Source organism: Arvicola amphibius, chromosome 3 (assembly GCF_903992535.2).
Source record: "Arvicola amphibius chromosome 3, mArvAmp1.2, whole genome shotgun sequence".
Lineage (NCBI taxonomy): Eukaryota > Metazoa > Chordata > Mammalia > Rodentia > Cricetidae > Arvicola > Arvicola amphibius.
In genome coordinates this window covers 106,827,307-106,971,485 of record NC_052049.1, presented here as the reverse complement: position 1 = coordinate 106,971,485, position 144,179 = coordinate 106,827,307, and the positions used below count along the sequence as shown (strand labels likewise).

The following is a 144,179-nucleotide window of genomic DNA, read 5'->3' as shown; positions in this document are numbered from 1 at the left end:
ATTATATTACATTATGTTACTATATTCTAAATTTTGTCCTTATACCCACAGATATGTACAGCAAATAGAGACTGGCACAGAATTCCACAACTAGATATAATTCAGTGATCAATGAAACACTGAGTCCCAGCACTAATGAATACATCTACACTATATATCCTGCATCTATGATTCATGGATGGTATAGGAGTTTATTCTGTTTGTGTGTTGCTTTCGTTGGTTAGTGAATAAAGAAACTGCTTGGCCTAATTGATAAGGCAGAATGTAGGTAGGAGGGGATGACAGAACTGAATGTTCGGAGGAAGAAAGCCCAAGTAGGGAAGGAACACCATGGAGCCGCTAGAGACAGATATGCCAAATCTTTCCTAGTAAACCACTGCCATGTGGCAAAATACATATTAATAGAAATGGGTTAAATCAAGATCTGAGAGTTAGCCAATAAGAGGTTAAAGATAATGGACCAAGCATTGATTTAATTAATATAATTTCTGTGTAGTTATTTTGGGGCTAAGCTAGCTGGGTAGCTGGGACAAACAAGCAGCCACTCCTTGCAACAATTGGTGCCCCAAGTTGGGTGCCTTTTTGTCTGGGTTTCTGTCCTGCCAGATTTCGGCAATTGTTAAGTCCCAAAGAAATCACACAGAGGTCTACATTAGTTATAAACTGATTGGCCCATTAGCTCAGGCTTCTTATGAACTCTTATTACTTATATTAACCTATTTATTCTTGTCTATGTTAGCCACATGGCTTGGAACCTTATTCAGCAAGGCAGTCACATCTTGTTTCTTCTGTGGCTGGTTCAGGACTGCAGACTAGGACTTTCTTCTCAGAATTCTCCTGTTCTCATTGACCAGCCTCTACTTCCTGTCTAGTTGTTTCACCTATACTTCCTGCCTGGCTACTGGCCCAATCAGCATTTATTTAAAATATAATTGACAGAATATAGACCATTATCCCACAGCACATGGATAACACAGAAGATGGAGCAGAAAGCTTTTAAGAGACATAATATTAGAAAGTGCACTGTAAAATAGACTTTTGTAAAAATGATAGCATAATCAAGGCCAACACAAAATCAAATCAATAGACATGTTTCATGGAAAGAGGTAAATTTCACTAAAAACTATAAGCTATTAAAACTACAGGGGAGATAATTAACATTTTACATAGATACGGCCTTTGCTAGCTTTTCAAGGTAGAGTGATCTGCCCTGAAACAATAGACATAGAAATAAAATAGACTCATACATATACATATGTACAGATATACTTAAAGATATATGTATATCTTTAAGTATATCTGTACCTATTGGAATGATGACACTTGAGTAGGACTCAGGGAAGAAAGGGAATGGTGAAGGTAATTGTAATACCACTAGAGTGAAACTATTTTAAAAACAATATAACACTAAATGTAACTTTTCAAAAAATGATTTAACATGTGAAATATATTTTGTTTCACTCACACAAACATATTTTCACAGTTCTTAATCATTTTTATCAGAAAAAGGCTGCTCAGGTCTCTTCCTGAATAAGAAATCCTTCAAGACACCACACATTAAGTTCGGTGTGCACACTTTTTATAATTTTTACATCAGTTAAGCCTAGTGAGTTCCCTAGAACTAGGGCCTACTTTTTCTCTTTTTTTTTCTCTTGTTAGGAACTACTTTTAGCAATTTCTGTAGTGTAAGTATAATAGTTTCCTTAAATATAGAATTTGGCAATATTATTAAAACACCTGGGGCTCTAATGCTACCTCTCTCGTTCCTGTTTAAACCCTCAGTCTAATGAGAAGGGAAAACATCTTGTCAAGGTTATGGGCATACCAGGGGGGAAGTACAATTCCTAATTGTTGATTTTCCCTAGAGTTGAGGAGTAGAATCGGATTCTATTGGGAACTTATTAGTCATAATTTCTCCTGATAGCTATTAGTATCTCTATCCAGCATAAAAAAAAACCTGTCACATATACCAGGTTTTGTAAAATGACAAGTGACTTTGTGGGTCTTCCTCATCAGAGACCAAGCAAGATTGGCCAGTCAAAGAAAATTATTGGGCAGGCATTGTTCAAGCCCTCAAAGTCAGTTTCCTTTCAGAAGAATGGAGATGAAAAATGCAGATCTCGAAGTTTTCTGGGAAGGAGGGTAAGTATGAAATTCAGCCTTTATATTTGTAATTTCATGATCCCCTGTGTTTATGTCTTTCCTAACCTATAACAGAGATGCACATGAACATATATGTGCATTACATATGTGCATTTTAGGAGCAGGGCTCTTTGATGAACAGGCTTTCTTAGCCCCCCCATCTACTACTGGCGAAAACATTAGTATGCACTGCTTGTTTATTTCTTTCACCTGTAGCAGTATAAGAGTTTTGCACAGTCCTTTTAAATGACTGTTCATTGTGAGATTCATTAAGCCATTTTAAATAGAATATGTTGTTTTTCAGAAGTGCCACAAGCAAGGCATGATATAAAAACACTGTACTCAATTTACAGTTTTGTGAGGAAAAGATTCTGGCATACTAAGTTACAACTATAAAAGCTGTATGTATATGTACATATAAGCAAAAGGAGTATATTCCTGGGTACACAGAGCATTGTATTATTAATTCTGCTTCTCATTATTAAGCATTTTTAGCACTGCAAGTATGATATAGGATTTATGAAAAAAGATTCTAAATTAATTATTTGTATTAAAATTGAGGAACATCCACATTTCCTCTTTTGTAATAGGTTATAAAATATATGTCAGAATAAAAGAAAATAAGACTTCTTTGTTAGCTGGCAATACCAATCATGTTATAACAAAAGAAGCAAACTGAACTTTATTTGAGATATGGGAAAATATGGACTACATAAAAATTAAAATACAATGAAATACTGCACTATAACAAGTATTATGTATGAGTGATAGGCAACTATGCTTAGGGAAAAAAAAACAACACCAACAAGTAAAAGCCTCCAAAAATTTGTAGTTGAATAAAAGATATTTCTGAGAAAAATCCCATAGCGCACATTTTAAAGCATTACTAGTGTCTATAGAGTCCCACTTATAGAAATATTTAATATAAATTTCACACAGTACAGATAACAATGATTCTGCTTTTAAGAAGTTTGGGGAGTTTTACAATACATCTTGAAAATAACAATTAGTCAAATATTTGGATATTAATGTGTGCTATATGTGTTTGTGCTATATTAGTCATCCCATCATTTATGCTATTCTTTTTGTTATAGAATTTTATTGACACTCTTTATGAAGCCAACTGTTTCTTATACATTAAAACTATGAATTTTTATTTTCTATAACAAATATTATTCATTAGCAAATGCCAATAAAGTTGTATCAGTCTTTAGAAGAATCATATATGTGATTAGGATTATCTAATTTAGGGTATAATTTATTTTTCCTTTTTTTTATTAAAATAATGTTGTATTTATCCTTCAGGAATTTCACATCATGCACTCCAATCCCATTCATTTTTTAATCCTTCCATGTCTGCCCTCCACCCAGGTAGCTTCCACCTTTCAAGATGAATAAATAAATAAATAAGTAAATAAATAATTTTTAAAAAATAGACACAACAAAATAATTAAACAAACAAAACCCACTTTGCTCCTCTGTCTTTTCCACATTTCCATAATCTATTCATTTGTTATAGCAACTTCAGGAGCTGAAATGTATCAAGCAGTATATACCCTTTTCTCAAACAGCTTTGATTGTAAATGTTTATTGAAATGAGCTTTTCTTCTGTTAAACCATCTGGCTTCTAGCCAACATTCAATACAGGACCCTTGCCAAACCTCTCCTCAGATAATCTGTTTTTGCTACAAGTCATGGAAAACCTGAGGCTATGATTCTTTACATCTCGTCAATTCACATGTTCCAGGGGTTCACAGATGGGGTTGATATTTGGGAAGATCAACTTAAAGGCCTGGATGTGGGATTTGTTGGTGGCTGAGATGGTCATTCCAGTACACTACCAGCTCAGCCAAGTGCCAAGGCCACCTCTCCTATACTGGGCCAGCTCTCCAACTACATAGTGAGTGGTGAAGCCAGATGTAAGGTGCAAAGTCTGTCAAAGGGTGTAGTTCTCCCAACGCCATTGATAACCAGAGCCAGCTCTTCCAGCCCCATGCCACTGGGTACAGTTCATCCAGAAACAATGAAATAGCTTTCCTATTGAGGTAGTCTGCAATAAGGAGGGCTAGCTCTCTGGTGCCTAGGCCACCAGAGCCAGTTCTCCCATGGAATTTGGTGGTAACATGGACGTTGACATTATCACAGACCTTGGCATAAGTCAATGGAACTGGATATGGCTCTCAACCACAGCCTAAACCCAGATATCACCATGGCCTCTGGTAGCAGCTCAGACCACTAAGTTCAGTATGGCTCTAGGAGGTAGCAGCATAGTCCACCACAGGCATCCCAGTGGCCCTAAGTGGCAATATGGGCCATGGACATCAACACAGACCCAAGCTGCAGTAGGGCCAAGGACAGAGATACCGTATTTGGCAGCTGCACAAGGTTGAACATGTTATGGACCCGAGTGCCCTGTTCCTCACTGCCCTGCTTCTTCTTGTCCATTCACCACAGAGTGCACAAACCACCGCACTTCTCTTTCTCTCCCATTTTTCTTCCTCATGTTCATTGGAGTGGCACCACCATGTGGCTGTCTTTCACATGCAACTTCCCAAGGCACCAGATCCTGTGAGCTGGGGTTAATTTCCTAACTGAGTTTTCCTAATCCACACAGCTACTATATGCAAATTCTACAAACTATGTAATTATAAAAAGTAAACAATATAGAGCATAAGAAATACTTTGTGACAAACTCTTTTTGTAAATTACAAATGTAAATATTTTCTCAGGTTCTATCATTTCAATCATGATGTCCATTTTATTTGGACCAACAAGAGTTACCAGTTTTATCTGGTGGAAACGATGTTATAACTTTGAGCCATTGTGTTCATTTTCTAGTGATTGTTAAAGTCTGAAAAATATAGAAGTCTATCATTCATTGAAAATCTGAAAAGAAAAAATTGGTATTCTCAGAAAGTCAGTAATATTCCTATCTTCAGGAGTCAGTGGGTCTGTGTGGAAAAAATTGGGACATGATTTTGATTTGGGATTGTAATGTTAAAAATAGATCAAAATAATAATCACTACATTGTACACTGGTTAGTCCTATGTTAAGAAGTCATAGAAAACATTTGCAAATATTCTCTATATAGGTCAAAAGTACATTTAGTCACTATTCATGATGATAATATATATATATATATATATATATATATATATATATATATATATATATTTTTTTTTTGGTTTTTCGAGACAGGGTTTCTCTGTGGCTTTAGAGCCTGTCCTGGAACTAGCTCTTGTAGACCAGGCTGGTCTCGAACTCACAGAGATCCGCCTGCCTCTGCCTCCCGAGTGCTGGGATTAAAGGCGTGCGCCACCATCGCCCGGCTTGATAATATATTTTAATATCTGAAGGAAAGAGAGACCCCAATGATAATCTTTCTTGTGATATAGAAAAACATTTAATTCAGTGTTTTTAAAGATTTCTCTGATTGCTCTTGATTCTAAGACCTGTTTTTCTGTGTTAAATATTTGACCATGAGTCATTGATTGAACCACATAAGAAGTATAAGAGATCATACAGTATGTTACCTAACCTGAGGAGGGATAAAATAATGATCCTCACATGAGTTCTAAGCACACATGTGCTTTCACACAAACAGTCACCCACTCTGTGAACTTTCTCTCTTTAAACCTCTGACAGGAAAGGGCATGCTGCAAATCATTCAATGGTAACTCTCTTCATCCTGGCTGGACTCTCCAAGCAGCCAGCTCTGCAGCTGCCCCTCTTCCTCCTCTTCTTAGGAATCTACATCATCACAGTGGTGGGCAATGTGGGCATGATCACACTGATTTGGCTCACTTCTCACCTGTACACGCCTATGTACTATTTCCTCAGCAATCTGTCCTTCATTGACCTCTGCCATTCCACTGTAATTACCCCCAAAATGCTGGAAAATTTTGTGAAAGAGAAGAACATCATCTCCTACCCTGAATGCATGACTCAGCTCTACTTTTTCTCTTTTTTTGCCATTTCGGAGTGTCACATGTTGGCTGCAATGGCATATGACCGCTATGTTGCCATCTGTAATCCTTTACTTTACAATGTCGTCATGTCTCATCATCTCTGCTTCTGGCTCACAGTGGGAGTTTATACTTTGGGTTTTATTGGGTCATCAGTTCACACAGGTTTCATGTTGAGACTCATTTTGTGCAAGACCAATGTGATTAACCACTATTTTTGTGATCTCTTTCCACTCTTGGAACTGGCTTGCTCCAGCACATATATCAATGAATTATTGGTCCTTTTCCTAAGTGCAATAAATATCCTCACTCCTACTTTGACCATCTTTACTTCCTATATATTTATCATTGTCAGCATCCTACGCATTCGTTCGACTGAAGGCAGGACCAAAGCCTTCAGCACCTGCAGCTCCCACATCTCTGCTGTTGTTGTCTTCTTTGGTTCTGCTGCATTCATGTACTTACAGCCATCATCAGTCAGCTCCATGGACCAAGGGAAAGTGTCATCTGTGTTTTATACTACTGTGGTTCCCATGCTGAACCCATTGATCTACAGCCTGAGAAATAAGGATGTCAAGTCAGCTCTTAAGAAAATTATTAATAGAAGTGTACATTCATGAAATGATTACAGATTTTATTATAAATTGATATAGGCCATTGATTATTTTGGACATGTCTTTGTTTGAGTTTATGTTTTAAGTTTTAAAAATATCTACTACACTTTTATATATTATAGATCTCCAGAATTCACTTTGTGTCAACGTTCTATAAATTGTGATTGCAATAATTATATCTGAAGAAATATAAGTAATTAAATTAAAAGAATTATAAGTTTTAATGGAAAATTCTTTTAGTAATACAATGATAGAATTCCATGCTAATTTATGTATATGCAAATTTTAATGTAATTTTATACAACCAATAAAAAATTCTAATCTTTATTAACAAATTCATTAGCAAAAAATGATATCTGTTATTTTAACATGTGTTGCCCCTTGCTTTCTGACACCTTTATCTCCCATCTGATTTACTTGATTTTAGGAGTTCATGTATGGGTATAATTACATGTTAGATCATATAATCTGCATAATTAGAATTTCTTTCTCAAAACTTTCTGTGGTCAGCCACTATTTCAGAAATCACCATCCTTTTTGAGGTTGTCTTGCCCTAAGATATCTTTCAACAAATTCCTGAGTATCTAGTTTGCTACATTTCTTATGTTTGTCACAAAGCTGACCTTCTCTGTCTTGTATATATTTTTAGTTGTACGTTTCCTCTTCACTCAGTCAACTATGGGCATATCCAGTACTCCAACAGGCACAGCTCTCACAACTTGGTATATTCATATACTTACATTCCTGATCAATAAGTTTGTTCGAAAGAGGATGTGTTTTGTCTCTGCTATACACTTTGCTTTTTACACATAACCCATTTTTATTACTTATGACTCTATAAACTGTCTGTAACTCTAGTCCAGAGGATTCAAAACCTTCTATGGACGTTTTGTGCACCAAGTTTGGATGTATGGCACATACATACAAGTAAGAAAAATACTCACACACATAAAAATAAAATCTTAAGAAAGAAAGTGTCAATAAATTCTTGCCTCTGTGTGGTAATGAATTCTTTTTCACCCATGGTGTGACTGCAGCTAGTTTTCCATTGTGGGAATTGATTTGGCTTGTTCTCAGATATTTAAATATGCAGCTCCTTTTCTAATATCCAACAGTACCACTCCTAAACATTTATACGAAGACAATGGTATTTTATTCAACTGTTTAAGCAGACAAAACAATGAGATTTTCATCAAAAATTAATGGCTCTGAAAAGCAATATTTTAAGTGTTTTTATCTTATTTTCTATCTCATTTATACAGTCAAATTAGAATTACAGAACTGTGTATATTTTGTGCCTGTATGTACCAGCACAACCACAGTTTTCTCCTTATCCCTGGGGGAAAAAAGCAGTTAAATTAACAAGAAGCTCCAAAAGTTAAGTATTACATCATTTCCCAATCACAACCTGATGATTCATACAATATGTAGAAACACTGATAGGTCTGACAGATAGATAGAAGTCTAGAAACAAACAGTCTTTAGTAAATGAGGCAGGGAAATGGTGTTTTAGTGGACACACTTGTCAACCTAACTAAAAGTCATCGAAAGATAAAAGAGAAAATCGATTTTAGTGAAGTACAGAAATCAAAGATTTATACATTGCAAGAAATCAAACATTTTGTTCAATGCAACAACTGTATTATTCTAAACTTTCTAATCTTAATATAAATAATATGCAACTTGTCAGTGTATTTTCTAAATTTTTCATACCTGTTTATCATAATGTGGCTTGTCAAGGAATATGAATGGTGAGATGCTTATAAGAAATGCAGATTTTAAGACATAATCAATCTGATTGATCAAAGTTTGGTTTTTCTTACATATGATGAATGTGTTCAAATATTTTCCTCTAATCTACAAGTTTATGATGATAGAAATATTTCATTATTTGCCTTTTTTTGTTATTGTCTTACCCACATATGCAAAAATGTACAACTACAGCATGCTGATTATGTTTTTTTATTGTTTGTTTTTTTGTTGTTAGATGGCTGATTACTTTTTATTGAGTAAAAATTTTGTAGGTTAAAACCTGGGAGATACTAACTCATCCTTCTCCAACATTGTTAGTTTTCTACGTCATTTATCCAGAGCAGGAACCTGTGAGAATTCCACCCATTCTGCATTAACATTTCTGTAGATATTGCTAATGTTCCGGTTTCGTTTATGGTATCGTTTCTGGGAAAGATTATTTCACACCACATTTTCTCCATTGTGGTACTCACAATCTTTCTCCTTCCTTTTCTGCTTTCTGCCCTGAGCCATACATGCAGAGCTGTGATGTAGATTTATACATTGGGGCTGAGCTTCCCAGGATCTGTATGTCTTTGTACTGTGTCTGGTTGTGATTTCCTGAGATGGTCTCTATTTGCTATAAATAGAAATGTTTTGGTAAGGGTTGATGGATACACTTACTTGAAGTTTAGAATATGGTAGGAATTATGGTGCTCTAGTATTCACATTGGTTCTCTTCTAAGATCTACGACCTCACTATTCCTGAAATGTTAGCTAAATTTCCAGTACCAGTAATGATTTCATGCCTCCTTAGTTGTCCTTAAAACTAAGCAGAAAGCTTTTGATTGTCATAAACATGTGGTGTTTAATTTAGAGACTATTGTAATTTAGAGATATCTTTCATGTTGGTCATTGTTTTGGTTTATTGGTGCTACAACTGGGTAGAGCAGTTGATTGTTTCACTCTTTTCACCGATTATACTGCATTTTCTGATATCATGGAAGCTAGACTGCAAGAAAGAGTCCTTCAAATTATATCTGGCTAGAAAATCTGAGTCCTGTGTCCTAGATAAATGGTTTCTTCAGCAAAAGGGACCTACATCCAACCCCTGAGAGGCAAACAATTTCAGCAGCAATAATCTATATTGTCCTAGGATTTATTTGGACTTGTCTGATCAATCATTAGAAAGACATGGCTCATGCCTGGTACTGGGTGTTTTTATTACTCTCTGATTTTGTTCATAGTATTGCCAGACCTTGTGACCTAATTCCATATATTTGTGTGTGGTGTTTGTGTGTGTTTGCATGCATTTATATATACTAATTTGTATTGTGTATAATTTAGATAAATATAGAATAATGGTTATCTGAAAATTTGGGACTTTATCACTCTACCTTGGTGTATTTGTGCCTCCTCCCAACTTATTAATATAATACTATTACAACATAATACAATTAAAATATTACACAATATTATTGTAATATATTACTATATATTATATTACATCGCGGTACTACTTTACAAACTTATCCTTATATACAAAAATACATATAGCTATCATTGCCTATCAAAGAAACCTCTTTACAGCAAATAGAGACCCTCAGAGAAATCCACAGCTATATACAATGCAGAGATCAGGGCTTCATTGTTTTTAATCCAGTACTAATGGAAAGATCTACACCATATCTCCTGCATCTATGATTCACAGAAATCGCAGAATATGGACTAGAACACTTCTAAGAGACAAAATATTAGGAAGTATGTTGTGAAATTGTCTGTCCTAAAAATGATGGCATAAACAATACCAGAACAATGGCCAAACTAACAGACATGTGTTATTGAAGGGGTAAATTTCACAGAGTTCCACACCTAAACAAAGAACTATAAGATACTAAAGCTAGAAGAAGGATTATTAGCCTCTTATAAGATCCTGTACTACCTTTTCATGGTAGATTACTCTGACCTAAAAAACACAGATTCAGAAATAAATGGAAATACACACACACACACACACACACACACACACACACATACTGGAATGATGACACTTGGGTAGGGCTGGAGGTCAGGATGGGAATTGGGAAGCTAATCATAATACCATTTTGGTGACACTATTTTAAAAACAATATAACACTACATGTAACTTTTCAACAAATAATTTATTATGTGAAACTTTTATTTTGTATCACGCACACGTATATTTTCACTGTTCCTAATTTTGTCTATCAGTACAAGGCTTCCCAGGTGTCATCCTGAATAAATGCTTTTTGATGTCATCAGAGGTTAATTTTGGCGTGCAGAGCTTTAATAATTACCACATCAGTCCAGCCTAGTGAGCTCTCTAGTACTCTAGAACTAGGGCCTACTTTTCTCTTTTTTTCTCTTGCTAGTAATTACATTTAGCAATTCCTGTAGTGTAGGTATAATAATTTCCTTAAATTTAGAGTTTTTAAAGACAATTTAGTTCAAGTAGCTTTAGCTCTAATGAAACCTTTCATTCCTGTTTAAACCCTCAGTCTCATGAGAGGAAAGGACAATTACATGGCAAGGTTGGGTTAGTACCAACCAGGGAATATGGAGTCCTAATTGTTCATTTTCCCAAGAGTTGAGGAATAGAATCATATTCTATTGGGAACTTTTTAATCATCATTTCTCCTGATAGCTATTAGTATCTCTATCCAGTGTATAAAACGCTCAGATATTCGAGGCTTTGTAAAAGGACAAGTGACTTTGTGTGTCATCCTCATCAGAGATCAAGACTGGTCACTCAAAGAACATTTGTGAGTAGGCCTTGCTAAAACCCTCAAAGTCAGTTTCCCTTCAGAAGAATGGAGATGAAAAATGCAGACCTCCATGCTTTCTGGGAAGGAGGGTAGGTCTGAAATTCAGGCTTTATGTTTGTAATTTCATAATCTTCTGTGTTTATTTCTTTCCTAATCTATACAGAGATGCACATGGATAAATGTGTACTACACATGTGAGTTCTAGGAGCAGTGCTTCTTGATGAACAGGCTTCAGCAGCCTCTTCTGTCTCCTGCTGGGGAAAATCATGGCAAGCGCTGCTTGTTTACCTCTTTCACTTGTAGCAGTACAAGATTTTGTCACAGATTTTTTTGATTGACTGTTCATTGTAAGATTCATTCAGAAATTTTCAACAGAATACATAGCTTTTCAGAAGTACCACAAGCAAGGCATGACTCAAAGCCCTTTATTCAACTTATAGATTCATGAGGAAGAGATTCTGGCATACTAAGTTACAATCATAAAAGCTGTATGTGTGTGTACATGTAAGCAAAAAAAACTATATTCTTGGGTACACAGACCATTGTATTATTAATTCTGCTTCTCAGTATTAAACATCTTCAGAAGTTCAATTATAATATAGGATTTCTGAATAAGATTTTACAAAAAATTCTAAATTAATTATTTGTATTAAAATTGAGGAATGTCCACATTTCCTCTTTTGTAATCAGGTTATATGTCAGAATAAAAAAATAAAACTTCTTTGTTAGATGGTAATATTAATCATTTTATAAAATAAGTTGCAAACTGAACTTTATTTGAAATGCGAGAAAATATGGAAAGCAAAATATAATATGTATTAAAATGCTGCACTATAAGTATTATGTATGAGGGATAGACAACTATGCTTAAGAAAAAAAAACCACAACACCAACAAGTAAAAGCCTCCAAAAATGTATTTGTAGTTGAATGAAATATATTTCTGAGAATAATCCCTTAGAGCACATCTTAAGACATTACTAGTGTTTATGGAATCCCACATACGTAAATATTCAATGTAAATTTCACACAATATAGATAACAATGATTCTGCTCTTATGAAGTTTGGTGAGTTTTACAACATATCTTGAAAATAACAATGAGTCAAGTATTTAGATATTAATGTTGTGTGTTATATGTGTTTGTGCTGTTAGTCACCCCATCATTTATACTATTCTGCATGTGATAGGATTTAATTGACACTTTTTATGAAGCCAAATGTCCTTAGACATTAAAACTATGAATTTTTATTTTCCATAACCAATTTTATTCATTAGCAAATGCCAATAAAAGTTGTGTCAGTCTTTATAAGAATCATATATCTGATTAGGATTATCAAATTTAGGGTAGAATTTATTTTTCCTTTCTTTTTTATTAAAATAATGTTTATTGATGCTTTAGGAATTTTACATCCTGCACCCTAATTCCATTCATTTTCTAGTTTTTCCATGTATGCCCTCCATCCCTTTAGCCTCTACCCTTCAAGATGAATAAACAAAGAGAAATGAAAAAAAAAAAGGAGAAACTACAAAGTAATAAAAAACAAACAAACAAAACCCAATTTTATCCTCTGTCTTTTCCACATTTCCATAATTCATTTGTTTATAGTGAATTCAGGAGCTGAAATGTATCAGGTAGTATATACCTTTTTCTCAAACAGCTTTACTTGTAAAAGTTCACTGCAATGAGTTGTTCTTCTTTACTATGCTTCTGACTTCTAATAAACTTTTAAGACTGGGTCCTTAACGAAACTTCTCTTGCCCCAAGTCATGGAGATCCTTATGCTATGGTTCCTTAGGTCCTGTCCCTTCATGTGTTTCAGGGTGTCATAGATGGAGTTGATATTTGGGAGGACCAACTCAGAACGTGCCTGGATGGTGACTCAGTTGATCATTCCATGTCCATTGGGATCACCCAGTTCAGTCAAGGGTCAGGACCACCTCTCCTATGCTCACACCATCAGGGCCAGCTCTCCAACACACATGGTGTGGTTGGAGTCAGCTCTGCAGTTGCAGAGTCTGTCAAAGGGCATAGTTCTCCCAAGTCCATGGAGAGTCGGGGCCAGATATGCTACTCTCATGCCACTGGGGCTATATACACCAGGAGTTGGGCAGCTTTCCTGTTGATGTAGTCTGCAAGAAGCAGGGACAGCTCTCTGGTGCTAGGACACCAGGGCCAGCCTTTCCCAGGACTCCTGGGAATAACCTGGCCATGGACACCATCACAGACCCTGGCATAGGCCCATGGACCCAGACATGGCTCTCAATTCCAGCACGGATCAAGACATTACCATGGCTTTTGCTAGCAGCTCAGGCCACTAAGTTCAGTATGGCACTTACAGGCAATAGTATGGTCCACCATTGGCATATGAAATTCATTCAGTTGTAATATGGGCCATGGGCATCAACATAGACCCAGATGAGCTATCTGGCACCCAGCCAAGGATCCAAATACTACCTTTGGCAGCTGCACAAATCTGAACATCACATGACTCCAAGTGCCTTGTTCCTAACTGTCCTGGTTCTTCCTGCCCTCTTCTCTCCACAGTGCACAACCAAACCCCACTACTCTATTCCTACTCTACCGTTTCTTCTCCACATAGTGCTCATTGTAGTGGCATCCATCCTGTGGCTGTCTTTACCTGCAAGTTCCCAGGGCACCAGGAAATCATGACATTTAGGGTAATTTTCTGTTTAAATTTTCTCAATAAATACAGATACTCCATTCAAATTCTATGAACTCTATAAATATAAAAAATGAGCAAAATAGAACATAGCAAATATTTTATGTCAAAATTCTTCTGGTAATTTACAAGTGTAAATATTTCTCAGATTGTATCATTTCAATCCTGAACTTCAATTTATGCAGACCAGCCAGAGTCAGCAGTTTATCTGATGGAAACCATGGCATAACTTTGAGCTATCGTGTTCATTTCCTAAAGGTTTTCAAGTCTGAAAGATATAAAAATCTATCATTCATTGAAAATCTAAAATGGATAAAATTGGTATTCTCAGAAAGGCAGTAATATTCCTATCTTCAAGAGTCAGTGGAACTGTGTGAAAAAAATTGGGACATAATTTTGATTTGGGATTGTAATGTTAAAAATGGGTCAATCACTACTTTGTACATGGGTTAGTCCTATGTTAAGAAATAATAGAAAACATTTGCAAATATTCTCTACGATCGGTCAAAAGTAGATTTAGTCACTATTCAGGAAGATAATGTATTTTAATATTTGAAAGAAAGTGAGACCCCAATGATAATCTGTCTTGTGATATAGAAAAACATTTAATTCAGTGTTTTTAAAGATTTCTCTGATCTCTCTTGATTCTAAGACCTGTTTTTCTGTGTTATACATTTGACCATGGGTCATTGATTGAACCACATAAGGAGTATAAGAGTTCATACAGTATGTTACCTAAACTGTGGAGGGATAAAATAATGATCTCCACAAGAGTTCTAAGCACACATGTGCATACACACAAACAGACAGTCACCCACTTGGTGAACTTTCTCTCTTTAAACTTCTGACAGGAAAGGGCATGCTGCAAATCATTCAATGGTAACTCTCTTCATCCTGGCTGGGCTCTCATGGCAGCCAGCTCTACAGCTGCCCCTCTTCCTCCTCTTCTTAGGAATCTACATCATCACAGTGGTGGGCAATGTGGGCATGATCACACTGATTTGGCTCACTTCTCACCTGCACACGCCTATGTACTATTTCCTCAGCAATCTGTCCTTCATTGACCTCTGCCATTCCACTGTAATTACCCCCAAAATGCTGGAAAATTTTGTGAAAGAGAAGAACATCATCTCCTACCCTGGATGCATGACTCAGCTCTACTTTTTCTCTTTTTTTGCCATTTCAAAGTGTCACATGTTGGCTCCAATGGCATATGACCGCTATGTTGCCATCTGTAATCCTTTACTTTACAATGTCGTCATGTCTCATCATCTCTGCTTCTGGCTCACAGTGGGAGTTTATACTTTGGGTTTTATTGGGTCATCAGTTCACACAGGTTTCATGTTGAGACTCATTTTGTGCAAGACCAATGTGATTAACCATTATTTTTGTGATCTCTTTCCACTCTTGGAACTGGCTTGCTCCAGCACATATATCAATGAATTATTGGTCCATTTACTAAGTGCAATAAACATCTTCACTCCTACTTTGACCATCCTTACTTCATATATATTTATCATTGTCAGCATCCTACGCATTCGTTCGACTGAAGGCAGGACCAAAGCCTTCAGCACCTGCAGCTCCCACATCTCTGCTGTTGCTGTCTTTTTTGGTTCTCTTGCATTCATGTACTTACAGCCATCTTCAGTCAGCTCCATAAACCAAGGAAAAGTATCATCTGTATTATACTACTGTTGTTCCCATGCTGAACCCATTGATCTACAGCCTGAGAAATAAGGATGTCAAGTCAGCTCTTAAGAAAATTCTTGACAGAAGAATACATTCATGAAATGATACAGATTATATTGTAAATTGATATAGACCTTTGATTATCTTAGTTATGCCATTTTTAGAGTTTTTTTTTAAGTTTTGGAAATATCTACCATACTTTTTTATGTTATAGTTCTCCAGAATTCACTTTATGTTAACCTTTTATGAACTTGGATTGCAATAATTAAATATGATGAAATATGTATAAGTAAGTCAAAAGATTTTAAGTTTTAAAGAAAATCCTTTTAATAATGCAAAAATAGAATTCTGTGATAATTTATTTATATGCAATTTCTATGTAATTTTATACAAATAATAAAAATATTTCTAATGTTTATTATCAAAATGCAATAGAGAAAAATAATATCTATTATGTTAAAATGTGTGGCCCCTTACTTTCTAACATCTTTATATACCTTGTGATTTATTTGATTTTGAAAGCTCATGTATAGGTATGGTTGATTACACCTTAGAACATAAGGTCTATATAATTAGAACTTCTTCAGAATATTTGTTGCATTCATCCACTATTTCAAAGTGTCACCCATTCTAGCTTGTATATAGTTTCAGTTGTAAAGTCCTCTTCACTCAGTCAACTATAGGCAGATGCAAATTCTTCAACAGGCACAACTCTCACAGTTTGGTATATTCATATACTTAAATTCATGATCAATCAGTTTGAACAAGGATAGATTTTGTCTGTGTTAACCACTTGATTTTAACCCACTTTAATTAAGTATGACTCTATAAACTGTAACTCTAGTTTAGAGGAACAAAACTTCTTCTGTGGCCTTTTCGTGCATCAAATTTGCATGTAAGCAACATACATACAAGTAAGAAAAATACTCAAACACATAAATTTTAATAAATAAAAAGGAAAGAATCTACAAATACTTGGAACTGTTAGGTAAAGAGGAACTCTTATTCACTCCTGGTTGGACAGTAAGCTAATTCAGCCATTGTAGAACATATTTGTTGAAAATTTTCAGATATTTAAAAATATAGCTATTTTGGTAAGATCCAGCAATACAAGTCATATATATATATATATATATATATATATATATATATATATATATATCCAAAGACAATGGTATTTTATTTAACTGTAAAAATATACCAAAATAATGAGATTTTCATCAAAGTGGATAGCTTTGGAAAGCAACATATTAAGTGTTGTTTATCTTGTTTTCTTTCTCTCACTTTAATATCTAAATCATAGTTACAGATATGTGTTTATTTTGTGCCTATGAGTACCAGCATAGCCATTGTTTTCCTCTTTATCTCTGGGAAAAAAACATTTTGATTAAAAAGCAGCTTCAAAAGTTAAGCATTAATCATAACCTCATTATTATTAAAGTATACTAAAACATTGGAAAGGCTGACAGATAAATAGATGTAAGTCTAGTGACATCAGTCAGTGTCTGAGGCAGGGAAATGGACACACTTGTCAACCTAACTAAAAGATAAAATAGAAAAGGGTTTTGAATAATGTACAAAAATCAAGGATTTATACATGGTAAGAAAATCAAACATTTTCTTCAGTGTAACAACTGTATTATTTTTTTCTCATTTCTTTATTAAAAATTTCCATCTCCTCTCCTCCTTCTCCCCCTTTCCTCCCCTCCCTTCCACCCATACCCCCACTCCCTCCCTCTCCAAGCCAAAGAGCCATCAGGGTTCCCTTCACTATGTTAAGTCCAAGGTCCTCCCAACTCCCCCTATGTCCAGGAAGGTGAGCAACCAAACTGACAAGGCTCACAGTGAGCCTGTCCATGCTGTAGAGTTCAAGCTCATTGCCGTTGTCCTTGGTTTCTCAGTCCTCCTCCGCTGTCAGCCACATTCAGAGAGTCTGGTTCACAGTTTATTTTTATTTCCTATGATGACTGTGTGCAAATATTTGCCTCTAATATGCAAGTTTATGATGATAGAAATATTTCATCAGTTTTTCTTTTATTGTTCTTGTAACACATATTCAAAAATGAACAACAACTACTTGCTGAGTCTGTGGTTTCAAGCTGATCACTTTTTCTGGATTACCAGTTTGAAGGCTAATACAAGTTGCTAATTCTCTCTCTTTTGGGATCATTAGTTGTCTACAATTATTTGTCTAGATACAGGAACCTGCAAGATTGCCCCCATTTTGAATTAACATTTCTATTGATGTTGCCATTGTTCTGGTTTTGTTTATTCAACCATTTCTAGGAAAGATTGTTTCACACCACATTTCTTCTCTTGTGTTTCTTATAATCATTCTTCATCCTCTTCTGCTTTGTGCTTGGAGCCGTACATACAGGAGCTATGATACACATGTATACATTGGGACTGAGTTCCCCGGGATCTGCATATCTTTGTACTGGGTCTGATTGTGGATTCCTAAGATGGTCTCTATTTGCTGTAAAGAGAAACTTATTGGGCAGAGTTGATAGATACACTTACCAGTGATATAAGGATGAGGTTTAGAATGAAAGACAAATTGTGCTGCTCTATTGTTCACGTTGGTGGAGTCTCTTCTGAGATCCACAAGCTCACTATCTCCAAGATTCTAGCTAGGTTTCTGATACCAATAATGATTTGTTTCTTAATGAGCTGTTCTTACGACCAAGCAGAAAGCTATTGGTTATCATTAACATGTGAGTGCCACTAGTGTACATTTAGAGATACCTTGCATGTTTGTCATTGTTTTGGTTCATTTGTGCCACAGATGGGTAGGACAATTAACTGTTTCGCTCTTTAGGAAGCTCATACTTGTATTTTCTGCTACAGTGGAAGTTATACTGCAAAAAAAGAGGCTTTCAAATTAGATCATCTGAGTCATTGTATTAGGTAAATGGTTTCTTCAGCAATAGGGACTCACATTCAACCATTCAACCTGTGAGATGCAACTATAGGCAACAGAAATAGTTTGTATTCTTTCTAGGAATTTATTTGGACTACTTTTTTTTTTTACCATTAAAAGGTTTTTTATTTTTTAATTTGTTTTATTTATTAAAAATTTCCTCCGCCGGGCGGTGGTGGCGGCACGCCTTTAATCCAAGCACTCGGGAGGCAGAGGCAGGGCGGGAATCTCTGTGAGTTCGAGGCCAGCCTGGTCTACAAGAGCTAGTTCCAGGACAGGCTCTAAAAAAGCTACAGAGAACCTGTCCTCAAAAACCAAAAAAAAAAAAAAAAAAAAAAAATTTCCTTCCAATTCCCCCCCCTCCACTCCCCTCCCACTTTCCGGTTCCCCTCCCCCCTCCCCTTCCCCTGCCTCTCAGTCCAGAGCAGTCAGGGTCCTGCTCTGGTGGGGAAGGTCCAAGGTCTTCCCCCCCTCCATCCAGGTCTAGGAAGGTGAGCATCCACACAGACTAGGCTGCCCTAAAAGCCAGATCATGCAGTAGAATCAAAACCCAGTGCCATTGTCCTTGGCTGTCTCAGTCAGCCCTCATTGTCAGCCACATTCCAAGAGTCCGGTTTGATCACATGCTCATGCAGTCCCAGTCCAGCTGGCCTTGGTGAGCTCCCATTAGATAATTCCTACAGTCTCCATGGGTGAACACACCCCTCACAGTCCTGACTTCCTTGTTCATGTTCTCCCTCCTTCTACTCTTCATTTGGACCTTGGGAGCTCAGTCCAGTGCTCCAATGTGGGTCTCTGTCTCTATCTCCATTCATCGCCAGATGAAGGTTCTATGGTGATATGCAAGATATTCATCAGGGTGGCTATAGTATAGGGTGAGTCCAGGCACCCTCTCCTCTGCTGCCCAAGGACCTAGCTGGAGACATCTCTGTGGACACCTGGGAACCCTTCTAGAGTCAAGTCTCTTGCCAACACTAAAATGGCTCCCTTAATTAAGATATCTACTTCCCTGCTCCCATATCCACCCTTCCTCCATCTCAACCATCGCATTCCCCCAAGCTCTCCCCAATCCTCCCATTCTCCCTTCATATATTTTCCTACAGTAATCTTTGAAGTTTCCAGGAAGAAGATGGAGCCCCACGATAATGATTACACCTGGTTGATATGACATCATGATGCTGATAGCGCTAATCAAGATCTGTTTGGGGTACCAGCTGCCCAAAATGATTCCAACTTGGTTAGCAGAGTTGTTGCAACTTCCTACAATATTCTGGGCAGAACTACAAACAAGAATTTCAGAAAAACTCTATTGACTTCTCAGAGACTATTATTAATTATACAAGACAGTAATCTTGAAACTTGACGATCATTTTAGTTTTACAGGACCCCATAGAAACACCATTGCCTCCATGACAGCTGGAAGTAATTCTAGAAGATGACATCTCCTCTCCCAAGAATTTTGTCCTCACGGTTAGGGACATCAAGTAGGGGTTGATTATAACTGGTAAAGAGAATAGAAAACAATTTACCGAGTGAGATAACCTAGACCCAAAAAGATGAATATGGTATGTACTCACTCATAAGTGGATTCTAGCCATAAATAAATGACATTGAGTCTTTAATTCATGATCCTAGAGAAGCTAAATAAGTAGGTGAACCCAAAGAAAAACATATAGTTATTCTCCTGGATATTGGAAGTAGACAAGATTGCCAGGCAAAAGTTGGGAACACGGGGGTGGGGATGGGGTGTGGGTAAGGGGAGATGGGGAGAGAGAAGAAAGAATGGACTACTTTCACCAATCATTAGGAAGATGTGTCTTATGCCTGGTCCTGGTTTTTTTTTATTACATTCTGGTTCTTGTGAGGAACATTGTCAGAGCAACTGAAATAATCCCATATATTTGTAGGGAGTGTGTGTGTGTGTGTGTGTGTGTGTGTATGTGTGTGTGTGTGCATGTATGTATATGTACTTGCATATACTAATCAGTACTGTGTATAATTTAGATAAATATAAAATCACGATTCTCTGATTCCCTGGGACTTTACCACTCAGCCTTGGTGTTCTTTGTACCTCCTCCCACCATCTTCTGTTCTTTCCTCCCTTACCACTCCCAATTTGGAACCCACCTCCACTTTATTTTTTTTCTCGATTTTCTGAATTGAAAATGGGGCCTGGGACATGGAAGTAATTTTAGTGATGGGAGTTGTGATGGACTGTAAGGAAATAAAATGGGTAAAGTGTTGTTATTATATTTTAATGAAAATGCTTTAAAATTTGTAAACAAAATTAAAAATTAATTTTATATTAAAAATAAGATGGAAAAATGCATAAATTTATGAAGTAAAAGTGGTAGAAAAACCCGGGATTAATAGAAGAAAAAAATAGAAGGAGGAAGTGATATAGTTATATTTTAAAGAAAATACATTAAAATTTTTAAATAACTTTAAACTTAAAATACTAAAAGAAGAAAGAATGCATAAATTTTTGAGCTTACAATGGGATTAATAGGAGGAGGTAGATATCATCATATTATATGCATGCATGAGGTTTCCAAACAATAAAAATAAATTCTGTGGAAAAAAAAAAAGAGGCCATGTATTTGAGAGGCAGTAAGGGGCTGCTTAGGAGAAGTCAGAGTGAGAAAAAAGAAAGAATAAATGAACTAATTACATTATAACTTAAAATAATGAAAAATATATTATTAAAAAAGTAAAAAATTAGCCCTAGTGGGAATTGCAAAGGCAATTACTCCTCTTTTCAAGCGTCTTCTCCCTGAGCACTGTAAATCTTTGGAGAATGTGTTTTCGTGCTATTTGGTAGTTGAGATTATAGACTCAGGGTAAACCATCAGAACACAATAGGGACCACTCTTGAGAGTATGAAGGTGAGTGTATGTGCTATCTTAAATCTAAAAAAGCTTTTGGGGGTGCTCACCTCTGACTAAACCAGTTTCAAAAAGCTGAGACTGAGGACTATGTCTTGGCTTTTATTGATAAAGATGGTAGGATGCTGAGTACCTGTGATCCCCAACATCAGCATCTGTGATTTTGCATGTGGCATGAAAACTTTGATTCTAAGATTTTCAGAAAAGAAGGGTGAGTGTTGATCCCAAACTATGATGAAAGAGCCTACAATAATCATTTTGAGCATTTGGGAAAAATAGTCCTCAATACCTTCAGTATTCAATTAATTCACGAAGTTATTCATTTATCTTTCTTATTATTTTCCAACATTTATTATCTTTACATTTGAAAACCCCTGTCTGCACTGGGTAACCCATGACTATCATCTTGACAGTAAGTGGCACCATACTACACCTTAATTTCTGGACTTACGGTCCTCTTCTGTAAATGGGAACCTTTCAAGCTCTAGTTTGCTGAGTACTTTTAAAACCATGAGTGGATGTTGAATTTTAGCAGATTTTGTCACTTCTGTTAAAATACTTGTGTGTTTTTCTCCTTTGGTGTGTTCAAATGGTTGATGACTTTATAAATGTTTATGCCTGCATTTTGAAGTTTTCTCAGACTATGAAAACTTATCAGTTTTGAGTTTTAAAAGAATCTTTTAATTTATATTAGGTCTTGAGGAACAAATGTTTCCTCTGAGATGTCTTGATTGTTTTTTTTTATTCCTCTCAAACTCTTGATTTTTACTTCATATTTTAAAACTGAAGCAAGAAAAGTAACTAGCTTTGGGAGCTCTATGTACATATGAAAGAAAGATTTATTGAGGGCAAGATTTATTTTAGGCCACTGGGATAGCAAGCTGTTTTTTATTTTTCTTTTCTCTGAGAATTTTGTTCACATCACTCCTCCTTATTCCAACTCCTCTTATGCCTACCTGGATCTCTTCCAAATTCATAACATCTTCTTTAAATTTGTGTTTGTGTGTGTGTGTGTGTGTGTGTGTGTGTGTGTGTGTGTGTGTGTGTGTGGTGTATGGACATAACCAGATCTGACCACCCTTGGAATGGACAAAACTTTGTGGGAGGGTAGTTCTTTATATTTTTTATCGAGCTATACATTTTTTTCTGCTCTCCTCTCTTCCTACCCCTCCCCTTCTACCCATCTCCTGTGATGCCAGAAACACTCCCAATTTACTCAGGAGATCTTGTCTTTTTCTTTGCTTTGTAGATGCATGTATATCTCTTAGGGTTCTCTTTGTTGTTGAGGTTTTCTGAGGATGTAGACTGTAGGTTGTTGTTTTTTTTCTTTGCTTTATGTCTAGACTTTTTCTTAACATTCATAGAATGTGTGAGCCACATTCTCCTTCCTGAAGGTATAACAAATAAGTCTGAAGAAAACTTGGAGATAATCTAAAAAAAGTTGAGGTTAAAATATCTAAAAGAAAATATTAAAGAAATTATTTAATGTCTAAAAATAACTTGTTTTCTTATAAAGAAAATATATGAACAAATTTACCAATTAAAGACAAAGCTAAGCAAAACCAGTAACTTTAAAAGTGATTATTTAAAGTTGTTTTTGAAGAAAATGAAATTTTCCATCCCAAGGTAAAATCAAAACACATAAAATATCTTAACAAGTAATAATTATGTTAACAGAGCATAATATTAGAGTCTGGATTTCCTCAGTATATTGTTGCTTTTCATGCTATGATAAATCTCAAGTAATGACTGCTTTAAAATTTGGTAGAGTATTAGTAACAGCCACACTCAAGAATTACTTGCTTTCTGATTGACTTACCACATCTAGTTGTTTATTGTGAAGGTACGATTTACTTTATGCAGTTATTATCTCAAATCATAAAAAAATAACAAACAAAAAAGCATGACTGGTAAATGATTGGACTTGAGTAAGAAGACAGGTGTTTTGACATTGTATCTCAACATTTAACCATGGATTCATATACTATCAAGAATCAGTTCAGAAGCAATGGATGGCCTATTTGTAGATTTGTCTATTTAGTTGATTGTATTATGGCAGAAGTAGATGTTATTTAAATTTAATAATATTAAACAGAAAATACCATCTCTGGGGTGGGACACTAGTATTGTATTCTGGAACTCTGGTTGCCTGCACTGGGCATACACAAGACTGACTCAGGCAACAATCTGTTCTGCGTAGCAGAGTTGCAACTGAAGCTTAGCCCTCAGTGCTGAGTTCAAGGCTACCAAAAATGTCTGAGTGAGAAGCAGATATTATCTTAAGTTGTGTACTCATCAGTGAGCTCTCCAAACTCAGTTGGACAATTCAGAACTACAGCCATCCAGATGGCCTTGGATAAACTTAGTGGATGATACACAGAACAAAACAACAACACAAGAATGTGGGAAAATTAATTCTATAGATGACAGGGAGTAGGTGATAGAGACAGAAGAAAAGAACAACTAAAGCATAATTTTACATGTATGAAAATGAAAAATACCAAGCTCAATTAATAAAAATATCAAATAACTATTTAGAAATATCAGCTTTCATACACACACACACACACACACACACACACACACACACACACACACATAATGTCTGAAAAGAGCTCTGTTCATTTGTTCATTCCTGGGAGAGTTTGGGATAGTTAATCCTTTGCCTATAGCAAGGGTTTCTTTCAGATTGTCAGTCACTTTTGCTTCTTGACATAGACTATAGGTATTAAAATTTGTAAGCGCCAATATAGTTTTTTTTATTTAATTTAAAAGATTTTTGTTAATTTAATGCATGAGTTCATTTCTATTCACATCTTCTGCCCACAAATTTCTCTTTCACATTTATCATACACACACATACATATGCCCACACATACATGTATATGTCATACATGTACATGCATATACAAATACATGTATGTATACACATGTGCATACATATACACAAATCTACTGAAACCATTCAGCATTGTTTATGAGCATTTAGGAATAAACACTGGGTTTATATAACTTCTAGGAGGTTCAACCCTTTACAAAACTGATTCTGCCTCTCTCACCAGTTATTAATTGCTGTGATTCTTTATCTAGGCAGAAAAGCCTGATACTATTTTTCACACCTGCTTGTCATGTCAACTGGTGTTGTGATGTTATTGTCTAGACAAAAACAGTTAGAGAAATTTTGGGTGTAGCTACCCTGTCATTACAGATGACACTTTCTTAGAGTAGACTTCCTGGTCTTCCAGTTCTTATAATCTACTCACTCTGTCTTGATTTGTGCCCTGAGTCTTATGGGTAGATGTCATGTTATAAATGCATTGCTTGGGGATGGGAGCCTTATAGGTAGTTATCTGCATTTTGATATGTTATGATTTTTTTCTAGTGGTCTATCTGCTACAGAAAGAAGTTTCTTTGAAGTGAAAAGTGAGTTAAATATGCCTGTAGTTGCAAGAATAAGTATTTCAAATGCATTTAGAAATATATTGGGTTAAGAAAATGGAATTAGTAGAGTATTAGGTTCTCCTCTAGGGTCTATGACTACATGAGGCATGAGAACTCGGCTAAATTACATTACCCAGCCTGTTTTTGCATAGCTCTTATGTCCAATTAGATAGCTGTTGGTTACCACCATGATTTCAGTGCCACTGTTGCATTCTTGAGGACATCTTGCCATGCTTGCAATTGTTATGGAGCAAACATCTGTAGTTGGTTGGGACTATTTCTTGCTTTTCTCCATTGGCAGCATCCATAAAACCTTAGGATATTTTGAGATGTAGTCCTCAGAGAGGAGATGCAAGCTTTAAGTTCATTGCTGTGAACTCACTGAAATGTTTAAACTGCTCAGAAGCAGTAGTTTATGTAGTATGTATTCTAAGTTTAAACAATTAATTATTAAATTAAGAAAGTTAATTTACATATATTTCTCTAGGTTTGATTATCATAAAGAGATTCAAATCTCATATAGCTGAAAGCTATATGCATACATAATTCTTCTATAAATTAAAAAATATAAGAGGCACTATAACAGACTTACATTTCTTTCTTCTTCAGATTTGAACAGAGGATATGGCAGCAGGAAATCATTGTACAGTGGATGAGTTTATCCTGACGGGGCTGTCAAAGAATCCAGGTCTCCAGTTGCCTCTCTTCCTCCTCTTCCTAGGAATCTATGTGGTCACTGTGGTGGGGAATCTGGGCATGATCACCCTGATTGGGCTTCAGTTCCTACTTGCACACACCAATGTACTATTTCCTTCAGCAGTTCTGTCCTTCATTGATCTCTGTCATTCCACAGTTATTACCCCAAAATGTTGGTGAACTTTGTGAAAGAGAAGAATATCATCTCCTACCCTGGATGCATGACTCAGCTATACTTCTTTCTCATTTTTGCCATTGCAGAGTGTCACATGTTAGCTGCAATGGCATATGACCGCTATGTTTGCAATCTGTAACCCCTTGCTTTACAATGTAACCATGTCCTATCAGACTTAACAGTTCCCTGATTTCAGGGGTGTATATTATTGGTGTGCTTTGTGCATCAGCTCACACAGGCTTTATGATCAGAGTTGAGTTTCTGTAACTTAGATGTTATCAACCACTATTTCTGTGATCTTTCTTCCCCTCCTGAAAGCTTGCTCACTCTAGCACTTATGTTAATGAGTTGTTGATACTATGTTTTGGTACTTTTTAACATTGTTGTCCCAACTTTAACTATTCTTACTTCTTACATCTTCATCATTGCCAGCATCCTCCACATTAGTTTCTACTGAGGGCAGGTCTAAAGCCTTCAGCACCTGCAGCTCTCACATCTCTGCTGTTTACTGTCTTCTTGGTTCTGCTGCATTCATGTATTTACAGCATCGTCAATCAACTCCATGGAACAAGGAAAGTGTCATCTGCTGTTTTTATACCATTGTTGTGCCCATGCTGAACCCCTTGCTCTACAGCCTAAGGAATAAGGATGTCAGTGTTGCAGTGAAGAAAATACTAGACAGAAATCATTCATGTAACTAAACTAAGATTTATTTATTAGTATAGAATCATCAGCTGATAGATGGTTTGGCCCCATATTGCTCATTTTAATCCAGTTATTAATATTTAAACACTAATAACATATTAATATATTGCATTTTGATAATTGCCCATTATTATTTCTTCTTTATATTTTTTTGCTATGTTTTTCAATACAGGGTTTTCTCTGTAGCTCTGAGGACTGTTCTGCAGCTAACTCTTATAAACCAGGCTGGCCTTCAACTCACAGAGATCTGTCTGCCTCTGCTTTCTGAGTGCTGGAATTAAAGGCATACACCCCCACTTCCCGGCCAAATGCATTACTATTTCCTATATAAAGTTATTCTATATACATCATAGAGGACTGTAGTAAACAAATACTGAGAATGGCATCAACTTCTTTACCTAATGTGAATGCCATCAACTTTCCATCTCTTTGTAGATTGGTTATGAAATTTTTCTTCTTATTTTCAATAAAAGGATATGATTTTAAATGTTTTGACACTTAAGATCCAAATAGGTGTAAGGATATAGTACTATAATAAATAACTATATATAAATATGTTATAATATAGAACTATAATGTTTGTAATTTATAGTCTGGAAATCCTACTCTGAAAAAGTCCACTTGCTGACTATTGTTCAATGGATATTATGTGTTTTTAATATATATTTATTTCAAACACCTGATTTCAATTTCAAAATTTGTATAGATACTTCTATGTGTTGAGCTTGTGCCAGTATCCTTGTGGTTTCTCCATTGATCATTTGAGTTTGCACTTCTGAGATTTAGCCGCTCATTGTCACCAATGCAACTAAGCAGAAATTACTGTTTGTAAAGCTTTTGCTGTCCCAGTGCTAGAATGGTTTGTCAAATTTTATACACCCTTAATGATTTCCTTATTCTTTCATGAAATACTTAGAGATGCTTCTGATATTCGTACTTTGCCCATTTATTACTGGTTTGATATCACTACAAGGAGCTACCACTATATTTAAACTAGTTTTAATTCAGTAACGTTTTTTGTTAATCAATTTTTTTAAGGTCAAGCACTCAGTAATTTAATAAATGTAGTAAAATCAAATAACCAGCAAATTCTAAATTTAAAAAAAATATAGACTTCAGTTCATTTGTGTGTATGTTTTAAGGATACATTAAATAGTAAAGACATTCTGATCTATTTTACATAAAATCTAAAAGGTTTTTAGTCTGGGCAGAATTTTCTCTGGCAAACAGGTCAATTGAGATAATGTATGATTCTGAGTTGATTAAAACCTGTTCATAAAGAAGTCCTTAAAGTGACACTTAGTTTTTCTTGGTTATCAAGTTTGTAAACTTAAAAATACTGAGTTTGATACTTCATGATTCAACAATGTAAATTTGTGGAATAGTGTTAATTACAACAAAACAAAGCCTTGTATTCCTGAAAAATATCCATACCAAAGTAGAACATAATTCCACTATGATAATATCAGGAAAAACTTGCGGTGCATATTCAGTGACATATATGTAAAATAAACTTGAATAAATGTTGGCAAGAAGCAGAAAAACACTAAATTATTAAAAGCACAGATCAAGGACAGATATTTTGCACTTGATATTATCTATCTATCATCTATCTATTTATTATTTATTTCTATACTTACTTATTTTTGGTGGACTAGCTAAATACTTAGATTCTTCTCCAGTTAGTCTACTATTTTTTATTCACAAGCTTTTAGAACCTCCATATTAAGGTTTCCCAGGGCCTTAGATGAAGGAAGAGAGATAAATAAAATGCTCACAACTCTAGAACTACCACTGGGGACTCTGAAACTAGCTACCTGTCAAATTTAGCACAGCATATAGTTATCTCACTGTAACAGCATATGTCTAAGCATTCATGACTCTGTGGCTCTAAGATTTAGGCAATTATTATTTCAATCTATTGTGCATTGGTGGAAATAACATACTCAACTACAAATAATATATATATATATATATGTATACAAATTAATGATATTAGTAAAAATAAATAAAATGTAAATCAAGAGCCCAACACTTCTTAAAAATGGGATATGCAGAATTCTTGGAGATAGACACTATACATTCATGTAAATATCACTAACTAACTTTTAATTGTTTCTACTATTGCCCAAATAATACTTTAAGGTTTTTTGAAATTTATAGAATTTCTACTATCTCACATAGGTTACTGACTTGCTAAATATGCACATTAGTACAATTGTTTCCTGAATTCTGAGGCTATGTATGTCTGTTATCTATAATTCTTTCCAATGCAAATTAGAACCAACATTATATTAAATTTAAAAACATTAATCTGGTGCACAATATTGAATGGCATAAAGTATTAACTATCTTTTATAGGATAATTTTTAATATGAGAATATACTATGTTTGTTGCTTATAGAAGGAAATTAAGGAACAAATTAGGAAAACAAAATAAATTTATCATCATAGAAAATAATTAGGCTAGTTTTTCAAAGATTTTAATAGTTTGAGAATTTGGATTGCTCTGGTTTCTAACTATTCAAGTCTTGAATAACTCATCTTCCTTATATAGTACTAATGGTGCCCATAATCCCCTTCATTTAGATCATTCTCTTATTTTCTGGGATTCTGTAAATTAGGAACAAGGCAAGGTAAGACACATTACATTGAGGAATATCTAAGGCCCCCCTACTGTATGTAGGCTGAGCAAGTTATCCATCCAAAGAGAATGGGTTCCAAAAAGCCAGTACAAGCAGTACAGATAGGCCCTCTGCCACTGCCAGTAGCCCTGCAGTCTGTCCTGGTCATATAACTGTCACTCACATTCAGAGGGTCTAGCTTGGTCATATGCTGTTCTCTTCCCTGTCTGGCTGGATTTGGTGAGCTCAGGTAAACTCTTTCAGTGGGTTGTACCCATCATTGTCTTGACCTCTTTGCTTATGTTCTCATGCCTCCCAGTCTTTCAGCTGGACCCTTAGAGCTCAACCCAGAGCTCTACTGTGTCTCTGCCCCTATTTCCACAAGTTGCTGGATGAAGGTTCAATGATGACATTTAAGATAGTCATCAATCTGACCAATCTGTCAAGACCAGTTCAGGCACCCACTCTACCTATTGCTTATGGCTTATCTGGAGTAATCAGTGTGCATTCCTGGAATTTGTTAATTTTTTTTAAATCATTAAACATATAATAAACAAGATATAACTCATCAGCAAAGGCATTGTTCCTGTAAAACCTGGATTACTCAGTGTGTGATCTGTCTATTGTATTAGCTAGAGGTTCCTTAGAACTATATAAAATCTCATCCCCATTCACATCTACTGGATCAGAGTAAGCATTTTAACAAAGCTATTTAGTGATCCACAGACTCAAAATCTTTAATAGGATGTGAAAGATTAGAAATGACAATGACCAATTTGAAAAATAACTAAGCAGATAGGGAGTTTGTATTTATAATTACTTATTTTTCTCAGGAGCATGTTTCTAGAATAATGAGAGTCCATGGGGAACGTTTATTTGCTGACAGACAGTACCTAAAGAGAACAAACTCATCTCAGTGCTTCACAGCTGCTCTAGTTACAGTACATGTGAAATAAAATCTGCAGAGGTATAACCTTAATGATACTGAAAGATGCTGACAAGAGATACAGACCGGGCTCACAGGTACTGTTGCCATTGATGACTTTGGTCTGGCTTTCCCAATATTAACTGTAGAATGCTGGAAGCATACTTCTCCCAATTCTAAGATCAGTGCCATTTGCAATTGGCAAATAAACTTGAAATTGAGAATTGGAGCAGAAGTAAGGTGAGTGTGTTGGTCTCATATAACCACACAGGTCATTTTGGACTCTGATGTCTGGAGCAATACCTGTCTTAAGACAGGCAGAATCTTATTCTTCACTTATTGCTGAAAGGACCTTTATAAACCTGCATTGTGACATACTTGTATTTCTGGGGAAATAGGCAAATAAGTCCAACTTGTCATTTGGTCAGTAGGGTGGTTGACAGACCAAGAAGCAAGTGTGCAGTTCAGAATACTTACAACACTCTGAGCAGGTTATAGGAAAGATTAATTTAATACACAATTATGGAGAATCACCGCATGTCAACCATGGTTATAGAATGGGTATAAAAGGAAATATGTATTTACCAGATAACAAAGAAAAAGTGCTTGGTGACATTCTTGAAAGTAGAATGAACAGCAAACTAAAATGTATAAAATAAAATGACTGTCACATAGTATAGGAGTTTTACGTAGGCATCTGCTTCCACCACAGATGGAGGAGGTGAATGGTATGCATGAAGAACTTACCAGGACCAATGTGACTGAACACCTGTGTCTTCACAAAATTAATGAATGGAGTCTTTTCTCTGTATCTTTGAAAGCAATTTATCACGAGATTTAAGCCTATGAAAGTCAATGAGCAGGGATAAGTAACTTGTTCCCTTTTAAAATATCAAACGGACATAATTTTTCCTTATGATTTGTAAAGATTGTAACTTCTGTGGTTTCAAACTTCATAAACTGTCTTACAACACATAAGCTGCATACTAATTATATCGCCTAAAAGATTTTCCAAGCACCCTACAACTTCTGGGCTTCATCATGCCAATATACTTTCCTTAGCAAGAACAGCCACATGTAAAGCTGTGACATGTAGCATAATAGCTTTATATCAGTGCTTGCTAAGTTCATGGACTACAGAAGAAGTTCAAGCATGTGCAAAACCTTGGGATGAGGGGCACAGCTATGGCAAATGGTGACCACTAAGAAGCCCATTGGTTCAGCCATCAGTCATCATTCTGACCTCTTGGCTGTATTCCAATAGAATAGTAGGTGAGCTGAGAAGCCATATCAAAGAACTTTTTAGATATTACTTGCAATAAGGTATTAGGCCAACCTATAGTAATAGACTATTATTTGTTATAAGATTTGTATTTTCATGAAGAAGTCTACATTTCCCTTTGTTTTCTATGGGTCTATGAATTTCATTGTTTCATTGAATTGGAGGGGTTTTTGTATGAATTGTCCATTCAAGATTTGTGAAGAATTTTTGTTGGAATCTTGAGGGGCATTGCATTGAATTTGTAGATTGCTTTGGTAGTATGACCATTTTTACTGTGTGAAACCCACGTACCTTGTGTATGGGAGGTCTTTCTATCTTCACTTTCTGTCTTCAAATACTTGAATACAGGAAAATCTCTCACATGCTTGGTTAGAGTTAGCCCAAGATATTTTATATTAATTGAGGCTATTGTAGAAGATGTTGTTCTCTCAGTTCTTTTTCAGTCAGTTTGTTATTTTATAAAGGAGGGCTACTGACTTATGTAAGTGAATTTTGTATCTAGCCACTTGACTTCAAGTGTTTGTCAGTTGTAGGAGTTTCTCGGGGAAAATTTGGGGTCACTTATGTATATAATCATATCATCTTCAAACAAAAATAATTCACTTTTAATTCATTATGAAATTTTACTCTTTGAAATAGTTAATATATGTATTCACTTTATAACAGAACAAGGAAAGAAATCTGTAACTATTCATTTTCTGTTTCGGCTTTTCACACCTTGTAATTCAAAGAAGTTGAAAGGAAAAAGAAAAAAATTGGGACACTAATTGCATTGTTACCAGAATTTTGTCAGTAATTGTCATTTGCTTAACAATTGGTTGAATATAGTTAACAAAAATTTGTTAGATTAGTCTCTTCCATTTATGAGTTAAATGAAATTATTCTCTCTAAGATATTTTAAAGTCATGATTCAAACAAGCTACTTCATTTTTCCAAATATGTGTTTTAGTAAATGATGTGGATTAGAAAACACTAGGTTCAAAGATTTGACATGTTGATTATAGAAAATAGACAATATAAAAATTTTCAACAGTACAAACACAAATTAAATATTTTCTATAAAACATGATTAGTTTTGCAACTAAAGGTTAGTAGATAAGTTAGATAACTTCCACCATATGAAGATTGTACAGAAGGAAGTGAACATAGGTAATTTTAGGAGGCTCCTCTAAAAGAAGAGCAACTATGTCTCTCAAAAGACCATATTTTTTCCTTTCAGAATCTGAAGAGAGAGAATGGAAAACGGTAATCACTCCACAGTGAACAAGTTTTTTCTCTCTGGGTTAACTGACCAACCAGAGCTGCAGCTGCCTCTGTTTCTCCTCTTCCTTGGAATCTACCTGCTCACAGTGCTGGGAAACCTGGGAATGATCATCCTGATCCTGCTCAGCTCCCACCTGCACACCCCCATGTACTTCTTCCTCAGCAGTCTGTCCTTCATTGATCTCTGCCAATCTACTGTTATTACCCCCAAAATGCTTGTGAACTTTGTGGTGGAAAAGAATGACATCTCCTACCCTGAGTGCATGATTCAACTTTACTTCTTTCTTCTTTTTGCTATTTCAGAATGTTACATGTTGGCTGCAATGGCATATGATCGCTATGTTGCCATCTGTAGCCCCTTGCTTTACAGTATCATCATGTCTCAACAGGCTTGCCTTTCTCTTGTTTTTGGAGTTTATATGATAGGTGTGGCTTGCGCATCAGCCCTTGTAGGATGTATGTTTAGGGTTCATTTCTGCAGATTTGATTTGATCAATCATTATTTCTGTGACCTTATTTCTATCCTTAAACTCTCGTGCTCTAGTGTCTATGTTAATGAATTGATGATTCTAATTTTTAGTGGCATTAATATCATTGCCCCAACCCTGACCATCCTTAGTTCTTATGTTTTCATCATCATCAGCATCCTCCGCATTAAATCTACTGAGGGCAGGTCCAAAGCCTTCAGCACCTGCAGCTCCCACATCGCAGCTGTTGCTATCTTTTTTGGTTCTGCTGCATTTATGTATCTGAACCCATCATCTTCCAGCTCCATGGATGAAGGCAAAGTGTCTTCTGTATTTTACACCATCATTGTTCCCATGCTCAACCCCTTGATCTACAGTCTGAGGAATAAGGATGTCAATATTGCACTGAAGAAAATGATAGAAAGAAGATCATTCTTGTGAAAAAATAATGTGTGAAATATCTCACTAGCTCTTAATCTGTGGCTACAATATGTTATGAATTGGATATGACTTATTTTAGTAAGTCTGTGTAATTTTTTCAATTCATAAGAGTCTATGACGTTCTTTTTCATGGTCTTAATGCTATTTCCCCAATATTCCCCTCAGATCTATTTTATTGGCGTCACTGTTATATTCTTAATATCTGGAATGTATTTGCTACTACCAGCACTTAATAATTTTCTTGATATTTATTTTTTCATGATATATGCATTTAAGAGTAATTATGTAAACAACACAGTTGCTGCTTGTTAACCATTCCCTGTTTCATTCAACATTTTCTGATATGATTAAAATATAGCATATATAAATTACACAAACTCTTCTAGCATCTATAAGACAACTGCAAGCCTTCTTATGTTGATAAAGTTATAAAAATATTAAAAATGAGTTTTTTTTCTGAAATACATCATAACACAAGTATGATAATACCTTTTAAACTTATTTTATTATTTTATTTTTGGGTGCTTATGTGTATGTTTTTGTGTTAATGAGTATGACTCCATATATGTGGGTGAAAGTGCACACATGCATTGGAGTTCAAAGGGTAAGTTCAGGTATCGTCTCTTATGAGCTACTGTCTTTCTTGGTGTTGTAAAAACAGCACCTCTTCCCCTCTGGCCACAGCCTAGAGCACATGATATCTAGACAGAGCCTGTTCTTCTTAGTGCCATGATCCTTGTCCTGTTCACCTGAAGAACACAGAGACGTCTGTGTATACCCCCCACAGACTTCTGAAGGTTACACTTAGAACACCCTAATACCACTGGCTCATTATTGTGCTAAGAAGGTGAACCTTGCCCTGACTTAATTAGAATCACTTTTAAAAAAAAAAAACCTTTATTGATTCTTGCAGATTTTACATCATAATCGTGATCCCACGTATCTTCTTGTCTTCCCACACCTGCCCTCTGCCCTTAAAACTACCCCCCAAACAAAGGGAAAAGTAAAAGAAAAACAACAGCAAAACCAAATAAAGTAAGCAAACAAAACAAACACAAAAGCAGGAAAGGAAATGGGGTGCGTAGAATCTTGTTGTGGAAGCTGTAGTGCGGTCCATGGGCCAGGTCATACAGCTCCTTGTTTAGTTCTTATTCAATCGTTGCTTGCCAGTGTTCATGAGTCATTGGTCTGGTTTCGATGCCTCTAGCCTCTTCTACACCATGGAAAATGGACTCTTACTGTCATTGAGATCCTGCAGTTTGGGATCTTTAACATTCCTCCCTTTCACATGCTCGATAGTTTAGTAGATAAGGTAGATGTTGGGCGAGGCTAACTCAGAGCCCTGTTCCTGAGCCTGGGTGGTAGCTGGTTTGGTCATCCTGCCAGCTTTCTCGTCTTCACCACCTTCAGCACTGCCTCAGCCAGCCCACTCAAATCAGCTTGCAATAAGGGGTATGGCCAGTTCTCTTGCTCTCAGGACCTCAGATGAGGCTCACCGCCTCTTCACACCACAGGGCTAGCTTCACTGTCTTGCCCAGAAAAGATGCAAGGCCCTCTTTATGGATAGCTGCAGGGGATGGGGTGGGGTCATATGGGGGGCTTGGTAAGCTCTCCTGTTCTTTCACCCTCAGGGCTGCCTCACATGCATCCCTGACAGTAGAGTTAGCTTTAGTGTGCTTCCCTGCCAGGGTGAAGCATCTGCTCTCCTGTGTGCTGTAGCTGTTGAGGGGCAGGGCGACTTCTCCCACTCGTGCAGACTCTCTTGTATGGGGGGGTGGAGGTGGGCATTCCTTCCCTCACTCAAACCACCGCAAGACAGATGACAGCAGAGAGCTCAGCTCAGTCTTCAGGGTCGGCTCTTCTGCATCCCCGACAACAGGGTCTGCTCTAGTGTGCTGCTCAGCTGAAGTACACATCCACAGTGAAAGGTGGGGCCATCTTTCCATGTTGTGAGAGGGAAAGAAGCTATCCTGCTTCTGTATCCAGTGAGGGGAAGGGACGGCTATCACAGGATCACTCAGCATGACCCTAGGATTTCAGCATGCATGGGAGAAAATATAACCATCTGACTGCTAAAAAACCTGACAACTTTAAGAAATAACAGAGATCCCAACAACCATACCACACAGACTGGACAGATATTCAATCCAAGAGACACTACCAAGGACTTGACTCCAGATGACCATGTGCTGTGTGATATTTGTACACTGTTTGAAGAAGTGTTGTTCTGACTGCTGTAGTAAGAAGCCAAAAGGTCCAATAGTTAGGCAGGAGTTTAAGGGTGGGACTTCTGTACCAAGGGAGAGAAGCTTGGAGGAGGCATGCAGGTGTGTGATATCTTCAGCAGACTCAGAGCAAGTTGGATGTGTTATACTAAAAATAGGCAATGGAGCCATGTGGCAGAAAGAAATAAAAACAATATGGATTAATTAAGTTATAAGAACTACTTGGGAGAGAGCCTAAGCTAATTTCAAGCTTTTGTAATTAATGATTAGTCTCTGGGTCATTATATACAGGCTGGTGGTCCAAAGATATTCAGACAAAAAATAGCTTGCTACCTGTCTCATAGCAAAAGCATGAACAGCACACAGACACACACACACAAACATAAACAACAACAACAACAAAATGCTTTATTTTCATAAAAAATGATGTACATGAAAATAAAGGCAAATAATGCAAAATAAAATTATAAATATGATCAAAGAATCCAAGTATGTTATTATTCCTAAAATGTAGCCTAGGAAAATACAAACAGTTAAGGAAATAGGTAAAACAACTAACAATATGAAATGTAATTTAATTAATTAAAAGGTAGAAATTCTGAAGAAAACCCAAATTAAATAAAATTTGAAATGCAAAATTCAACAAATCAAATAAAACATTCAATAAAAAGTCATAACAATAGAAATGTATCAAGTGGAAAATAGAATATGAGTATCAGAAACAAAGAAGTAGATGCCTTAGCCAAAGAAATTGATAAATTTAATAAAACTCATGAACAAAGTCATAGGAACCTATAAAACATGGAATCTATAAACCTTGGGCATAGAAGAAACACAAATAAAGGCACAACGTATTTTTACCAAAATTATTGAAGGAGCAGTTCCAAATCTGAGAGTGAATTTTTTTTCACACCAAATTTATTAACCATGCTCCAGTCAAGCTTTATGCTCATTAACAGTTGTCTAACACAGATGGACTTCATAATTGTGTTCATTTTTTCTTTTATTTTGACTTTTGTTTTGATTTTTTGAGAGAGGGTGTTTTGAGAACATGAAATTCAGTGAGTAGTGATGGGAGAGTTATCTATAAGAAGGTAAGATTATAGGCAAAATAAAGTGTTTGAAAATGGTTTTATAAATATTTAAGCAAAAATCTTAAGAATGAATTTAAACAGTTTTATGGAATTGTGCTAAGATAGTTAATAGATGTGTAACATTAGGCTAAAACTCTTGTCATTGTTTTTCAATGTAACTTTTGTTTTTGTTTGGGTCTTCATACAAAGCATCCTCATGTGTTTTCTCACCCTGGGCGATTCTGATTCAGCTATGTCCTAGATTTCCTCACTAGATATGCAGCTATTTCTTCAAATTACATGAGTTAAAAAGCTGCTTGACTGTTCTTACTGTAAACCCTCCATGAAAGAAAAACATTATTTGAATTATAATTAAACATAGCATTTAGACCAAAGCATTGTTCCTACTAACATATTTCAAAACATGGAATATGTACCAAAAATCAAGCAATCTCTGCAATAAATTATTTGAGAACAGGATTATCTCATTCCAAATAAAAATCTCTCTTCTTCTTATGATTTTTTTGAGTTTCATTTACATTTCAACCACAGTTCCCTGCAGCAGCCCTCCTCCCATCTCCACTGGCCTCCTCCAGTCTATCCCCTATCCATTCTTTCTCAAAGATTAGGGTTCCCAGAGGGAGCAAACAAAGCCTGGCCCATTAAATTGAGGGAGGATCCAGACCCTCCTGCCACTGCATTAAGGCTGAGAATTGCATTCCACCATAGGTAATGGAATCTGAAAACTCTCTCTCCTTCCCTTCCTCCCTCTCTCCCTCCCTCCCTCCCTCTCTCTCTCTCTGTCTCTCTCTCTGTCTCTCTCTCTCCCTCCCTCCCTCCCTCTCTCCCTCTCTCTCTCTCTCTCTCTCTCTCTCTCTTTCTCTCTCTCTCTTTCTCTCTCTCTTTCTCTTTCGTGAAAGAAATCATGCTGGAAATGCTTAAAAACTTACAGCATGGTCAAATTCATTCCTTCCCAGGACAGTTTATTTCATGGACGATTTTTCTTCCTTGTTATTCTGCAATGAAATGGAAGCTTTAAGCAATCTCACATGTGTTTTTATTTACTCTTTGGAATCATTACTGACTTTTTCGGGTATCATACATCAGGTTTTACATTTGTCAATAATAACAGTTATCAGCACAGATGGTTAAGAGGCCTTGGATCTAGAATCATACCTGGTTTGGATCAGTCCCCAGTTGTGTACTTGAGTTATTAAGCATCAGTGCTTTACTTTCCTTCCCTGCTAAAGGATGCTTTTAATTAATGGTGAAAGTAATCATTGAACTTATGATAATACTGCATTACCTTAAAAATAATCAATCAATCCTATCTTCATTTCAAAGTATATATCCACAGTGCAGATTTATAATTTTCCTTTGAATATACTGCATTAACATTTTTTAGTGTGCCTTATTATAGGGACACATAGGGTAATTGAATATTTCTGTCTTATTCATTAAATTCTATTTTAAATTACAATGTGTATTTTATATAGTTACAGAATCATGGAAATGTTTATCTAATTGACGTGGGAATGTTGTCCTAAGCAAAGACTTAAACATGAATGAAATGCAACGCAACTTTCCATTCTGAGATTAGTCTATCAGGCAATCTGGCACACTGGAAAACACTTTTTTTTTCCTTCTCTTTCCAAAACTCTGTTGTTTAAATTTGGTGAAGAATGTAGTAAACTTAAGTCTAATTAGTCCCTCGGGGATAGCAATAACTAAATCATAAAAAAACTTCCCTTGGGCATCTGCAAGAAATGCTCTAGTGGGCAATGATGGTGTTCAAGACTTGAAAGAAAATGCATGCCATGAACATAGCTGTATATACATCGAATCTCAGAACCCAAAGCATGACTTCGGTTACATTTACAATACCATAGAAAGTCCCAAGCAGTGTAAAGTAGCAAGTACTTCCAGTCCAGTGCTCTTGCAACCAACCAAGTGGGTTGCACATCATCAGTAAGAGAAAGATAGTAAGTTCAATGTCAGCCTGAATTGGTGACACATTATCTCAAAAAACCCAGAGCCTGTTCTAGAGCTCAGTGATATAGTACTGACCTAGTGATATTAGACAGTGGGTCTAATCCTCAGCACTGGAAGAAATTTACCTTTATTATGACAGAAAAGATGTTTTGTACCATAACAGAGTCACCAATGTTATTGATAACATATTCATTTTTTCACGATACAGGGGAATAAATCTTGATTGACCTTAATGGTAACAAACTATATCCACACCCTTTAGTTCAGTAGAGATGAGTGGTGTCCTGTGAGTAAAGCCCTTTCCGGTCAATATTACCTATAAGAACAGAACTGATAGAATGAAATAAAGGAACAGTACACACATGAAAACTGATTTATATTTTATAAGTAAGGTCAAAAGTATAAAATATCCAATATCGGAACTGTTAAAATTAAAATAAAAATATGCAATCCGCTTTGGCTTTAAAATAGACAACTCTTATCTATAACTGTTCCAATTTTAATTTTACCTTATTCAGGATCAGATTGGCTATTAGATGAATGGCTAAAAATTTAACATAACAAAATTAACATAATTTACAAATATTTCAGCTAGATATTTTTACATTAAATAACATATATGATTATAACAGTATAGAACCGATAACAACTTTGTAATAGACTAAAAGACTTCAAGTGATTGACAATAAGTAAGTGGTTAGATGGTAATAAATCCATATAATAGCATTCTGAACAATAAAAATAGATATGTAGATAAATATTTAAATTATTATTTTGAATAAACAAGCTAATAATATCTTAATAAAATATCTATCTACCTGAAATTATAGAAATGTCAATCACTAATCCCACTGTGATAATGTGAAAATCAGCTCTTGTCTTTTTTCATGACTAAAAGACTAGTCATGAAGCATAATCAAGTATTTGTTACTTTTACTGCAGCAATAGTTCCAAAATTCATAAATGTGTCAAAAATAATCTTTTTCCTTTTCACATATGTGTAGTTTCTTGTATTTCAACTTCCCTCAAAAATTTGTATGGTGCTATCTCATAAACATAAAAATTTAATGGTGACATTCAGAACATTTAATATGGAGTTTGTCAGTATACTATCAAATTTGTAAATTAATTGTAAAAATTAGTACTTTTGAATGTTGATTCATTCTATTCAAGAATTAAGTTCTCACTTGTTCATATCTATTTTTGTATATTTTAGGAGTAAGTAAGTTTCCCTAGAGAAAGATCTTCACTTCGGTTTAAAGCATGCACAAATGCCCTGTCTCCTTATTCCTTCCAGCAGGGTTTATGTCTTGTAGCTAGAAATATTTCATTCTGAATTCTGAAGGTTAATTTATCTTTCAGTCATTTACTGAAGTCTTATTAGCATCACCAATGCCTTTGAGATTTGGGGTAAGATATTATATTTTCTACAGTTAAAGAAAATTGTTTTCCTTCTTTCCTAATTGTTATAATCCTAGGGTATTCATTATGTCACATATAATTGAATAACAATTTATACTTAATAATAGATCAGGATGGTCTGTGGACACACTTCATTCACATTGCTTTGGAATAAGGAGATATTGACTTATGGTAGTCAGGAGACAAGTGGAAATCAAGTGATCTCACAAACTTGGAATAGAAAAAAATTAAAACAAATTAAACAGAACATACAGACTCTATCTGCCAACCTTTTCTGCTTCTGCTTTTTTCCCCCTGTATCTTTTGATTTTCATGTGTATTTGTCTTGTCTTGTCAAGGGCTAAGAAATAAATCTAAGATCCAGTTTCAAGCTTCTAAACATTTCATATTAGTGAACACCCAAAAACCTCTCACACTGCTAGATTTCTTTTTGAAAAATAACATTTGTACTTTGACAGTTCTGTACATGTAGAACATGAGTTTTGCAGCTTGATTGTTCTTAACTCTAAACCTATCTCTTCCCATCCCTCTCATGTCTATTCCCCCTTTCCCTGACTAATCCTCTTTTATGTTTGACTGTTGTTAGAAACAAAAATCATTTAATTTATATATCAGAAAAAGATCAATTTTCCTATAAAAGCAATAATACCTTTTGCAAAATAATTTTCTATTTTATTGGAAAAATTTAATCAGCTATATATGGTAAGGCATTTTCTAAAGTATAGATATTGCATATACACCTATGGCATAGTGTTTGCCTGGCATCCAGAATACTTTGAGATCAATCCCAGAACCACATACAGAGATATATTAGATAATACAAGAGAGAAATAAAAATGAATAGAGATCATGCTTTCCTAAGAATAATTATCTCCTCCCATATATTGTTTGCCAAAAATAAGACCTATCTCCTCAACAAGAATCTGCCCACTGCTTTCTTCACATCTTTGTTCCTCAAACTATATATTAATGGGTTCAACAAGGGGATCACTGTGGTATAGAACACAGAAGACACCTTCTCTTGTTCTAGAGTATTACTTGAAGAAGGCTTGAAATACATAAAAGTGATAGATCCAAAGAAGATTCCCACAGCCATGAGATGAGAACTGCAAGTTCCAGAGGCTTTGAACCGGCCCTCTGATGATCTGATGCGAAAAATGCTGCTAAAGATGAAGACATAGGAGATTGCAACAGCTAGGGTTGGCACCAAGGTGTTGATCCCTCCAATGATAAATAGAAGAAGTTCATTGAGATGTGTGCTGGAGCAGGAGAGGTTGAGGAGGGGTAGAACATCACAGAAGTAATGGCTTATGATGTGGGATTTACAAAAGTTCAGCTTCATCATAGCGCTTGTGTGTGCAATCGCAGACAAGAGGCCTAGGATGAAGGAAACCAGAACTAACAGTGAACAGAGCCTAGAGGACACGATCACATTATACAGTAATGGTCTGCAGATGGCCACATAGCGATCATATGCCATAGCAGTCAGGAGGTAACCCTCAGCCACCACAAAGATCACAAAGAAGAAAAGCTGGGCCAGACATTCAGAGTAGAAGATCAAATTTTTCTTCCCAAGAAAGTTCACCAGCATTTTAGGTGTAATGACAGTGGAATAACAGAGATCAACAAAGGACAAGCTGCGGAGGAAATAATACATGGGAGTGTGCAGCAGTGGGCTGACTGTGATGAGCAGGCTCATGCCCAAGTTCCCCACTACTGTCACCACATAGATTCCCAGGAACATGAGGAAGAGGGGCAGCAGGAGCTCTGGCTGCTGTGTTAATCCCACCAAGACAAACACAGCTGTTCTAGAATGATTTCCAATGCCCATCCTTTGAAGATATCTGTGAAGGTAGAAAAAGAAAATGCCTTTAGTTTACTATCATACTGCCAAGAACAAGCCAAATTTCATATGGAACTTAAAATTATATATGGAATACTTTATTCTTCTTTCACATAAAACCGAAACTTCAATGAGAGTTTAGAAAATTGCCAATGTATTGTTTTCATTTTTGGTACATGGACCGTTAATATATCTATTCAAATTTATTTCTAAGTCAATTGTGAGTTTTAGATCACAAAAAAAGTGTTTCCTTACTGGCTTAGACACATTTGCCTTCTGGATTTAGCAGCATAATTAAAATTTTCCTCTATGGAGAGAAGGAAGCATTTGTTGACATGTGAAGAGTAGAAAAGCTGTGTGTGTTTGTTCATGCTTTTAACATTACAACTCAATGATCAGGATGCCTGAGATAAACTGTGACATCAAACACTATTTATCATCTAGGTGTACTATGGCTAGTGCTTCTGAAACCAGTGTCGTAGGCATATCTGACGGGAACTGAAAAAGTCATAAAACCAGCACAGCTGCTTGTAAAAATCCACTTAAGTGGAGGCACATGATAACTGTCATGCCATTTTGGTTTTGATCTCCTCCTATTTTATACTTGGGGAACCTTTAATATTTTTACAGTTTGGTGACATTGAATTGATGAAAAATTCTTTATAAATCATTTATGATCTCACCCAAGAGTACTACTTCTAAGCTTCCCCATGAATGTTCTGAATATACTACCCCTCCTGCTTCTAGGGAAATACCCTTTTTTACTTGAAGATCTTCCTTATGTCTTGAAAGTTGTGACACATGTAAAGAAGCCACAGGTTTTTTTATGAGTCTATGAGATATTCTTGAAACATCTGTCCCTGTACTTACTCAGGAAAAAGATAATCAAAACTAAGCAAATTTAAAAGGCTCACCAAGATTTGATAGACTAGAGGAGTTGGACACAGATCAGATTGCAAGCTTCTTCCCAAGTTAGATTAGCTGAAGTGACCTCTGTCCTACACAGAGATAGTTATATTGATAGGCAAAGAATTATGTAGAAAGATGATAAAAGAATGAGATGTCATGACCTCCTTTTTTTCTTAGAAAAGTTAGTTCATGCAGAAGTACTGAGATACCGTTTGACCAAGGAATAAAACATTTAATAATTAGACAAATAAACAGTTTCTATAAAGATATAAAATGTAAGCATTTATATCATCCCAGAGGTTGAATAATAACTGCAGCATCTTTGGACACTCTGATCATGAAGAGTTAGTTATATACTGCTTGGGATATGGCAATCTGCCAAATCTGGAATAAAGATTTTGTTTTGGTCTAGAATCCTTGAATTCACAAAAGCTACTAGCTTGGAACAGGCTGTCATACGCTTCTAGATTCTTAAAAATTGTATTGGGGGATTGGTGAGTAAAAATGACCATAAAAGATAGCTTTACTAATGATGATTAAATTTAAAGTAAAATGGTTGTAAAAATAACTGTTCTGTCACAATTCCATCAATAATGACTAAAAATATGTAAGAGGAAGTGAAACACGTGTCTAAAAGCAATAATGATATACATTTTTTGGAACAGCATGAATTTACCTCTACTTCCTGAATTCTGTATAAGTAAGAAGCACCCTGGCTGTTAGTCAATGAGGCTCCAAGATACCCCCAGTCATCAAGCCTGACACACCTCTTCCCTTGTCTGTACCTTACATCCTCTCAAGACCTGTCAACTACTGCAGCTGGCCCCAAGCACGTGAGCAAGAAATAAAAAAAGGACTATTTGGGGTAGTGGATTAATGATCCCTCTCATCATTGTCTGAGGTGATTCCTTCAACAAAAACAAAGAGGAAACAATTTGTATTTTATCACCGGGTGATAAATTTAAAGTTGGGTTTTATCCTTTCTTTCTTTTTCAGATATGTGTATTTTAATGTCCATGATACCGAGTCACTAATAAATACATCCTATGGAAGTTCTTTATCGAATCAAATGACTAAGAGTGATGGAAATCCCAGTGAAGTGCTCTGTACCTGCTTAAATTTGGACTGGAGATCATTCCTTCAGATTATGTGACTCAGTCATGAAAAAAGAATAAGAGAAGATGACAATAAAAGAGACAGGAAGACATTATCATCTACTGGAAAGAAGACTGAAACAAGTACTCCATGTGACTAAACATAGTTCTTATGCCAGTTTTCCCTTTATGAGATATCAAGCTGTTGCCACAAATGAAACTGGGCACTTACCGTGGTGCTGCAAAAAAATAAGCAAGGTTCTTAGAAATTACTGGATTCTTTTTCAAGTAACAGATAAATTTTATGATTTTCAAATAATTAGTGTCAATTGCTGACAAACTACCAGTGTCCTGAAGCATATTCCCTTTATCTTCTCAGAACCAATCATCATGAGCATGGCGTAATATGGAGTTGTATGTGATGCCCTGAGAGTTATGATTCATTAAGAATACAAAACACTCATAAGTATGCAGATCCCCTAGAGTCCCCAGATTTACCAACAACCTGCAAGAATTCTTCTTGGTCTCCTGTTACCATCTGCCCCAAGAGTAGTGGTGATTGTAAAGAAAGTTTTTGATATGAATTGACAAGTTGTTTATGAAGATGTAGGAATAAATCAGAAAACAATTGCTGGTTCTTGACCAAGATTTTATTAATTTTTGTGTATAGAATAGAATTTCTGCATAGCTTTGAATAACTAAAAAACAAACAAAAATTATTTATACTTTATTGGAGTGGTCTTAAGAGAAGACTATGTTTATGAGGAGGAACTAAACAATTTCTTGGGCAGTCAGTGAATCGTCACCAGTGAAATGTGTCTGGGTCAGACATGTATATATTCTCACGATTCTAAGCCCAAGTCATTGTGCTTTTGTAATTTTTCCTTCATTAATATAGTCAGAGATTTGTCACCTCAAAATTAAACAGAGAATTCTTCCTCTTCCCTCTGTATATCATGGATTTTATTGTTTGTTTTGGGGGTTAAATCTTGCTGTGTAATCTGTGGATGCAAATTTGCAGTTTTCATGTGTCAACATCCAGGTGTCTGGATCACACATCAGTACAAGCACTTTTTTTTTTCCATCTTCCATCTCCCCACCTACCTGGATTCACCCTCTTTCTGTCTCTTGTTAGAAAACAAACAGGTTTCTAATGGATAATAATAAAATAAAATAAGATAGAAAAACATTGGAATAAAAAAATAAACAAACAGAAGGAAAAGAGCCCAAGAAAGGTGGAAGAAATAGATATAGATGTAGAGACGTGCTCATTTTCATGCTCAGGAAAACCTTAAAAAAAACTGGAAGCCATAATATATCTTCAAAGTAGGTGTAGGATAAGAAGAGAGAAGAAATTTCTCTTTCTCTCTGTCTGTCTCTCTCTTTCTTTATATATGTGCTTGTGTTTGTGTGTGTATATATAAAATAAAATACTTATGTGCATTTTATAGTATAATATATATTATACATGCCTGTATAAAAATAAATATCAAAACATCATCACATCAATGCTGGGCAGAGGAGCTTATTTCCCAGTGAAATTTGCTTGCAGAAAACCCAAATTTCATTTGCAAGTGGTTATCAACTGCAGATAGCTTTTGGGTTAGGAATGGGGCATATTTTCTCTTCTCCTTTCTGTTCCAGGATACCATTTATTGCAGCCTCTGGAAGGCCCTGTGCAAGCTGCCTCAATCTCTATGAGTTTATAGGTGAGCTGATCCTGGTAATATAGATGGCCTCATTTTCTTGAAGTTCTTCATCCTCTGTGTCTCTTCTACACTTTATGATGCTTCTTTCTCTTCTAGGATGCTTTCCTAACACAGTACTTTATTCAGTGCAATGAGAATTTTACCACTATAGCCTTTTCTTAGTTAACTTCTGGAATCCTTGAGTCTTAAATTTATCATTTTGTTTGTAAGAAAACTGATTAAATTTAACCATACTATTCATGCAGTTTTTCATCTTAAACAAAATTTGATGTGTTTGTCAAACTGCAGCGTACTAAAGTTAAATATATAAGATGACTTTGAATTGACAACAAGATGGTAACAATCAGTATATAAGATATTGAGATTATATCTTTTGTAAATAAGATGAATTCCAGTGTTTATTTTCAGTTTTTTCTCAATGTAAGAGTTATAGGTGTACAGAGAGTTTTCATTTTGAGAGCTCCATGGTGTTTTCCAGTGTTTTACAACTGCAAACCATTATCTTGGATATTTAGTGATCTTTCTTCAAACACCCCACCCCTTTTAGTCCACATTTACATGTTTAGTTCACAATACATATTGCCTTGAATTCTGTATTGATTTTTACTATTGTTAAAAAAATTTCTTAAATGTAGTTCCTTAAGATTAGAGGATCTTGTGAAGCTATGATTCCAGAGGAATGTGTAAAATTAGATTTAACTGACCCAAACTGATGCCAAGCCTGCACTTCACTCATGCTAGATATTCAAAGAGAAGAGATAAATAGTTCTGTGCTTCTTGCTGCTGCTGGAATGCCTTGCTATGTGCTTGTGTCCCTCCAGTCTCCATCTTGTGCCGATAAAGGGACATGTATGTGTATAAGTGAGTTCACGTGTCCAACCGTCTAGAAGCCCTTTCTTCAAACATAGCTATGCTATCCTTATTTTCCCAACAGTGAGGAAAGTATTTTTATTAAAATCAAATATTTCACTGTGTTTAAACCCTTCTTCTTCCATCAATTTCTATTCTTTTTCAGCATTTACAGAGATTACACTATCTACCAGTAAATTATCTTGTTTGATAATCTAAAAAATATCTCAGAAATTGTCAAACATAAAATAACTGTTTCTCAAGTAATGGTGACTAATTTCTCTGGAGGAAAGAACAATACAGAGAAATGATGAGAACTTCTCACATTTCATTTTTATTTCTCTTAGGATGATGCTTTTCCCCAGCCACCTTTTTAAGTGCATTATTTACATCCTCAGGCTGTATATTAGGGGATTCAGCTTTGGGATCACTGTGGTATAGGACCACAGAGCAAACTTTCTCCTCTTCCATGTTATTGCTGAAAGATGGCTTGAAATACATGAATATTATAGACCCAAAGAAAATTCCCACAGACATCTTATGGAAATTACAGGTACCAAAGGCAATGGAATGTCTTTCACTGGATCAGATGCAAAGAATACTAGTTATGACAAAAGCAAAAGACATAAAGACAGTCAGGGTATTAACTCCACCAATAATAAATAGCAATATCTTACTGATATGGGTGCTGGATCAGGACAGAATTAACAAAGGCAGAATATTATGAAATAATGTCGGACCATATAAGAGCCACAGAAGGACAAAATTATCAGGCATGTGTTGTGGACAGCAGTCCCAAAGAAGCCCAGTGAGTTTACCACAGCCAACATTATGGAACAGAGCCTTTGGGACATGACAATATTGTAAAGAAGTGAGCTACAAATGGCAACACAGCCTCCACAGGCCATGACTTTCATGAAGAAGCCTTCTGGAATGACAAAAGAGAGGTAGAAGTAAAGCAAGTCATTAACTACAAAAATGGATACGATGTTCTTCACAGATGTAAAATTGAAATCTTAAGAATTATGATGGAGGTGTAGGAAAGGTCAATGGAGGATGAATGGCTGCGGGAAAATTCATTGGGGAAAAAAGCTGAGAACTGATGGTGATCAAGGGGTCATGCCCAAGTTTCCCGTCACTGTGATCACATATATCGCAAGAATATGTCACAAGAGTGACAATAGGAAATGAAACTCTGCATTTGGTTTGCCCTTCAAGGATGAAGTCAGTCACTGAAGAAAAGTGCAGATTTTTTTATAAAATACTGTTCAAGAGAAGGGAGAGACAGCGTTGAAAGTCATTCTCATTCTCATTTTCCTGATTCTCTTGATGAATTCCATCTTTAATAGCTTAACCCCTCCCATACCTGTGTGGGATCTTTTTAAAAGTTATTTCCCAATGTTTATGAAATTATGATATAAGGACATCGTTTCAATTTCTCTTTCCTCCATAAAAACACTCCTGTATTAACCTCATTGCTCTATTTCAACTCATAACCCCTTTTCTAATAATTATTCTCATAGGCATCGATGAACATGTGTATACATATCTACTCCTATTCAGACCTGTCCAGTCTGTACTATGTTGTTCATATGTATATCTTCAGGGATAATTTTTGGTATTAGATAAGGAATCATTCTGTTCTTCCTTTGTATGATATTTTGATTGTGTTCTGAGAAATAAAGCATGCTTGGAGTCAGAGGACAGAGCTAGCCACTAGCTGGCCATAGAGGTTTGGAGGACTGTAGAGAGGAGAGAGGAGACAACTGATAAAGCGGGCCAGAGAGAGGATCTTGGCTCTAATGTTTTGAGGTACCAGGGAGGTAGGAAGCAACTCTGGCTGCTTCTCTGCTTCTCTAGTCTTTCAGGTTTTTACTCGGATATCTGACTCCTGATTTTTTATTGATAAGATTAATTAGATTTACACTTTGATTCCCAGCTAAGACTTTTTCTCCTGCTTTCAGCATTACTTCATTGCCTGTGATTCTTTGTATGGGGTTCAGTTTCATGGGCTATCAAATTTATAGACAAAGAGTGAATTTAATATTGCATAGCTGAATTGCACTCCATATTCTTCTTTAAGTCAGTGTCTTGTACTTTTTTTCCATGGACTTAATACTGTAAGTACTTCAAATTAAGAATAAGCACAAACTCAGGCCTAATTATTATTCTATAATTAACATGCATGACTCTCAGACTTTAGATTTATAACCTCATTTTAAGTATTATTGTAAATGTGTGTACCTTGTATGCAATTATATTATTTCATTTATTTATTTTTAACTTTATGATTATGAGTGTTTTGCCTGCATTTATACATGTTTGCTTTGTCTATGCCTGGTTAGAGGTTAGAAAAGGATATTAGTCGCCATGCAATAGGGGAGATGGAGAATTCATGATCAGATTAAGACACTTGTGAACAAAGCTGAGGACCATAGTTCAAGACATAGGATTCATGGGGTAGAAGAAAATAACTGACTTCCTGAAGTTGTCCTCTGACCTCAATAGGGGCACTATTATATGAATACACACACACACTCACACACATATACACACACACATACACACACACACACAAACACCCTAATTCAAAATGCAATAATAAAAATTTGAAAATGTGCATAAGCAACAACTTGAGCCTGTTGAGCATGTAGATACAGAGATTCAAGATGTCACAAATAAAGCTCTCACGCACATTTTTGAACATGTCACACTACAGAAACTTGTTAATATTTCTCTTGGATAAAATTTGTGGTAGAGACTGTTCAGTTACATTGTGAATATCTGTTTAAATTTAGAATAAATAAAAATAATCAGGCTATTTTCTAAAGTCATGGAGCAGTTTCCTAATACATGCAGTTCTTTCTGATATTTGGCTACTCCTAGTTGACACTGGCATGGTCACAACTCTTTCAACCTACTTTTTGTATTTTATTGATTTTATCAAACCCAAGCTACTCAATAAAAATAATCAGAATTTCTTAAGAGTTACTTGTATTTTACACATGGTCTCTTGTGTGCATAGTTTCATGGAATCAGGATGCATTACAGTTCACAAAATAAATAAGAAAATATTGATATCACATAAACTTGAAGGGTTATGTTATATTAAGATCCAGATCTATCTTAATAGACACAGATAGGTACATTGTTCACACACAAATTATAACTAACAAGTAACATTTGGTGAATATTTTCCACCTATCAGATAATGGAATGCTCTATTTTTCCTAAGAACCTAAGTAGCCAAAATTTAGGAGAGTATGACCCAAAATCTAGGAAATTAAAATTTCACAATTGAAGTAATGTAAAATCACTAATCATAGTACAGGTATTTGTATTAGTTTTCTTTTCTTTTGTTTTCATTATCATATTTTCATTATTATATTTCTGCCTTCCTTTTCTCCATTCAAATCATACCATACACACTTCCAACTTTTTAAAATTCATAACCTTTTTAAAATATCTATATTGATGGAAAATATATATATGTATATTTACATTTATATTTTTAGAAATTTAACCTGTTAAATCCATCTGATGCTACCTGTATGTTGTTTTCAGAGCTGACCATTTGACACACCCAGGGGCATGTTCCAGATAATTGCATTCCTGAGGTAAAGTCCATAATATATAATATAAAATGCATAAGTCTAGGAAAAGATGAAAACAAACAAAAATTATAGGTATAATCAGATGATGTTGTATAATTTGTTAGAATATGTTTGTATTGATTTTTTCAAATTGAATTTACAATCCTCTAGTCTCAATTGCTATTTTACATATTTTATTTTATATATTGCTGGATTCAGTTGTTAGAAATTTGTTAAATACTGGTTGGGATAATGATAAACCAGGTTCTTCCAAATGACCAAGAAAGATTAGTCTCCACTGCCTTCTTCTTACTACCAAGAAAGCCTTTACAGCTACAAACAAAATAGGAAGTAACATTAAGTGTACCATAATTCCCTTAACCATGAAAATGATAAGTGTTTGAGCGTAACTAATAGATCTACACTACTGGACACATTTCTGGATCAAAGCCCAATCTTTCCTATCTACGCCTTTGCAGGAGTCATTGCATGGAGATCGTACGTTGGGAGGACCTTGGTCTTAGCATAGAGTGGGGAACCCTGATGGCTCCTTGGCCTTGAGAGGGAGGGAGGGGAGGTATGGGTGGAGGGGAGAGGAGGGAAGGGGGAGAAGGAGGGGAGGGAAGGGGGAGGAGGAGGGAAGGGAGGGGGGAGGAGGAGGGAAGGAGATGGAAATTTTTAAATATAAAAAAAATAAACCATGAGGAAAAAATAAAATAAAATAAAATAAAAACTGATCTTTCTTTCTTAACTTGTATTCATTCAGTTCATCAGGCTTTGCAATAATGGGATTCAAGGATCCAGGTCTAACTGTTACCAATCGTCTCCTTTGAGAACAACAACCATTTACCCACTTTCTCTAATATATACAAAATTACTTATTTTCATAGAAAAGCTTTTAATTTACTATAAATGCATAGACTCAATAGAAGAGTCCACTTCTCTTCTACATAGGTCATATGACATTTTCAATATTTAAGTTATTATTATTGCAAGTATTAGAAAGTCAGCGTGCAGCTGGGACTTCCCACAGGGCAAGGTTCCCTGCCCTCTCTTAAGAAAGGAGGGAGAGGGAGGAGGGTGAGTGGGGGAGCGGGAGAGGAATGAAAGGAGGGGAGGAAGTATGAATTTTTTTTTTTTTTTTTTTTTTTTTTTTTTTTTTTTTTTGAGACAGGGTTTCTCTGTGGCTTTGGAGCCTGTCCTGGAACTAGCTCTTGTAGACGAGGCTGGTCTCGAACTCACAGAGATCCGCCTGCCTCTGCCTCCCGAGTGCTGGGATTAAAGGCGTGCTCCACCACCTCCCGGCTGGAAGTATGAATTTTTGAATAGAAAAATAAATAATAAAAAAGAAAGATGTTTATATTGCTCAAAGATGGTGCCAAACCTACCTACGAAAAAAATGTACAATCTTGGTCAGTTGATGTAATTCTTGGAGTCATAATATAACTTAAACAAACTCAAAGAGTTTCGTTGAATTTTACTAAAGACTGAAAGAGTTAATGTGTGTAAAGTTTTAGGATCAGTATCTGGTCATATAGCTTGAAATTTTGTTTGAGTTTGTGGTAGTTTGAAAGAAAGTGACCCCCAAAAGGAGTTGCACTGTTAAGTGGTGTGGACTAGTTGGAAGAAGTGTGTCACTGTGGGAGTGGGCTTTGAGTTTGTTTTTTCTCAAACCTCCCTCAGTGTGACAGTAAACTGATTTCCTCTTGCCTGCAATTATAGAACTGTGAGCTCAAGCACCATAGCAGCTTGCACACTGCCCTGCTTCCCTTCATGGTCATAACGAACTGAATCTGAAAATTTATAAGCAAGCCACCCTGAATGAAATGCTTTCTTTTTTGTAAGACTTGCTACAGTCATGGTGCCTCTTCACAGTAATAGAAAACCCTAAGGCAGGGTTTTTAGCTAGAGTCTCCATATAAAACACTCTTATGAATTTGACCAACCTAAGGGAATCTAGTTCAGCTGTGTTCTGGTCTTCTCCATGGGATATGCAGTTCGTGCTTCAGAAGTCATGTGAGTTAACATGCTACTAAACCGTTTATTATTGTAACTTCTCCATGAAGAAAACTTATTATTATTTAATATTGATCTTACTATTGTTTATTTAACATCGACTATGCAATAAAATCAAGGAATCTCTGGATAAGGTAAAATGTGTGAACAAGGACTCATTCCAATAAGAATCTCTCTCTTTATGGATGTAAAAGAAGGCCTTTAAAATGCTTAGATGCCTAGATGGATGGGGGGAGGAACTTGGACTTCCCACAGGGCAGGGAACCCTGACTGCTCCTTGGACTGGAGAGGGAGTAGGAAGGGGGATGGCGGAGGGGAAGGGAAATGGGAGGAGGTGAAAATTTGTAAAATTATATAAATTAATAAAAAAATTAAATTAAAAAAATAAAATAAAATGCTTAGATGCTTACACCACTATTGAGCTCACTCCTTCCCAGGACAAATGATTTCCGTGAAGATTTTTCTTCCTTGCTGTCCTGCAATGTATAGAAAATGTTTTATAATCTTGTATGCCTTATTGTTTACTCCATGGAAACTTTCGTAAGTATACCTGCAATCAGACCTTAAGTCTCACATCAGTCAATAATAACAGCTATCAGCAAGAAAGGATGAGAGGCCTTGGTTTTGAAATCAGAACTAGTTTAAGTCAGTTCTCACTCTGACTGAGTTATTAAGTATCAGTGTTTTATTTTCCTCTCCTGCTCAATTAGATGATTTAATTAATAGAAAAAAATCATCATTAAATTTAAGGTATTACTGAAGTGCCTTACGAATGTTTGATCAATACTGATCTTTAAATTAAGTCATAGCTACATGGAAGAGTTTACATCTACAACATTGATTTATAACTTTGAATATACTATATTAACATATTTAAAGAGCCTTATTGTAAGGACACATATAGTGATTGAATATTTCTGTCTTATTCATTAAATTCTGTTTTAAATATGAATTGTAGATAATCACAGAGTCATGAAAATGTTTATATAATTGAAATGAGAGTTTTGGGGGTTGCTTTAGGCAAAGTCTTTAATACGAAAGAGAGGCATTGATGTTATCAAGTACCTTTCAGTCTTTAATCTGAGATTAGTTTATCAGGCAGTCTGGCATATGGGAAAAAATTATTTCTGTTCCTAAAACTTTATTGTTTAAATTTAATGAATAATGTAGTGAATGTACATCTAATTGGTTCCTCAGGGATACCAATGACTAAATCATAAAAAATCTCCAAGGGCATCTGAAAGAAGGGGTTTGGGGGGGGGGGTAATAAACATGTTCAAAACTTGAAAGCATACCCATGCCATGAACATTGCTGTATAAACACTGAATCTCAATCCCAGAACAAAGAACTAGACTTGGGTTATATTACAATTTTGTAGAAAGTTCCAGTGTAAAGTGGCAAGTATCTCCAGATCCAGCAGTCTTGCGGGAACTGGATTGGATATGATCAGTGAGAGCATCATAGTAAGTCCAAGGTCAGCCTGAACTGGTGAGACATTATCTCAGATAACCCGGGGCCTGTTATACAGCTCAGCAATAGAGCACTGACCTAGCAGTCTTTGACAGTGGGTCTAATTCTTTACACAGGAAAAAAAAAATCCATCTTGATTATGGTAGAAATATGTTTTTATTTTTTCTTTGTTTCTAATAGCGGGAATTTTCCAAATACCATTTTATTTTTCTGAAAAAAATATTCTAATTAAGAATATCACAGAACTATTTTCTTAGTTACATGTTTTTACATAGGAATAAATTATCCTTTCTTATAAAAATGGAAAAGTGATAATCTGTATTCTGAGGCATTTGGTTTTTAATTTTGTATTTAACCTTAAAACTATAAGTGTATAATAGTCCTCATTGTGATTTAACTTGCATTTCTTTTGATTGATAATGTTCAACATATTCCTATAACTTATTTACATTTATTTTACAGTTTTTTACTAAAACTGCCATCACATTAGTACCTTTGTTTTTCTTGGAATTGCCTGGCTTTTTATGTTTACATTAAAAAATTGTATATTTATTCTATTTCTCATTGGATATGTAATTAATAAATATTTTTCTATAAGTGAAAAATATTTTTCTTCTATTTTTCTCTTTGTAAGGAAGTATTACAGAATTTTTAATACAGTTACAATTATTGCTGCCTAGTGACCTAATTTTAATTTTACTCATTTGTCATCTAATAAACTACTATGGTTTCAGTAAACTATCACAAATTTCTCATTGCAGTTTTTGGTTTCTCTCTTCAGCCCCTTACTGTTAATTAATTGACCTGTATTCTTATATTCTCTGTCATGATCTCTATATAGAAAATTTTAGTTTTCAGGTGGTTAAGTCTGTTTTATTTGAAAGAAAATCATGGGCTGCAATTGTGATATGTCTGAAATTAAGATCATAAAAAATTATTTCTGTTATTTTCTAGAAGAATTGTATATATAAAAATATGCAATTAAACCATGATATATGTAAATATATTTTGTATAAGTTGTTAGTAATGATCTAAGATAATTGAATTTTTATTTTTGCCTTCTATATAATTGTTCAGTTATTCCAGAATTATTATTGGACTGCTTTTTTTTACAGTTTGCCAAAAATAAATTAATCATGCATATGAGAGTCTGTTATATGAAATAACTATTTGGTTCTGATGAAATAAGCCTCTACCTTCTCCAGTGCACATGAACTCAATAATACAAGGCTAAAGTAAGTACTTAAATCTGGTAATTAAATTGCAATTGGGTTGCATGGTGTTCTTGTGAAATTCTTAACAGTGGGATTAAGGGTGTCCCTGACTCTTCTTCTTGCTCTTGGGATTCTTTCCTCCTACCCTGCTGCTACATCTAGCCTCTATATAAGGGTTTGTGCCTAGTATTTTGTAACTTGTTATGCTTTGTTTGGTTATTATACCTAGGAAGGTGTGGTGGATATGGGAGATAGTGGGGGCAGGGTGGGGAGAGAACTGGGTGGAACAGAGGAAGGGGAAATTGCAGTCAGGATGGAATGTATGAGATAAAATGATATAAATAAATAATATATACATAAAATTTGGTAGTTTCAGCCTACCACGTTGTTTTGTATATGAAAGAAGATAATAATTTATTGCATTTTAGTTAGGATAAATAAGGAAGAAAAGCTTTCTCTGTAATATAATCATTCTGTTTTTATGTAAGGTATAGAATTAACTTGTTATTATTAAAAATTCTAATACAGCTCAAATTGAGATTGTATTTATTGTAGTTTGAATAAAGTAATTTCTTAGCAAATTGAGTTTTCCAATCCATGAAAGTATAATTTTCCTTCAATTATAGGTGTCTTTGCTGTCTATTTTGTGCAAAGCTTTGTTTAAAATATACTTCAGAATATATATATATATATATATATATATATATATATATATATATATTTAGCTAGCCTTTTTTCAAAATAAGTTCAATGAAAAGTTTGTGTATTTTTATTTATCTTTATTTATTTTATTCATTTTTATTCATTTATTCATTTTATCCCTGTCTGTGCATTTGTCTATGTATGTAGTAGCATGCATGCTCTGTGCATGGGGACATTAGAGGGACACTTGGGGGAATGGATTTTCTCCATCTAACATGTGAGTGCTGTGGATTGAATCCATGTCCTCAGTCCATGAAGAGAGAATCTTTATCTCTGGAACCCTCTGGGTGGCCAATGTGTGTGTCTTAAAACAGTGATTCTCCAACTTCCTAATGCTGAAACTTCCAATACAGTCCCTCATGTTGTAGAGAGCCCCAACTATAAAATTTGTCTCTTACAATTGCAAGACTGTAATTTTTCTATAGTTTTGAATCATAGCTTAAATATCTCAGATATAAAATATTTGATATACAATTCCCAAAGGGTGTGTGATCATAATTTGAGAACTATTATGTGTATGTTGTTTCTATTATAACTGGATATCTTTTTATTTGTTTGTTTATCTGCAGAAGTACAGAATAATTTTGACATATTGTTGGGATGTATTCTGTTCTTACTATTCTTCTAATTCTATGATTTAGTTCTAGAGGCATTTGTGGTGCCATTGAGACTTATACATAAATATGCAAATTGTTTTGTTCTGAAACATATCCTCTTGCCTTTTCTTCTATCTATCCTACCATAGCTAAGTTTCCCAATTTCATGATAAATGTATCTGTATTTAATATTTATTTATTAAGTATTTATTATCAATGTCAATTTTTTCTACATAATTTTCTTATATTTTGTGTGTCTTTATTGAGGTATGCTGTCTTTCCAGAGATTTCAAATCTCCCTATCCACACCTCATGAAATGCCTATAATAATAATAGATGTTTTATTATCAAAAATAATTCTGTATTATCTCAGAGCTAATATCTGCTTATTATATTTTTGAGAAGTGATTTTTGTAGTCTCATTTGTTTTGTAGATTGCATTCAATATATTTCATATGTTTTTTAAATTCTGTATTTTATTAAAATTTTCTAGGCAATATTGATTTATGTTAGCTTTCACATGTCAATCACAATAGCTAGTATCAGACAAATGGGTCACACATCTAGAACTAGCTCTAAACCTTTACATTACTATATTGGTTTGTCTCCAAGCATCTCATGATATAAGACAAGTGGTCTGAGTTCTCCACATCTCTGTGATAATCCTTATTTTTGTTCTACACATATAACACCTACAAGCAAGTCCTGGCTTTGTTTGTACTCATAATTCCCTTGTCATTAGAAACACACACTCAATCAACACACACACAAAGACAGAGAAAGAGAGCACAATCAAATGTAAGGTTCCTCTGTCCAAAAACATTTTCAAAAAATGAATTTTGTTTATTCATTTTTCCAAAACTCATAATTATTGTTGGGGGTACAGTTGGAAAGAATCAAGAAGAGAGAGGAAGGAGGGGTGAACAGAGAGAAATTCTGGAGGACAAAGTATTAAGATTAACCATCCAATATTTTCTATATACAAAGATATATTGCATCAAGTTCCTCAGTGAAAATGTGGATTACATTATATATTGCAGCTTGATAATCATGAATAGTTATGGCACAGTCCTGTAATTTATTTTTTTTATTTTTGATATTATAATATAATTGGATCATATTCTTTTGTTTTTTTTCTCCCCCAGTTCCTCCCATATACCTTTTCCTTGCTATCATTCAAATTAATAACCTCCGTTTTCATTATTTGTTGTTATATTTATTTCTAAATAAACCTCCTTAGTCTGTATAGTATTCCTTGATGTGTGTTTTCAAGGCCTAGTATTGGATAACTATTTTGTGTGGTCTGCCCATGGTGAAACTGTTTTTTCCACTTGACTCCTAATTTTCTAAAAGCTCCACGCATAAAGTCTCAGGCCTGTATCTTTAACTCACCGAGAACAGTAAGTACAACAAAAGCGCAAAGAGGAGGGAAAACGCCAAATCTCTCCTATGAATGAAGTGTTCTTCAGGAGTTTATGTCCTCAATATCTGCTCTCTTTAACTTAGCAAAGAACTTAAGAAATGAATTTGTTTTATTACCTAACATCTTAACTGCAATCTTTAGCAATTCAAATTTGTGTGTAGAAACTATTATCTAACTCAGCAAACACTAACATCCCCAGTAATACTCATCATGGATTTTTTTTCCCCTCCATGTAGATCTGCTTCTATAATATAAGGGTTTTGGTTAAAAATGAAACCATTATATATATATGATAAAACTACATGATTTGTCTTCAATTTTTGTGTATTGGAGATCTATATTCTGCTTTGAAGTTAGACCTTATCAAAACCATGAGAAATCTCTCTGTGGTGACTCAGTTTGTTCTGCTCGGCATCCCGCACACAGAGGGTCTGGAGCCCACACTCTTTGTCTTGTTTCTGTCTTTCTACATCTTCACCCTGGTGGGGAATCTACTCATACTCCTCGCAATTGTCTCCTCCACTCGGCTTCACACTCCCATGTACTTCTTCCTGTGCCAATTGTCTGTGTGTGATGTATTTTTTCCTTCAGTGAGCTCTCCCAAGATGCTGTTCTACCTCTCAGGAAATAGCCGAGTCATCTCCTATGCAGGCTGTGTGTGTCAACTCTTCTTCTATCATTTCTTGGGTTGTACAGAATGTTTTCTGTACACAGTAATGGCCTATGACCGTTTTGTGGCCATATGCTACCCTCTAAGGTACTCAACAATCATGAACTACAAGGTATGTGCCATCCTGGCAATAGGGACATCATTTTTTGGCAGTATTCAGGCTACATTTCTGACCACTCTCACCTTCCAGTTGCCCTACTGTGGTCCCAATGTGGTGGACTATTACTTCTGTGATATCCCTGCTATGTTAAAGCTTGCTTGTGCAGACACATCAGCCCTGGAGATGGTGGGGCTCATCAGTGTGGGCCTGATGCCCCTCAGCTGCTTCCTCCTCATCCTCACCTCCTACAGCTGCATCCTCTGCTCCATTCTGCAAATCCGATCTGCTGAGGGCCGGCATAGAGCTTTCTCCACCTGCAGTGCCCACCTCACTGCCATCCTCCTCGCCTTTATGCCAGTGGTCCTCATATACCTCCAGCCTACCCCCAATCCCTGGCTTAATGCAGCTGTTCAGGTCTTGAATAACCTGGTCACACCCATGCTTAATCCTTTGATCTATAGCTTGAGAAATAAGGAAGTAAAATGTTCTCTGAAGAAAGTGCTACAGCAAGTGCCACTTCTGTCTAAGAAGTGATAGAGAAAAGCTTAGATTCTTTTACATTAAAAAAATGTAATAGTTTCTTCTTCAAATAGTTTTCCTGCCTTTACAAGGGGTAACACAGATATCACACCACTGTTCTGAAGACTTGGATATGGAGGGCAAATTACTCAAGGTGAGCTAATAAATTATTTCATCTTTAAGGACCATGAAAGTGTTTTAAATATTCTCTTCCTTTGTTTGATTTATGCTATTATCAATACAACTAGTTTTCTTTTTCTTTTTTTATGCATTGGAGAACTACTCAGCAGTAAAAAACAATGACTTCCTTAAATTTGCATGCAAATGGATGGAACTATAAAAACCACTCTGAGTGAGGTAACCCAGACCCAGAAAGATGAACATGGTATATACTCATTTATAAGTGGATACTAGCTATAAAGCAAAGGATATGGAACCTATGGTTTATGTTCATAGAGAAGCTACTAAACAAGGTGAACCCCAAGAAAACCATACATACATTCAACCTGAAATGGCAAATAGACAAGATCGCCTGACAAAATTGGGAGCATGGGGGTAGGGGAGAAGAGTGTGGAAGGGGAAGAAGAATGGAGAAGGGAATGGAGGAGAAGAAAAAAGAGGGAGTGGGATAGTCAAGATGGAGAAAGGACAGAGATGAGAAAAAGGGTAGAGAAATTTTGATTGAGGGAGCCATTATGTGCCTATCAAGAAACCTGGTACTAGAGAAATTCCCAGGAATCCACAAGGATGACTCCAGCTAAAACCCTAAGCAATAGAGGACAAGGTGCTTGAACTGGCCTTGCCCTGTAGTCAGAATGATAAGTATCTTAAATGTCGCCATAGAACCTTCATCCAGAAACTGATGGAAAAAGAGGCAGAGACCCACAGTGGAGCACTGGGCTGAACTACCAAAGTCCAGTTGAACAACTAGTTTTCTTTATTTCTTCCTTATTCTATTGTTTTCTAATTATCCCATGATTTTCTAAATATCTCACTAATTATTTACAATTAATTACCAAGTTTTGGCTTTGACATCCATTTGTAATTGCTGAGACATGACTAAGTCGTGTATCAAAAACCTACTCCTGGATGGGAACCTGTCATGCTCTTTTCAATGAAGCAGAGTACTGATATGTTGAGCAACCTATGAACCATTTGTATTAGTCTTATACCAAGAGTGTTGAGAAAGAATGTAGGGAGAGTAGACAGGGAGACTATGTAAGAACAAGAAAGAATCTTTTCATTTCCATTTCTAAAAAAAATTGAATTTTGGTGTGGAATCATCAGCATTCCTAAATGCTCATGCAAAGTCCAAGCTGCAGGTGATTTTTCATTCCATATGCTCTGCTTACAAACATGTGGTCTGCGCATCTTCCTGTAACTTTCCATTCCTCATGTTTGCATCAATGATGTACATGTAGAGTTCTTGTATTTTTTAAACCTAGGTATGCATGTATGTATGTTGTTTGTTTGTGTGATTTTGTGTGTCTGTGAATGTCTGTATCTGTGTGAGTATATGCATATTTTCAGGTGATTTGGAGTCCAGAAGATAACCCCAGATCCTTTGGTGCCTGAGTTACAGAAATTTGAGAGATGTCTGAAGTAGATTCTGGATTCTGAGCCATCTTTTTTGTACATTTTAAAAAATATATATATTGATAACTTTCATCTTTAAAAGAACATTTATTAACTGTGTGTATGAAGAAAACTATAATGTAGTTAAATCTTTTGTTGTTTAGTAAAGTGGTAATTGTTAGTTACCCTCCAGGATCCATGACTTCACTAGCTCTGTGTAAGAATAATTAATGAAAAGTAGTTGATATGATTTAGAAAGAGAGTAAGCAAAAAACAGTACTTATGAAGGTTTGGGTGGAGCAAAGGGATGGAAAAAATGATTTAATATGCAATCAAAATTAGAATAAATATTTCCAGAAAGCATTTGTTAACAGAAGAAATATGATTGAAGTGATGTTTTCTGTTTACTTAACACATAAACTTTGGGCAGTACTAGATAGGTCTGTGACAGAGAGAAGTACAGTGGTAACTAGTGAGATTGTTAGCAACTAGTGCTGTCACTCTGTGGATCCTAGCGATAACAGGGCCTGGTGTAAAGCCATCTTGTCTTAGTTGCTTCATGTAGGCCCCGAATAAAATGGCTTGATTTTTGTACCATGTACAAAGAACATAATGTATATAGAAGGTAGAAGAAGGGATTTATTTTACTTTTTCTGTCACAGTTTTTGCATTATATTTCTCCCAGTGACTAGGATATAATAATATTTCCCTTAAAATATTATTTTAATTCGTCTAATGTTTTTTCTTAAAAATTTAGTTGACGGCTTAGTGATACATTAAGTCTTTAACCTAGATTCCACCTTTGTTGCTTTTCTGCAGCACCTATACCTCAAAAATTTTATAAAAATAAGAATTGCTGAAATTGTTCTTATCTGAATAATAACATATCCTTTTTAACATAACAGAGTCATCATTGTTTTGGGCAGTAAATTTATTCAGAAAATAAATGAATAAATCTTGATTGACATTAATCATAACAAATCATATTAATATCAAATATTTCAGCTGAGATTTATGGGGCCCTGTGAGAGAACACCTTTCTATTGTAGCATTAGTTGATCTTATCTACAACAACAGAACTGACAAAATGAAATAAATTAACAATAAGCACATAAAGACCCATTTGTATCTTTATCACTGAGGAAAGCAAATTTAAAAGCATAAAATATGCGTAAAATAGAAATATGGTATTGCTTTGACTTTAGACTAGACCAAATGTAGCTCATATCTATAACTGTTCAAAGTTTAAAATTTACTTCATTCAGAGGCGGATTTGCAGTTTGGGGAATGATAAAGCTCATTTAACATAATATACAAATATTTCAACTAGATATTTGTTTAAGTTAAATAATATATGTGCTCATAACAGTATGGAAGAGATAAATGTATTTAGAGTAGACTTAAAAAAAAAGCCCTGTGATCACCAATAATCAAGTCAATAGATCATGCAATAGTATTCTAAACAATGAAATGGATTTATAGATAAATATTTAAAAGATTATTTTGAATAAATCAAAGTTAAGAACATATAAATAAAGTTTTTATTTGCATTAAGTTTTAGAAATGCCAACCAGTTCACTGTGACAATGTGAAAATCAGCTGTTGTCTATGGGCAGACATCAAGAGTCATGAAACATAATCAACTATTTGTTATTTTGACTACAGCAATAGTTCTTGATAAAATGTGTCAAAGCAATCTTTGTCCTTCCTACATATGCTCAGTTTCACATATTTCACTCTCCCCTGGATGAATTTGAGCATGATGATGTTTCACTAAATAAAATGAATCTGTTGGATCCAAAAGATTTTTAGTATTTTGTAAAACTTGTAAATTTATTGTGAAAGATAGTATCTGCAAATGTTGATTCATTCCATATCAAGTATTAAGTTTTTTACTTTTTTGTGTCTACTTCTTGAACTTTGGGGAGTATTAGACATCTCAGTTAAGATCTTCACTCCTTTGGCTCGTACATCCACATATAGTCTACTTCCTCATTGCCTTTCTTTAACAGTTTATGTAATGTAGCTGGATCTATTTTCTACTGAATTCTGAGTGCTGTTTTACTTCTCAATACCTTAAAGAATTCTTGAATTAGTTTGATCATTGATTCCTTAGAGAATTTGGAGAAAGCTCTTATATTCTCTGGTACTAAAGACAGCTGTTCTCTTTCTTTTCTAATTGCTAAACTCTCGGATTTCTTTTTCTGTTTTGTTTTGTTTTTCAAGACAGGGTTTCCCTGTAGTTTCTAGAGCCTGTCCTGGAACTAGCTCTTGTAGACCAGGCTGGCCTCGAATTCAGAGATCTGCCTGCCTCTGCCTCCCGAGTGCTGGTATTAAAGGCGAGCGCCACCACCATTCGGCTTCAGATTTCTTATATCACAGCTAATTGAATAACAAATTTTAGTTAATAATACATCATGATGGTCTGGGGATATATTTCCTTTACAGTGTTTTTGTATAAGAATATATTGACTCATGTAGTCAGGAGACAGATGAAAATCAAGTGATTTCACATACTCTAAATTGAAAAGAAAATGTTAAAACACATTGAGCAGAATCTGAAGACTGAAATTATAAAACTTATCTGCTACTGTTTTCCCCTATTTCTCTTGATTTTCTTTTGCATTTGTTCTGTCTTCTCAAATGATTAATGATTAGGATGGACCTAGGATCCAGTTACAGGTTTCTAAGCATTCCATATTAGTGAGCCAGTCAGTACATCTCACATTGCATTTTTTCTGAAAAATAAAATTTGTATTTTGACAGGTCTATACATGTGTATCATGCATTTTTCATTTTGATTGCTCTTAAATCTAGCCTCTCTCATCTTCCTTCCTCTCATGTCTACCAATCTACTAATCTCATTTTCACGACTGTGTGTATGGATTTCTGTCTTCTGGTTATTTCAGAAATATTTGTGTCCTTGTTTTTGGAACTACTTGTTGGTTTCTGATTGGCACAGTGCTGACACTACTGAAGGCAGTGACTGTCCAGCTCCCAGATTCCACCAGTCTTCTATCAGTTCTGTGGAAGGAAATTGCTACAATAATCATCTAAAGAGAGATAGTTGTACATTTCTTCCTAAATATTTATGTTTATACCCTTAAGTAAAAGTTATTCTCATTATCAACAAGAGAAGTTTCCATTTACACTGAACAGTAAATATACACTCGTGGCTTTCTGGGATGCTGAGAATAAGGTTTTATAAGGTTTGAAACCTAAACAAGGCTTTGTACTACTCTACCTCCCAAGGCTCAAAAAATATTGAAAATGGGAGTCAGAAGGAACGTAAGAAGTAGAAGACAGGGAGAGAAGCAGTAAAAATACGTCATCTATAACACAATCATTATAGTCATTAAATAAAAGAAGCTGTGATTACTTCTACTGAGCTGTCTCAAGAGAGGCCCACTCACAATTATTCACGAATAGTGGAGCAGTTAATGGGATAAGACATCTTATTGCTGACCTACAGACAAAGAAAGGCTTAAAAAAGATTTAGAAATTTTTTTAACATCAGTTAGAGAAAAATGTGAATTAACATTTCATTTACATGAAAAAAGATTTTTCTCTTTCAAAGCACTAATACATGCTTAACAATTTTCTGGAAAAAAATTGAAAAAAATACAATAATATATTTTAAAATATTTGGATATTGGATGTAGTTATGTAGCTCTGTGGTATAGTGCTTGACTAATACACAGGTTCCTGTGAGATCAATTCCAAACCCAAAAATAAATTAGATATAATGTATATTACAAGGGAGAATAAAACTGAAAAGAAAGAGCATATTTTCAGTAGAACATTTTTTTTTCACCCATCTTTCATTTGCCAACAATGTCTTATCTCCTAACCAAGAATCTCCCCAATGCTTTCTTCACATCTTTGTTCCTCAAACTATATATTAATGGGTTAAGCATGGGGATCACTGTGGTATAGAACACAGAAGACACTTTCTCTTGTTCTAGAGAGGTACTTGAAGAAGGCTTCAAGTACATAAAGGTGATAGACCCAAAAAAGATTCCCACAGCCATGAGATGAGAACTGCAGGTTCCAAAGGCTTTGGACCGTCCCTCTGATGACCTGATGCGAATGATGCTACAAAAGATGAAGACATAGGAGATTGCAACAGCTACAGTGGGCACCAAGGTGTTGATCCCTCCAATGACAAATATAAGAAGCTCATTGAGATGTGTATTAGAGCAGGAGAGGTTGAGGAGGGGGAGAACATCACAGAAATAATGGGTTATGATGTGGGATTTACAAAAGTTCAGTTTTATCAAAGCACTTGTGTGCACAATGGCACAAAAAAGCCCTAGGATAAAGGCAACTAGCACTAACAGTGAGCAGAGCCTAGAGGACATGGTCACATTGTACAGCAATGGTCTGCAGATGGCCACATAGCGATCATATGCCATAGCAGTCAGGAGGTAACCTTCACTCACCACAAAGATTGCAAAGAAAAAGAACTGAGCCACACACTCTGAATAAAAGATTAAATTTTTCTTCCCAAGAAAGTTCACCAGCATTTTGGGTGTAATAACAGTGGAATAGCAGAGGTCAACGAAAGATAAGCAGCTGAGGAAATAATACATGGGTGTGTGCAGCATTGGACTGATCGTGATGAGCAGGATCATACCCAGGTTCCCCACTACTGTCACCACATAGATTCCCAGAAACAGAAGGAAGAGTGGGAAAAGGAGTTCTTTCTTCTGAGTTAATCCCACTAACACAAAAACAGCTGCAGTAGAATGGTTCCCCATTGTCATTCTTTAAAGATTTCTGTGAAAATAAAGAATAAGACTTCAGGTTACTGTTATACCACTAACAACATGCCTGATATCAATTGCAACTAAGAATTACATAAACATTCTTCTTCCAGATGAAACCAAATGCTTCAGAGTGAGGTTAGAGATCACCAACGTATTATTTTCATCTACGTTCCATGGTCATCTAATATATCTCGATTAACTTTATCTCAAAGTCAATTATAAGTTTAGATTACAAAATTAACTGCTTCCTTAAAGATTTAGAAGCATTTGCCTTCTGGATTTAACAGCAAAATAAAAATATTGTTCTACAGAGAAAGGGAAGGATTTCCAGGCTGTTCAAGAGTAAAAATTCTGTGTGTGTGTTTGCTCATGCATTTAAAAATTCCAACTCAAAGAGGTCAGACAGAGGATTGCTGTTGTTTGAAAGTCCAGCTGTTGCGACATAGAATGTAGCATCAACTTCACTTATAGTGTTACGGTCTTTCCAAAAGAAAAATGCTAAGTGATCTAACCAAATGAAAGGTCAATAAAATAAATGAACAAATAATAAAAAGTAGAGGAGGTTGTGGAGGATTCTAATACTATTTCTCTGGATTCTTTACATATAGATATCTTCAAAATAGTCACAAAACAGAAACCAATAATTCCCTGGCATAATTGCATTGAAAATAGATTTTATGTCCAGCTGTACAGAAGGTAGATATGTACATGTATAAAAAAGAAGTGAGTCACCCCAAGAAAGAAAATGACTCTAATCTAGAGTACACATGTAAAACTTCCTGGATCCCTAAAATTGATAGTAAAGACTGAGAACAAAGCTGTTTCTGAACTGCACTCTGGTGTAACACAAAACCCAGGGATACAGTTGCTTACCCACAAGGTTAGCAAAGAGACTTTTGTCTCACTCAACCATTCTCAAAATAGTCAGATGCTTAGCACCCCAGCCATCAGCAAAGAAGCCATCACATAACCCTTAAACAGGAAGGTAATCATCATAAGACAGGAGCATTTACTATTGAACATGCTAGGAAGACTTCTATTACTGTAAACTAGACCATTTCAGTAATTGAAGCCCACAGTGCTTTTGACCCTGGATATGAACAAAAAAAGTTATATGTACTCTTCTTTTCTCAAGAAACAGCAGACTTCAGTTTTCAAATTTTTCTGCATGAAATGTTTCCATGGATAGGGTCATATTGATTGAAAGTGTGTGTTGTTGGAGTAGAGTTAGAAAATGCAACTAGAGATAACCACTGTCCTACATACATCCCCTCTTTTAGGCCTCCCTCTTTTCTCGTCACACATTGCATGTTGTTTCCATGCACTTTATCTGCATTATGGCACTGAATTCTTGAAAACTCTTGAAGGTGTATGTTTATCTAATGTAGAAATAGAGGTTTGGAAAATTTAAGAGTAGATTCAGTATTTGGTTCTCAGTGTATATGGTTGTAGGTCAATCCTTGCACCATTGCTATTTTTTTCTGAAATTAGTTATCTAAATCATCACTAAACTGGAATGTGAGAGACTGTCAATCTGAGTCATTTCAGATGTCAAAGCATAGTATATATTTCTAAAGCTTCCATAAAGAGGGATTCTAAATGATGTGCAAGAATAGGGGCAAGCTCTCCCCTTGCAGTGAACTACCTGAGAATGCCGATCATCCTAGACTACTTAACACAGCAAGGTAATGAATGGTTGCGGCAAAGAGTACTTTGTTCCAGAATTTTATCTAATTTGAAAAAACTAGAATTGGGGAAAATAGATGGTTTTTTGCACAGAAGTGTTTAAGGAAATCAAAAAGCTTCAGAACCCCAGTGAGGTTCTCTGAACCACAGCTGGTTAAATTTGGACTCAAAATCATTCCTTCAGATCATGTGACCTAGTCATAATAAAACATAATAAAGTAACAAGAGAATGACAGGAAAAGAAACAGGAAGACATTATCTACTGAAAAGAATATTGCAACAAATGCTTCCACATAAAGTTGAGATATTGCATGTGAGTGAACATGGTTGTTATGCCCACTGTCCCTCTATCACACTTTTGCCATAAATGAAACTGGCCACTTACCTAGGTCCTGCACGGAAAGCAAAGTCCTTAGAAGGTGCTTGGTTTCTTTTTCATGTAACAGATGAACAAACTGTCAGTATCCTGACACAGATCACCTCCAGCTTCCTAGGACCCATAATCATGAGTGTTATGTGAGGTGGAGCTTTTATATGCTGCTTCTGGGATTTTGTATTAGGAAGAGAAGACATTCACATGTACACAAATCCACTAAAGTTCCCAGCATTTAAGAACATCCCCTAAGAATTACTTCTGAAGTTCATGTTAACATCTGTCCCAAGAGTAATGAAGACTGGAAAGAAAATCCTTATTATGTATTCACAAGTTCTCCATGAAGATGTAAAATTAAGGCACATGTTAGTTGTTGGTTTCTGACTCAAATATTATTGATTTTTTTATAGGTAGAAGGCTTTCTTTCTTTTGACTTTGAGTAACTAAAAACAAAACAGAAGCAATAACATCAACAAATATACTGTTTACATTCTGAGAGGCCTTGAGAGAGGCACTCTAGGAATCAGTACCATATGGCTGGGTGAGACACAAGCATGCTTGCTCCCAGGGTCAAGGTCATGGAAAACAATATGTCCTTCAGGAGTTTACCAAATTTTCCATTTTGCTTTTTTGTTTTTATTTAGTAATGTATTTAACAAAGTGAATTGTTGCCTAAATAACAACTTAATTATAACCTTTGGCAAGTTCATAGGGTCTTCAGTCCAATTCAGAAAACAAGCTAAAATCTCCAGTTATACTTTCATTTTTTTCTCCTTGTAGATCTGTTCATAAAATATAAAAATTTTGTTGAAAATGAAACCAACATATGCATGAGTGAACTCCATGGATTGGATTCAATATTTGTTACATGACTTGGAGATCTGTGTTCTGCTTTGAAATGAGGCAATCGCAAAGCTACTTATAATCTCTCCACACTGATTCAGTTTTCCTGATGTGTATCCTGACACAGAAGATCTAGAGACCTTGCTTTATCTTGTTTTTGTCTTTCTACATCTTCGCCATGGTGGGAAACCTGCTCATACTCCTTGCAAGGTATCTTCTACTAGACTTCACATAACCATGTAATTCTTCCTGTGTCAGCTGTTCATGTGTGACATACTTCCCCTTAAGTGAGTTTTTCCAAGATGTTGCTCTGCCTCTCAGAAATAGCCAAGCCATCACCTGTGCAGGTTGTTTTAGCCCTCCTTTCACTATTTCCTGGATTGTGCAGAATGTATCCTGTACACAGTAATGGCCTATGACCACTTTATGGCCATATACCACTCTCTAAGGTACTCACCAATCATGAACCACAAAGTGCGTGCTATCCTGGCAATAGGAATATCATTTTTGGGCAGTATTCAGGCTACATTTCTGACCACTCTCACCTTGCAGTTGCCCTACTGTGGCCCCAATAGTTCACAAATGTGGTGAACTATTACTTCTGTGATATCCCTGCTATGTTAAAGCTTGCTTGTGCAGACACATCAGCCCTGGAGATGGTGGGGCTCATCAGTGTGGGCCTGATGCCCCTCAGCTGCTTCCTCCTCATCCTCACCTCCTACAGCTGCATCCTCTGCTCCATTCTGCAAATCCAATCTGCTGAGGGCCGGCATGGAGCTTTCTCCACCTGCAGTGCCCACCTCATTGCCATCCTCCTTGCCTTTTTTCAGTGGTCCTCATATACCTCCAGCCTACTCCCAATCCCTGGCTTAATGCAGCTGCTCTGGTCTTGAATAGCCTGGTCACACCCATGCTTAATCCTTTGATCTATAGCTTGAGAAATAAGGAAGTAAAATGTTCTCTGAAGAAAGTGCTACAGCAAGAAAGTGCCACTTCTGTCTAAGATGTGATAGAGAAAGGCTTAAATCCTTACACATTAGTAATATGATAACGTCTTCTTCAAATGCTTTTTCTTTTTCTTCAAGGAATAGCGCAGATATGGTTACTGCTTTGAAGACTTTGGAATCAAATACAAATTACTCAAGGTGAACTAATGAATTATTTCATCAGCAAGGACTTTTTCCAGCTACAAAAATGTCTTTTCTTTTACCCAATTTATCCATACAACTTGTTGTGTTCCTTACTCTACTGCTTCTTCATCAACATATGTTTTTTAAAATGCCTAATTGTTTGCAATAAATAAGTAAGCTCGCCTTTTAAAGTCTTGGCATTCTTAATGTAATTGGAAGAAGTTTAATTGATTGCTTTGTCATACATTTCTGATTTCTGACACATAACCAAGTTATGTATCTAAACATTCCTCCAGAATGGGACCTTGTCTTTCTATTATAGATAAATCAGAATACTGTTATTTTCAGCCATTTCTGAAACATTTGTATTGGTCTTATACCAAGAGTATAGAAAAGAATGTAGAAATAGTATACAGGAGACTCCATTAAGGCCAGGCAAAATCTTTTGTTTTTATTACTACAAAATTATAATTTTGTTTTAGAATCCTCAGCACTTCCCAGAGTCCTTGCAATCTCTAAGCTGCAGTTGATTTGTCATTTCAAGCATTTTGTTTACACATAATGTGTAAACATTGTAAACCTACAGTCTGTCACCTGTGTGTCCTCCTGTAACTTTTCTTTCCTCCTGTTTGTGCGAAGACTGGTAGAGTCCTTGTATTTATTTGAGTGTGTGTGTGTGTGTGTGTGTGTGTTTGTGTATGTATGTATGTGTGTGTGTGAATGTCTGAATCTGTGTGAGTATAAGCAGTGCTGTTGGATAATGCTTTTGTCCACTCTAAAGATATTCTCTCATATTGGTTTAATAAAATGCTGATTGGCAAGTAGCCAGGCAAGAAGTAAAGGCAGGCAGCCACACTAAGAGAATTCTGGGAAAAGAAAAGGCCAAGTCTCAGACACCAGCCAGATGCAGAGGAAGAAAGATGAGAATTCCTCACTGATAAAAGTTACCAAACCACATGACAAAATTATGGGTTAATTTAAGTTTTAAGAGTTAGTTAATAATAAGCTTGAGCTAATAGGCCAAACAGTTTATAATTATTATAAGCCTCTGTGTATTTCTTTGAGAATGAATGTCTGTGGGACTGGGCATGACAGAAACTTCTGTCTACAAATGGTGCTGAAACCTTTGGCAAGAATTTTCACATAAAGCCTGAGAGAGCTAAAAGAAAAATAATCCTGACAGACAAGGACAGAGTCACACACAGCTTTTTGGTAACTGTCTTTTCTCTGGTAGACTGTTTGTTGGCAGTGAGCAGAGGAGTGGCTTCTTTTTTTCAGTTTTTTTGAGTCAGGGATTTTCTGCATAACAGTCCTAGCTGACCTGAAACTAACTCTTGTAGATTGGCCTTAAACTCACAGAGATCTGTCTGCCTCTGCCTACCAAGTGCTGGGATTAAAGGCATGTGCCACCACTGCCTTGCTTGAGATGTGGTTTCATTAAGAGAGGCTTCTTGTCTCAGCAATAGAGGCAAAAGGCTCACAGATCTTTTAAGAGGCTCTGCCACCAAACCTTTAAATGGTGTTGATGAACAGCCAGCATCAGGTTTCTTGGTATTGGTATTGACCTACAAACATCACAGAGTTGTGGCAATAAATCTGATCTAACAGTATCTCTGCCATGAAGCTAGACTCTCAAAGCTAAGAAATGGAGTGGAGCCAAGCTGCCAAAACTCCAGCTTTAATTCAAGCCATATTGCCTCGCAGATCAAAGACTCATAGGTTCAGGAAAAGATAAAAATATACAGTAAAGATAGATTCAGAATTAAAAAAAAAGATTGAAAACCTCTAAATAGTTTAGAGTTTAAAAATATGCATAGGCTTGATAGAGAAAAGAAAAAGGTTAAAGAAAGTCCTTAAATGTGAAGTGCTGTGGGATAATGCTTTTGCATACTGTAAAGACCTGTCACTCAAATTGATTTAATAAAGCACTGATTGTTCAGTAGCCAGGCAGGAATTATAGGTGGGGCAATCAGACTAAGAGATTTCTGGAAAAAAGAAAGACAGAGATGCAGTCACCAGCCAGAGCAAGCAAGATGACGGAAGAAGCAGGATGTGACCTGCCCCACTGAAAAAGATACTGAGCCATATGGCTAACATAGATAAGAATAATGGGTTAATATAAGTTATAAGAGCTAATACAAAGCCTGAGCTAATTGATCAATCAGTTTATAACTTATGTAGACCTGTGTGTGATTTTCTTTGGGACTTGCCGGCTGTGGGACCTGGGCAGGATGGAAACCCCAATGAGCAGGCCCTCATGTTACATGAAGAGGCATGTCTCTGTTTCTCTCCCTTTTCCCCCTACCACTCCCCCCAGTCTTTCTGTCTACATCTCTCTCTCTCCTCTCTTCCTACCATTTTAATAAACTCCATACTCAAAGTACGCCTGCAATGCATATTCTGTCACCCTCAGCAGTTTGAGCTCAATCAACTATGGGACTTGGCAAAGGTACCTCTGGCTCCATATCTTAACAGATTAAACCATACAAAATTTCAGTAAAATAAATGAAACAACAATAAGAAGTTGATAAGATTGCAGGAGATTCTAACACAGATTCTCTTGAATACACACACACACACACACACACACACACTCAAAATATCCACACAAAATAAGAAATGATGACTCCCCAGTCCTACTGCACTGGAAGTAGATTTTATATCCAGATGGACAAAAGGTAGATATGAATGTGTATAAAAATGATGAGTCACTCCAAGAAGGAAAATGATTCTTAGCAAGACACTCAAGCAACTCTTCCTGGATTCCTACAATGTTGGTAAAGGCTGAAGATGCATCTGTTTCCCCACTTCACTCTGGTGAAACACAGGTTCCTGGGATATAGTTACTTACTCCAAGGTTATTAAGGAGAATTTCCGCCCACCAAACTGTTCTCAAAATTGTCAGCTGCTTAACACCCTAGTCATAAGCAATGAAGCTGTTGCATATAGCCCTTAAAACAAAGACATAATCGTTATAAGAGAGTAGCATTTGTGTTGAACATGCTAGGAAGACATCTATTACTATAAACATGACCATTTCAGTAATTTAAACCCACAGTGCTTTTGACCCAGCTTGAAAACTTACAGTCACATGCTACAGTTCTCCCCTTAAGAAACATTACAAGCCAGCAAGTCCACTGTTTTTAAGTGTCAAATAGTTTTCTGATGGAGCCATATTGAATGACAATATGTATACAGTGTGGAGTACTGTTAGAAAGGGCAGCTGGAGAGAATGACTAGCATCCACTGGTTTCCTCTTCTTCTTTTCCCTCTTTCCCACCTCTTTCTTTTGCTCACATTACATGCTATTTCCATATACTTTAACTTCTTTATAGTATTGAATTCTTTTTAAAAATCTGAAGGATTATGAATTTCTGATGTATATATCCAGGATCAAATAATTTGAGAGTATTTGTGATGAGGCATGAGTATATGGATCCAGAAAAATCCAGTCACCAAGTCATTGTTGATATTTGACTGACATTTGTCATCAAAATCTGAGAGAATGAGTGATTGCCAATGTGAATAGGTTGGCCCAGATTTCTAAAGACTCCCATAAAGGGGAATTCTAGATATGTGCAAGAGTAGGGACAAACAGCTCCCTTGCGGTAACTACATGGGAATGGAGCTCATCGTAGGCAGCTTAATACAGCAAGAGAATTATTGCAGCAAAGAATACTCTGTACCAGGATTTTATATAATTTGGAGAAAATTTGGTTTGTGTAAAACAGAAAAGAAAAATGATGATTCTGACATTAACAAAGCTTATCAACAGGGATATAATATACTGGGGAATAATGAAAAATATTCCCCTAAAGCGCCTCTCAAAGGAAAGAACCCCTTGTTTCCAATTTCATAACCTCTGTGTTTCCCAATATCTTTTGAAAGCAAAGGGACAAATTAGGTTTAAAAGCTGAAATTATGGATAGATTCAACATCAGCCGAGTCTTAACTTCATTGCTGATCTTGCTAGAGCTTCTGAAGTCAGGAGGAACCAAAGGATTGTTTGAGATGAATGAAATAATGATCTCTATCATCATGGTCTAAGATTCTTCCTTCGCCATTATCAGGAAGCCAGCTACTGTTTATGAAGGGAAACGTATTTAGGTTGATTTTACCCTTGCTTTCTTTCTCTGGGAAATAATTGTAGACTAATGAGCATGATTCAGAGGCACTAGGATAGACATCCTACAGAAATGCTTAAGGAAATCAAATGCTTCAGAGTTGTGGAAACCCCAGTGAGGCTCTCTGTACCACAACTGGCTAAGTTTGGACTAGGAATCATTCCTTCAGATGATTGTGTGACAGTCATAAAAATAAGAAAGGATGACAGGAAAGGAGAAAGGAAGATATTATCTACTGGAGAGAACACTGAAACAAATACTTTCAGTAAGGCTGAGGCATTGCATATGAGTGAACATGGTTGTTATGCCAATGCTCTATCAGATTATTGCCATAAATGAGAGTGGGCACTTACATAGATATTGCAGAGAAGCAAAGTTCTTAGAAATTGCTTGGTTTCTTTTTCATGAAACAAATAATTATTATGATGTACAAAGATATGCCTTCTGTTTTCTTACACACATTAGGATCAAAAGACAAATTAACATTTTTTTCTCAAGTGAATTTTCAATATTCTTCTGAAAGAACAAACTATCAGTGTCCTGAAGCAGACCACCTCTAGCTACCCAGGATTCATTAGCAATTGTGCGGTGTGATGTGCTGCTTTTATGTGATACTTCTGGGACTTGGAACTTATTAGGAATAGAAATTATTCTTATCTACACCAATACCCTAGAGTCTCTAGCATTTAAGAGCAGTCTGCAAGAATGACTTTTGGCTCCATGTTAACATCTGTCCCAAGAGAAATGATGGTTTTGCAGTCCTTATTATGTATTTGTAAGTTCTCTGAAGATGCAAAATTAAGTTAGATGTCAATTGCTGTTTCTTTACTAAGATTTTATTTTTTATATAGAAAATAATTTCTTTGGCTTTGAGTAACTTAAAACAAAACAAAACTGTTCTCTTAGTTAAAGTTTCTATTGCTTCCATAAAAATAAGCATGAACAAAAGGCAAGTTGGAGAGGAAAGGGTTTATTTGGCTTACACTTCAGCTTTGCTGTTCATCACTGAAAGAATTCAGGAGAATTACTCAAGTAGGACAGGATCCCAGAGACAAGAGTTGGTGGAGAAGCCAAGGATTGGAGCTGCTTACTTGTTTGCTTCACCTGACATGCTCAGGCCACCTTTCTTATAGAACCCAGGACCACCTGCCCAGGAGGAACACTACCCAACCAAGGCTGGGCCCTCCCCATTGATCATTAAATAAGAAAACACCTTACAGATGGATCTCAAGGATGCATTTCCTCAACTGATGATCCTTCCTCTCTGATGACTCTAGTTTATGGCAAGTTAACAGAAGAAAACAGTCAGTATATCTGTTAATATTTTATTTGTACTGCCTTGGGAGAAGAGCTTTGTTGATGAAGAAGAAGTAAACAGGTCTTAGTCACTCAAGGCTAAGTGACTGGGGAAGAAGCAAGTTGGCTCTTGCCAGTCTCAAGATCAGGTTCCTGTGTTTTTGAATATTTTATTCCAACAATATCTTTAGAGATTTGTCATCCCACCATTTTATACAGAATTCTTCTCCTTACCTCAGTCTCTCGTTTTTCATAGCTTGTTGTGGTTGTAACTGAATCTTGCTGTGTAACCAAATGACTCAGCTTTAAAATTTTCTTGCCTCAGCATCCAAGTGCTTGAAACACACATAGGCCTGACTGCTTTTGCTATTTTTGTTAATTTCATTTACTGAAAAAATACTATCCCTATATAATATATCCTGATTTGGGCTTCCTTTCCCTGAACTCCTAACAATTCTTCACCACTCTTCCCTTCAGAATTCACCCCTCTTTTCATCTTTCAGAAAGTAAACAGGGTTCTAAGGGAAAATAATAATAGAAAACAAGATAGAAAAGCATTAAATAAGACAAATTAAACAAAAGGAAAAGAGCCCAAGAAAAGGCAGAAGAAAAAGATACACATGCAGAGACCCACTCATTTGCATACTCAGGAAACCAATAAAAACACTAAACTGGAAGCCATGATATATACGATGTATATGCCAAGGACCTGTATACCTGTAAATTATAAATTAAAAACTAAGTTGTTAAATCCCTGTCATAACATTATGAGACAATTCAAAGATGGAATTGAGTTCATTTTCTGTTGGCCATCTACTGCTGGGAAAGGGCCTATTTTTTAAGAGTAATTTATTTCCCCAGCGAGACTCTCTTACTGGAAGAAATTTTCATTTGCAAGTGGTTATCAATTGGAGATAGCTTCTGGGTTAGGAATGGGGCATGTGTCCACTTTCCCTTTTGGCTCTAGGATACCTCTGTTACAGATTTCTTAATGCCTTGTGGTGCTTCCTTACTCTCTGAGTTCATATATAAGCTCATCATGGTGATTTAGAAGGCCTCTTTACCTCTCTCTCCTCAGGCTTTTCAACTCTTTCTGTCTCCTATTCCACTTCCAGGATGCTTTCCCAATACATGGTGCTTTATTCATTGTAAAGGGACATTTTGCCACTACTGTTTTTTCTTGGGTAACTTAGTGAAATCTTCAGTCTTAAGTATCTTTTTATTTATGAGAAAACCAATTAAATATAACCACACTTTACATATATTTTTTTTTCATTTTAAGCACAATTTGATGAGGCTAGAAAACATGACCCAAGATAAAATTTTGAAGGGTAAAAAGAATAAATGGCAGATAACCTGCAGAAAATATTCTTAGTTTATCCCAATGTAAGAGGCATAGGTGTAGAGTATGCTTTTATTTTGAGGACACCAAGGCATTTTTGCTATTTTTTTTCAAGACAGGGTTTCTCTGTAGTTTTGGAGCCTGTCCTGGAACTAGCTCTTGTAGACCAGGCTGGCCTCAAACTCACAGCGATCCAAATGCCTCTGCCTCCCGAGTGCTAGGAATAAGGTGTGTGCTACCACTGCCTGGCTGCTATTTCCCATTTCTATACCATTATCTAATATATTCAGTGATATTTCTTCCATCACTGCAACTCTTCTTGTCTATACACAGCTTATATTATGATGTGAAGTATGAGAGAAACCACTCTTCATAAAGAAGTAATAACAAAATGACAAAGCAATGTGTTGAATTTGGTATTGATTTTTATAGTTGTAGTAATGATTTCCTTAAATGTAGTGGCTTAAATGTAAGGGACTTGTTAAGCTGAAATTGTGGAGATATGCTAGTTAAACTAGATTAACTAGATCTAATTAATCTAGATTTAACTGGCCAAAGCTAATGCTTGAACTACACTATGCTCCTCCTAGATGTTCCAAGAGAAGAGACACACCAATACTTCTGAGCTTCTTGCAGCTGCTGGAATTCCCTGTCATGTGCTTGCATCACTCCAGGTTCTACCTGTAGAGAAACAAGTCTGTGTATGAATGAGCCCATGTGCCCAACACTATAGAAGGCTTCTATTCAAATGTAGCTTTGCTATCTCCATTGTCTAGTCAGTGACAGCAGTATCTTTGTTATAGTCAAAATGTTTCAGTGTGTTTAAACCCTTTCGTCTCCATCAATTTCTATTCTTCTTAAATATTTACAAAGATTATACTATCCGTCAGTAAATTATATTGACTGATAATGCACAAGAATGTCTCAGACATTCTCACACATAACAATTTTTCAGGTAATGGTGACTTTTTTCTCTAAAGGAAAAAAATAAAATGAAAAGAGAACTTCTCATGTGTTGCTTTCTTCTTCCTCTCAATGTTAAGATGACTGCCTTCCACCAACCACCTTTTTCAGTGCATTCTTTACATCCTTGTTCCTCAGGCTGTATATTAGGGGATTCAGCATTGGGATCACTGTGGTGTAGAACACAGAAGACACTTTCTCCTCTTCCATATTATGGCTGGAAGGTGGCTTGAAATACATGAATGTTATAGACCCAAAGAAGATTCCCACAGCTAAAATGTGGGAGCTACAAGTGCCAAAGGCTTTGGAACGTCCTTCAGTGGAGCGGATACGAAGAATACTAGTTAGGATGAAGGCATAAGAGATGATGACAGCTAGTGTAGGTGCTAGGGTATTAATTCCACCAATAATAAATAGCAGTATCTCATTGATATGGGTGCTGGAGCAAGACAGAGACAACAAGGGCAGAATGTCACAAAAATAATGGCTGACAATATGAGACCCACAGAAGGACAACATTGTCATACGTGTGGTATGAACAGTAGCCCCAAAGAAACCCAGTGAGTATACCACAGCCATCATTATGGAACAAACCCTTTGGGACATGACAATGTTGTAAAGCAGTGGGCTACAGATGGCAACATAGCGGTCATAGGCCATGGCTGTCAGGAGGTAGCCTTCGGCAATGACAAAAATGAGGAAGAAGTAAAGCTGAGTCATGCACTCCAAAAAAGAGATGATGTTCTTCTCAGATACAAAGTTCACCAACATCTTAGGCGTGATGACAGAGGAGTAGCAGAGGTCAATGAAGGATAAGTGACTGAGAAAATAATACATTGGAGAGTGAAGTTGCGAACTGACGGTGATTAAAAGGATCATGCCCAAGTTTCCCACCACTGTGGTCACATATATCACAAGAAACAAGATGAACAGTGGGACCTGAAGCTCTGGGCGTTTTGTTAGTCCTTCAAGGATGAAGTCAGTCATTGAAGAGTGGTTCATTGTATCCAGTACTTATAAAATATTATCTACAAGGAGAAGGGAGAGAAAGGGTTGATGGTCACTCTTAATTTCTGATAACCTGATTTTCCCCATACATTTGTGCACTCCATAAGCAGCTTTAAAAGCTACTTCATTTATTTTATGAAATTATAATACAATGACATCGTTTCCCTCTACTGTTTCTCTCTGAAAACCCTCCTACATGATTCTCCTTGCTCTATATAAAATCCATGGCCCATTTTCATTAATTATTTTTATATGCATATATGTATATGTATATACATATAGAGTCCTTATTATATCCTATACACCCTGTATTATGTTACTCATATATAAGGATGTAAGGATAACCATTTGTAATTGGATAGAAAAACATTGTGCTCTTTCCTAGGTAAGGCTGTTTCTCCTGCTTTCAGCATTCCTTAATTTTCTGTGATTCTTTGCATAGGTTTGAGTCTTTAAAGTCTTTTTCTTTAAAGACTTACAAAGACTGAGTTTAACCTTCTTGGTTACACACCACCTTATTCAGTGCTCATTCTTATGTCGAAGTCTTGTAATTTTGCACATGGACATGGCTCTGTAAGTACTGCAGATTAAGAATATCAAAAACTCAGACATTATTACTTTGTGCATTTAAGATGAGACTACTTACATTTTCATCTGAGTACATAACAAAGAATTCATCAACTTTATGAAATTGTCACATCCAATATAACTTAGATAATCTAAAAATAATCCCTTTCAATCCTACAATGCATTTATGAGTTAACATCACAGTCTCTAAAACAGGGAGACCCACACAATAAGGTGAGTTTCTAAAGCTGGGAGCACAGACACAATAAAGAGATTCTGAGAATTTAAAAGAACAGATTATAGAAATTACAAGTCTGTTCTCCCTAGAGAATGTGCTTCTTCTTGTAATAGAAAGCTTGAATATATTAAGGAATTCTCCCTGCTATAGATATAAGAAAGAGAAATATACTACTACTGTCTGACCATAAACTACAGCTGAGGCCAGCCCTGTCCTTAAAAGAGGAAAGTAGAGCTGACTTCAAGGTGTAATATCCGGAACACTAATAAATCAATGTTTCCTTAGGGACTTCACCTCTCAGCATTTGAAGCCAACTTCTCACTGACCTTCTTTTAAATTTCTTAGATTAGAACTCCAAGCATGTTTATTTATTTAGTGTCTCTTAAAATTCAAATATAGTTGAAATATGTGCTTTTTAAAAGTTAATAGTGATAATTTTTATTGACTAATTTTGTATTGAAAATGTCTCTGTAGGAGGTAGGGATGACTAGCAGTTAAGAGTGCTGATTACTCTTCCAGAGAACACGGGTTCACTTCCTATTACCTACCTGCCAGCTTACAACCATTTGTAACTTCAGTTCCCAGGTTTGTTCCTGTGATCTCTGCATGCACCTATTATGTGTATTATGAATTGACATTCATGCAGAAAAATACATGCATGTACATAAAATTACTATAATAATATAAAATGTTTCTAATTTCATGGAAAAGGTCAATACATCAGAAAATCTATGACTTTAAATTGCATATATTTTAAAGACAATGTCAAAAACATATTGAGAGAACATTCATGCATACAATAAACAAACTACCTTTATTTTATATGAAAAACATTCTTAATATTCAAAAATAATATAGAAAGTTATCTCAGTATATGCTTTTGAAATCCTCCTACAACTTTCTAAGAGTATTTAATGTATAAGTGTATCTTAAAGCAAAATTTGATGAGATCTTATTGCACAGAATACAATATATTATCTAAAACAATAATCTATCTGAATAACAAAAAATAGTGAGTCTATAACCTGAGCTGCATAGCAATAGCCTGTCCCTCCTGCTCCCTGCCAAGAAAGACCATGATACTCTTAGAACAGTTTCAGAATTACTAAGGTGTTCAGCTCTGTTAAGTGTGAAATATCTTCAGATAGATGTCCTGAACTTGATCAGTGACCAGATGAATCAAACTGAGAGATTTTTTTTAAAAAAATTTAGTATTCATTTTAAATATTAACCACGGTTGCCCCTCTCTCTTCACCTCCTGCTCTCCCACCACCTCCTTCCCCAACCCATCCCCCATCCATTTCTCCAAAAGGGTAGGCCTCCCATAGAGAGAGTCAAGAAAGCCTGGCACTTTAAGTTGAGGCAGAATCAAAGCCCTCTCCACTGCACCAAGGCTGAACAAGGCATTCTACTGTAGTAAATGGGGTCCAAAAAGCCAACTCATGCATCAGGAATGGATCCTGGTGCCACTGCTAGGGAGATTTTTAACTTATATTGATAGAAAGGCCGTCATACCATGTAGCACAGCAGAAAGAGGCATGCAGCAGTTTGTGGCACTTAGTAGGTACCACAGTTTTGTTTAGATGCAAATATTACTGACTGAATTGACTTCTGTATGAAAGAGTAATCCAGATAAACTACAGATGATATTGAGGTTTAAATTACTCATCTGATAGAGCAAATTAGCCCCCACCATTGCTTATTTTTTCAGAATCCAATAGGAGATGAGCAGGAATATCTCACTTTTCTGGGTATGATTATTTAGTGAGTTAAAAACCTCAGAGATATAAAACATTTTAAGAATATAATATATAGATCATAATATCTATGTACTAAGATTCATTTTCTTATCCACTCATACTTGTTTACTCTGAGCGTCTTGCTTTCTTAGGGAATTATTTTGGTGCCTATAGAAGAAGTCAAAATGAAAGAACAAAATGAGAAAGATTCAGAGATAGGTGTGAAAGCCATTCAGCCCAGCTAAGCATTGCAAAAAGAGCAATGTAACAGCAATAAAAAGGGCTACAAAGTCCACTGAAAAATCATAACTCCTCAAAATGCAAAGTTATCTAGATAATAGAAATTTTGTTAATGTTAAAATATACATACATATGTCCAAATAATTCATGTAAATATCTTTTATATGAATGTGCTTTGTCATTGTAATCTCAAAGGGAAAAGAGAGATGACACAGTATTTGAAATTCCTACCAAAGTAATCCATAGTAGAAGTCACAGATGAGCAAAGATAAAATATTATATATGCAGTCTTTGACTAGAAATGAAATATAATATACAATGAAAGTGAACATGAGCAACTTCCAGTTGCACAGGTCATATGCTTTCTGTAGTCAGAGAATGAGATACTGACTTTTGGCACTTACTGTTTTCTCCCCTGTTTTGACTTCCACAATTCTACTGTTTTGTAGTTATACACAGTGGTATCTGACAGAACAGTTGTCTGCTGCAATTATTGATATGCATGAGTGAGTATCCAAAAAAGTAACTGATATTCAATATATAAGAATACATATGCTCACAAGGTTTAAAACGTTACCCATAAAATAATCAGTATTTAAATATATATATATATATATATATATAATATGTTTAGAGAAGAAATGTATGTGTCTATAGAATGAAAATATAAGTTGAAGTTTTGTTTCTCTATTTAGTGTAAAATGTGGATATCATTTCTATAAATTCCCAACTTTTAAACATATGACCAGAGCAGTGCATGTTCAGGCAGACAATGAACAAATAAGAATATATTAAATCCATGATTTCCTTTTTAAAGCTGTTTTTAGAGCAGTTGTCTTTTTTTGCAGTGGCTATGTTTGAAGTCACATTGAAAGTAAGTGACAATAATCTTAAAAACAAATGGTATATCACAAATGATAGAGCATAGTGATAAGAATTTTAACATCATTGTGGAACTATTCTACATGGCATCAAATTGTAGGCGATTTCACGCTAGTAACTACCTATTAAATTCTTCATAGTAAATATATTGTGAGGAATTCCCTTTATATAATTAAATGAGACAATGTAAGTTTTAAATTAATTTTAAAGTTTGGTATATACATTGTTATGGTTAGTGAGATAAATCTACAATATTGATGAGCTTATTACTGTTAAGACAATTTGAGTAGTACTACTTAGATATCAATTAAGACTTATTCAAACTTCAGAGAAATTTGAATCTACTTACCTGAAAATGTTGGCTTCAAACAGAGAGATTCTATATTATTTGGTATTGTTGAGCTAGGATTTAGAAATACAGAAATAATTCATTCCCAAAGGTACACAAATTCTCCAAAGATTTTGCCCATGTGTAATACACAATTAATTTTAAAAAATGATGGTTTTGAAGATCTCAGGAAGCATTTTACTACTTCAGGGATTCAACATTATTAACAAAGCTCAATAAATAAATCCCATGTTGTCTTACTATAATACTCTAGAGTTTTCAAATAATTTTATTTATTTACTTATTTATTTATTATCTGAATTCTACTTTAGTAGATGTCAGTCAGTCTTAAAGGGATTTACTCTCTGGGGAAATTATAGATTTTCCTAATCACTAGCCTATGTTTTCTATCACAGAATCTGGGAAGATACACAGGGCCTCAATTACTTTTGCTAAACATCTAAATGTAATTAGAACATCCTCTTCTGTAAGACAAAACTTGTTTACAGAATTTCGTTATTTTAAACTGTTTGTTCAAATCTCAGTTTTCTGCTTTAAAACCTAGAACCACATAACCCTTAACATTATGTGAGACCTTTGGCCACTCAAAACATGTCTTATATTTTCTTACTTGGTTTAAACTAAATATATTCTGAGCCAGGATTTTATTGTTATCTAAGCTCAACTAAAATTCATGATAGTCTTTGCTCATCTTCCAAAGAAGGCATACACCATGATACTTACCTTCAATGAAAAAAAATATCAATTAGTTCTTCGAGATTGTTTTGATCACGTTTACACCCCTCCACAATCTTTGATGATCAACTTATTTCCTATCAATATAACTTTGTGTTCAGTTTTATCTATCATCCATCCTTCTATCCATCCATCCGTCTATCTATCTATCTATCTATCTATCTATCTATCTATCTATCATCTATCTATCTATCTATCATCTATCTATCTATCATCTATCTTTCTATTTATTTATTTTAACCTCAAGATTAATTAATGATACACAAATATTCTTGTGAGTTGTCTTCCATTGGTATGGCTGACTTAACAAGGAGTCAATTCTTAGAGAAAGATATCTCTCCCTCTATAGCAGCTAGCTATTGCCAACACTTCTAAGGCTAGAGGTAGGAGTTTGTATTCGATTCTCCTCTGCAGGCTAGGATTTGGACTGGATTGGGATGGCAAAGTTTTGTACGAGATGTCATAATCACTGTCAGCTGGCATGTGCTCTAATCATTTTGTAATGTACCTTTATTATGCCATTTTTCCTCATCTCATACCAATATATACCAAATATTTCATTCTTCCTCTTTCTTTAGTTCGTGGCCTTTTTTTTTTTTTTTTTTTTTTTTTTTTTTTTTTTATTGTGCAATTATACTTATTTATTATATATCTTTTATAATATATTCTATATATAATTTCTTTTTTTTTTTTCCTCATGGTTTATTTTTTTTTATATTTAAAAATTTCCATCTCCTTCCCTCCTCCTCCCCCCTCCCTCCCCTCCTTCTCCCCTTTCTCTCCCCTCCTTCTCCCCCTTCCCTCCCCTCCCCTCCACCCATACCTCCCCTCCCTCCCTCTCAAGGCCAAGTGAACTTCTCAGCTTCGTGGCCTTTTTTAAAATCTAATTGTTAAATATACACAGACAGACACCTTCACACACACATACACACACACACACACAATACCAATAATAAATATACATATTACTAAAATTACAAATGTAGCCAGCTTGGTCCATCTAATGTTATAAGGGTTTCAGGGATGATAATATTGGTGAATTTATTTAAAACTTAATGTAAAAATACATGATAGCCAATCCTTTATTTTAAAGATTAAAATAATATTCTTTTATAGTTTATTACAATTTTAATATAAAACTATGCCTAGCATATGAGGTGGAGTTATAGGGATCCTAATCCATCCATTTCTTTACTGATTATAAGTTCATTGAGACAATTTAAAACTATAGTTTGAAAAGCATTAAAACTTTGCCATCACATCTATGCTTTCCAATTTCTTGTTATACTAAAGATATATGATGCATAACTGCTAGTTCTAAGTATGTTTCCCTTTTCTATATTAATATTATTAAAAATTCTCAATTATTATTTTATTAATTTGGTCTTGTTTTTTAGTTTATTAGTCTTTCAAATTTTCAATTTTTATTTTGTTTTTCTTGTGTTTTACTTTATTTTACTATTCATATATGTGTATGTATACACACACATACCACTGTATTTTGTTATTTTATATATTCTGATTTTATCCTCTGGGTATTATATGTTCCTTAGATCCATGTTAAATTTACCTATGTGTCTTTTAATTTCTATGATTACACGTTTTTTACCTCTTTTCTAAAGTTTCATGTAGCCAGAGGTTTCTCTCCCTCCTGCCAATTCCTGAATAAAGACTCCAAAGCTTAATATTGATTATGAAATGCTTGACTGATGCCTGTCTCAGTTTCTTAATTTTTTTCAGTAATTTGGGTGTAGAAATAATTTCCTTAAAACACTTTTTATAATTTTGCTAAATTATTTTCCTTATAAATTTAGATAAAAGCTTGGCAATAGAGCCTTTAAAGATCCTTCATTAGTGCTTTTCTCACGCATCTTTATTCTGCAAAACATTTTTCAAATCTGAATAATAAAACATCATTTATAATATAAAAGAGTCATCATTGGTATTGGTAGTTGTAATATTAAGACAGGGGCCTCATCCAAGCCCCAGTAAAACCCCTCCTCCTGGGAGTTGCCTTGGTCCAGACTCCACCTCTGGGAAAGCTGGCCAAAAGGGTCAGGACCACCCCCACGGGCTATTTAGGCTCATGCCAGAAAAAGAAACACGTGGTCTCCAGGTTTTGGGTATGCTCTCCCTCTCTGTCTTCCCCCCAGCCATTTTTCTGGCCACCAAAGAGTGAAACATCTATTAAAAGAGGGCATCTTTGAATTGGCTTAATTGGGTCTGATTGGAATTCAGAGAGGCTTGTTTTAGGATTATTTGTAACAGATGGATGTTTCACCGAGATAGGTCCCTTTTTCCAAGCATGCCTCACCACAGTGCTGGAAAACACCCATCCCCTGTGCTGTCAGCTGGGCAAAATTGGCTTCGGATTCAGTGAGTTCACCTTTAAAATACATGACTGGTAGGGTTTCCAGGAAGACCCATTCATTTTTTGGGCTTTCCACTAAAGTTACAGGCCTTACGGGAAGCAACATGGAAGCCTTATCCATGTGGCAAAAGCCTGGCTTTCGCTGAGATGGGACTTGGGTGTGAGGAGATGTCCTGCGCTCATTTCTGATGGGTGTTGGGTATGGGAAGATGTCCCCCACTCATTTGCAGTCTCATGTACCTCAACGTCCCCTGAAGAATTCTGATCAAGAGGAGGTTTCACTGAAGTCAATAATTAATGATGACAACCATAAAAGTTATTATGGGGATTTTGTTAGTGTACTGTCAAATTTGTATATTACTTGCAGATATTAATATCTTTAAATATTAGGCCATTCTACTCATGTATTAAATTTTCAGGTGTCCAGGCCTAAATTTGGATCTCTTGAAAACATTTTATAATTTTCTTCAGATAAGCTTTTCCACTTTTTTTGCTCAGTGCACACACATATATGAGTGTCTCATCATTGATTTTCCATGAGGTTTATGTCATATAGCTAGATATGTTTTGAACTGATTCTTGAGTGTTAGTTTAACACTCAATCCCTTACTGTGATAATACTTCAGTTAGTATTATCACAGATACTCTAATGATTTGGGATTAGGTTATTTTATCATCTGCAATTACAGGTAATCATTCTCCTTCTTTCTTAGTGTTATAATCCCAAGGCACCTCTTATATCATAGCTAATTGAATAACAATTTATTCTTACTAATAAATCATGATGGGATGGAGATACACTTTCTCTTCCTCACTTGATATAATGGCCTATTAACTTATGATTCTCTCCAATTGGAAATCAAGCTATCTCACAAATACTGAATAGAAAAGAAATGTTAAAACACATTGAGCAGATCCTGCAGACTGAAATTGCCAATCTATTTGGCAACTGTTTTTTTTTTTTTCTCTATGTGTCTCTTGATCTTCCTATACATTTGTTTAGTTCTCTCAAGGATTAATGGATGGACATAGGATCCAGTTCATGTTTCTGAACATTTCACATTAGTGAGCAACCCAATACTTCTCATACTGCAGGTTTTTTTTTTAAATAAATTGTATTTGACAGTTTTTACATTTGTATCATGCATTTTGCATTTTGAATAATCAATCATTTGTCATAACTTCCCTCACAGAACTGGCCTGCAGACTACTGATGGAATCTGTGAGTGTGTTAGCAGTTATTGAGTTGAGTTACTACTGTGTCTACCAGACTCCAGTTCTAAATCCAAGGACAAAGATTCTCCTGGTCATAACCAATTGCCAATAATAGATATACAAAAATGTGAAATAGAGATTAGTATTAGAGAGAAAAGCAGTAAAAGTACATTTCTAAAATACAACCATCATGCTCATGAACTAAAAGAACGTGTACTATTCCTACTGAGATTACACAAGAGAGATCTACTCACAGTTATTCATGGAGTGTGGAAGGGTTTATGGAACTACACCCTTACTGCAGAACTATAGACACAGAAAGGTTTTAATAAGCAATGATTGAACATAGGAGGAGAAGACTGATGCTAAAGAAAAATCTGAATTGCCATTGCATTTGTATGACAAAAAATCAGTTTTCCAGTCAATGCACAAATAAACACTTTACAAAATAATTTTCCATTATATTGTAAAATTGAATCACTACATGGGAAAGAAATTGAAAAATTATAGACTCTAGATGTATGAAGTTGATATAGTGTTTACCTAATATAGAGGTTGCCCAGAACCACAAACATTGATAAGGGTATATTACAAGGAAGAAGAAAAGATGAACAAAAAGGACATATATTCAGTAGAACAACTCATTTTTCCCATCTTTCATTTGCCAACACTAAGACTTATCTCCCCACCAAGAATCTTCCCAAAGCTCTTTTCACATCTTTGTTCCTCAAACTATATATTAATGGGTTCAACAAGGGGATCACTGTGGTATAAAATACAGAGGACACCTTCTCTTCCTCCAAAGTATTACTAGAAGGAGGTTTGAAATACATGAAGGTGATAGAACCAAAAAAGATCCCCACAGCCATGAGATGAGAGCTGCAAGTTCCAAAAGCTTTGGACCGACCCTCTGATGATCTGATGCGAAGGATGTTGGAGAAGATAAAGATATAAGAGACAAAAACAGCTATGGTAGGCACCAAGGTGTTGAGTCCTGCAATAATAAATAGAAGAAGCTCATTGAGATGTGTGCTGGAGCAGGAGAGGTTGAGGAGGGGGAGAACATCACAGAAGTAATGGCTTATGATGTGGGATTTACAGAAGCTCAGTGTCATCATAGCACTTGTGTGTGCAATGGCAGACAAAAGGCCTAGGATGAAGGAAACCATAACTAACAGTGAACAGAGCCTAGAGGACATGATCACATTATACAGTAATGGTCTGCAGATGGCCACATAGCGATCATATGCCATGGCAGTAAGTAGGTAACCCTCAGCCACCACAAAGATCACAAAGAAAAAGAGCTGGGCCATGCACTCAGAATAGAAGATCAGATTTTTCTTTCCAAGAAAGTTCACCAACATTTTAGGTGTAATGACCGTGGAATAGCAGAGATCAACAAAGGACAAGCTGCTGAGAAAGTAATACATGGGAGTGTGCAGCAGTGGACTGAATGTGATGAGCAGAATCATGCCCAAATTCCCCACTACTGTCATCATGTAGATTCCCAGGAACAGGAGGAAGAGGGGCAGCAAGAGCTCTGACTGCTGAGTTAATCCCACCAGGACAAACACTGCTGTTGCAGAATTATTTCCAGTGCTCATTTTGAAGATTTCTGTGGAATTGAAAACAAGACCAGTTACCATTATATGACCATAAACATGCCTGATCTCATGTACAACTAAAAGTTACATTATGAAAGACCATCATTCCTCTTCCAATGAAACGAAAGCTTGAAATAGAAATTAGAAAATTGCCAAGTTATTTTTTATCTATGTCCAATGAATGTCTAATATATTTCCTTTAACTCTCTAAGTAGGTTGTAATTTTAGATTACAAAATGGAATGCTTTCTTCCTGATGAAGAAACATTTGCTTCTTGGGTTTAACAGCAAAATAAAATAATTTGTTCTGTTTTGAGAAGAAAGTATTTGTTGATAGGTGAAGAGGAGAAGTTCAGTTTGTTTGCTCATGCATTTAACATCACTGATCAAGAGGCTGAGATGGAGGACTTCTGCTGCTTTGAAGACCAGTTTGATGGAATAGGGTGTAGCATAAGCTTGGATTTTAGTACTAAATATTTCTGAAAAACAAACAAACAACAAAAATCAAGCTAAGTGATTCAACCACACAAAATTTCAATAAAATAAATCAAGCAAGATTAAAAAGTAGACAAGATGGTGGAATATTCTAACACTGTTTCTCTGATTTTTTTTCACACAGATGTTTTAAAAAATACATACACAAAAAAGAAATGATGATTCCCCAGTCCCATTGCACTGGAAATAGATTTTATATCCAGATGGGCAGAATGTAGATATTCACATGTATAAAAAAATGGAGTCACTTCTAGAAGGAAAATGACTCTCACCAAGATACTCAAGCAATTACTCCCAGATCCCTAAGATGTTGACAAAGGCTGCAGACACTGCTTTTTCCACACTGCACTCAAGCGAAGCATGGCCTCCTGAGATTTAGATGCTTACCCCAAGGTTATCAAGGAGAGTTTCCTCCTGCTAGCAATTCTCAAAATTGTCAGCAGCTTTGTACCCCACTCATAAGCAAAAAGCATTACCTATAACCTATAAAACCAACAGATCATCATTATAAGAAAAGAACATTTGCTGCAGAACATGCTAAGAAGAACTCATTGTTATAGGCTTGATCATTCTAGTAATTGATTCCCACAGTGCTTTTGACCTAGGATCTGAACAAATAAAATTATATGCTCCATTTCTTCCCACAAGATATCAAATTCAATGGCTCCACCATTTTTCAGTATGAAATCTTTTTCAGGTGGAACTGTATAAGATGACAGTTTGTGATTTTGGAGTACAGTTTGAAAAGGCAGATGGAGTTAATGATTAAACTCCTCCAGTCCCCACTTGTTCTTCATTTCCCTCTTTTATACCTCTTCCTTCCTCACACATTGTGTGTCGACTCCATATGTTTTAGCTGAGTTATAGCACTGAATTCTAAAACAAAACAAAAACAAAAATTGAAGGGTTATACAAAAAAATACATAATCCAAGAATTTTATCTAATTTAGAGAAAAATTGGTTTGGAAAAAACAGAAAATCGAAAATAGGAGTTCTTGGCTTTAACAGAGCTTGTCAAAAGAGATATTAAATATTTAAGAATGATGAAAGAATAGTCTTCTGAAACACCCCTTAAAGGAAAGAACCCCTTGAGTGAACAGCTTTGAGGTACATGTTTCACATTGTAGTCTCAAGATGATATGAGAAGGCAAAGAACAAAACAACAGACAGGTACTCAAGATTTCAAATGACTGCCCTTTTGACCCTGTGGTGGCATCCCTGGGCTACCAGGAATCGCTGATCCAGTACAGTGGAGTTCCATCTGGATGGCCTTCCCTGGTGTATTCAAGTGTCCTGCTCCTGTACGAAGGCCATCCACCCAAAGGGGTGAGACGCTGACCTCCAGGCAGGTCTGAGGAGCCCAGCAAGGGAGTGCAGGCTCCTTCAGATTGTGCTGCAAGGAATAGCTCCTGCTCCGGCACTGAGGAGATCCAACCAGATTCAGTCACAGCAAAGCTTTGTCTAAGAAACCAAGTGTCTCCCAGCTCCATTTGAAGGAAGAGATGGGCAGGCACCAATGCAAGAACTCCTCCAACAACATGAAAGGCAACATAACATCACCAGAATCCAGACATCACGAAACAACAAGAATTGAACACCCTACTCCAGAAGAAATAGAAGAACTCAACCTTAAACAGTACTTTATGAAAATAATAGAGGACCTTAAACAGGAGGTAAAAAACTGCCATAAAGAAATGGAGATGACAAACAAAAAGGTAGACGAAATAAATAAATCTCTCAAAGATACCCAAGAAAAACAAGAAAAAAAAAAGAAAAAGCAATCAAACAGGTAAGAGAAACAGTACAAGATCTGAAAAATGAAATAGAGATAATGAAGAAAACACAATCTGAAGGAAGACTGGAAATGGAAATTATGAGTAAATGAACAGAAACTACAGAGACAAGTATTTCCAACCAATTACAAGAGATGGAAGAAAGAATCTCAGACTCTGAAGATACTATAGAGGAAATAAACTCACAGATTAAAGAACAAAACAAATCCAACAAATTCTTAACAAAAAACATCCAGGAAATATGGGACACCATGAAAAGACCAAACTTAACAATAATTGGGGTAGAAGAAGGAGAAGAAGTACAACTCAAAGGCCCAGAAAATATACTCAACAAAATTATAGAAGAAAACTTCCCCAACCTAAAGAAGGATATTCCTATGAAGGTACAAGAAGCCTACAGAACACCAAATAGACTGGATCAAAAGAAAGCATCCCCATGCCATATAATAATCAAAACACAAAACATACAGAATAAAGAACAGATATTAAGAGCTGCAAAGGAAAAAGGTCAAGGAACATATAAAGGGAAACCTATCAGAATTATACCTGACTTCTCAATCAAAACCATGAAAGCCAGAAGGTCTTGGATAGATGTGCTACAGACACTAAGGGAACATGGATGCAAGCCTAGACTACTATACCCAACAAAGCTTGCATTCACCATCAATGGAGAAAACAAGATATTCCAGGACAAAAACAGATCTAAACAATACGTAGCCACAAATCCAGCCTTGCAGAAAGTAATAGAAGGAAAATCACAAACCAAGGAATCCAACAATGCCCACAATAACTCAGACATCTAGTGACCCTTCACCAGCACAACGAAAAGAAGGGTAACACACAAACTCTACTACCAGAAAAAAAATGACAGGAGTTAACAACCACTGCTCATTAATATCACTGAATTCAATGGACTCAGTTCAACTATAAAAAGGCACAGGCTAAGAGATTGGATAAAAAATCAGGATCCAACATTCTGCTGTTTACAAGAAACACACCTCAATCACAAAGACAGACATTTACTCAGAGTAAAGGGTTAGGAAAGATTTATCAAACAAATGGACCTGAGAAACAAGCTGGTGTGGCCATACAAATTTCTAATAAAGTTGACTTCAAACTAAAATCAATCAGAAGAGAAGGAAAGGGATGCTCTATACTCATAAAAGGAAAAATCCATCAAAATGAAGTCTCAATCCTGAATATCTATGCCCCTAATATAAAAGCACCCACTTATGTAAAAGAAACATTACTAGAACTCAAGGCAGCCATCAAAACACACACACTGATAGTGGGAGACTTCAACACTCTTCTCTCACCAATGGACAGGTCAATCAGACAGAAACCTAACAGAGAATTAAAAGATTTAATCGAGGAAATGAACCAAATGGACTTAACAAACATCTATAGAACATTCCACCCAAATAGGAAAGAATATACCTTCTTCTCTGCGGCTCATGGAACCTTTTCGAAAATTGACCATATACTCGGTAACAAAGCAAACTTCCACAGTAACCACCTTTGTCTTATTGGATCACCATGGATTAAAATTAGAATTCAACAACAATGCTACCCCCAGAAAGCCTACAAATCATGGAAACTAAACAGTCAACTACTGAACCACACCTGGGTCAAGGAAGAAATAAAGAAAGAAATTAAAGTCTTTCTTGAATTTAATGAAAACAAAGACACAACATACTCAAACCTATGAGACACAATGAAAGCAGTGCTAAGAGGAAAGTTCATAGCACTAAGTACCCACTTAAAGAAAACGGAGAAAGCATTCATTGGAGACTTAACAGCACACCTAAAAGCTCTAGAAAATAAAGAAGCAGACTCACCTAGGAGGAGTAGAAAACTGGAAATAATCAAACTGAGGGCAGAAATCAACAAAATAGAAACACAGAAAACCATCCAAAGAATCAATGAAACAAAAAGCTGGTTCTTGGAGAAAATCAACAAGATTGACAAACCCCTATCCAAACAAATCAAACAGCAGAGAGAGAACACACAAATTAATAAGATCAGAAATGAAAAGGGGGACATAACCACAGACACAGAGGAAATTCAGAGAATCATTAGATCTTACTACAAAAGCCTGTATGCTACAAAATTGAAAAATGTAAAAGAAAAGGACATTTTTTAGATAAGTACCACATACCGAAGTTAAACCAGGACCAGGTGAACAATCTAAATAGTCCTGTTAGTTATGAAGAATTAGAAACTGTTATCAAAAATCTCCCTACCAAAAAAATCCCAGGGCCAGATTGTTTCAATGCAGAATTCTAACAGAACTTCCAAGAAGACCTAATACCTATACTTCTTAAGGTATTTCATAATATAGAAGCAGAACAGTCATTGCCAAATTCCTTTTATGAAACGACAGTTACCCTGATACCTAAACCACACAAAGACTCAACCAAGAAAGAGAATTACAGGCCAATCTCACTCATGAACATTGACACAAAAATTCTCAATAAAATACTGGCAAACCGAATCCAAGAACACATTAGAAAAATTATCCACTACAATCAAGTAGTCTTCATCCCAGAGATACAGGGCTGGTACAACATATGAAAATCTATCAATGTAATCCATCATATAAATAAACTGAAGGATAAAAACCATATGATCATCTCATTAGATGCTGAAAAAAGCATTTGACAAATTTCAACACCCCTTTTTGATAAAGGTCTTGGAGAGATTAGGGATACAAGGGTCATTCCTTGTAGAAAGGAGCAGCGGGGCTGTGTCCCGCCACCCGGCTAGCTTTACCCAAAATAATTACATGGAAACTGTATTCTTTTAAAACACTCCCTGGCCCATGGTTTCAGCCTCTTATTGGCTAATTCTCACATCTTCCTTTAATGCATATTTAGTAATCTGTGTAGCACCACGAGGTGTGGCTTACCAGGAGAGATCTTAACCTGCGTCCATCTCGGAGAGGAGAAGCATGGCGACTGCATATGGCGACTGCCTGAAGCCTCTCCCCACTCCTGCTACCCAGCATTCTGTTCTGTCTACTCCGCCTATCTAATTTTCTGTTCTCTTAAAGGGCCAAGGCAGTATCTTTGTTAATAATGAAAGTAACACATAGACACTCCTCCATCAATTCCTATATATAATAAAGGCTTTATACAGCAAGCCGAAACTAATATCAAATTAAATGGAGAGAAACTCAAGGCCATACCACTAAATTCAGGAACACTAAAAGGCTGTCCACTCTCTCCTTATCTCTTCAATATGGTGCTTGAGGTTCTAGCAATTGCAATAAGACAACATAAGGGGATCAAGGGGATTCGAATTGGAAAGGAAGAAGTAAAACTTTCATATTTGCAGATGATATGATAGTGTACATAAGCAACCCAAAAAAACTCCACCAAAGAACTCCTACAGCTGATAAACTCCTTCAGTAATGTGGCAGGCTACAAGATCAACTCCAAAAAATCAGTTGCCTTCCTATACACAAAAGATAAGGAAGCAGAGAGGGAAATCAGAGAAGTATCACCTTTCATGATAGCCACAAATAGCATAAAATATCTTGGGGTAACTCTAACCAAGGAAGGGAAGGATTTATTTGACAAGAACTTTAAGTCTTTGAAGAAAGAAATTGAAGAGGATACCAGAAAATGGAAGGATCTCCCTTGCTCGTGGATTGGGAGGATCAACATAGTAGAAATGGCAATTCTACCAAAAGCAATCTATAGATTCAATGCAATCCCCATCAAGGTCCCAACAAAATTCTTCACAGACCTTGAGAGGACAATAATCAACTTTATATGGAAAAAGGAAACTCAGGATAGCCAAAACAATCTTATAATATAAAGGTACTTCTGGAGGCATTACCATCCCTGACTTCAAACACTATTACTGAGATACAGTATTGAAAACAGCTTGGTATTGGCTTAAAAACAGAGAAGTTGACCAATGGAATTCAATAGAAGACCCAGATCTTAACCCACAAACCTATGAACACCTGATTTTTGATAAAGGAGCCAAAAGTACACAATGGAAAAAAGAGGGCATTTTCAACAAATGGTGCTGGCATAACTGGATGTCAACCTGTAGAAGAATGAAAGTAGATCCATATCTATCACCATGCACAAAACTCAAGTACAAATGGATTAAAGACCTCAAAATTAATTGGAACACACTGAGACTGATAGAGGAGAAAGTGGGAAGTACTCTACAACATATGGGCACAGGAGACAGTTTCCTACGTATAACCCCAGCAGCACAGACATTAAGGGCAACATTGAATAAATGGGACCTCCTGAAGCTGAACAGCTTCTGTAAAGCAAAGGACACTGTTACGAAGACCCAAAGGCAGCCTACTGAGCCTACTGACTGGGAAAAGATCTTTACCAGCCCTGCAACTGACAAAGGTCTGATCTCTAAAATATATAAGGAACTCAAGAGAGTAGACTTCAAAATGCTAATTTACCCATTTAAAAAACGGGGCTTGAACTGAACAGAGAATTCTCAACAGTAGTCCAAATGGTCAAAAGACACTTATGGTCATGTTCAGCCTCCTTAGCGATCAGGGAAATGCAAATCAAAACAACTTTGAGATACCATCTTACACCTGTTAGATTTGCTAAAACAAAAAACAACAAAGATAGCCTTTGCTGGAGAGGATGTGGGGTAAGGGGTACACTCATCCATTGCTGGTGGGAATGCACACTTGTGCAACCACTTTGGAAAGCAGTGTGGCGGTTTCTCAGGAAATTCGGGATCAACCTACCCCAGGACCCAGCAATTCCACTCTTGGGCATTTACCCAAGAGATGCCCAATCAAATTACAAAAGCATTTGTTCAACTATGTTCATAGCAGCATTATTTGTAATAGCCAGAACCTGGAAACAATCTAGATGCCCTTCAGTGGAAGAATGGATGAAGAAACTGTGGAATATATACATGTTAGAGTACTACTCAGCGGTAAAAATCAATGACATCTTGAATTTTGCATGCAAATGGATGGAAATAAAAAACACTATTCTGAGTGAGGTAACCCAGACCCAAAAAGATGAACATGGGATGTACTCACTCATAATCGGTTTGTAGACATAAATAAAGGACATCGAGCCTATAATTCGTGATCCTTGAGAAGATAATAAGTAGGTCAACCCAAAGCAAAACTTATAGTTATCCTCCTGGATATTGGAAGTAGACAAGTTTGCCGGGCAAAAATTGGGAACTTGGGGGTGAGTTGGGTTAGGGTCAAGGGGAGATGGGGAGAGAAAAGCGTGAAGGGGAGGATGGGGAGAGCTTGGGGGAAGGGGATGCTTGGGATATAGGAAGGGTCGATATGGGAGCAGGGAAGCATATATCCTAATTAAGGGAGCCGACTTAGGATTATTAAGATACTTGACTCTAGAGGGGTTTCCAGGTATCCAGGGAGATGCCCCCAGCTAGTTCCATTGGCAGCTGAGTAGAGGGAGCCGGAAAAGGCCAGATCCTATAGCCATACTGATGAATATCTTGCATATCACCATAGAACCTTCATCTTGCGATAGATGGAGATAGAGACAGAGCCCCATAATGGTGCACTGAACTGAGATCCCAAGGTCCTGATGAGGAGCAGAAGGAGAGAGAACATGAGCAAGAAAGTCAGGACCATGAGGGAACCTTCATCTGGGGATGAATGGAGATAGAGACAGAGCCACACATTGGTGCACCTCACTGAGATCCCAAGGTCCAAATGAGCAGCAGAAGAGGGAAAACGTGAGCAAGGAAGTCTGGACTGCGAGGGGTGCTCCATTCCCTGAAATGTTGAGGCTGATCTATTCGGAGCTTACCAAGGCCAGCTGGACTGGGACTGAAAAATCATGGGATAAAACCGGACTCCATGAGCATGGCGGACAATTAGGGCTGCTGAGAAGCCAAGGACAATGACACTGGATTTGGATCCTACTATGCATACTGGCCCTGTGTGTGTGGGGGGGTGTGGCCTATTTGGATGCTCACCTTTCTGGACCTGGATGGAGGGGGGAGGAACTTGAACTTCCCACGGGGCAGGGAACCCTTACTGTTCTCTGGATAGAAAAGGGAAGGGGAGTGGAGGGGGGAGGGGCGTAATGGGAGGCGGGGCAGAGGCAGAAATTTTTAATAAAAAATTAAATAAATAAATAAATGGTGACTACATTTCAGGGAGCCTTTTTAGAGGATGAGGCAAAAGATTTATAGAGAAGTGAATTTCTTTAGAGTAGGTACCGTCAAAATCTGAAAGTAAAAACGTGTTTGTCTTTAACCTTAAACAGGATGTGGAATATCTATTCATCTAGGATTAAACAGAACTGCAGTGGCAAAGAGTATATGATGATTAGTACTGTACTATGCAGTCCAGAATGGTATGGATTGGTATTTACCTACCGTTCATTATCTGGGTAGGCTTCTGCACAACCTTTGTCATATTTGAGGCAATACTGTGTGCTTGAAATAAAATTCTACCCACTGCCAGATACAATAAGCGTGAAAATTCCGTGAGGATAAACATTAGGAAAGGGTGAATACTTTGAAGATGGGAATGCTGTTTTATCAATCATTGTACATTATTCTACAAGATCTGCTTTCCTGCATCACCAATTTAAAGGAAATTAGTTTACACTATCTTTTTTATTTTCTTGTGGCTGAGTATATTCTAAATTTGTAAGTAAATGTGAGTGCCTGCTCAGTCCAAAGGAATCAATTCTAATTTGAAATAAGAGGTAAAAAGAAAAAAAAGAAAAAAGCAACTGAATTATTTAATTGGCTAACCAGGTCCTTGAGGTCCTAGCTCACTTTGATCACAGTATATCCTCAAATATGCCTCATTTGAAAATGAAAACTACTAGGAAAACATGAAATAACAATGAATATTTGTGGAATGTTTAATGCGCTGGGCCACACCAGTGTTATATATTTTAATTCAGTTTCCGAACCACTTTGCCTCACATCCGCACGCTTCGACAGGACTTCGAAGAGAAGATGTGACAGTGTGCCTGGCTGTACCAGTGTTCTATCCCAAAGAAACTACTGTGTGGCAACCTCGATTGTATTCATTAGGCTTTTGGATCACATGAAAAATACCACCTGGGACTTCTTACCTGCAGCAGTCTTGCAGGAATCCTTGACATCTGATGGAGAATAGAGTGTAGTTTCCTGTCACACGTTAGGAAACTATAACGCATGTGCTAAATTTACTTCTGCATCGCCGTTGTTCTACTGGCATCTAGTTCAAATTCCTAGGTCCTGTTTGGCATAAAGAAAGATTTAATGTGGTCTTAGACTAAGAAAGGACTTTTATAATGAAGACAATTAAAAGAAATTGTTGCTGTCGACTACTTCTAAAATATACTTGAAAAGCTTCTGTAAAGCAAAGGACACGGTCAACAAGGCAAAACGACAGTCTCCAGAATGGGAAAAGATCTTCATTAACCACACATCAGACAGAGGTCTGATCTCCAAAATATTTACTTGTTCCAGGACAGGCTCTAAAAAAGCTACAGAGAAACCCTGTCTCGAAAAACCAAAAAAAGAAAAAAAAAAAAAAAAAAAAAAAAAAAAAAGAAAAAAAAAAGCTAAAGTAAATTTAATTTGAAAAAAAAGATTTCAGATGACTGTTTCCTTAGTACTTTGACAGTTAGAGTGTATATGTGTATACTAAAACCACCAAACAGCCCATCTGGAAACAAAGTAGTTCAATTTCATAACCTCCACATTTCCCATATCCTTTGGAAAACAAAAGCACAAATTAGGTCGAGAAGCTGAAATTATAGAAAGATTCAGCATCAACAGAGGTTTAACTTCATTGCTGATCATTTTCCATTTCTGGAGAAGTAATTGAATGAGTTTCAGTAGAAAGTAAGACAGCAATACAGCTTTCTAAGAATTCCTAAGACCATCCAAAGCTAGCAACATAAATATTCAACATTTAAAAATGTAATCAATATTTCCTATACATGAAAATTTTTTGATATGGTCAGACAATGTGGAGAGGTGAAAATATATTAGCATGAAATGGGGACTATAGATTTAAGTATTTCTTCCTCATACTAAACTTTTGACCTTATGAAAATGATAAAAATATATTAACTTTTTAGGTTATTTGGATTTTTCAAATTTCCTAATTTTGGATGTTTGGAGTGTTTGAAGTAAGATCAGTAGTACCAAGTAGTAATCTGGGGGCCTGAGAGAAATTGTCACATTGAGCAATCTTTATGTCACAGGGTGTACTCTTGCTAGAATTTCTGAAACCCAGAGGAAACAAAATAGGACTGCTTGGCATTTATGGATTCATGAGCTCTCTCCTCATGGTCTGAGATTCCTGTTTCAACATTAACAAGGAAGCAGGAATTTATGTTTAGTAAGGAATGACATGTTTAGGGTTGACTTTCCTTGCTTGCTTTGTCTGGGAGATATTTGTGGGCTAATGAGCATGGTACATAGGCACTAGGACATACATCCTACAGAAGTGCTTACGGAAACTAAAAGCTTCAGAGTCTTGGAAACTCCAGTGAGGTTCTCTGTACCACAATTGGCTAAATTTGGACCCAGAATTATTCCTTCAGATGATTATATAAAAATAACGAGAAAGCATAACAGAAGAGAGACAGGAAGACATTATCTGCTGGAAAAAGTACTGAAACAAATACTTCCAGTAAAGCTGAGGTATTAGATGTGAATGAACAAGGTTGTTATGTGAATTCTTCCTCTATCAGACTGTTGCCATAAATGAGACTGAGCACTTACCTAGGTCCTGCACAAAAGGTGAATTTCTTAGAAATTGCTTGGTTTCTTTTTCATATTGCAGATAATTATTATGATTTTCAAAAAAATTCTTCCTGCTTTTTTACACACATTAGAGTCAAAGAGTGAATTAACATTTTAGCTAAAGTGAATTATCAGTGTTTATCTAAAAAGAACAAACTATCAGTGTCCTGTAACAGATCACCTCTGGTTCTCAGGCTCCATAATCATGAGTGTTGTGTGATATGAAGTTTTTAGGCTATACTTCTGGGACTTTGTTCTTATTAGGAATAGAAAGCGCTCATACTTGCAGCAATTCCCTAGAGTCTCCAGCATTTAAAAAGAAACAATAAGAATGACATCAGGTTCCCATGTTAATATCTGCCCCAATAGTAATGATGGCTGGAAAAAAAAGTATTATTATGTATTCACAAGTTATCTATGAAGAGTCAAAATTAAGTCAGATGTTAATTGCTAGTTTTTGACTAAGAGTATATTTTATTTTCTTATACAGAAAATAATTTCTTTTGTTTGGCATTCAGTAACTCAAACAAAACGAAACAATTACGTTTATTTGAACAGCCTTGAGAGAGGAGCTTTGTTTAAGAAGGGGAAGTAAACAAGGTCTGAGGTACTCAAGGAATCATTACCATATGACTGGGGGAGAAACATGCAGACTCTTTCCCAGTCTCAAGGTCAAATTCCAAGAGTTTTTGAAGATTTTCCTTCAACAACATATTTAGAGGTTTGTCATTCCACCATTATCCACAGAATTTGTCTTCTCTCATTCTCTCAAGTTTTTATAGCTTGTGGTTGTTGTTGAGGTAAAATCTTACTGTGTAACTAAGCACTATGCTTTATTTTTTTTTTCCCAAAGAATCCAAGTACTTGGATCACACATAAGCCTGACTGATTTTGTTCTATTTGTTAACTTTATTTATTGAAAATATATTTTCCCATATAATATATTCTGATTAGGGTCTCTCTTTCCTCTACTCCTACCAATTCTTCCCATATACCCTCCCATCTGAATTCACCCACTTTCTGCCTCTGGAGAAGTCGCACAGCCTTCTAACAAATAATAATAACATAAAATAAAATAGGAAAACATTGAACAAGAGAAATTAAACAAACAAAAGGAAAAGGACCCAAGAAAAATAACAAAAGAAAAAACAGAAATAGATGCAGAGACCCACTCATTTGCATAATCAGGAATCTCATAACAACACTAAACTGGAAAACAACATATATGCCAAAGACCTGTATACTTGTATGTTATAAATTAAAAACTAAGTTTTAAAAAGCCCTGTCATAACATTACGAGACAAGGAATGCCCAAAGATGCAACTGAGTTCATTTTTTGTTGGCTATGGGAAGGGAGTGGTTTCTTTCCCCAGTGAGGCTCCCTTGCTGAAACCAAATTTTCATTTGTAAGTGGTTATCAATTGAAGTTAGCTTCTGGGTTAGGCATTGGGCTTGTGTCCACTTTTTCAGCACTATGATACCATCTGTTGAAAACCTCTGAGTACCCTGTTCACTGGGTCTCTATGAGATCCTATATGAGACAATCATGCTGATTTAGAAGGCCTCCTTATCTAAGAGTTCTTTATCTCCTCTGGCTCCTCTACTCTTTCTGCCTCCTTTCCCACTTCAAAGAAGACTTTCCAATATGGCGTTTAATTAAGTATAAATAGATATTTTATAGATATTTTTCTTTAGGTACCTGAAATCTTTAGTCATAACTATCTTTTTATTCAAAAGAAAACTGAATTTAACCACACTATAGTTCTATTTCATTTTAAAAACAATTTGTTGAGGTTGGATAACTGCAGTATACATGAGTGAACCAACATTTGAAGACAGAAAAACAAGAGATGGGACATAATCTGCAGAAATCAGCTTTACTCAATGTCAGAGGTATAGGTGTAGAGTATAGTTTCATTTTAAGGACACGAAGAATTTTCTCCCAGTTCCCATTTCTAAGCTATTGTCTAGTGCATTCAGTGATATTGTTTCTATCCCAGCAACTCTTTTAGTCTAACACAGCTTGTGTTATCTTGTACAATGTGAGAGAAACCACTCTTCATAAGGAAGCAATGACAAACTAACAAAGCATTTCTTGTATTCTGTATTAATTATTATAGTTGTTATTATGCTTTCCTTAAAAAATAGGGGGTTAAATTTACAGTAACTGCTAAGTTAAAAGTATAGAGACATGTCTAAAATTAATTTTAACTGGCCCAAATGATGATTGGACTTTACTCAATCCAACTAGAAATTCGAAGTAAAGAAATAGAGAAATAGTTCTGAGCTTCTTGCAGCTCCTGGGATGCCTTGTTATGTACTTCCATTACTGCAGTTTCAAGCTTGTTTTCAAGAGAAACAAATATGGGTATGAATCAGTTCATTTTTCCAACATTCAGGAAGACCTTTCTTTAACCATCCAGCCAATGAGAACAGCATTTTTACTATAATCAAAATATTTCAGTGTGGCAGGGTGGTGGTGGCGCATGCCTTTAATCCCAGCACTTGGGAGGCAGAGGCAGGCGGATCTCTGAGTTCGAGGCCAGCCTGGTCTACAAGAGCTAGTTCCAGGACAGGCTCTAGAAACTACAGGGAAACCCTGTCTCGAAAAACCAAAAAAAAAAAAAAAAAATATTTCAGTGTGTAACCACTCCTCTTCAATCAGTTTATATTCCCTGCCTACAATTACAAAGATCCCTATCCATTAGTAAATTATCTTGTTTGATAATCTACAAAAATACCTTAAACATTTTCAAGTCTAAAATAACCATTTCTCAAGTAATGATGACTATGTTCCCTGGAGGAAAGAAAATATACAAAGAAAATGTGAGAACTTATTTTGTTTTTTTCTTCTTCCTCTCAATTTTAAGATGACTGCCTTCCACCAACCACCTTTTTCAGTGCATTCTTTACATCCTTGTTCCTCAGGCTGTATATTACGGGATTCAGCATTGGGATCACTGTGGTATAGAACACAGAGGACACTTTATCTACTTCTATATTACTGCTGGAAGGTGGCTTGAAATACATGAACGTTATAGACCCAAAAAAGATTCCTACAGCCAAAATATGGGAGCTACAAGTGCCAAAGGCTTTGGAACGTCCTTCAGTGGAGTAGATACGAAGAATACTAGTTAGGATGAAGGCATAAGAGATGATGACAGCCAGTGTGGGCACTAGGGTATTAATCCCACCAATAATAAATAGCAGTATCTCATTGATATGGGTGCTGGAGCAAGACAGAGACAACAAGGGCAGAATGTCACAAAAATAATGGCTGACAATATGAGACCCACAGAAGGACAACATTGTCAAGCGTGTGGTATGAACAGTAGCCCCAAAGAAACCGAGTGAGTATACCACAGCCATCATTATGGAACAAACCCTTTGGGACATGACAATGTTGTAAAGCAGTGGGCTACAGATGGCAACATAGCGGTCATAGGCCATGGCTGTCAGGAGGTAGCCTTCGGCAATAGCAAAAAGGAGGAAGAAGTAAAACTGAGTCATGCAACCCGAAAAAGAGATGATGTTCTTCTCAGATACAAAGTTCACCAACATCTTAGGCGTGATGACAGAGGAGTAGCAGAGGTCAATGAAGGATAAGTGACTGAGAAAATAATACATTGGAGAGTGAAGTTGCGAACTGACGGTGATTAAAAGGATCATGCCCAAGTTTCCCACCACTGTGGTCACATATATCACAAGAAACAAGATGAACAGTGGGACCTGAAGCTCTGGGCGTTTTGTTAGTCCTTCAAGGATGAAGTCAGTCATTGAAGAGTGGTTCATTGTATCCAGTACTTATAAAATATTATCTACAACAATAAGGGAGAGAAAGGGTTGATGGTCACTCTTAATTTCTGTTTCTCATTGACAGATTGCATCATCTCTGCTAACCTCATTTCTTCCCAAACCTTTGTGCACTCCATAAACAATATTAAAATTACTATTTAAGTTTTTGATATTATATTATGACATCATTCCCCTTTTGCCTTTCCTCCCTGAAATTCTTCCCATATACTTCTCCTTGTTCTTTTTAAAATTCATGACCCACTTTTCATTAATTATTGTCATATGTATATGTATATATGAATAAGTATATACATATGCATTCTTTTTATAACCTACTCAGTCTGTATTATGTTACTTGTATGCATGTTTTCATGGATGTCCATTTGATACTGTATAGGAAAACAAGGTGCTGTTCCCTAGTTAAGACTCTTTCTCCTGCTTTCAGCATTATTCCGTTGCCTGTGATTTTTTTGTATAGGGTTGAGATCTCATGGTCTATAAAGGCATATAGAAAATGAATGATTTTAGCATTTGGGTTTGCACACCACCTTATAGACTGCCCATTCTTATGCCCATGTCACCCAAATTTGTACATAAACTTAACTCTTTAAGTATTGAAGATTAAGAATAAGCACAAATTCAGGCCTAATTATTGCATTGGTATAATTAACATAAAGATACTTATCATTTTCACCTGAGTACATGACAAAGGAATAATCAACTTTATAAAATTTAATTTACAAAACAGATTTGATAATTTAAAATACCATCCCTTTCTATCTTTCAATTCATTTATATTAGTCAATATCACAGTCTCTAAATCTGGGAGCACAATACAATCAAATGATTTTCTAAAGCTGGGAGCACAGACACAATAAAAATGATTCGGGGTTTGACTGGGTGGTGGTAGTTCACACCTTTAATCCCAGCACTCAGCAGACAGATGCAAGCAGATCTCTGTGAATCGAGGGTAGCCTACTCTACTAGATCTAATTCCAGGACAGGCTCTACAGCTACAGAGAAACCTTGTCTTGAAAAACAACAAAACAACAAAAGAACAACAAAAAACAAGAAAGAAAGAAAAAGTGATTCTGGGTTTAAAGGAAGAGATTATAGAAAATTTTCTATTCACAATAGAAAATTCCGATCTATTGCAATCTTTCACATTTCTTCTCAGAAGAGGAAGCTGGAATAGGATAAGGCTTTCTCTTTGGTATTGATGAAAGAAAGGGAAATGTGCTGCTGCTGTCTGACCATAAAGTACAGATGAGGCCAGCCCCGTCTTTGAAAGAGCAAAGTAGAGCTGACTCTTAGTGTAATATCTGAAAACCAATAAATCAGTCTTTTCTATAGGGACTTTCTTTCCTTGAAGGATTTGAAGGCATTCTCTCACTGACCTTCTTCCTAATCTATTAGTTCAGAACTCCATGCTTCCTTGTTTATTTATTTCATGTCTCCTGAAGCTTAAACATACTTGAAATAAGTGTTTCTTAAATGTTAATGTTGATAATTTTATTGATTAATTTGTTATTGAAACGTCCTTGCAGGCATTAGGAATGGCACCCAGATAAGAGTGCTGACTGCTCTTCCAGGGCCCTAGAATCATTTCCTAGTACTCACATGCCATGTTACATTCTTTTTAAACTCTAGGCCCAAAGTTTTTTCTTATGGCCTCGGCAGGCACCATACATACATTTGACACATTGACATACATGCAGATGAAACACCCATGCATGTCAAATTACTATAATAAATTATATACTATAGAAATACTAGTAATAATATATTGCTAGTAATTTCACCAAAGAGGAAAAGTTATTATGTCATGAAATGGATATGGTTCTAAACCATTTTTTAAATGTGAGAAAAATAAATGGAGAAAACGTTCATGAAAACAATAAGTAAACTAACTTTATTTTGTTTGAAAAACATTACTATGATCCAAAAATAATAGAGAACAATATTTAATATACCTTTGAAGGCCCTGTACAACTTCTTAAGAGGATTCAGCGTATGTGTGTATTTTAAAGCAAGATTTGATGAGATATTATTGCACAGGGTACAATAGGATAATGAATATGAATCATGGAAATAAGTGATTCTCTAGCCAGGGCTGCATATCAATAGCCTGTCCCAGAAAACAAAGCAAAATGGACCGTGCTTTTATTTTATTTTATTTTATTTTATTTTATTTTTTTGGTTTTTCGAGACAGGGTTTCTCTGTGGCTTTGGTGCCTGTCCTGGTACTAGCTCTTGTAGACCAGGTTGGCCTCGAACTCAGAGATCCGCCTGCCTCTGCCTCCCGAGTGTTGGGATTAAAGGCATGTGCCACCACTGCCCGGCTTGGACCATGCTTTTAGAACAGTTTCAGCAGAATTACAAAGGTGTTGAGCCCTGTTAAGAGTAGAATACCTTCAGATGGATGCTCTGAACTTGATGAGTTAACCATATGAATCAGACTGAGAGACTTTTAGTTTCTACCCATATAAAGCACCTCACACCATGCAGCACAGCCGAAAGAAGCAAGTGCTATATTTTGACATTTAGTAGGTATCACAGGTTTTTGTTAGGTGCATACATTACTTACTGAATTCCCGTTTGTAAGCAATAGTCATCCAGATAAACTACAAATGAATTTGAGGTTAAATTGCTGTATTGACTGAGCAAACAAACCTTATGTTTGTATGTTTTGGCAGAACCCAATAAGAAATGAGCAGGAATATCTTACTTGCCTGGGAATGCTCATTTGGTGAGTTAAAACCTCAGGGTTACAAAACCATATGAGAAAATATCTATACAAAACAATCTAGTAATCATAATATTCATGTACTAAGATTCTTCCTGTTATTCATCTATGCTTGTTTACTCGTAGCTTCATGCTTTCTTAGGAAATACTTTTGATGCCTATAGCGGAGTTCAAAATTAAAGAGAAAAAATAGAAAAATGTAGGGAGTCATATGAAAGCCATTAAGTCCAGCTGGCTATTGGAAGAAGAGCAGGTAACAGTAATGAAAGGAGCTAAAAAAATCAATTGAAAAATCAATAAAATCATGTCTTCAAAACACAATATTATCTAGACATCAGAAAATTTGGTCATGTTAGAATACACATAGGTATGTTCAAATACCTCATGTAAATCTTATAGATGAATGTGTTTTGACATTGTCATCTTAAAGAGCAGAAGAGCCTGACATAGTATTTAAAATTCTTAACAAAGTAATCCATAGTGGATGTCACAGATGAAGAAAGATATTATATATGCAATCTTTGACTGGAAATGAAATATTATATGCGATGACAGTGAAATGAGCAACTTTCAATTGTACAGGTTATGTGCTTTCTGCAGTCAGAGAAAGATACTGATTTTTGGCACTTACTATTTTCTCCCCTATTGCATCTTCTGCAATTCTACTGTCCTTTCGTTCTGTAATACACAATGGTATCTGACAAAAGAGTTGTCTGCTGCAATTCTTGATATGCATGAATGAGCATCTAAGAAAAGTGATATTCAATATGTAAGAATACAGGTGCTCACAGGGTGTATTAAGTTACTGATGAAATAATTAGCATTTAAATATAAATATTTAAATACTATTTATATGATATATAGAGAGTAAATATATATGCGTGTAAATGAAAATAAAATTTGAGGTTTTACTTCTCTGTTTAACATAAAATGTGGAAATCATTTCTATAAATCTCTAGCTTTTAAACATATGAACAGTGTACATTCAGGCAGAAAATGAGCGAATGAGAATATATTAAATTCATCATTTTCCTTCTTTATGCTATGTTTTAGAGCAATTGTTTTGTTTTTGCAAGTTTTGTGTTTGAAGTCACTTAGAAAATAAGTGGATATATTCTAAAAACAAATGCTTCATCACAAAATATTTGTCATAGTGTTATGAATTTTAAGATAACTTTTGAAATATTCTACATGGCATCAAATTGTGGGTGATTTCAGATTAGTAATTAACTATAAATTAATTACCTCAGTAGTACCTATATTTTGTGGGATTTCTTTTAAAGAATTAAATGAGTCAATGTAGTTTTGAAATTAATTTTTAAAGTTTGGTATGTACAGTGCTATGTTGAGCAAAATGAACCTGCAGTATTGATGAATTAATAATTTTAATACAATTTGAGCAGTACCATTCAGTTATAATTCAACAGTTATTCAATTTTCAGAGAAATTTGATCCACTTACCTTAAGATGCTTGCTTCAAACACAGAGATTCTATATTATTTGGAAATGTTGAGATGGAATTTATAAATACACAAGCAATTCCTTCCCAAAGGTATATAAACTCTCTGAAGATTTGGCACTTGTGTAATATATAATTAACAAAGAAAACAAATAAGGGCATTGATGATCTCAGTAATATTTCACTGTCTCAGGGAATCAAAAACATTAACAACATTCAATAATTAATCCCATGCTGTCTTCCTATAATACTTTAGTTTTTACAAATTATTTTATTTATCTTTCTATGTATTTATTGTCTGAATTCTACTCTAATAGATGACAGTCAGTCAAAAAGGGATTTACTCTCTGGGGGAAATAATAGATTTTCCTATTCACTAGTCTATATGTTTTCTATCACAGAATCTGTGAAGATACACAGGGCTTCAATTACTGCTAAAAGTCTAATGTAATTAAAGCATTCTAACGTAATTAAAGCATCCTTTCCTTTTAAACAAGACTTGCCTCAGTAATTTCATTAATTTCTACTCCTTATTTAAATCCCAGCTTTCTGCTTTATAATCTAGGACCACATACACCTTAACATTGTGTGAAATCGTTGGCTACTCAAAACATGTGAGATCCTGGTACTAGTATCCCTTTCTCATATTTCTTTACTTAGTTGAAAGAAAATATATTCTGAGCCAGGATTTGATTGTTATCTAAGCTCACCTCAAACTCATGATACTCCTTGCGCAACCTCCAATGAAAGCATGCACCAACATATTTGGCTCCAATTTTAAAAATAATTAGTTCTTTGAGACTGTTTTAATCATATTCACCCCCCCCAAATCTTTTGAAATCAACTCCTCATTTCCTGTTGATATGACTTTGTGTCAGTTTTCTTTTCAATTATATATTTATTTTGACATTAAAATTAATTGATAATGCACAAATATTCATTAGTATGCTTGACTTACCAGGGTCTACATTCTTAAAGAAAACTGCCTTTACCTCCTTAGCAGTTGACAATTGCCAAGAGTTCTATGGCTAGGGGTAGGGATTTGTGTTTAACTTCTCTCTCTAGGCTAAGATTTGGCCTGGTTTGGGTTTGCCCAAGTCTCATTCATTCTGTAATAATTGCTCTAAGTTCCAATATGAAACTATTCTCTAAACATTTTTATTTTTATTTTCATTTCTGAGATTAAAATTTCATTTCCTTTTCCCTTTTATCACTCCAAAATTTTCCTCTTCTTCTTTCTTTAATTCATGACCTCTTTTCCTTGAATAGCTGAAAATGCACAAACACACACAAAACATATTTATTCCTAAATTACAAATTCAAACTGCCTGGTGCATCTAATGTTACTTGTATATTTATATATAATTTTAGAAATGATGATATTGGTAAACTTATTTTTAAAAACTGTAGATAGACAACCCTTAATTTTGTTTTATTTTTATTTGTCACAATATTTATTATATTAGCTATATGGATTATCATATCACAGTTATGGGATCATTAAAAAAGATTTCTAACATAAACTTCTAACCTGAGGTGGGTATTCAATGCTTCTTAAGAAATGTATCAGAACCCTGGCCTCTACCCAGTAGCTGACAACCAGCAGCTCCCAACATCAAGTTAAGTAAACAAGAATGTTCCAGACTTAGTCAAATGTATCCTTGAAAACCATATTGAAGGGGCGTGGTTGATTGGCAATTATGATTAAACAGACTAGCTTTAATATTAATATTCAGCTTTAATAAAGGAAAGAAAGGGGAATTTACAAACGCCAAGGTTCCAGCGAGGAGCCCAGGAAAACAAAGGGAGCAAACAAAAGCACAGGGATGTTTTTAAAGGTATTCTGACCCCCAGATGGGTCATGCCCCTCAGACAAAGAGATTGGTCAGCTCCCCCATCATCTCCCCCTTTTGTCTAAATAAGACAGATTCAAAACCAAATACAACTATACATAATAGGAACAAATAATAAATATAAAATTACAAGCAGCAAACAATATTAAGTAAGAAACATATAACAAAAGTTTTACTAAGCATTCTACTTCAAGGAGTCTAAATAATGTAGAGAGTAGCTACAATTATCTAATCTTCAACCCCATCAAAGGTCTGAGAAGGGAAGTAATACTACTTAAGCAACCAGGAATTACAAATGAGAAACTTTCAAAATGTACAACAGATGACAGAGACAACTGACTACCTGGGCAATCAACCAAAGTCTCGTTTTCAATGTTGAGGCAACCAACTTTGGCTAAGGCCTAACACAACCGACATACCATTTTTTAAAGGCAAGGAACCTTTAGTAGAACTATCCTACCCTGTCTTGGCAAGATAAGACAATCCTGTTTTATCCATTTATGGATATTTTGTATCTTTGTCAGTAGTCAAGGTATGGGCTTTTCTTTGCCCAAAGGCCAGTTCTGCCAAGAAGAAGACAAGCTCCTAGTGGAGTGTCTTTGGTGCTCAACGTTCTCTCGGTAGTAGAGCAGTGTTGCCAGGAGTGATTGTGTCTCAAAAGGACAAAACTCTAGGTTAGATTAAAGGCTATTTTCTAAAGCTCTTCGAAGAGGTTGAAGATTTTACTATCTATATTAAATATAATTTCTATGTATCTAAAAAACCTGAATATCCTAAATAAAAATATGACAAACATATACCTATCTAACTTGAAGACTAAAAGAATAAACAACTGTGCAATAGATGAGGACAATTATCTCCAAATGTAAACAATGTCATTACATAAATAATATCAGAGGTAGAAATGTACATTGCAATATGGTAAATATCTCAATATAACAATTGTTTTAAACAGAGGTAGAAGCATACTCTCATACAATAAATAGAGGTAGAAGAATGCTCACATACAATGTTCAATATATCAATATATAAGAATTAGCACCAGTACAGTTTTCTAAAAACAATTACTCACAAATATCAATCATCCCATCAAACCAGTTAATCCTTCCCCTTTTTTTGCTGAATAAAAATCAACGCCGAATCCCCACAATGCAGAAGCTGCACAGATGGGAGTTCTCCCACGAGCTAGGGCGGGGAGGGGAGGGGAAAGCCACTAGCCCCACTTAAGGGAGAGGTAAACCTAGTCAGCAGTACCAGCACTTGTTAAGCAGTGGCAGCTGCCCAAGCTCAAATGCCGGGAAGCAGGCAGTGACTTGCACGTCCTGTGCTCTGTAGGAGCAAGGCTGGGTCGCTGAATGTATCATAAGTCCAACACCACCCTGTGGCTGGCATTGGGGTTCAGAGTTAAAGGCTTCCAAATGCCCCACGTTGGGCGCCAACTGAAGGGATGTGGTCGATTGGCAAGTATGATTAACCAGACTAGCTTTAATATATAATATTCAGCTTTCATAAAGGAAAGAAATGAGAACTTACAAAAGCCAAGGATCCAGTGAGGAGCCCAGGGAAACAAAGGGAGAAAACAAAAGCATATGGATGTTTTTAAAGGTATTCGGAGCCCCAGAGGGGTCACGCCCCTCAGACAAAGAGATTGGTCAGCTTCCCCATCACCATATGACCACTCATGGTCTATGCTTTGATGAATACTAAAATATTTGCTATTAAAGTAGTTAATGTTTAATATGGCCTGTATTCATATGTATAACATATACGTTGGTCTTTCTTCATTACAATTTCTTATAAAAATGAAAATACTATAAAAATATCTGGAAATTATCTCATTTATTTCTTCAGTGAGATACCCATGCATAATAAAAAACATTCTCCAAAATGATCCACTGCAATTTTCTTCCACAATCCTTAATTTTAAACCATTAAATAACAGTATTTTATGGTTTAATATATTTTAGTGGAAAACTATGCCTAGCATATGAGGCTGATAGATAGGGATTCTAAACCTTCTATTTCTTTGTTGATTATAAGTTTTTTACAGTTTAATTTTTCTCTTTATTTTGAATTGGAATAAGTATAGGATTGTTATGGTATGCCATTTATACAATAATTTCGAATCTATCCAAATGCTTAGTTTTAAACCTATGAACACCAGATTTTTCATAAAGGAGCTAAAAGTATACAAGGGAAGAAAGAAAGCATCTTCAACAAATGGTGCTGGCATAACTAGATGTCAACCTGTAGAAGAATGAAAATAGATCCATATCTATCACCACGCACAAAACTCAAGTCCAAATAGATTAAAGACCTCAATATCAATCTGAACACATTGAATCTGATAGAAGAGAAAGTGGGAAGTACTCTACAACATTTGGGTACAGGAGACTGCTTCCTACTTATAACCCCAGCAGCACAGACATTATGGGCAACATTGAATAAATGGGAACTCCTGAAACTGAGAAGCTTCTGTAAAGCAAAGGACACTGTCACTAAGACTAAAAGGCAACGTATTGACTCGGAGAAGATCTTCACTAACCCCGCAACAGACAAAGGTCTGATCTCCAAAATATATAAAGAACTCAAGAAATTAGACTTTAAAATGCTAATGAACGCAATTAATAAATGGAGCACTGAACTGAACAGAGAATTCTCAACAGAAGAATTTCAAATGGCCAAAAGACACTTAAGGTCATGTTCAACCTCCTTAGCGATCAGGGAAATGAAAATCAAAACAACTTTGAAATACCATCTTACACCTGTCAGATTGGCTAAAATCAAAAACACCAATGATAGCCTTTGCTGGAGAGGTTATGGAGTAAGGGGTACACTCATCCATTGCTGGTGGGATTGCAAACTTGTTCAACCACTTTGGAAACCAGTGTGGCGGTTTCTCAGGAAATTCGGGATCAACCTACCCCAGGACCCAGCAATTCCACTCTTGGGAATATACCCAAGAGATGCCCTATCATATTACAAAAGCCTTTGTTCAACTATGTTCTTAGCAGCATTATTTATAATAGCCAGAACCTGGAAACAACCTAGATACCCTTCAATGGAAGAATGGATGGAAAAAGTGTGGAATATATACATATTAGAGTACTACTCAGCAGTAAAAAGCAATGACATCTTGAATTTTGCATGCAAATGGATGGAAGTAGAAAACACTATCGTCAGTGAGGTAATTCAGACCCAAAAAGATGAACATGGGATGTACTCATTCATAATTTGTTTCTAGCCATAAATAAAGGTCATTGAGCCTATAATTCGTGATCCTAGAGAAGATAAATAAGAAGGTGAACCCAAAGAAAATCATATAGTTATCCTCCTAGATACTGGAAGTAGACAAGGTTGCCGGAAAAAAATTGGGAACTTCGGGGTGGGGTGGGATGAGGGTAAGGGGAAATGGGGAGAAAAAAGTGTGAAGGGGAGGATGGGGAGAGCTTGGGGAATGGAATGGTTGGGATAAAGGAAGGGTGGATATGGGAGCAGGGAAGTATATATCTGAATTAAGGGAGCCATTTTAGGGTTGGCAAGAGACTTGACACTAGAGGGGTTCCCAGGTGTCCAGGGAGATGTACCCAGCTATTTCCTTGGGCAGCTGAGGAGAGGGAGCCTGAAATCGCCCAATCCTATAGCTATACTGATGAATATCTTGCATATCACCATAGAAGCTTCATCTGGCGATGGACGAAGATAGAGACAGAGTCCCAAATTGGAGCTCCCAAGGTCCAAATGAGGAGCAGCAGGAGGGAGAACATGAGCAAGGAAGTCAGGATCGTGAGGGTAGCACCCACCCACTGAGATGATGGGCCTGATCTAATGAGAGCTCACAAAGGCCAGCTGGATTGGGATTTAAAAGCATGGGATATAACTGGACTCCCTGAACATGGCAGACAATGAGGGCTGTTGAGAAGCCAAGGACAATGGCACTGGTTTTGATCCTACTACATGTACTGGCTTTGGGGGAGCCTAGTCTGTTTGTATTCTCACCTTCCTATACCTGGATGGAGGACAGAGGACCTTGGACTTCCCACAGGGCAGGGAACCCTTACTGCTATTTGGACTGGAGAGAAAGGGGGAGGGGAGTGGTAGGAGGTGGGAAAATGGGGGGCGGGGAGGAGGCATAACTTTTTAATAAAAAAATAATAATAATAAAGCTGCTGGATTTGGATCTATGCAAAGGTTTCCTACACAGAACTTAGTGATTTTTCATGCAGACTGTGTTGTTATCTAGATTGAAGAAATTAATGAGTTGCAAAGACAGGAAGAAGCAAAGCAGAGACACATGTGAGAGGTGTGAGAGATTTCAGAACACATATTCTCAGGGCACTCAAAGTGGGTAGTCCACCATGAAAAAGTGTGAGTGTTCTAAAAGACACGGGCTTCCTGGTAGCAATGCTTTCAACATGCACTCACACCAACTGCAGTTTGAAATGTTTACCATGTTGTTTTATTCAGTCAGATATTACTAGTCTCCACACAAATATTAGTTCATTTAACTTGAACCTGTGCAAGACTTTGAATTTGCAAAATAAAATGTTAATAATCTAGATGCAGAAAGTAGATGTGTCATTACATTTGGTATGTTTTCAAGTGTGTTTTTCCTACTTAGTGAACTGTAACATTGTTTAGAATTTGTGAGTATTTTTCCACTGTAGAAAGATTTTCACTGAAACTCATCATGAGTGTAGGGGTAATAAAGGATTCTCCCTTAGTTTCATTTACCTGCAGCAAATACCATTGTTCTTTTTGTTCTTTGCATATCTTCTTTTTTATGAAACAAATTAATTATAGTATCATATTCTTATACTAAAAAAACTAGTTTTAATTTAAAATGAACCTCAAAGAAAAAGTAGCATTTTTCTACCATGTAAATTGAAATATAATTGTCTGTTGTTGTAATTTAAACATTCTTATATTCTGCCTGTGCTAATATGCCATAGTAGCAACTTTAAAATGATTTCTAAAGGTTTTTGTTTTAAATCCATAAAAGTAACATTTCTACTCATGATTTAGTTTCTGAATATTTTTAATTAGGGTACTTATTAAGAACATACAAAAGAACAGACATAGCAGAAATTTAATAAATATTTAAACTCTATCTGAAAGTTTTGCATTAAGCAAATTTTAATCTTGACAATACTGCCTTATACAAAAGCAAAGCAGACATAATCTTCATATCTTAGAAAAAGAGAACTATGCAGATTATCTTCTGTCACTCTGCTCAGAACAAAGAGTTGAGATCCATTTGAAAGACCGCAAAGATGGGTGTCTCACCTTTGGGGATCCCCCTATCCAAGAACTGAGACCAGTCCACTGGATGCAAAAGCAAGAGGCAGTTTATTGTTTACACAGGTGCCTGCAGATGCTGCAAAATAGCCCAGCTGGGTGAACAGCTAGCTGAATGAGCATGCCGGGCTAGGGATACAACATGCATTTATAGGGGGTTCAGGAGTTACATAATAGGCTGCATAGCAACAAGCATTTCATTGGTTCTTGCACGGTTGGCTAGGGTCGAGCTTAGGACAGGGCAGTTTGTCCATCTGCAGGTTCGTAAGAAAAATCATAAGATCTAGATAAGGATAAGTTCAGCACTCTGGGTTTTGACAGACTGTCGCAGTGGTTTGCTGTCTTCCTGTTGGCCCAGTCTCTACAGAGCTAGCTAACCACAGATATCCTGTTCAGCTGAGCCCCACTTGGTTCTTTAAAGTTTGTTTTTCTAAGCTTATGTAGGTGACCTGATTTAAACCCTGCTATAGGCTGGGGCGGGGGTCTCTCATTGTGACAGGCTGAGATGGGGGTCTTTCACATTAACAAAAATGGAAATAAGCTTGACTCAATGCCAAGTACTCAGAGGTGATAAAAAAAACAATTCATTAAAAAAGGTGCTGGTAGGAAATAGAAAATTCATTTTCTTCGAATGAGTGGTACTGTGTAGAAGGAGCAGCGGGCTGCGTTCCTGCCTGGCTCCCACATGGCTAGCTTTACACCTGAAATAACAACACACAAATTGTATTCATTTAAACACTGCTTGGCCCATTAGCTCTAGTCTTTTACTCACTAACTCTCACATCTTGATTAACCCATTTCTATTAATGTGTGTAGCACCACGAGGTGGTGGCTTACCAGGAAGATTCTAACCTGTGTCCATCTCGGAGAGGAGAGCTATGGTGTCTGCCTGACTCTGCTTTCTTTCTCTCACAATTCTGTTTTGTCTTCCCCGCCTACCTATGTTCTGAACTATCAGGCCAAGCAGTTTTCTTTATTAATTAACCAATGAAAGCAACAGATAGATAGAAGACATTCCTACATCTGTATTGGGTATATCAACCACACTCCAAGGCAGGCCTCATTCTCAGGAGTAGATAGCCAGGACAAATCAGACTCTAACAGTTTCAATGGTTTTTTAAAGCTTTTAAAAGAGAGCCAAAGACATGAAATTTGGTGGATATAATAACACTTTGAGACGAGTTGAGGAATGAGAAATAAGTGCTAAAAATATACTGCATAAATGTTCTATTAAATAAGGGAAACAAATTTTAAAAGACTTACAAAATATAAGCCAACCAAGTAAATTTCTAAATATGTTAAATTAGTATACTCTCAGAAATACTTCTGAAAACCCAATTCTATCCCCTATTGTATTTGATTAATAAATGATTTGGATGAAAATATTTCCAAATCATGAGCAAGGAAGAGTACTATCCCAGACTTATCAGGCTTCTGTAATGCCAGCAGAATCATGACACAGCTTGTAGCCATGAGTGGTCCTGGGACTTCTCCAGAGATGAAAGTAAAGTGTGCATTTTGCTGTAGTCACACCAGCAGAAAGTTTACCATTTATGATCACATGAACAGCCTGGGGATTCAACACAGAGGATGCTGTCATATTTTGACAACACCAATGACTAGTTAGTATCCCTAGACAGTTTTTTAACGGAAACTGATAAACTGTTTACAACTGAAGAATGATGAGCATAGAATCTCCTTAAAAACAGTGTCTTCCTCTCAGAATGCATCTCCATGTTCGCTACTTCATTCTCTAAATTGCATGTAGGAAGTGTTACCTGCAGTGGCCCCTCTAGATGCTCTTAGGCCTTGACTCAGAAGTCAAGTGCCCTTAGTGCCAGTCATTTGCTAAATGGTCATGTTCTGGGTTTATATTAAAGTAAAAAACTGTGAAGCTAGATTTATTCCCAAAGCATGGTCCATCTGCCCACCAGCCCCGGCCCAGTCATGGGCTGTTCAGTATAGCATAACTCAGATCTTTACTGAGAGCACAGGGATGAAATGTCTGACCCTCAAGAATGCTTCAATTAGCTGCAGTGTCATTATTTCCACCTGAGAAGACCAACTTTATTAAAAATTCTTCTTACTGGACCTAAATAACAATGTCTGAATATTTTCACAACAGAATCTGAATATTCTTAGAACAAAAACAACATAGTACTTTTCAAATATGTAAATGTTCTGGTTACATTAACAGTATAAAATAAAACTCATATAAATCTCAGTGAATTCCCATAACATTAAAAGTAGCTAAGTTATTTTCCTAACAGGAATGGAGTTTGGGGTGGACAGCCAAGGCACACAGGGAATGAGGCTTTATGTGCTTGGCAAAGGCATAAGAAAGGCTGTTTTCTCCTTTTCAGTGCTTCACAAAGCATTGCTAACCAATAGAGAAATAGCATGACAAACTGTTTGAATAATAATGAACACATATAAAGCAACAGATAAAAAGAATACTAGTAATACACAGTCATACTAAACTGCTTTATCCATAATATTATTTCAATGGGCATGCTATAAAAATATAGACATGCTTTTCAAGTTTGTTCACATACTTTCTGAAATATCAGAAGCCTCTTTTATAATTACAGAGTGTCTCTGGTTGTATTTATCAGCATTACACTGTTCCATAGTAAGCACAAGGGCTACTAATGATCACCATAGTTTCAGAATCATTCTAACAAAATGGTACAAGTTATTTATTTTCTTTAGATTAGAGATACAGTATCTTATGATCACTTGCAATATTATAAATAGAATTTTACATTTAAGTTACATATTAATTTATCCAGATTTACTGAAATATTAATGGTACCCCAAAATTATATACAACTTATGCATGTAATTTTGTGAGTGGGGATTTCTGTATTCATTATTTCATCACCATTATTAAGGTAATAACTCTTCAACTTCTTTCGATTTGTTTTGTTTAGTTTTAAGCTTAATGTAAGAATATGTAACATTAAACATACCTTCTAACAGAAGTTTAAATGAATATTTCCATATTGTCAACTGAATATTCTATATTATGTTGCACAGTTGACATCTGGAACCCACTAGCTTATGGCTAACTTTATACTCATTGAACACCTACCTCATCCTTTTGTTCTCCTCTAATTTCCCCAATTCTATTGTCTACTTCTTGTGTTTATCTATCTTGGATATCGTATGGAAGAAAATCCATGCAGCAACTATTTTGAAAATGACTTGTTTCCTTTATCATGTTATTTTCTAATATCACCACTTCACAATTAGAATTTCTTTCTTTTTAAGCTTTCATTATATTTTATTCTATGTCTTTGCCATACGTGATTCATTCTTTCATGATTAGACATTTGGTAGCTTGAATCTGCTACTATTGTGAGGAGTGTCTCCATTAACATGTGAGTATAAATATGTTTTGTAGATCTAGATGTTTTCTGACTTTGTTTTATTTTTGATGCACTTACAGAAGAGGAGTTGTAGAATATTAACAGTTGCAAGAAGATTAGAAAATTTTTAGATATTGTTTTTAATGTAGTTACAAAATGGACAGTGTAATATGCAAACCGTTTAAGTTGTATTGCCAAGCTGTATACTCAGAATAAAAAAACTACATATCATAGTCTCAACATTATTTGCAAAAACATTAACTTTAAAGACATAAAACTTAAAAGAATGAGAAGAAACATATAAATTATATTGTGAATTAAGAAGGTGGGGAAATAGGCAAGCCTTTTTATCTGAGTCCTAGAGTTCATGTAAAGAAAACTGAAAATTCACAAAACTTAGAAAAATTTTCCAGAGATTGTTTTCATATTAATTATTAAATAAGGGTTGGGTGCTACAAGGAGTCATCAGAAACAATAATGTGATTTGGGGATTTAAGAAAAGTTCATAAGGTAAACTAAAATTAGACAATAAAACTATATTGGGGGACCTTAGAACATAGGAAAAATGATATTGCATTGACAAAAATTATTAAGTTACCCACAGGAACTATTTTATGAGAGGAAGTTAATGAAATTACTAGTGTTAAAAGGAAAATAATAAACAAGTCATTTGCCTTTTGGCATGCATGGATAGACACATGAAAATACAGGTATGGAAATCCCCTTCCTAACCAACCATCTTCATGACTTTCCTTCATAATTAGTTAAGCCTTTGCTTCATGCAGGTCTCCACATACTATCTTCTACAAGAAGTCCTCCATGTTTCCCCTTAGTATACTTGGATCCTCTCCCTGTACATCTATGAGCTTTTAATGGCTGGGAGAATTTACCAGAGACCATCCAATCTTCTGTGGGAATCATTTACTGACTTTTATTTCTATACTGAAAGCTCCTTAATAAATGGAAACATGCTATGTTCAAAGAAACTTATGTAGCATTTTCAAATTCCCAGAGCTTACTAAAAGAATTTGTGGTGGTGATTGTAGTGAAGTTGCTTGTGGACATGAGAAAGCATAGTACCATCAAAATAGAATTAAGAGTCTGTTTTGAGACAAGATCATCCAATAGCCCAATTTGCATTTGATTTCAGGATGCTAAGTATTGGAAGTAGACACATGTACCAATATGATCAGTGAGATTTGCTCTAATAGAAGTTATTCTTAAAAGTAGGTGAGGTGAATAAGGTCATTTCAGGGCATATACAAAGGACACATAGCAAGCAGAAATTCAGATTCGACCTATTCTGAAGGACAGTGAAATTCCCAAAAGTGCATAATGTACCCCCTTCATTTTCCTGATTAGTTTTGGAAGCCCCATTTATCTTCTTCATACAAAATCTTAGCCATTTGAAGTTTTAAGATCTGCTAGAGATACTATATACTTATTATAACATTTGATCATAAACAAAGACTATTAAGGGAAACCAACAAATAGTAGTGTCTGTTTTAAATCAACAGGACAAGTGTTATATGTACTCATCTGATTCCATTTGTACACACAATGGAGGATTGTCATAGATTAGCTGTCTGATATGTGGAATTTCAAAACCAGTATTGTATATGTCTATTTTCACAAGAAAAATGGGGAAATAAATCATACAAATTTTCTGTTTCATAAGCACACACAGAATTAAAAACACTTTACTCAGCATTAGGTTGAAAAGATTGACCAATAATTGCCTGCATGTCAACTGAAGGCCAAGAAATTTACTAGGTTTTTCATCATAGTGCTTCAACAATTGAGACTGTGTATACAGGGATATATAGTAAGAAGTCCTGATAATTTTCTTGATAGACTGAGTATACTTCCGAATGATATATTGAGATAATTTGCTTTGAAATACCTTTAATCAAGTTATGGACTAATTTTTTTGTTATAGTTGCCTTTTGTACCAAAATATTCTTTCAAAAATATTTAGGCGGAAGATTGACGGGGATCTGCATGGATGGTGGCCAGGCAGGGTGGGTGGCTGCGGCCCGCTCTCGGGCTGCTCTTGCTGCTGACGACTGTGTTTCAAGGGGTGTCTGCTCTTGGGGCTGAGTTGTCATCAGAGGCATGCAGAGAGTTGGGTTTCTCCAGCAACTTGCTCTGTAGCTCTTGTGATCTTCTCGGACAGTTTAACCTGCTTCAGCTGGACCCTGTTTGCAGAGGGTGCTGTCAGGAAGAAGCACAATTTGAAACCAAAAAGCTGTATGCTGGAGCTATCCTTGAAGTCTGTGGATGAAAATTGGGGAGGTTCCCTCAAGTCCAAGCTTTTGTCAGAAGTGATAAGCCCAAACTGTTCAGAGGTCTACAGATCAAGTACGTTCGCGGTTCAGACCCTGTCCTAAAGCTTTTGGACGACAACGGGAACATTGCTGAAGAACTGAGCATCCTCAAGTGGAACACGGACAGTGTGGAAGAGTTTCTCAGCGAGAAGTTGGAACGCATATAAACCTTGCTTGCTCGTTCTTTTCTTACTCATCAGATCAACTATCACAGCACCTAGAGAATAATTTAGTTTTGCATGCTTACATTGATCAGTCTTTTTATGTACGCCATTAATCTTCTAATTAGAAGTTGAAGTAACAACACAGCCCATGATATGTAAGGAGCTGGCAAGTTTAACAAAATCCTTTCTTAGAAATTTCTATTCTTCTGCATTAGTTGATATCACTAATGAAATGCTTTGTAAGAGGCTTCTGGTTAATTATGCAAATACGATCTTGTACTAATTGGCCCAGTTTTATAAACAACAGAATCTTAAATAAGGGAGTTAATAAAGGAGATGCCTCCTCTGCTGTCCCTTCTGAAGGTGGCTGACAGAAAACTACAAAGCACGTAAGACGTACTGAGTCTCAGCAACACGGCTGCTCCTCAGCGCACTCAGATCTTTTGTACTGCCCAGCTTTCCTTTTAGTAGAAGTGTTTGTGCCATATAAAATTTTTGTAGCCTAATTGTTGTGGAACAGATTGAAGATCTACAGTAAGAATGTAATACTCATAAAGGTTTGCATTAATGAGGATTACACAGAAAACCTTTGTTAAGGATTTGTGTAGATCTGATAATTGGCAAATTTTTATGTTTTTAAATATTCTTACAAAAGAATTCCATTGAAGAATGTTCACTTATATGACCAAAATATAAATAAAAACTTCCAAAAATGTTAAAAAAAATATTTAGGCTACAGCATTGTATCCATAAAATTTCAGAAACCTTTTCTTTGTTGTCAGATTATATTTTTTAAATTTAGACTTACTAATTTTAATCATAAAATTTACACTAGGTAACAACAGCTTAAAAGCATAATGTACAAAGACAAGAAAAAGTGCCATCTCTGAAATACTCAATCAGTAACTGTGTAGCTATAGATTAGAAATCCCTCAGTACTTCAGTTGAATCTCTCAAATCCCAAGGCTAATTCCCCACACCGTTGAACAGGAAAGAAACCCATAATTCTCTCAGTATAAACATAATCTAAGTCCCACAAGGTAAACTTGTTTTTTGTCCTGAAGGAGATGAATTCTTCATGGATTTATTAAAAATCCATTATTCCTTTGAAGGCTTTTAAAAGTTCACATATAAAAACCACAAAATGTGGAGATAATTTAGTTTCTCTGTCAAACCTCTGAAGGGATTTCTTCTCCAAGGAATCAAAGTCAGACTCAAAAACTTCCAAATTAAGATTCAAATGATGTGGAAACTGCATTATTTTCTACTTATTAATTCCGTTTATGTTTGTTTTAGTTTAATTTTATGATTTTCAAAATTGCTTAGGGGAAGGATTTTGAATATACTTCCCATAAATAATTGATAGCTATTTTAGACAGTGTGTATCAAAGTCTATTTGATTGTATCATTGTACATTTTATATCCAAAAATATCTAAAAATCACTCTCTTAACTCCCTTGCCCCCTGAAAGGGACATCAACTGTGTACTTTACAAATTCTAGGAGGTCAAGAAATTCTTCCCATCTTCAAGAGTAATTTTATGGTGGGCAGGATTTCAGTGTCTGTTTATAAAATTGTAAGTCTGGTACGTTCTTTGTCAATATATCAAAGAGAGTAAAAGGCTCATATTATAAAAGACTAATAACAACTTAATATTTTCTTAGGGAACACAGTTGCTTTGCTATAAAATTTTGAACCATAAATGATGTAATAAAATCATTAAGAAATGAAATGACTGACTAGTTCAGCCATCTAAATGAAATGCAGCTGGACTTGGGGTTTAGGATCTTCAGAGTACTGACCATTATATAAATGTCTATGCTTTCTCCTTTTCCTGGTGTCTTCACTTGTTCTGGTTGCTGTTTTGCATATAAAACTAGTGCTATTTCATTTTTAAGAAAGTATCCAATATTTCATTTGATACATAGAAAATTTTGTAATTATTGATTTTCTTTGAATCTGACATATTTGTGCCTTATAGAATGAATATTTAGAAAACAAAAATGAATCTGTGTTTCATATCAAAATTGATAAAAGTATAATTAGTATTTACTGAGAAACAAAAGTCAACCATTCTATTCTTGTAACATAGGCTATTTAAAACTAAAATATTATTTAACATTTTCTTCTTTCTATTGTTATTGACTAAGAAATTGAGACTTGACTTTAAACTTTAGACTGAGTGTTATGTCAAAGAAAAATGCTGTCCTGAATGTACCAGAGTCTTACCACAGAAGTATAGGAGATATAACAGAATGGAGGTTTAAATCAGTTCTGCAAATCTTGTGAATTGTAAATATTAGGCCTGAAGCATATGTTCTACATATAACTACGATGTTTATGGAAATGCTGAGGAGATTATAATAGGAAGCATTTTATTAAGGCTATATGACTGACAAATCTTTATTCGTGTACAAAAGCATTATTCCACAGGAAAATTTTTATCTTAAAGATATAGTAGAAATTCATTATTAGTTTTTTTGAAAAGCACTGGGAGCTCTAGGCTGTGTGTGTGTGTGTGTGTGTGTGTGTATGTGTGTGAGAGAGAGAGAGAGAGGGAGAGAGGGAGGGAGGGAGAGAGAGAGAGAGACAGAGACAGAGAGAGAGAGAATTTATGTTTTAATTTCATGGTTAAATACAACCTTAAATTTACATGTGATATGTATATTTTGTAGTTGTACAAAATGTATTTAATAATGATACTATTTATGAGCTAGAACCCTTTTTAAAAAAGAATGCCATGCAACATCACAAAAATAAAAGTTTATAGATATGCAATATCTTAGGAAAGCTACATATCATGTTGTGAACATTGTTCAGAATGAATTTGTGTTTAAATTAGTTAGTAACATTTAAGTGGTCTTTAATTTGGCCATAGAGACAATCTTAAGCCACAGATACTGTCTCTAACTCTATTCCTCTTCTACTTCCTTTGAGGCATATTTGATTCAAATCAGGCCTTTAAATTTCCCACCATTCTCTCCATTTGCTGAATACTGAAACTCTATGTTGATAAAGACACTAATCTCAGCTAGTGTTTTCTTCTGAACTTGATGTTAGTTTCACAGCTACAGTGAAGCATCTCCAGTTCTCCCGTAGATGCAGAGATTCTGCAAGACATCTCTGACACTGCTATCCACAGGTCTCTGATTTAATGCAGAAAGCAAATCTGCAGGTACTGAAAAAGTATTAAAGATATTTCCCTTTTATTTTGAATGATCTGTCTTTCTCGCTCTGATTCTTCATGTATCCAAGTTTGTGAATTTGGAGGAGAGTGGAAAACAGGGTAGCTAACAAAACCCACATAGCTCAGGGAACTCACAGAAAAGTGAAAAGACTTCCAAGGCTCTACTTGAGATTTTATAAACAGAAATTTATTTATGGGCAGGGGAGACTTTTCAGGGGAGCTAGTCAGGAAAATTCAGCAAAAAAGTTTTTATGAGTTGTGAGTCAGTCTTCATTCTGGAGTGGAACTTTCAATGAAGTTGCTGCCTTGAATGACCATGCCCTTTAAAATACTTGTTTCTATAAGTAGAAGTAACCTACCCTTTCATCAAACTCATCCTCATGAATAGTATAAAGTATCTGATCTGTTGATGTAGCACCCTCTTGGAAGAATAAACTCTTTTTTTCACATTTTCTTTTTTTTTTTTTTTTTTTTTTTTTTTTTTTTTTTTTTTTTTTTTTTTTTTTGGTTTTTCGAGACAGGGTTTCTCTGCAGCTTTAGAACCTGTCCTGGAGCTAGCTCTTGTAGACCAGGCTGGTCTCGAACTCACAGAGATCCGCCTGCCTCTGCCTCCCGAGTGCTGGGATTAAAGGCGTGCGCCACCACCGCCAGGCATATTTTCTTAAGGAACATCATACAACAATCTTTTCTCTAATGCCGTAAACTTAGATGGTGCCTTTTCTGTAGCCATTTACTTCTCGGCCTACTCAACATTTTAGCACACTCAATAGAAACCACACAGAAAACTGGTTTTGCACTTTGTTCCTTAGGAAGTATTTGCTATTTGTTTTGCATTCTCTTCTTGGTGTTATTTACCTACTTAAGCAATAATTTATGAGAGTTACTTATTTATTCAGGGTCTTTCTATATAGGTAAAGCTAGTCTAGTCATTGAACTCTTATTTGTACATAACAAGAACTAGAATACTGAAAACCACACACAATAACATCACCAACAGTGAACACTAAAATAAGAAGAACTAGCAATCACTGGTCATTAATATCCTTTAATATAAATGGACTCAACTCACTTATAAAGGGACATGGGCAAACATATTTGATATAAAAAGAGAATCCAACCTTCTTCTGCATTCAAGGAACACACATCACTGAACAAGCTACCTAAGCCAGAGTGGGCCTAAGGAAGCAAGCTCCATGGGAGTGGGAGTGGAACCACTTCTGGGACATTGCTGGATAAGGATTGAGCCAGCAACCTAGGTCAGAACAGGCCTGAGACAGGGAACTCCACAAGAACAGGTACAGGGAAGTAACTGCTAGGTGAGTGAACCAGAGACAGAGACCACTGATGGTCTGGATGTGAATCTGGGACCTTCAAGGGAGTAGACCTAAGCCAGGGTACCTGTGGGTCTGGCTGTGAGATGAGAACTTATGAGGAACTAGGCTTGAGTCAGGTCTGGACCTGAATCTGGGACCTCCAAGAGAAAAGGCAGGAACCAGAGATCACTGCAGGTCCAGGCATGAGTCTGGAACCTCACAGGGAGTAGGCTTGAGCCAGGACCTCTGTGGGTCCAGGCATTGGTCTGGTACATCAAAGGGAATAGGCAGGAACCAGAAGCCTCTTTTGGTCTGAGCTTGAATCTGGTACATCTCAGGAAGAAAGCTTGGGCTAGATCCTCTGTGGGTCTGAGTGCACCTGAGCCTTGGCACTCTGAGAGAGTAGACCAGAACCAGAGATCTTTGAAGGACCAACTCCAAGCCAGGAACCTCTGCAGGAGCATACCCAGACCAGGATTTACAGAAACAGGTCAAAGCCAGCAACCTAGGCTAGAGCAGGACTGAGACAGCAAACTCCAAGGGAATGAAGCAAAGCCCCCAGAGCACTGAGCAACCTCCAGGAACATGGAGTGACCAAAGGAGTAACTAGAATTGTGGCACTAACTGTACCATGAGGAACAGCCATCTGAGCTTTGGATTCACTGTCACCTAGAAGATTAATCACCAGAATCACAAACAGCCCCAACTGTACCAATTAAAATAAAAGTTGAATAGAAAAGGTAAGAACACACACAACACCACAAAAAGCAACAAGACACCAGTAAAATCTAAAGGTCCTACAACAGCAAGACTTGAAAAAACTAAATATAGATGAAGCAGAGAAAAATGACCTAAAAAATAACTTCAAGAGAATGACCGAAATTTTTAAAGAGGAAATGAGAAATTCTCTCAAAAAAATAGAGGAAAAGACAAACAAAAAAATGGAAGACATCAACAAGTCCCTTAAAGAAAACCAAGAAAAAGAAATCAAACATATTAAAGAAACTTTCAAATATTGAAAACTGAAATAGAGAAAATAAAGAAAACACAAGCTGAAGAAATTATAGAAACAGAAATCATGAGAAAACAATCAGGAACCACAAACGCAAACATGAACAGCAGAATACAAAAGATGAAGAGAGAATCTCAAGTGCTGAAAATACAATAGAGGAAATAGACTTGTCAATCAAAGAAAACATTAACTCTAATAAAAATTTAATCCAAAATATCCAGGAAATATGGGGCACCATGAAAAGGCCAAACCTAAGAATAATAGGTATAGTAGAAGTTCAACTCAAAAGCACAGAAAATATATTTAACAAAATCATAGAAGAAAACTTTCCCAACCTAAAGAAAGACACGCCTATGAAGATACAAGAAGCTTACAGAACACCAAATAGCCTTCAAAACTAAATACCTGCTTCATATATTGTTCTCTCTGTTTATTCCCAAAATAGCAGTCAGGATCTTTTCTTTCTTTCTTTTTTTAATCATTAAATCAGAATGTGGTTTAACCCCTGACACTGCCATGCACTTAGGGAAAACTCTCAAGTGTTACAAAAGTCCTCAGCACCCAAAACTGCTTGCCTTACTTCTATCCCTGTCTCCATTCCCCAGATGATTTTGTTTAAATAAATTCTAAGTACAATGCCAAAACTTTTGTTTCCCCATTACAGACTTCTTAGAGTTTATGTCACCATGAAAAGACCTCTTATGTGTGCTGACACTTGACCTCAAGTTCTCATTCCTGTGTGGCGGGAAGTATACTGACTTAACCATCTCCTGAGGCCTGGGTTTTGTTTCTTTTTTCTTTCTTTCTTTCTCTTTCTCCCCCCTCCCCTGCTCTGCTCCCCTTCTCTCCTTCATCCCTTTTTTTTGCTCTAAGTAAATCTGGTTCAGTTTTATCTCAAGGACTGGGACATTTCACTGTTAAGCTGAACACTAAGGAGTGAATCATTTGCTGAGATTTGTTGTACAAAATACTTTGGAAAATTGAAATCTCAATGTGGAGAAGAATGGAAGACAAAAATAATATGTACTCACTCATAAGTGACTTTTAGACATAAAGCAAAGAAAACCAGCCTATAATTTACAATCCCAAAAAATCTAGAAAACAATGAAAAACCTAAGAGAGACATACATTGATGTAGGTGTGTCTTCTATCTATCTGTTGATTTCATTTGTTATTAAAGAAACTGCCTTGGCCAGTCCTTAGGTGGGTGGAGTAGACAGAACAGGAAGAAGGAAGTGAGGTAGATGGCTCAGACAATTGCCACGCCTCTCCTAAGTGAGGCAGACCGCCGTGCCTCTCCTCTGAGAGAGTCGCCATGAAACCAGCCACCAGGACAGACATGCTGAATCTTTCCTGGTAAGACACCACTTTGTGGTGTTACACAGATTATTCGATATGGGTGAGTCAAGATGTGAGTAAGAGGCTGAAATTAATGGGTCACGCAGTGTTTAAAAGAATACAGTTTCCGTGTAATACAGTTTCCGTGTAATTATTCCAGATAAAGCTAGCCGGTGGCTGGGAGCCGGGTGGCAGGAAGCCGGCCCACAGCTCTTCACTACAATACATGGATCTTATCTACAAAAAAGAGAAACTAATATTGGTAATGGAAGACAAATTAGAAACTTAAGATACATTATCTAATATCTCTCATCTCTCTCTTTCTCTATGACAAGGTTGAAAATTTTCCTCCTTCTTGTGCTGAGTTCCCCCCTTACTTCCAGCTACAGTCTTCCAATCCTTTTTTTTAGTTTTTTTATTATTATTAAAAATTTCCACCTCCTCCTCACCTCCCATTTCCTTCCCCCTCCCTTAACTCCCCTCCCCCTCCCTTTCCAGTCCAAGGAGCAGTCAGGGTTCCCTGCCTGCCCTGCAGGAAGGCCAAGGCCCAACCCACACCATCTAGAACCAGGAAGGTGCACTTCTAAACAGACTAGGCTCCCCAAAAGCCAGTACAAGTGGTAGGATCAAAACCCAGTACCATTGTTCTTGGCTTCTCAGTCAGCCTTCATAGTCTGACATGTTCAGAGAAGCCAGTTTCATCCCATGTTTTTTCAGTCCAGGTCGCACTGGCCTTGGTGAGCTCCCATTAGACCAGCCCCACAGTCTCAGTGGGTGGGCACACTCCTCGCAGTCCTGACTTCCTTGCTCATGTTCTCCCTCCTTCAGCTCCTCATTTGGGCCTTGGGAGCTCAGTCCTGCACTCCAGTGTGGGTCTCTGTCTCTATCTTCCAATCCTAAAACCTGTCCATCAAGTGCAGTTCCTGACAGCATGGAACTTCTGTTCTAGTGCATTTCTTTCTGAGGTTGTTAGAGAGGTTTCTCACCCTCCATAAAAGAATTCCTTTCAAGTCCTTCCTTTCAATTCCTTACAGGTCTCCATGTCAAGAGAGCCCAAGAGATAAAAGAAGATGTGGAAGGATTTTCTTTTCTCAGCAGGTGAAATGCCCAATCCTGGTAAACCAGAGCAGCAAGTTAAAAGCTGTGAACCCCTTTAAGTCTCTTCATGATCTTAAGCAGGTTTGTGCTCAATATGGACCAAGTTCTCATTTTACATAGTCTCTTCTTTATTCTCTTTCTGAAGATGCTTTTCTTTCCTCTAACTGAAAGATATTTACAAAGGCTTGTCTTACTGGGGCTGAATATTTACAGTAGAAGAGCAATTATTCATATAGATGTTAGGACCAAGCTATTAGAAATCAACAGAATAATGAATGAGGCCATAACTTTTGAAATGTTAACGGAAGACATGTATAATGATGCTCAATGGCAGATCACAGAGCCTCCTGAGGCTTATGGACAAATCATTGCATTAGCATTGGAAGCATGGCAGAAGTTACCAAATTCTGCAAGAAAAGACAAAGGAATTTTCAAAAATTAGGCAGGGGCCTGGCAAGTTACATCAAGGTTCTGCTTCTGTCTTTGTAGGCTGTCAGTCACCTAATGGCTGATTGCAAAGCAAGGATGATTATTGTTGTACAACTAGCATATGAGAATGATAATGCTGCATGCCAGACTGCCATCGAAAGGATATAATGTAGTCAGAGGCTGCTTGTTCATTTTATGATTGCTGAGACCCAAAATAATCACACAGAAACTGTGTTAATTAAATCACTGCTTAACCTATTAGCTCTATCTTATTATTGGCTAGCTCTTAAATTAACCCATTTCTATTAATCTGTGTATCTCCATGTAGCTGTGACTTACTGGAAGGTTTCACTGATTCTGTCTCCTGCAAGTGGTTACATGGCAACTCTGACTCTTCCTGCTCTCTATATATCTCTTATATCCTGGTTGTATTCTGTTACACTATTGGCCAAAAGCAAGACATATACAGATGGACTCCCCACACAATCTCCCCTTTTTCAGTTTAGATAAAAAGGAAGATTTTAACTTTATCATATTAAAAATACATATAACAAAACAAGCTTCAAGCAAGAAATACAGGTGCAATATTGATTTCTAATTTATCTTTTATGATAACTAAGGAAAACTATAACTATCTATTCTTGAACTCAATCAAAGACTCCAGAAGGATATGGTGTAGGAATTCTCTCTGTATATGTGTAGCTTTTATTGGTTAATAAAGTATCTGCTTTTGGCCAATAATTTAACAGAATATAGTCAGGCCAATATTAAGCTATAGCTAATAGGCCAAGCAGTGCTTTAATTAATACAGATTTCTTTAGAAGTCTGGGCAGCCAGGAAATGTGCAAGCAGTCTCTGACTACAGAGTAGAGCCCACAGTCTGGGGCATGGATCCACACAAAACATAAAAGAGCTTTTAAAAAAGAGGGCTCCTAGACCTACAAAAACAGGAACCAAGCATAATTTTTTTTGATAGCCACAATTTTTTTCAGATGGGCTCTGTTTGCTGGTTGCAGCATGTCACAGATATTTTAAGGGAGGTCTTCCTGATTCAGCAGTAGCAGAAAAAAAAACTGCATGGGCCTGATCCGGTGCGGTGGAGTTCCATCTGGACAGGTGAGTGTGTGCAGCCCTGGAAGACAGCACAGCACCCCTCCCCCAACTCCTGGTGCAGGGTTGTCTTTGGTACTCATATCCCTGCCTCTCCCAAGCCTTCCCTAGTGTATTCAAGTGATCTGCTCCTGTACTAAGGCCATCCACCCAAAGGTGTGAGAGGCTGCCCTCTAGGCAGGTCTGAGGATTCCTGCAAGGGAGTGCGGGCTCCTTCAGATTGTGCTGCCAGGTTTGCCGTGTGGTACTCCATCCCGCCCTGCCCCCACCTTGGCCCTTTTGTCCCTGCACATCCCTGGGCTACCAAGAATCCCTGATAACGTGTGGTAGAGTTCCATCTGGACGGGTGAGTGTGTGCGACTCTGGGGAAACCTGCCCTGGAAGAGAGCACAACCTCCCTCCTCCAGGGCCTGGTGTAGGGGTGTCTTTGGTACTCATGTCCCTGCCTCTCCCAAGCCTTCCCTAGTTTATTCAAGTATCCTGCTCCTATACTAAGGCCATCCACCCAAAGGGGTGAGAGGCTGCCCACAAGGCAGGTCTGAGGATTCCTGCAAGGGAGTGCGGGCTCCTTCAGATTGTGTTGCGAGGTTCGCCGTGTGGTACTCTATCCCGCCTTGCCCCCACCTTGGCCCTTTTATCCCTGTGGCATTCCTGGGCTACCAGGAATCCCTGATTCAGTGTGGTGGAGTTCCATCTGGATGGCCTTCCCTAGTGTATTCAAGTGTCCTGCTCCTGCACTAAGGCCATCACCCAAAGGGGTGAGAGGCTGCCCTCCAGTCAGGTCTCAGGATTCCAACAAGGGAGTGCGGACTCCTTCAGATTGTGCTGCAAGGAATAGCTCATGCTCCAGCACTGAGGAGATCCAACCAGATTCAGTCACAGCAAAGCTTGGTCTAAGAAACCAAGTCCCTCCCGGCTCCATTTGAAGGTAGAGATGGGCAGGCACCAATGCAAGAACTCCTCCAACAACATGAAAGGCAACATAACATCACCAGAATCCAGACATCACGAAACAACAAGAATTGAACACCCTACTCCAGAAGAAATAGAAGAAATCAACCATAAATAGTACTTTATGAAAATAATAGAGGACCTTAAACAGGAGGTAAAAAACTGCCATAAAGAAATGGAGATGACAAACAAAAAGGTAGACGAAATAAATAAATCTCTCAAAGATACCCAAGAAAAATGAGAAAAACAAGAAAAAGCAATCAAACAGGTAATGGAAACAGTGCAAGAACTGAAAAATAAAATGGAGGTAATGAAGAAAACACAATCTGAAGGAAGACTGGAAATGGAAATTCTGAGTAAATGAACAGAAACTACAGAGACAAGTATTTCCAACCGAATACAAGAGATGGAAGAAAGAATCTCAGACTCTCAAGATACTATAGAGGAAATAAACTCACAGATTAAAGAAGAAAACAAATCTAACAAATTCTTAACACAATACATTCAGAAAATCTGGGACACCATGAAAAGACCAAACCTAAGAATAATTGGGGTAGAAGAAGGAGAAGAATTACAACTCAAAGGCGCAGAAAATATATTCAAAAATATTATGGAAGAAAACTTCCCCAACCTAAAGAAGGATATTCCTATGAAGGTACAAGAAGCCTATAGAACACAGAATAGACTGGATCAAAAGAAAGTAAACCCATGCCATATAATAATCAAAACGCAAAACATAAAGAATAAAGAACAGATATTAAGAGCTGCAAAGGAAAAGGGTCAAATAACATATAAAAGGAAACCTATCAGAATTACACCTGACTTCTCAATGGAAACCATGAAAGACAGAAGGTCTTGAATAGATGTGCTACTAACACTAAGCCTAGACTACTATACCCAGCAAAGCTTGCATTCACCATCAATGGAGAAAACAAGATATTCCAGGACAAAAACAGATTTAAACAATACGTAGCCAAAAATCCAGCCTTGCAGAAAGTAATACAAGGAAAATCACAAACCAAGGAGACCAACAATGCCCACAATAACTCAGACATCTAGTGACCTTTCACCAGCACAACTCAAAGCAGGGTAATAGACAAACTCTACTACCAGTAAAAAAATGACAGGAGTTAACAACCACTGGTCCTTAATATCATTGAATATCAATGGCCTCAATTCACCTATAAAAAGGCACAGGCGCCAGGCGGTGGTGGCACATGCCTTTAATCCCAGCACTCCGGAGGCAGAGGCAGGCAGATCTCTGAGTTCAAGGCCAGCCTGGTCTAAAAGAGCTAGTTCCAGGACAGGCTCTAGAAACTACAGGGAAACCCTGTCTCGAAAAACCAAAAAAAAAAAAAAAAGGCACAGGCTAAGAGATTAGATAGGAAAACAGGATCCAACATTCTGCTGTTTACAAGAAACACACCTCAACCACAAAGACAGACAGCTACTCATAGTAAAGGGTTGGGAAAAGGTTTATCAAGCAAATGGTCCTAAGACACAAGCGGGTGTGGCCATACTAATTTCTAACAATGTTGACTTCAAACTAAAATCAATCAGAAGAGATGGAAAGGGACACTTTATACTAATAATAGGAAAAATCCATCAGAATGAAGTCTCAATCCTGAATATCTATGCTACTATTATAAAAGCACAAACTTATGTAAAAGAAATATTACTAGAACTCAAGGCAGCCATCAAACCGCACAGATTAATAGTAGGAGACTTCAACACTCCTCTCTCACCAATGGACAGGTCAATCATACAGAATCCTAACAGAGAATTAAAAGACTTAATGGACGTAATGAACCAAATAGACATAACAGACATCTTTAGAACATTCCATCCAAATAGGAAAGAATATACCTTCTTCTCTGCGGCTCATGGAACCTTATCGAAAATTGACCACATACTCGGTAACAAAGCAAACTTCCACAGTTACAAAAACATATTAGTAACTACCTGCATCTTACCGGATCACCATGGATTAAAATTAGAATTCAACAACAATGCTACCACCAAGAAGCCTACAAAATCATGGAAACTGAACAGTCAACTACTGAACCATACTTGGGTCAAGGAAGAAATAAAGAAAGAAATTAAAGTCTTTCTTGAATTTAATGAAAATAAAGACACAACATACTCAAACCTATGGGACAAAATGAAAGCAGTACTAAGAGGAAAGTTCTAGCACTAAGTGCCCACTTAAAGAAAATGGAGAAAACACTAATTGCAGACTTAACAGCACACCTGAAAGCTCTAGAAAAAAAAAGAAGCAGACTCACCTAGGAGGAGTAGAAGACTGGAAATAATCAAAATGAGGGCAGAAATCAACAAAATAGAAACACAGAAAACAATCCAAAGAATCACTGAAACAAAAAGCTGGTTCTTGGAGAAAATCAACAAGATTGACAAACCCCTAGCCAAACCAATCAAATGGCAGAGAGAGAACAAGCAAATTAATAAGAACAGAAATGAAAAGGGGGACATAACCACAGACACAGAGGAAATTCAGAGAATCATTAGATCTTACTACAAAAGCCTGTATGCTACAAAATTGGAAAATGTAAGAGAAATGGATAATTTTTAGGTAAGGACTACATATCAAAATTTAAAACAGGACCAGGTGAACAATCTAAATAGTCCTGTTAGTCATGAAGAATTAGAAACTGTTATAAAAACCCTCCCTACCAAAAAAATCCCAGGACCAGATGGTTTCAATGCAGAATTATACCAGAACTTCCAAGAAGACCTAATACCTATACTCCTTAATGTATTTCATAATATAGAAACAGAACAGTCATTGCCAAATTCCTTTTATGAAGCTACAGTTACCCTGATACCTAAACCACACAAAGACTCAACCAAGAAAGAGAATTACAGGCAAATCTCACTCATGAACATCGATGCAAAAATTCTCAATAAAATACTGGCAAACTGAATCCAAGAACACATTAAAAAAATTATCCACTATGATCAAGTAGGCTTCATCCCAGGGATGCAGGGCTGGTTCAACATACTATAATATATCAATGTGATACATCATATAAATAAACTGAAGGATAAAAACCATATGATCATCTCATTAGATGCTGAAAAAGCATTTGACAAAATTCAACACCCCTTTATAATAAATGTCTTGGAGAGATTAGGGATACAAGAGACATTCCTAAGTAAAATAAAGGCTATTTACAGCAAGCCGACAGCTAACATCAAATTAATTGGAGAGAAACTCAAGGCCATCCCACTAAATTCTGGAACAGGACAAGGCTGTCCACTCTCTCTTTATCTCTTCAATGTGGTGCTTGAAGTTCTAGCAATAGCAATAAGACAACATAAGGGGATCAAGGGGATTCGAATTGGAAAGGAAGAAGTTAAACTTTCATTATTTGCAGATGATATGATAGTGTACATAAGCGACCTGAAAAACTCCACCAAAGAACTCCTATAGCTGATAAACTCCTTCAGTAACACGGCAGGATACAAGATCAACTCCAAAAAATTATTTGCCCTCCTATACACAAAGGATAAGGAAGCAGAGAGGGAAATCAGAGAAGTATCACCTTTCACAATAGGCACAAATAGCATAAAATATCTTGGGGTAACTCTAACCAGAGAAACCCTGTCTCGAAAAACCAAAAAAAAAAAAAACAACAACAACAACAACAACAAAAACTCTAACCAAGGAAGTGAAAGATCTATTTGAAAAGAACTTTAATTCTGTGAAGAAAGAAAGTGTAGAGGATACCAGAAAATGGAAGTATCTCCCTTGCTCGTGGAATGGGAAGATCAACATAGTAAAAATGGCAATTCTACCAAAAGCAATCTATAGATTCAATGCAATCCCCATCAAGGTCCCAACAAAATTCTTCACAGATCTTGAGAGGATAATAATCAATTTTATATGGAAAAAAGGAAACCCAGGATAGCCAAAACAATCTTATACAATAAAAGAACTTCTGGAGGCATTACCATCCCTGACTTCAAACTCTATTACAGAGCTACAGTATTGAAAACAGTTTGGTATTGGCATAAAAACAAAGAAGTCAACCAATGGAATCCAAGAGAAGACCAGGATCTTAACCCACAAACCTATGAACACCTGATTTTTGACAAAGGAGCCAAAAGTACACAATGGAATAAAGAGGGCCTCTTCAACAAATGGTGCTGGTATAACTGGATGTCAACCTGAAGAGGAATGAAAGTAGATCCATATCTATCACCATGCACAAAACTCAAGTACAAATGGATTAAAGACCTCAATATTAATCTGAACACACTGAACCTGATAGAGGAGACAGTGAAAGTACTCTACAACATATGGGTACAGGAGATTGTTTCCTATGTATAACCCCAGCAGCACAGACAATAAGGGCAACATTGAATAAATGGGACGTTCTGAAGCTGAGCAGCTTCTGTAAAGCAAAGGACACTGTCATTAAGACAAAAAGGCAGCCTACTGACTAGGAAAATATCTTCACCAACCCTGCAACAGACAAAAGTCTGATCTTCAAAATATATAAGGAACTCAAGAGACTAGACTTCAAAATGCTAAATAACTCATTTAAAAAATAGGGCTCTGAACTGAGCAGAGATCTCAACAGAAGAAGTTCAAATGGCCAAAAGACACTTAAGGTCATGCTCAACCTCCTTAGAGATCAGGGAAATGCAAATCAAAACAACTTTGAGATACCATCTTACACTTGTCAGATTGGCTAAAATCAAAAACACCAATGATATTCTTTGCTGGAGAGGTTGTGGGGTAAGAGGTACACTCATCTATTGCTGGTTGGAATGCATACTTGTGCAACCACTTTGGAAAGCATTGTGGTGGTTTCTCAGGAAATTCGGGATCAACCTACCCCAGGACCCAGAAATTCCACTCTTGGACATTTACCCAATAGATGCCCAATCATACTACAAAAGCATTTGTTCAACTATGTTCAAACCAGCATTATTTGTAATAGCCAGAACCTGGAAACAATCTAGATGCCCTTCAGTGGAAGAATGGATGAAGAAACTGTGGAATATATACATATTAGTGTACTACTCAACGGTAAATAAAACTATGACAACTTGAATTTTGCATGCAAATGGATGGAAATAGAAAACACTATTCTGAGTGAGGTAACCCAGACCCAAAAAGATGAACATGGGATTTACTCACTCATAATTGGTTTTTAGCCATAAATAATGGACATAGAGCCTATAATTCGTGATCCTTGAGAAGACAATAAGAAGGTGAACCCAAAGCAAAACAGATAGTTATCCTCCTGGATATTGGAAGAAGACAAGATAGCCGGGCAAAAATTGGAACTATAGGAAACCAAATATCGCTGTCCCACTAAAGGAATGCTACAACAAAATAACTCCTAATGATATACTCATCAATTAATGTCTTGGTCAGATATCATTAGACATTGTTCCTCCTGAAGTAAGTAGGAATAAAAACAGAGACTCATAGCTGGTTCTGTGAGAAACCACAGAAGACTCAGTCCCAAGTGGAATGTCTCTGACAGTTACTTCCCCCTCACTGCTCATGGAACACTAGGAAGGAGGTGAGAGAAAGATTTGAAGATCCAGAGGGGAAGGGGAATGCCAAGGAAACAAGGCCTTCTAAATCCATCAAGACTGACACATTTGAATTCAAAGAGACTATAGCAGTATGCATAGGGCCTGTACAGACCCAATATCCCTAACCCACATTCTATCACTACTAACTACTACTATCTCTACTAATAAAAAATAATAATTTTCTCTAATGGGTTCTTTCTAAGTTCAAAAAAAGAAAAAAAAAAAAAACCTCTTAATAGCAGGCACCATTTTTGGCCTTAGATAGAAACACAAAATAAATCCAGCATTATATATTCATTTTACTTCCTTCCTTTGTATTTTATTTATATTGCTTTGATTATGTTTTCCTTGACATACATGTACTTTCTTTATATACTGTTTTTTCTCATTTTGTGTGTCTCTATATCTATATCTTCTTCTGAATTTTCTTTGACTTTTGTAATGGGAGGCTGCTTGTTTGTTCCCGACTGCCTGGCTAGCTTAGACTGAAATAACCCATAGAAACTGTATTAATTAAATCACCATCACATTTTTCTGTGTCTAATAGAATATCTAGCAGACTCTTTTATGAAGCAGGAGCCCCAAAGGATTGTCTCACCTTTAGGCAAGTTTAGCAGTCATTTCTCTGTGGGTCAAGCATGTCCAGTTTATTAAGCAGTACAGGCAAGAGCACTTTCTTGCCAAATGGTAAACAAACTCCATAAGGAGCCTCTTCAATGCCCAGCATCCTCTTGAAGTAACCTTGATGCTGCCAGGGTGTCTCAGTGTCATGAAAATTCTAAGTTCTTAAAACATTTCAAACTTCATATTCTGTAGCCTTTGCAAGATTTGAAGAAAACCTGACTATCCAAAATACATCTCTGCACATCTAGAAAATCTAATTGATATGACTTCAAGCTTGACTATTATAGATGATTATTTATTAACCTGTATTTCTTAATTATACATTGCATTTTTTAAATGAGCTGCACAAGTACAATACCTTAATCAAGGACAGAAATATACATACAACAAAATTGACCTTAAATTTGTATCAATAAATCAAGATCCATACCAATGCAAATTATTAATATTTATATCATATCCCCTTTAAATATAAACAAACATTTATAGACAATATTTAGAAATATGGGCATAGTTCTGTCCAAACTTCTTCCTGCTGTTTATTGGGTAAAGTAATTTTGAGGGGTGTTCAAGGCAGCCTTTCAGGGGATCTTGGTATATCAAACCATATTAGCCTGGAATGAATCCACAGGCTCTCATTCTTTATGGAAACAAAGAAGAATCTCATTTCTAAAGCACCATATCCTTAGGCCCAAATTCTGAAGTCAAGATATCTTTATTTTGGTTTAATTTAGCAGCCCATACAATGAAATGTCTTTCTGTACTTAGCTCCTTTACAGTTAAAAATATAAAGAAAACATAATAATATACATAATCCAGACTCTGTTTATAGTCCATCTTTGCATGGCTTATTTTTTTTTACTCTATTACTTTTTACTATTTATTTTATTATCTTTTTATGACTAACTGTACTCTGACTCTTTAAAGACTTACTCTCTTTTTTAAAGCGTTAACTTTATGTTTATGACTCTACTCTTTTTCTCTCTTTTCCAAGCCTCTGTACCATTTAATCCAACACTATGACTCACTCGGATTTGTCTTTATTGCATATCTGTAATTCTTTACTGTCCAGGTATGCTCTTTAAAATGCTATGTGCTTCTTTAAAACTTTAAGTTGTTTACCCATACTATGGTATATAAGGGTACTACACTACTTTCCCACTCAGTCTGACAAACTTAAGCTGTAACTTTACTATGGTATTATAATGTATTTCCTGCTAGTCTTCCCAGGATTAAACTTACGTTGTGTCATTAACTTTATGATATATATTTGGTTACTACCTGCTTGGTTTGCCCAATCCAGCATGGATAGCCACTCATGCCTCTGAGAACCATGCACATAGTCCCATGTCTCCGGCCACACAGTTCATGTCATCATTAAGCAAGCTTCAGCAGTTAGCTCACAAACCCCATCCAAATGCTTCATCTCCCGAAAAAGCCAGAAGTCACACTGGCATCAAATCTCAGAAAGCTGGAATTTCAAAATGGCATGGCTTTTTTCCCTACTATAGCTGAATCAGAAAAACCTCCCTTAAGGGAGCAGTAGCATGCTGCCAGCTGAAAAAAAAAATGAGGCTAAACTTTGTTTATCTTTATCTAGAGTTCCTCTTCAAGTATTTTTTTTTTTTTTTGGTTTTACATAGATTTAGTTGACCAGGTTGGTGCATATAGTGGAAGGCTGTTTGTTGGTTTCCAGCTGCCTGGCTAGCTTAGACCAGAAATAATCACACGCAAACTGTATTAATTAAATCACCACTTAGCCCATTAGCTCTAGCTTTTTATTGGCTAACTCTTACATATTAATTTAACCCATTTCTAGTAATCTGGGTATCAGCACGTGGCAGTGGCTTACTAGCAAAGTTTTGACATGTCTGACTCTGGCTGTGGCTCCATGGCTTCTCTCTGACTCTGCCCTTCATTCTCCCAGCATTCAGCCTAGCTTTCCCTGCCTACCTAAGTTCTGCCTTCCTATAGGTTCCAAGCAGTTTCTTTATTCATTAATGTTAATCACAGCACACAGAGGGGACTCCCACATCAGGCTTTTTGTATTTCTGTTTATTTTTTGTTTGTCCTAAGCTGTTGTGGTTTTTATCTTATTTTATTTTTTTTCTATATTTTAAAGATAACTGTTTGTTTTCTAATGTAAGAGAATGATAAAATCATGGATTTGGGTAGACAAAAAGTTGTATAGGGTCTAGGAGGAATTTTTAGAGGGGGAATATAATCAGAATATATTATATGATAAAATATATTTTCAATAAAAATTCAAAATAGATACTATTATAAATTTTACTCAGTGTGTGTGTGTGTGTGTGTGTGTGTGTGTGTACGTGTGCTTTCACACTAAGTGATTTCAAACTCGATATGGTGGCATGTAGACATAATCTGAGCAGTAGAATAATTAGGACAGGAAGATTTTTGACATAAAGAGATCTTTGGTATTTAAAATAAGCAAACAACAACTACGAAGTGAAAATAACAGACAAAAGAGAAAGCTGCAGGCAAAGGTTGAAAAGAAGGTTAGAGGAATTGCAGCAGTGTTTGTGTAAATACATAATGAGATTTGTCAAGCATGACGAAACAGTTGAGAAAGTATAATCATTGAATATGTCCAAACACCCTCTTTACCACATCTTTGCTCTAAGCATGATACAAAACTATAACACTGATGCAACGATTTTCTTTCCATCACAGAATCCGAGTGTCTTGCGAATCCGTACCCGCCATGGTACAAGGAATAATCCAGTGCCTTTTTTCAGTGTACACTTCCCAATGGACTTTTTTTATTGCTCTATTCCAAGGTGAGACACATTCTAATTGACATTCATACATTTCAAATATTAATGCCCTTTTCTAATATCGTTGAATTTATATGTTGCTCATTTGAATAGATTTCTAACTAAAGATTCAACCTCGTTATATTATAAAATACCATAAATATGAAACTATTTAAAATATAAACATGTTTCTATGTGTGAGAAGATGAAGACTTTTAACCACCATTCAAACCTGTAAATTAAATGGTAGCATAATTCCACAATCCTTTCTGTATTTCTCTTGAACACAGCTAAATATATTCTTTTTATTTCTCCAGGTTGATTATACTCAAAAACTTCTCTGGAATATTTGGAGCCTCATCACTCAAACAAGGCCTGATTGTCATCTGTCTCCAAGTTACAAATATAAAGAAAATCTAGAAAAGTCAGTATTCTTGGAATGACATCTATGAAATTATATGACTGTTGTAGGCTACATCACTGTAAGATTCTTGGAATAAATATATGCTCCAGAGAAAAGAGAGAAGCAGCCATCTCAGCCTCATTGGACTGATATGCTATTATATCATACAGCTAATATAACTGTGATGTGAAATAAAGTGAAATATTTTACTCAAGCATATATTACTGATTCTAGGATGGGGTAAGAACACAAAGAAAGGATGATGACATATGTTACCTTATATTTCCATTTATCATGCCTGCCAGTGTAAATTATGGATATTTCATTCTTCAAAATTTAGCAATAAAGTTATAAAATATGTACTACTAAAACTGCTTCCTGAACATTTTTCTAGTTTTGCTGTTACTTTTCACATCAGCACTTTTATTCCTTAAACAGTTATCACTGTACTTATTTATTATTTTTATAATATTAGTTGCTACTTTCAAATAATGTATTTTGACCATGTTAACTCTCTTCCCCCAAGTCCTCCAAGCCTCACTTTTCCTTCCTTAACACTTCAATTCCCTCTTCCTTTGTATTATTTTAAGTCCATACATTCAGTTTGTGCTGCCCATACATTCTGGGGTGTGTGGCTTTCCACTGGAACATATTCAACCTGTCAGCCCCCCCCCAAAGAAAACTGATTCTCCCTCAGCTATTAGTGTCTAACAGGTTGTTGGGTAAGAATGGGACTTCACAACCCACTTTCTCTCTTAATGTTGGGATTCTGTCTTACAGTTCTTGGGCATACTGTACTGTTAAACTCAGCTGGAATAATATGTGTAACTGCTCTGCTGTGTCAAGAAAAACACTCTTTTCTTATAGTCATTTACTACCTCTTGTTCTTAAAATCATCTGCTTCTTCTAAATGACCTCTGAGCCTTGGGAGGAAAGAATGTTGATATTAGTTGTTCCAATAGGGCTGAGCATTCCATGGTTCCTAATTCACTGTACATAACCACAAGTAGATTTCTGTGTTAATTACCTTCCTTATTTTGTTTTATAACTATTGATTTTGAATGCAAAGTCCATGTCTCAATCATAGGACTTTTGATTATGATTCAGAGCAAGTTGGGAACATCTCTGGCCCATCAGTCAGCATGTAAGAAGCTGGGTGAAACTCTCTTCTGCTTTAAGTTCTGAAATGTTCATAGTTAGCCCAAAGATTGACAGATAAGTTACTGAAATGGAAGCAGTGCATAATAAATTGGGGGGGGGCAATATATTAATGTTGTAGGTCAATGATGTTGTCAGTGGTTAACTAATTCTGTCTGAGAAAAAATTTTACTCTCGCAGATGATTACATTAGATTCCACACTGAGGAGAACAGTGCACTTGCCTTCAGGATGTTAAATCATTGCAGGGTGGGATTTTCAATGTATAAAGGCACATATTTGTATACCAGAGCCCATCTGATGACATATCTATTCCCTTCACATTGCCAACCTTAATAATGAAATATTCCAAAATAGAGCCAAAAAACAACCCGTGTCAGAATCATAGAGAAATTCTATATTAGTCCTCAAGCTCTACATTAGGCTAACCCAATTTATTTTAAGACCAACTTTACCTTAACATCATTTGTAAATTAACCAGGGAGAAATATAACCCTAATATGATGCATAATGAAAATTATTTTTACCAAAAGTTATTGTATATAAAGGGAAACAATGAAAACAGACTACTCTAAAGTTCAACTCCTTTAAATAAATAAGTTTTGAGAAAAAAATTAAAATGTGCTGAGATTTGAATCACATCAGGGGCATCTGTAAACACTTGAAGAGAGAAATTACAGTAACTGAAGATTCACAGAGTAACACAAAATCAGATGAAAATGCTGTTTAAATTTTCACACTTGATTCTCTACATTGAGATCTTTTATTTTCACACTGTATATCTTTTGCTCCTGCATACAATGTGCTCTTTTTCTTCTATGGCTTCATTATCATAATGAAAACAGGCTGAAAAATTTTCAAAAGTATTCGCAAAAGAACTCTGTTTCTAACTTGAGTCAGTCATCCCAGAACTACACTTAGCCACATCCATCCTTTTTCCCAATGAAATAGCTTTCTTCAACACAAAGTGATGCAACTCTTTCCCTTGGTCAATGTATAATGTGCCATATTTCTCTCATGTAATACATACCAACCACAGTTTTTTTTTCTTTCTCCACTCCTCCCAGACCCTCTCACCTTGATGAAACTCTTATATGGATTTATAAAAACAAAAAATAAATTCAAATAAGTTGGAAATGTTAGTTATTTTAGTGAATTCTAACTTGTAAAGCAAAGAAGTTAAATTATTAAGTAGAAATATTATTTACATCTGTCTTTTAATTGATTTGCAGGAAAAGCAGACAAAATGTATAATGAACAATATGGTGGGCTTGAATTCTGATTAATGATAGTTCTTGATTTTTTTACCATAAATAGCTGTGTGAGATAATGTAAGCTGCCAATCTAAGTTTCAGAATCCTGTAGACATATATTCACATTGTAATAAACATTGTTTTACCTGCACAAGGTAAGTATAATACATCTCACAAGAATATTTACTGCACAGAATTTACAGTTTTAAGGTATGCTGTATTTAACTGAATGAAGAAGGATCTGTGTCAATACTATTTTCATATTTGAAAGCAACATATTCTTCCCTTATAAAGGAAATGGTAAAAAGTAAATGGTAAAGAAAGAACTCCTGATCTGGAATTCATTTCAAATGAAAATAAGAACTATCCTCAGTGACATGTTGGTAACCAATTGTTACTTTACTCAAAATCAGATTCATTTTTGTTTTCTTAGAGACTGTTTATAATAACATTAAAAACATTTATTTTTTCATATATATAAACAGGAAAAAGGCTAATAAGGAACAATAATGATGGAAATATCTATGAGTCCTATATAAAAGCTGTGACTAAAAATATATATGAAACACCAAAAATATCTATGTTATAACTATGTAAGAAACTTATTCCTGTTCAGGATCTTTCTTAGGGCAATTTTAACATCTTTGTTTCTCAAGCTATATATTAAGGGGTTCAACATTGGAACAACAATGGTATAAAAAATGGAAGAGATTTTTCCTTGATCAATTGATACAGCAGATGAGGGTTTCAAGTACATAAATCCACATGATCCAAAGAACAGAGATACAGCAATTATGTGGGAACTGCAGGTGCTAAAGGCCTTGGATCTGCCCACATTGGACCTTATTTGGAGGATGCTGGAGAGAATGAAGCCATAAGAGACAAAGATGATAACACTAGGCAAAATTATGTCTTTCCCCCCTACAATGAAAATTTCCGTTTCATTGACATAGGTGCTGGTGCAGGAGAGTTGCAGCAAAGGAAGGACATCACAGAAATAGTGGTTGATTATGTTTCCGTCACAGAAAGTCAATCTGAGCATGCAACCAGTGTGAATCATAGCATCAGAAAATCCCATCAAATATGAACCAAGTATAAGATAAATACACACCTTTGGGGACATGGTAGTGTTATACAAGAGTGGATTGCAGATAGCTACATACCGATCATAAGCCATTGACATCAGTACATAACACTCAGAAATTATAAAAAAACAAAAGAAGTAGAGTTGGGACATGCAGCCCGAATAAGATATGAGATTTTTCTGTAGTACAAAATTCATCATCATTTTAGGTGTAATCACAGAAGAATAACAGAAATCTACAAAGGACAAATTAAAGAGGAAAAAATACATGGGGGTATGTAGATGAACATTTAACACAATTAAAATTATTAAAGTCAAATTCCCCAATACTGTGATTATATACATTAACAGAAACAGTAAGAATAGAGGCATTTGGAGCCTTGGCTGGTCTGTTAATCCCAAAAGAATGAATTCAGTCACGGTAGAGCCATTTGCCAGAACCATTCTTCTCTAAGAGAATTTGTGGAGAGAAAACAATATAGAAAAATTGGAGGAGAGAATAAATCTTCTAGCAGTAGATTCTCCCCAAACATGAAGTATAAGCTGTCAATATCTGAAAATGCTCAGCATGAAATTAAAGAATTCCACGCAAAGTATGATGGCACATGCCTGTTATTCCAGCACTCGAGAGGTAGACACAGGAAACATGGGCACCCAAAGTTGTCCTAGGTTATAAAGGAAGTTCACGTTCAGCATAGGTTAAAAGAGAACCTGTGTCAAAAAGAATCATTGGAGAAATATTTCATGCTACATATTAATTATAATGTCTTGCATCCCATATTCACATCTTAAAAATTAGAAACAACAGATTATCACTAATTTCACCCTTAAAGATGATCCCAGTGTTGCCATTCGCAATATTCTAATGTAACTTCTAGAAAATTCAGGCAAGAAGGATGAAGTAGTATTGGCCAAGATA

The 144,179-nt window shown here is 36.1% G+C and overlaps 11 protein-coding genes and 3 pseudogenes across 11 annotated transcripts; 7 read left to right on the top strand and 7 right to left on the bottom strand.

Moving 5' to 3' along the window:
- The first annotated feature begins 5,804 nt into the window (after positions 1-5,804).
- On the top strand, positions 5,805-6,728 carry LOC119809612. The gene has a single exon (XM_038322539.1). It carries the CDS (start codon positions 5,814-5,816, stop codon positions 6,726-6,728), a length of 915 nt encoding a protein of 304 aa, XP_038178467.1. The 5' UTR covers positions 5,805-5,813.
- An 8,068-nt stretch (positions 6,729-14,796) lies between these two features.
- On the top strand, positions 14,797-15,657 carry LOC119809738 (putative olfactory receptor 8G2). Its single transcript, XM_038322810.1, has one exon. It carries the CDS (start codon positions 14,797-14,799, stop codon positions 15,655-15,657), a length of 861 nt encoding a protein of 286 aa, XP_038178738.1.
- Positions 15,658-25,479: 9,822 nt separating this feature from the next.
- On the top strand, positions 25,480-26,427 carry LOC119809336 (annotated as a pseudogene).
- Positions 26,428-32,497: 6,070 nt separating this feature from the next.
- Positions 32,498-33,433, top strand: LOC119809705 (olfactory receptor 146-like). Its single transcript, XM_038322739.1, has one exon. It carries the CDS (start codon positions 32,498-32,500, stop codon positions 33,431-33,433), a length of 936 nt encoding a protein of 311 aa, XP_038178667.1.
- Positions 33,434-41,049: 7,616 nt separating this feature from the next.
- LOC119810421 (olfactory receptor 8D1-like) lies at positions 41,050-41,976 on the bottom strand. Its single transcript, XM_038323878.1, has one exon. The coding sequence runs from the start codon at positions 41,974-41,976 to the stop codon at positions 41,050-41,052; it is 927 nt and encodes a 308-aa protein (XP_038179806.1).
- Positions 41,977-46,870: 4,894 nt separating this feature from the next.
- On the bottom strand, positions 46,871-47,791 carry LOC119809335 (annotated as a pseudogene).
- Positions 47,792-57,935: 10,144 nt separating this feature from the next.
- LOC119810169 (olfactory receptor 149-like) lies at positions 57,936-58,868 on the top strand. Its single transcript, XM_038323516.1, has one exon. The coding sequence runs from the start codon at positions 57,936-57,938 to the stop codon at positions 58,866-58,868; it is 933 nt and encodes a 310-aa protein (XP_038179444.1).
- Positions 58,869-64,267: 5,399 nt separating this feature from the next.
- Positions 64,268-65,194, bottom strand: LOC119810500 (olfactory receptor 8D1-like). Its single transcript, XM_038324009.1, has one exon. It carries the CDS (start codon positions 65,192-65,194, stop codon positions 64,268-64,270), a length of 927 nt encoding a protein of 308 aa, XP_038179937.1.
- A 3,313-nt stretch (positions 65,195-68,507) lies between these two features.
- LOC119809334 lies at positions 68,508-69,102 on the top strand (annotated as a pseudogene).
- Positions 69,103-77,029: 7,927 nt separating this feature from the next.
- LOC119810381 (olfactory receptor 8D2) lies at positions 77,030-77,962 on the bottom strand. The gene has a single exon (XM_038323833.1). The coding sequence runs from the start codon at positions 77,954-77,956 to the stop codon at positions 77,030-77,032; it is 927 nt and encodes a 308-aa protein (XP_038179761.1). The 5' UTR covers positions 77,957-77,962.
- Positions 77,963-86,975: 9,013 nt separating this feature from the next.
- Positions 86,976-87,902, bottom strand: LOC119810517 (olfactory receptor 8D1-like). Its single transcript, XM_038324036.1, has one exon. It carries the CDS (start codon positions 87,900-87,902, stop codon positions 86,976-86,978), a length of 927 nt encoding a protein of 308 aa, XP_038179964.1.
- A 13,900-nt stretch (positions 87,903-101,802) lies between these two features.
- Positions 101,803-102,735, bottom strand: LOC119810408 (olfactory receptor 8D2-like). The gene has a single exon (XM_038323867.1). It carries the CDS (start codon positions 102,727-102,729, stop codon positions 101,803-101,805), a length of 927 nt encoding a protein of 308 aa, XP_038179795.1. The 5' UTR covers positions 102,730-102,735.
- A 16,729-nt stretch (positions 102,736-119,464) lies between these two features.
- On the top strand, positions 119,465-120,132 carry LOC119810397 (selenoprotein F-like). Its single transcript, XM_038323852.1, has one exon. It carries the CDS (start codon positions 119,465-119,467, stop codon positions 119,951-119,953), a length of 489 nt encoding a protein of 162 aa, XP_038179780.1. The 3' UTR covers positions 119,954-120,132.
- A 22,633-nt stretch (positions 120,133-142,765) lies between these two features.
- On the bottom strand, positions 142,766-143,704 carry LOC119809597 (olfactory receptor 8B8-like). Its single transcript, XM_038322514.1, has one exon. The coding sequence runs from the start codon at positions 143,702-143,704 to the stop codon at positions 142,766-142,768; it is 939 nt and encodes a 312-aa protein (XP_038178442.1).
- Positions 143,705-144,179: the final 475 nt, after the last annotated feature.

Bases quoted from the DNA above. Each gene is read 5' to 3' on its own strand.
- LOC119809705 (XM_038322739.1), top strand. From the start codon at position 32,498: ATGGAAAACGGTAATCACTCCACAGTGAACAAGTTTTTTCTCTCTGGG.
- LOC119810381 (XM_038323833.1), bottom strand. From the start codon at position 77,956: ATGAACCACTCTTCAATGACTGACTTCATCCTTGAAGGACTAACAAAA.
- LOC119809597 (XM_038322514.1), bottom strand. From the start codon at position 143,704: ATGGTTCTGGCAAATGGCTCTACCGTGACTGAATTCATTCTTTTGGGA.
- LOC119809612 (XM_038322539.1), top strand. From the start codon at position 5,814: ATGGTAACTCTCTTCATCCTGGCTGGACTCTCCAAGCAGCCAGCTCTG.
- LOC119810421 (XM_038323878.1), bottom strand. From the start codon at position 41,976: ATGGGCATTGGAAATCATTCTAGAACAGCTGTGTTTGTCTTGGTGGGA.
- LOC119810408 (XM_038323867.1), bottom strand. From the start codon at position 102,729: ATGAACCACTCTTCAATGACTGACTTCATCCTTGAAGGACTAACAAAA.
- LOC119809738 (XM_038322810.1), top strand. From the start codon at position 14,797: ATGGTAACTCTCTTCATCCTGGCTGGGCTCTCATGGCAGCCAGCTCTA.
- LOC119810500 (XM_038324009.1), bottom strand. From the start codon at position 65,194: ATGACAATGGGGAACCATTCTACTGCAGCTGTTTTTGTGTTAGTGGGA.
- LOC119810517 (XM_038324036.1), bottom strand. From the start codon at position 87,902: ATGAGCACTGGAAATAATTCTGCAACAGCAGTGTTTGTCCTGGTGGGA.
- LOC119810169 (XM_038323516.1), top strand. From the start codon at position 57,936: ATGAGAAATCTCTCTGTGGTGACTCAGTTTGTTCTGCTCGGCATCCCG.